Source organism: Nuphar pumila, chromosome 5, assembly GCF_984573655.1.
Source record: "Nuphar pumila chromosome 5, dmNupPumi1.hap1.1, whole genome shotgun sequence".
NCBI lineage: Eukaryota > Viridiplantae > Streptophyta > Magnoliopsida > Nymphaeales > Nymphaeaceae > Nuphar > Nuphar pumila.
In genome coordinates, this window is record NC_143253.1 from 56881527 (window position 1) to 57003422 (window position 121896).

The window sequence follows — 121896 nt, forward strand, 5'->3', positions numbered from 1 at the left end:
AACCTTCATTCCTCCCGACCAAATTTCTGGCAACGGTAGCTTCAGTTTTATAAGTCTTTTGGTATGTAATCAATGTTGGGATGAGGTTTGCATTTCTTGTGAAACTTAAGGTAGTGTTTTATATTTTGTGTTTCATGACAGACTCTGATGAATTCACAAGAGAAAACTGGTACACAGAAATCTCGTTTGGGCTATTAATTAAGTGGTCATGCCTCTTTGCATGACCCGATTTCCATAATGTCGGATTTGTTAAGAGTTTAGGGTTTCCAACAGAGGTCGTTTATTGAGAAATTGTTGTGTTTCCCTTCTTACTCAGACCGAAGCAGAACTCCTAGGACGTCCACTGATCTTGCCGAAGAAGTCTTTTGTAATCTCTGGATTTTGATTTGTCGGTGACGATTTATGGTCTGTGGTTGGTGGTGCGTCAATCGATCTCGTATTCGTTGTATAGGGATTTGTGCAGTCATCCAGCTGCAATTTGTATGAATAATCTATAAGAGAAATTCGTATACGATTAATACATATTTACAATGATTCGTATTACAAATCATGTGCGTCGATTTTATGAGAAATTCATAACAAAGTAACGATTTCAATACATAAATCGATGTACGTACAGCATAATACAGTACAAATGGAGACGAAAATTGAACATGAAGCCTATAACATAAACCCTATACCATAAACTGAGTGAACGGAGAACACATTTGCGATTTATGTGGTCAACACAGGCATGTAATCGACGTTCAGAAATGATAAAAGTAAAGATCTATACGAAATGATTGACGTTCACAAGTCGTTGTAATTATCTACCTCCTGTACTGAAAATCGCAAAATAAATTTGGGTTGTATGCTGTCATAAAAACATGGTAATGTTCCCCGTTGAATGATAATAGTCAGCAGCGATAAGGTAACTAAACCGTTCATAAATTGCACTTTTCCTCGTCGTCATTGAAAGTAAATCGCAATACACATATGTGATTTCTGCGGATAGCGAAGGATGTATTGAATTTTTTTTTATTGATCGTACATTATTCATTGATCACGGTGGTTAAGCAGTAGATCTTTTGGCTCATAAATAGTCGCACAAGTACTGGACGGTGTGATTATCTTCTACTTCGTGAACCAGCAATAGTCAAACCGACGGTTCCTTTATAGACCTGGAGTTCCTCCCTCGAACATGTAACCAACTACATAGCAAATTGTGGTCGATGAGGCAGACGAAGACAGCTACACGACCAACAATGGCGAATCATGCGTATATTGTCTACACATCGTCTCCATTTTCATCAAAATCCGTCTCTTTCATACTGTTTTTGTGATTTGCGTTGTGTACTTTATAATGTAATTTCAATATCGTTCATTGCAAAGTCCTTATTCATTTCAGTAGAATATCCACCAACGCAGTTAGGCGAAAACTTAGTCAAACACTCTTGGAGGACATTAAACGAATGCACAATGAATTCGCACAATGCAACATAATCAGTAATTTTGTTCGTATGACTAGTAGGAGTTGTCTATATACGTAAGTCATGTGTACGTACATTAACAACATCATATTTGCTGCAAACAGACTATATTTGATTTCGTCAGTTATATTAAAGGCAACGCACTAAGCAAAACTATAAGTATCGTGAGCTCGTATTTCATGGTATATCAGTTGTATTTTATGTTGCTTTTGGTTATTGATTTAGTCCAGTTGATTTGTATTTTAACATTGATGTTAACAATGTTTTGGTTTGCAGACTATCTTACGTTGTTTGCCATACCCCAGTGGATTTAAAGACGGCCTACCTTACTAGGTTATCGGTAATCATTGCAGAGACCTTTTGTCAAGTGAAAAAGTAAGTAAACAAACCTAGAGTGTAAGGTTACAACATAACAGTGCTAACAACATTTTTACCATCCATTTGCAGATATTGATTCCTACACTCTAGCAATCTGAAAAGCATTGGGTCTTATACGTGATGGATTTACATGAAAAACAACTATGGTGTTATAATTCGTTGGAAGTTGACAGTGGTTTACGGCTTGACATTTCCTATCTCGTAAGATTTCATCTATATGAGTATCGTATCGTGTACTCGGGTCATGAATTTACTTTCGACCGCATTATTCTCAGATAGGTTTCGTCAAAGGCATTTTGGGAGTCGACGTTAGCGAGTGGATCTATAGCACGACATACCATGCTCCTTTACAAACTAATGGCGTTGATTGCGGCGTATTTGTAATGAAGTACATTGAAGCGATATACAATGGTGGATAACCCTGTTTTGACATTGTATGCCACTTTTTGGCCTCTGTTATTGGGGATTAAATGCATGTCTGTTTGTTCCACATTACAATTTGTTTTTGCAGGTTGATATGCCTGGATTTCGCGAAGAACTCTGCAAAAAATTGATGGCCTTTCTAATTGAGAAGGAGAAACTAACGGAGCCGCCACAAGGATCTAAAAGGCAACGAACAACGGTGCCCACCACGCTAGAGTAATTTCATGTTCGTCTATTTCATGTAGATTTTAGAGACTGTACAACCAACTTGTGTGTAATCTATCATGAATATGAGAATCCATTGTTGACTGCATGAATTGCAATCCTTTTTCGCGGTTTGCATTTAAAGTGTCTTAGCAAAAGAGTGATTCCTGATCAGCAAACAAATCTTACCGCTATTGACCTTCATCATGGGCGCATAACTTACAGCAAACATGATATATGCATGCTCTGAAAAAACCTGTATATGTTTGCCCAAAAATAATAATACTCAACAGCGCTAAGAAACAGTTGTTGTTCTGAAATCGCAATATTCTTCGTCGTCATTGAATGCAAATCGCAAGGAAAACATAGGATTTATACGGTAAGCATGCACAAATAATGAAAGCTTGTAATTGATAAAAGATGTGCACTCAACCCGCATGATTGACAATTGTAGAATTCGATTGTGATGTATGCAATCAACAAACGCTTCTAATGTTCGAAATGATAATAGTCAACATCGATAGGAAATGTTTGATGTTTAAACATCGCTTTATTGCTGACACACACAGAATGAAAATCGCAGAAGAGATTCGCGATGAATGCAGTGAACAAGAGCCATTAATCTCGCTTTCGCAATTAGAAATAGTACACAACGATAAGACAGGTTTGATGTTCAGAAATGGTGGTCTAACGTCATCTTCACTGCTATTACCATGAAATCTTGTGTAATAATTTAAAAATTTTTGGACTGTGAAACGACGTTTTCTTTAATTATGATATTGAAGACATATGAAAAAAGTCTAGACGGATACCTCAATTGCGTTGAAGCCGCCTATACACTCAATTCAAGAACAAGTCGTTTATGCAAGAATTGTCGATTTGTCGGTTCCTTATTCACGAAGCAAAGTGGAACACATCCTTAACTTGTGTGATGTGTCATTCATATATTAATGAAACGTCCTATCACCCTCCGTCAGTTTTCAAATAAATACGATAGTTTTAATAAACACAGAGCAAATCTCAAATAAAATACAGTCTGCATTAATGAAATTGAATAATGTCATGTCAGAGAGCTATTACACAAAACTAATCAATGTGATTGGACATAGTAGTTCAAATCACGGTAGCACGTAGCGTGTGGGTTTGATTTTATAAATATTTTTTGGTCTTATATAAATCCACAACTTCGTCCACCCGCGTCCCAACAAATCGCCTTAGGTGTAGATTATGGACTTACACCTCGACATTGGGTCGACTCGAGTCACTCTCATCTAGCTATGCACTATATTCGTTCACGATAGGGCATATATATTATGATTTTCATTCTCGAAAGTTTAGCAATACAACGATTTATGAGGAACAAACCTTTCTTATTGATAAATACTTCGTCATTTGTTCAACGCATACAACACAAAACTAATTCTCGATACGATTTAATTTTTGTAGATGAAGCAGTACAACGATTTATAAGCGTGTTTTGTAATGTTCAAATTATATTTCAACGGAGACAGATTTACAAAACTTGTAGTCTTATAAAATTTGTCTACCAAAAGTTCTTCTCCTATATATCTCCAGTCTATCTCTCTCTTTTTGTCTCTGCCTCTCCGATTGTGTTATACCAGAAACCAGACGATTTAGATTCCGACGAGATGAACCCCCGTCACCGGAATGATCGCTCCTCTGAAACCTCCTCCTCGCGAGGGAGAGGAAGAGGACGCGGTGGAGCTCCTGCTGGCCACCCTCAGTACGCCGACTGCGTCCCTCGCCATGCAGATCTGCCTCCTCCCTCCCAGCGCCACCCCATCCCTCCGCCAACCCACGCTCCCTCGCCACCGCCGACGACCGCTCCTCACCAGCCCTCGACTGCACTGCCGGCAGCTCCACATCAGCCAACTCCACCGTCTCCGACTGCTCCTCACCATGCTGCGACTGCACCGTCGGAGTTGGTGTCGAGGAGGAGGGCGAGAACGGTGATGGCGGAGCTCGTTAGGTTGTACAGACAGAGAAATCGATAGGTTTCACATTACATATTTTGTATGCCGACTTTTTAAACTCAATCAAATTTTGACATATTTCCTCACGTACTTCTGGTATATCTTCCTACAGCAAAATATGTCATGTTAAACCAATATATAACAGGAATCCCCAATAACAGCGGATACAAAACTCATATAGCATCGAAACAAGGTTCTTCTTCATTGTATATTGCTTCAATATGCTTCATTACAAATATGCCATAATCGATCCCATTACTTTGTAAAGAAGCATCGTCAGCACATAGCAACATCCACTTGGCAATGTCGACACCCACAAGGTCGTTTAGGAATCTCGCTTGTTTTAAACGGATAATATAGTAAAGTCTGGTCCACCTCAAATAGCTATGATTCACCTATGGACAGAAGCTTATCAAATACATAGCGTCACGTTCTACACCACTGTGGCAGTCCAATGAGTTGTAGCACCATAGTTGTTTTTCCCGTAAATTCATCTCGTATAAGACCCAATGTTCAGAATTTTGCCAGAGTGTAGGAAATAAAATCTGTGAATCGATACAATAATTTTTAAATCCAAAGACATATCGTGATGGGATGTTAGGACTAAACCTTGGAGAAGAGGTTTGTTCACTTACCTTTTCAAAATTCGAAAAGTCTACACACTCATCGTCGCTATTTCAACAAGGTAGTGCATCTACGAATCCACTAGCGTATGGCTTTCGCCGGACGTACATCTGTTGCACGAAATAGTAAGGTTTAACCACCAAGAAACGTGAGTAAGTCATAAAAGCAAATAAAACAATAGCAGACCAGACATACCATGAAATAAGGGGTGATGATGCGTACTGTATTGCTCATTGCATTGCTTTGAATATAATTGACAAAATCACATATTGTCTGGTTGCAAAAATTTACGAACTTCAAAACATATAAACCGATGACCTAGAAAATGATAGTGGTTACATACGTACAAAATTGCTGATAGTGTTCTCGTCTGCAAATTCATCTTGCATCTGCTCGATGTCATCTACGAACTCTTTAGGGCGTTGTCGCCCACCCTTGTCTGTGGATGTTGCACTGAGTGCACCATGAGCGTAGTATTCAGATTTCAACATTGAAATTATTTTCTACAGTAAACAACACACAAAGAAATACGACATAAAAAGGCAAATACTGACTAAACCAGTCAGGAGGTTCAAAAAATATACACCTTAAGCGCTAGTGTTGGTCCTGTGGATGTGGTTGTCTTCTTCTTTGGCTCCATGCTTGGTCGTATTGCTCCCATCGTTCTCTCCTTTGGCGCTATGCCTGGTCGTATTGCTCTCATCGTTCTCTTCTTTGGCGCCATGCATGGTCGTATTGATCCCATCGTCTTCTTCTTCGGCTCCATGCCTGGACGAAGATATCGATGCCACCTTTGCAACGCAGCTACAGAATCGACGTCGTCAGTCACATATAAAGGAAACATCCTTTAACATGCTGCCATTTTTCGAAAACACCCCGCAAATTAAATGATTGTGTGTTAAATAAATAAAAAAGTGTCGTTTCACATGCCACCCTTTTTCAAAAACCAATCGCAAATTAAATGATTGTGTGTTAAATAAATACAAAAACATTGCTTCACATGCCGCCCTTTTTCGAAAACTGCCAACAAATTAAAAGATTGCATTTTGAATAATTAAAAAACTGTCCCGTCGTTTTGACTGCATATTATAACAATAGTTCAGTGGGAGATTGACCTGACCCGACCAAACCCGATTTCCAGGTATGTATAATCTTTGATGATTATTGTATTGATTATCATATATGGATACATCGATATATTCATGCCACATACTTTCCTTATCGGTTATTATAAGCCATTGGCGGTTGCGTTGTTGACCTCATGAATTGCAATCCTATTTCGCGCTTTGCATTGAAGGTGTCCCTGCAAATGAGTGATTTCTGACCGGGAACCATATCGTACCGATTTTAGCTGGCCGTCATCCTATTGCGCGATTTGAATTTACTGCTAATCATCAATAGCGATTTCTAAGCATCAAACTTTTCTTATCGCTGTTGACTGTTATCGTTTACGACGTCAGAACTCGTTCAATTATTGTCCACGGCATACATCGCAAATCTGACGAGTTATATTGCGACTGATATTGCAATTTTCAATCAATCAAGGGGGTTAGGCAATGCCACGATTTCTGAACAACAGACATCCATTTTCGATTAAAGTTTATTCATTTACGAGATCCACAGACGAAACATGTATGTTATATGTAATAAAAATGAATTAAACAATAAAAGAATGTCATGTTACGACAATTACTTATACAATTACAACAAATACCTATCATAATAAAAAAGAATACCTAGGGTTTATTCTGTGGCACTTGACGAATCAGATGAAATATGATAGACTCGTCTCTTTCTTTTTCTTGGTGGACTGTCTATCTTCGGTGGCCTCTGTGTTGCGTCTATCTTCTTAAAAAAACTGATCATCATCTCTACCACTGAGTTCAATTGTATCCTCATATTGCTTACTTCTACCCTTAATTTCTTAATCTCCCTCTCCATCAGTTCAAACCTTGCGGCGGAGACAATGTTCTCTTTTGTAATAAGTGTTCGCTCTTTATCGCGATTTGTTACTGAGGAAATCGTTGTTGTAACCAGAGAGTGATGACAGATGGGTTGTAGAGGTTGGGCTGCAACATGAGAGGGAGCAGTTGGGACGCATGGGTTCCCAATTTTCTCAATCTCTAGATTTCGGCGCATTGGTTCCCAATACCTTTCGAAATAGAAGGGATCAAATTATTGTCCATTATAGTCATACGATACGGCACGAACACCACCTGTGTTCCAAATTAATAATTCATCCCTGTAGCGTTCGCACCAATTCACGTTCCTACCCCCACTACTATTCATCTTCTTTCTCGCTTCCAAAGGCTTATTTGGGATAGACTGCCCCAAGCCAGATTATAGGAGAACTCAACTACCATGGTGCAACTCGGCTTCATAATTGCAAAACAGTCACAAATCGCGGTCAGACAATCTAGCAGCCTCTGCAATAACGTCTTGGTCATCGTCCTCCCCATCTCCATACGGTCTCCACAAAACCTATATATTGGTACTTTTTTTTAATAACGAGTGACAAATATATTACAATTTACTTAAGCATGATATGGCGACAACGATATATACTACGGAAGACAATCCTGCAACGATGATTACTTAAGAATGCTAAACGTTACAACAATTTATAATACTCAATGATAAATGTTGACCCCATTGTAAACAATTTTAGAACGTTTACCTCATTTAGTTGCAGCCCATCTAAAATGGACTTAGCATTATAAACTGTGACATTTATTCTAGCCCAGCGACCGATTTTCGGAAAACCACAAATCGCAGGGGCACAACATGGACGCAATGGGATAATATGTTCTCACGCCCAAGCCTAACAAAAACAATATATTAGTAACACTACAACCTTCAATGAGCTCAGTCTACAATTACTACGTATGTAATAAACAAATACCTGAACAAATGACCAAAATCCCCCAACTGTTTTCGTACCATTACTCGCACGATAGAGTTGATTGTACAAGTGTGCAACCATAGTGGCACCCCAGGCATAGTTGTCGACTTCGTCTAAGTCTGCCAGGTACTGCAGCCACATGAAACTTACTCTCGAACCAGAACAATCGGAAAATAATGTAAGACCAAAAAAATAAAGAAGGAAGCCACGCAACTCTTGGTCAATTGTTTCAGATGCACAAGTAGCGGAGCGGCCTTTCCATTTATTACGAAAAAATGAGACTTTCATTGATGTGGAATTGATTCCACCAGAAATACATTGACTTCATTCGTCCATTGAAATTCCTAAAAGGGTCGTGCAATTTTCCCTTGCGTTATAGTTTGAATGTTGTAATAGGACAACACTGCCATTGCACTTAAGGCCAGTGATCCTCGCCACATCTTCTAGAGTCATGGTGATCTCAAAAGAATCAAACTGGAATGCGTTTGTCTTATCATTTCACTTATTTACTAGGTGGGTCATGGTATTCCAGCAATTCTCAAAATATTGTTGGTCCAAAAGGCCACCGAAGTGCATATTTCGTAATCGGTCCTTCTGATATGCACTCAACTGACCATACCACGACAGAACTACAGGCCATTGACACCGACCTCCAAGCTTTTCACCTGGTGCTCTACTTTTCCTGTGACCTCCCTGTAACACAAAATAACATATTATTCCTACCAATTGTAAATTAGTATTATTTGTACTTATAAATAATATTCTACAAAATCGCTATAAATAATATTGGTTGCACACAAACTATTACAGTAATCGCTATACATATTAATACCTAACACAATAATCGTTATACCAAAATCGCTAAACATATTATTAAATCTTTACAGACAGAACGGACTTATTTACCTTGGTCGCTCTTTTCTCATGTTCTCCCTCCAACCTAGGCCTTTCTGGTTGGTCCACTGCCTTTCCCTTTCCTTTTTTTTCTCGCCCTCCTTCTCCTTTCTTTCTCTCTCCTTCTTTTTCTCGTTCTCCTTCTCCTTCCTTTCTCTCAACATCTTTTTCTCGTCCTCATTCTCCTTCTTTTTCTCGTCCTCCTTCTCCTTCCTTTCTCTCACCTTTTTTTTCTCGTCCTCCATCTCCTTCCTTTTTCTCTCCTTCTTTTTCTCGTCCTCCTCCTTCTGTCGCCTTTCTTTCTCTTTCAAATCTTGTTTTCTTCTTTTCTGCTTCTTCCTTTCTCTTTCCTTTTGTTCCTCCTTCTCCTTTCGTTGTCTTTCCTTCTTTTCCTCATCCTCCTTCTCCTGTCTTTGCATTTCCTTACCTTCCACAAACTCCTTCTCCCTCCTTCGCCTTTCCTTTTCTTCCTCATCCTGAGGCTTATTTTGTTCCTTCTCTTCCTTCTCCTTATTTTTTTGCCTTCGCCTCTCCTCTGCCTCCTTCAGTAGCTTTACCCTGTTTCGCATTGCTTTAAACTCCAAGTACATCTTCGTTTCCGCCTTAGCATCCTTCATTAGATTGTTAAATTCGCTTTTTCCTCTTCTCCTTATTCTTTTTTTGTCTTTCCCTCTGCTCTGCCTTCTTCCTTTTCCTTCTCTGTTCATTCTCCTCCTTATTTCTTTGCTTTGCCTTCACTTGGTCATCCTTCTTTTGCATCTTTAGTTTTTCAGCATTCTTCCTTTGGTCTGCAGCCTCGATATCTGATGGATAATCCTCCGTATAATATAATTTCAATGCTTTTTCCCTGCCTTTATCGTTCTCAATCTTAAGTATATTTTGGTACTTTTCAAAAACCTTAGATAGATAAGACTGACGGATCGCTTCTCTAATACACAACCCATAGAACGACGGAGTATCTCTTATTTGATGAGCCGCGGACATTGTTAACCTGCACAACACAATAAACGATCATCCTGATTAAAAAACGTCGCAATATTTGGGTTCATAAGTACACATCGTTGTAAGATTTATCAAACTTACAAATCGTTATATAAGAAGCAACCTTCATATTGAATAATGAAACCTTACACGAAACTCACCGAAACGATAGGATTTTGGATATTCCAACTGTAGAGTAAGAAACAGTAACAACGTATACGCAACAGATGGTGGCAACGATGTTGCGACTGCGCGTAAGACAGAAACAGATGCTCTGACGGTAGCAGAACAAAGGAAAGGATGCTCTGGCGACAACAGATGAAAGCAAAGTATGATCCGGTAGAGTTTTCTGCTTAGGGCGAGAATAAATTGTTTTGAATTATTTAAATCCTACAACATACAGCTTGCTACATACGCAAACTTTGCTGAATATTTTGGTGCGATAACAATGGAGGGCAGTTTTATCCTTTTCACGAACCGCCGATTCAGTTTTCTAGATGAAGGGCATTTATGTTCGTTCGAAAAAGAGGAAAAGAATGGCGGTAAAGAGTACTTAAGTCTTTGCGACGACACCAAATTACAATGCAATGTGATGCAGACACACATGGAGATACATGCAGGTCTGCATGTTATAAGTGGTGCTCTTTGGGAACACCTGACCATGAGATGGACCTACCGGCCCTGATGGGGGGGGGGCTTTGCAGAAAAAGGGTGATTTAAAACCCCTTTCACCTACCGTGACTCCCTCTTTCTTTCATCAATTTTGCTGAACTCTCTCCCAACCAAACCCCACCCTCCCTCTCTCTCTCCAGTGGGAAGCTCGTCGGAACCTGGGGTTGCCCGAGGCAGACGAAGCTAGCCGGTGCCTTCCCCCAAACCCTATTAACTGGTCATCGAAGCTCGCTGGTCTCTCTCTTTCTCCGGGATTCCTTGGTCGTAGAAGCCTGCTCGCAAAGCCCTCATTCTCACCAGAAGTTGTTGCTCGCTGAAAGCCCTGCTCGTCAGTGCCTTCCCCCACCCCTCAAACCTGATTCTCTCTCCTCTCCCTCTCTCTTTCTGTCATGAACTTCAAGGTTAATCGATGATTAGTTTCTATCGTGAACCCGAAGGACCTCTCTTTTTTGACAATGGGTTGGATCATTCCATTGCAGGTGTACAGGTTTGACTGAGCAGTTTGAGCTATTTTTATGTGGTCGTGAACTAGCTAATGCATTCTCAGAGTTAACAAATCCTATAGATCAGGTATTAATTACATGGACGATCTTATAAAAGCCATCTTTGTTGTGCAACTGGGCCTATTGAGTCCTTGTGGTTGGAAAAAAAAGTTTTGTTATCATAATGCTAATTGCCTTCTGGCAAATTTGTTTGTCCTTTTTCAAGTACTCAGTTTTACTTTTGTGATCCAGAGGGAGCGCTTGGAGCATCAAATAAAAGCACAATATCAACCGAGCAGCAAAAAGCTCAACATCTGCAGAAGTCAAGACAACAAAAGAAGATAACGATGATTCATATGAAGTCAGCCTGGATGAAGATTTTCTGACTGCTCTAGAGTATTGGATGCCATCAGCTTCTGGGATGGTATGTTTTCTTGAGATTGTTTGATTATACTTCAATTGATTGCAATCATGCACTATTGATCTTAGAAGAGACTGAAATGCAGGGACTGGGGATTGACCGGTTAGTGATGCTTCTCACAAATTCTGCCAGCATCCGCGATGTTATTGCATTTCCAGTCCTCAAGCTTAACAATAGTGATTCTTATTCTTTTCCTTTTGAAATTTTTGGTGAGTCGTGTTTTCTCATTTGATCTCACTGTTACCGGTGTGCAGCTATTACACAATGGTTCTTTGCAAGATCCTAGAGAAGCGGAAAGTGTTTTTCTTGTGGGAAAGATTGAATTGCCCTTCATGAGTCAGTTTCGTAACAAATGAGAGACTAAATATTGATCTGCATCAATGCGCTCATTATAATTATGGCATTTTTACCAGTAGTTTTATTTTTGTTTTAGAGTATCAATCTGATGAAAATGAGAAAGAGAGAGAGAGAGAGAGAGAGAGATGGCATATCGTAAATGAAGAGTCACTTTGGTGTTATTTTTTATCTGTAAAAGCTAATTTTGAAGACGGAGGGCTGAATTTTGGCACACATTTTTGGTCTGGAAAGCGACGAGTGAACGAATGCTCAAACCAATTTGACCAAGTCATTCTAACCAGTGCCCAAAATCCGGTGCTGGTATTTTGATTGCTGAGAAACTGATGATTGTATAATTTGAAAGCTCTCTCATGCTTTATAATCGGGTGGATGTTTCCTAAATCTGCATTATCTATACTCCATGTCTAATATAAAGAATAAAATAACAGAAGACAAAAGCAATTCAGAAAACTGTTAATTGAATGTGTTTGAAGGAAATCTTGAAAAGCAATTCAGAAAACAGCTTTTACAAAAACAAACACAGTAATTGAAGCATCTCCACAATTGGCAATGCATCCACAATTATGTAATTTCAAAATGCAATCTAGCCATAAAAAAGGAATGACAATTTAAAGCTTTAAATTCAAAAAGCTAAAAATGTAAAAAGAGCAAACTGACACGATCAGTTTCCCATAATTGTCTACATGCTCGATTACACCAAACAAAAAAAAATTCTAATCCACATTTTCATACGAATGACAGTATTTACTGTAGGACCAAGCACATAACCCAATCCCCATAAGAAAAAAAAAAGATCATAACTAACATCCTATGAAACAGGACATCCAGAATCTTGCTTGAGCTGCAGACTTTAAGGCCTTTCGTCCTCGTTCATGGGTTATACCTCATGCATGTTTGATGAAGCATTTCAGAGTCCGAGGCAATGCTTGTTTCTTTGATTCAAAACAACCGACTTTCACCGATTGATTGGGGTATGCATTCGAGTAACTATACGGTTGACAACATTACCAAGGTGCCATGCTGTAATATATTGTATACGTTTAGACCCTGCAAATGAGAAATGCAAGAGTTAAGACACTGAAAATCCATATATGATGTTTAACCGATTCTAACACCAAGGTGATTAATAATTTGAATTGGTAAACCATGCCTGATGTAGTTCAAGCTGGTCCCAAACAAAACAGGGTCGAGTAAACATAAAGAGACATTAAGAACACTGTGTTAACAGCTCGAGTAAATCTTAACCAACAAAGTCCAGTTTAATCTGTAGTTGGACATTGCCATTTGCCATCGAACTTATGTAACCAAGTCTACACCAAATGGGACTTAAAATGCCACTTATGACATCAGACCTGCTCCTGTTTATTACAAAAAGAACGAAGAAAGACCTCACAAGTACCATGTCCTAAATTGTATTGGACGATCAAATGATATTAAAGACTTTTATTGAGAAGAGGCAGACCCACCATGAAAACTATCAAAACTTGTGCATCCACATGTACCTCCATACAAATGGTTGAATCGCCCCTTCCTAGTTCATACTTTAGCAATACAAAAGAGAACCAGAAGGTATCAAGAGGAGACCAGGGCACTTAGGCATGGTACTATATTTCGCCACCAGGCTTTTCAATTTAACTTCCCACACAACTAAGCAGCTCCCAAAAATATTCCATTCACTCTTGAGCAATCCAAACATATTTTATTTTGAATCAAACATCAAACAAAATACTAAGAAAAGTTCTGCAATTTGCTTATGGAAAAGCAAACTAGAATTAAAAATAGTAAAAGGAAAAATGCAGTGAAAACTTACAATTGAAGGAAGAACATTTACATAATGCAGATTCTGTGTGGCCAGCTTGTGTTTCTAATCTATAGGGCCACAATTGATCAACAACAGCTTCTTACTATTCTCCATTGTGACACATAATATCAGAACAACAAAAAAAGAAAGACCATAACGCACAAACAGGAAGCAATCTCATGAAATCATCAGGAAGGAAGAGAAAACCGAGAGTTTACCTCCACCGCAAGAGCCGCAACGTTCTCTTGGCTTTCCAAAATGGAATCTATAACCTGATGTTCGAGAGAGAGAGAGAGAGGAAGAGATTGATTGAGAGAGAAGAAAGGGTGTAGGAGAGGGAGAGGGCTTCCAGTGAGTGGGCTTTCGATGAGCAGGGAACCCCAACGAGAGAGAGAGGAAGAGGAGAAGAGATAGAGTTTGAGGGTTTGGGGAAGGCGGCGGCGAGCAGGGCTTTCAGCGAGCAACAACTTCTGGTGAGAATGAGGGCCTTGCGAGTAGCTTCGATGATCAGGGAACCCCGACGAGAGAGAGAGAGACGACAAAGGGTTGAAAGCACAAATGCAAAACATACAGGGTCTCGAGGAAGAGAACTGCTGAAGGGGGTGGATAGCATGGGAGGAGAGGCCCTCATTCTCACCAGAAGTTGCAATGGACGTGCTTAGTGAAAGCAACCTAAATTTGACTAAAGATAGCATTGTTGGAGTCATCCACACAACCCACCAAGAAGTAAGAAACCAAGTTCTTCTGATCAGCCCTCACTGCTCGCAACTCTAAACTCGTGACGGACCCCATAAAAGGTCGAGTGATTATGCATACATTTAGCGTTTAATTCACATTGAACTATGCATGATTCAGTAGAAAATTGCATTAAAATCCTGAGTATATTGTTAATTTCGAGAAAACGTGCAAAAAGAACAAAATTTGAAAAATGCATGAAATGTGAGTTTATTTTGCAATTTATTTCAAATTTTGTCGTTGAAAATTATGTTAGTAGAAAAATAAAGAGGAAAATTTAGAAATTGGTATAGCTTTAGTTTTTGTTAATTAGATTAGGATTTAACACATTAGCATAAATATTTCTCTTGAAGAGCCTCTTTTTGAAATTCCTTGGAATAAATAGAGGGCTTGTGAAAAATTGCAAAACTACCCTAAAAACCAGGGTTAAAATCTCACATAAAAGGCAAAGTGAGGGGTCCTTCTTTGCTCACGCGCACCCCTCTTCTTCTCAACCTCTCTCTTCTTCCCTTCGGTTCTTCTTCCTCCTCTTTCCTTCTCCTTCCTTCTTCCTCCTTTCTTCTTCTTTCTTTCCCACCGAAGGTCCTGAATCTTCTCACTAGGTGTCGTTGATGCAAGGGAGAGGCCCCTTCTCTCCTCAACCCACTCCAAGTTGTGCGGTAAGTGTTTACTTCTTCCCTCTCCTCTTCCGTTTCACATCTTAGTCGAATTGAAAAGTGAAAAATTAAAAAAAAAAAAAGAAAAAAACTAAAAACAAATTAGATTACAGTCTGTTCTAGTCTGTGTTTTATTTTAATGTTGCATTTCTCTATTCCTTTTTTTTTTATTCAGTATAGCTTTTTTTTTTAGTTTTTGTAATTTCAATTGAGCGCAATTATCATTCTCGTTTCTGATTTTTGCTTGTTTCTCTGCATTTCCTATTTCTTTGGCATCATTCATAATTTCCTTTGCGCATTAGCATTCATCACAGCATCATCGGATTGTGCATCGTTTTTGTTTCATAGATTCATTAGTATTTGGATTTCACGACACTACATTCATCCTCCTACTCTGCATTTTTATTCTGTTTGTGTTTTAACATCATCAATCGCATTTCATTTCATTTCCACCGCACTTCATTCCCTTCTTAGCTGCATCACACATTGCCTTTGTATTCCATCATCTGTCATGGCATTCTACCTGCATCCAGGTGTTCATTACATTTTGATCCTGCATTTCTTGCATTTTATCGCATGCAATTATCTGCAATTCCTTATTTCATTCCCTATATGTTTCCTGCGTCTTTCTCTTTTTATCAAAGTATGCATTTGATGTTGTTCATATTAGTGTAATTAATGTTTAATTTATGCAGATCTCCTATGCATTTTCTGCGTTTTGTTTTTAGTTTCATTTTCTTCATTTCATCTCTTGTATTTTGTGATTTCCTACATTTCAATCCTTGGTTTGTTTTTGCACAATTTCATTTCACATAGTTGACGTATTTTTCTTTACGTTGATATTGCATTTTAGTTTTGTGCTTTCCTCTTATTTCGTGATTTCGTGTTTTGAAATTTCATTTTGCATCTTGTCTTGTCATCTACATATTTCTAGCATTTCCATTTTTCAATTTCATATTTGCATTTAACATACTTTTCATTTTTGCACTTTCACATTTGTGTAGTGTATTGCTATTTGTTTTGTGTTGTTGTTTCGTGTTTTGCAGGAAAAGCGTGGAGCGGGAGGCAAGCGAGCGAGACACGTTGGCACGCGCATTCGATACGCGACATGAGGATACAAGCGAAAGACAATTGCTTTTCTTTTAGAATTAGGAATTTGATTTTCATTTAATTTTTGGGTTGTAATAAAACCATTTTAAACCCTCTGCGTAGGGTAAAATTTGATGTAATAGTTAAGTAGTTATTTTCTCATATTTTTATAATTTTGGCAATAAAGCATAGTTAGTTGAGTGATGAATACACAATATTACCCGTTCCCTGAGTTCAACTCGGACTCCACCACTCGTATGAGACAGTTTTATTTTTGGTGTTTGGCTTTCACGTTTTTACATAAAAATATCATTTCTAAAATTGTTTTCACAAAATCGACATCATCGAGCACGAAGGATTTCTGTCTCACGATTACTTCAGGCTGATTCCACGCACTTTTAAAGAGATCAAAAAAGATTGGGCATGCCCAAAACAAATGGTAGGTGGATTCTTCCGCCGCTTGGTAAAGGACGCACCTACTCGGATAATGAAAACCCACCTTCTTAAGGAAGTTGTCCGTCTGTACCCTATCATGTAAAATTAATCAGGCTAAGAACTGAGAGTGGAGAGTTGGCCTATAAAAGATGCTCAGGAAGCCAGTCAGCTCCAAGAGGAAGAAGAGATTGATTTAGAGTTTTGATGCACAAAACGCCACTAGGCACAATTGTCCATTGCAAAAATTCTGCGTCAAGACCGAGATCACCATCTTGGATGAGGACAAAAGACATGGCCTTAAGCCACATGCGATGCAAGTGCAAGATATGAAGCCTGCGGGGATGACAGATATAACGGATCGACTCAAGGGAACCGTACTTAGCATGGAAAGGTAGAAAGCCTGGACGGTGCACCATCCAGCATTGCTTCTCTACGAGAGCAATACTCCTTAGTCTGGGAGCGAAGATCCTCAGATCAGCCATACGCCTTGGTAACACCAACGAGTTCCATCCAACCAGGTGGCTCTTAGTCCGAAGGTGGCAATCAGACCAAAGAAAATCCGCCATCAAACTGGAGAACTTCTTCTCCACACCCTTGGGCATTAGAAACATGGACATAAAAAATTTCAGGATAAAGGACAAGACGTGTCTAATAAGGGTAAGTCGACCAGCGATGAAAAGGTAGAAAGCTAAACTGAAAATTTAACTCTTGACTCTCAAAACAAAGTGTTACTTCAAGAGATATAAGATATCAAGAAGGAAAACTCTTGTCAAGCATTTGAGATAAAAGAAATTGGAACAAGAACCAATCTCTTACAAAAAAAAATAACTAGTCTAAAAGAAAAATCAAATGATCTTCTTTCTATAATGACCAAATTCACAAATGGTCAAGAGAATCTAGAAAGACTTCTTGGTTCTCAAAGATGTTCGGTTAATAAAACCGGATTGGGATATAGTTTCTTTGATACTCAAAATAAACTAAACTATGTGGTGAAAAATCAAAGACAATATTCTCAACCATTTGTTCATAGAACTAAATTCTCTAGTTCTAATAGAAATGCATCTAATCATGGAACTTATAATGCGTATAAGCCTAGACATGATTATTCTAGAAATGCTAAATCTTTTTATAGAAAGAATATTTATTATCAAAGGAAACCAAAATCCAAATGGATATGGGTTCCTAAGACTAACTCTCATGGACCCGAAAATAGAAAGGGGTCAAATATTTTGTCTTCTAATTTTGTTGTAGGTACACAAAATAAAGAGCAAATGAATATTGGACAACGATTGTTCCAAACATATGACTGGAAGGCCGGAGTTATTTTCCACCCTCCAAAATAAGGATGGAGGAACCGTCACCTTTGGTGACAATAACAAGGGAAAAGTAAGAGGTATTGGTAATATTGGTAATCCAAAATTTCCCTTGATAGAAAATGTTCTTTTAGTAGATGGTTTAATGCATAATTTATTATCTATTAGTCAATTATATGATAAAGGTTTTCATGTTTCTTTTGAAAATAATTTATGCTTAGTTTCTGATTTCCAATCTAAAAAGATCATTTTTAAAGGTAAAAGAAGGAACAATGTGTACGAACTATATCTAGATGAGTTACCCACTTTTAATGAAAAATGTCTTATTGTTTCAAATGAAATTCAATGGTTATGGCACAAGAGACTTGGACATGTTAACTTTAAAATTATTTCCAAGTTATCCAAGAATGATCTTGTTAGAGGCCTACCTAAAATACCATATAAGAAAGATCACTTATGTGATGCTTGCCAAAGGGGTAAACAAATCAAGAGTTCTTTTAAAGCAAAAGATATAGTTTCAACAAAACGTCCTCTTGAACTTTTACATTTAGATCTATTTGGACCATCTAGAATTCAAAGTTTTAATGGTAGCAAGTATGCTTTTGTTATAGTAGATGATTATTCTCGATTTACATGGGTGATTTTTCTAAAAAGCAAAAATGATGTTTTTTCGGAATTTTCTAAACTTTGTAGAAGAATTACAAATGAAAAATCTACATCTATAATTAAAATTTGTAGTGATTATGGTGGTGAATTTGAAAATGAATATTTGATAAAGTTTTGTGATTTACATGGTATATCTCACAACTTTGCTTTTCCTAAAGCGGCTCCACAAAATGAAGTTGTTGAAAGAAAGAATAGAACTTTACAAGAATGTGCTAGAACCATGCTTCAAGATAAAAATTTACCAAAATACTTTTGGGCTGAAGCAATAAATACAGCATGTTATGTTTTAAACTGTGTTCTTATTCGACCAATTTTACATAAAACATGTTTTGAATTGTATTATGATCGTATACCAAAGATCTCATATTTCAAAATTTTTTATAGTAAATGTTTCTTGTTAAATACCAAAGATAATCTTGATAAGTTTGATTAAAAATCAGATGAATCAATATTTCTTGGATATTCCTCTAGAAGTAAAGCTTATCGTATCTTTAATAAAAGAACATCTTGCATTGAAGAATCTTTACATGTTGCATTTGATGAGAATTGTGAACTGATTATACCTCTAAGCGAAAGAGAAGAAGTAATACTTCAAGAAGAACCCTTGATAAAGAGTACTTCTCAAGAAAATATTCTTCTTCAACTAGTTTAGAAAGAAGATCCTAATTATCCACATGAACAAGTTATTGGAGAAATAAAGAGTGATGTTTAAACTAGAAGGCAATTAGAAAAATATATTGCAAATGTTGCTTTCATATATAAAATAGAACCAAAGAATATCAAGGAGGCTTGTGATGATGAATTTTGGCTTTTGGCCATGTCTGAAAAACTTAACCAATTTACTAGGAATGATGTTTGGGATCTAGTTGATAGACCAAATGATCATCCAGTAATTGGAACAAGATAGGTCTTCTGAAATAAGCTGGATAAAAATGGCGAAGTCATTCGAAACAAAGCAAGACTAGTAACACAAGGCTATAATCAAGAAGAAGGCATAGATTTTGATAAAACCTATGCACCAATGGCTCGATTAGAGTCAATTCGAATGATGCTTGCTTTTGCTAGTTACATGAACTTTAAGTTATATCAAATTGATGTTAAGAGTGCATTCTTAAATGGACACATCAATGAAGAAGTTTATGTAGAGCAACCTTCAGGCTTTGAAAATGAAAAATATCCATAAAAAGTCTACAAATTAAAAAGAGCTTTGTACGAACTTAAACAAGTACCAAGAGCGTGGTATGAAAGACTACAAAATTTTCTAGAAATATCTGGTTTTTCCATTGGTCGGGTAGACTCCACTTTATTTATTAAAAATCTTAAATCAGATATTCTTATTGTGCAAATTTATGCTGATGACATAATATTTGGTTCTACTAATGATTCTCTTTGTAAAGGATTTGCTAAAGCTATGCAGAAAGAGTTTGAAATGAGTTTGATGGGCGAATTAAACTACTTCCTTGGACTTCAAATAAAGCAAACTGAAGAAGAAATCTTCATCAATCAGGCTAAGTATACAAAAGAATTTCTCAAGAGATTTGGGATGGACTCATCGAAATCAAGAAGGAATCCTATGAGTACAACTACTTCTCTTGATAAAGATGAAAATGGTAAAAATGTAAATACTAAGCTCTACATAGGTATGATCGGATCTCTATTATACTTAACTGCTAGTCGACCTGATATAATGTTTAGTGTTTGTATGTGTGCAAGATTTCAAGCTAATCCAAAGGAATCTCATTTAACTGCAGTAAAACAAATTATTCGATATTTGAAAGATACTTCAGATTTTGGTTTGTTTTACCCAAAATCATCTTCCTTTGATTTAGTTTCATATAGTGATCCAAATTTTGCAGGAAGTAAATTTGATCGCAAGAGTACTAGTGGAACTTATCATTTCTTAGGAAATTCCTTAGTCTCTTGGTTTAGTAAAAAGCAAAATTCAGTGTCACTCTCAACAACTAAAGCAGAATATATAATAGTTAGTTTAGCGTGTTCACAAGTACTATGGATGAAACGGACCTTAAAAGATTTTGGTTTGAATTACTCCACAACAACTATTTATTGTGATAACACTAGTGCTATAAATCTTTCAAAAAATCCTGTTCAACACTCAAGAACTAAGCATATTGAAGTTAGACATCATTTCTTAAGAGATCATGTGTTAAATTTTATTTCCACTAAAGAACAACATGCCGATATCTTCACTAAACCACTTAAAAATGAAAATTTTATGAGAATTAAGAGAGAACTAGGCATTTGCTCATTTTTGGATTTATAAAAATGCTGATTTTTGAACAAAATCTCAAAATCGCACATTATTAGTCGACCGATAAAATTTCAGTCGACTGATGCTTTTAAATTTTTTTTTAGAATAAATCGCACCATATTAGTTGACCAATAAATTTCTAGTCGACTGATGCTTTAAATTTTTTTTAAAAATTTTAACTAAAGGGACCCGATACCCCTTGGATTTTTTTGAACACCCATTTTTTTTTGGCATCGCTTCATTTTTGTACCTTTTCGTTCTAAAAAAAACGAAACCCTCTCTCTCTCTCTCTATCCTCTCTCTCTTCCGAAAAACCCTCGGAGTGTCGTTCGAACCTATCCTCGTCGGATTTTTCTGGCCGTGACAGGGAAACGATGGAATCCTCTTGCTATAACTGGCGCATCTTCAGATCTCGCCGGAATCCTCTTGCCGTGACGGTGTATTTTCAGTCTTTACCGGAATCCCCTTGTGGCAACCTTCTCACCCGCCGTCAGCCACTGTATCCTCCTCTATTTCTGTTGCACGACACACGACAACATCTTCCTCCTGCCGAACGCCATTTGGAAGTCAACATCATTCTCTGAAAATAATTTTTAAGGTGAATCTGTCGTTTTTTTTTTAACCATGCCTTGTTCGAAGACTGCATTTGCAAAAGGTTTAGGTTCTCCTCCTCCTGCACCTTCTTCAAAACATGGATTTTCTCTCAGATTACTCCGAAATCCCCTTCTATATGATACTTTTGGATCGATTTCTGCATTACCTATTTTACCAGGCTGAAATGTACTGTTTCACTTGTTTTCTCGTTACAAAATAAGAGAATTATTTCCAGGAATTTCACATCTTTTTGATGCCTGTGCAGACACCCTTCACTATCCTTTTCTGATTCACTTGTTTTATACGAATTTACATTTTGATCATGAAACTGAAGATCTTTCCTCTCTTGTTCGTGATGTTGAAATCGAGTTTGATTCTAAACTACTTGGAGAAATCCTAAAAATTCCATCTCCAGACACTCTTTTCAATACTGTTGAACTCAATGATGAGAGAATTTTTGAACAAATTCTTCTTCCAGGTGCACCACACTGCCCTCCTTTCAAAAATACTAATCTTCAAACTCGTGCACGCATGGCTGGATGAATTCTTGCCCACAATGTTTTACCTAAAACTGGTTCTTTTGATTATTATTCCACAGATCTTTCTACGGCTCTTTATGTATTATTTGGAAATATTTCTGTAAATTGGGCCAATGTGTATTTTACAAATTTGTGGAAACAAAAAACATTTCTTCCTTATGGATGTCTTCTAACTCGTATTTTCAGACATTCCAAAGTTCCCTAAACTAATGAAAAATATATTGAGCAAAATGAGTTCTTTGATCAAACTATTTTTAAACGAATGAAAATCAAATATCTGTCTCCTTTAAATGTTGATCAAACTGAACCATCTTATCCTACTGAACCATCAATTTCTGAACCCTCACCATCTTCTGTGACACCTTCATCTCAAGCAAAAAGAAATAAATTTTCTACAAGTCAAGACAATAATGAAGTTTTGCAGCGACTGAAAGCTTTGGAGCTGCATCAACGCACTTTTCGTGAAGATGTGACTCAACAACTTTCTTTGATTCAGAAAGATGTTACTGCAATCAAGGACTTGCTCAACTCACTTTTCTGATCTTTATTTTTTGTCTTTACTAAACTTTGATACTTTATGGGTTGTAATATTTTAAACTTGTATTTGCATTTTGCTTAGTAGTGATTGTGCTGCTAGTTTATTCTAGATTAAAGTAGTGCTTGTTGCCTCGATCCTACTGCACTTTCAAGATTGATTTTCGAGGATTCGCAAATGAAACCTCATTCTATTTTGTTAAATATTGGAATTCTACATATTTTCCATTTTCCTGGTTTGAGAGTGAGTGTTTAGATTTGAAAATTCTTGATTTTGTGGTCATATTTTCTTGTTTTATGGCTATAAATTAAACCTGTCCGAGTCACTTTTTTATTTTGGAAGATAGTGGAAGTGATTTGAGGCCTTTTGTAGAGTATATTAGGAGTTAGGACAATTTTTGGCGGTAAAGTATGGGCCGGTCAACTCCCCAAGTATTAGTAGTGATTGTGCTGCTAGTTTATTCTAGATTTGGCTCTTTTTGTGTGACTTGTGACTTGCAGTTGCATGGTTTTTTAGACTGTTCGATCTGCCCTTGGTTGCAAGGATCAAGTATAATATATAAAAAGAAAAATGCATAAAATATATATACAAATAGAAGAATACATGAAAAACATATACATAAAATATGAACTGTTAAGTATAATATATAAAAACACATATTTTAAGTATAATATATAAAAAGTATATATATTCCATGTATAAAAAACATGGTAATGTTTTTACGTGAGCCAGCTCGCTCGTGTAATAAAATAACATGATAATGTCTCATTCAGGGACAAGCCAAGCTTGAGCTGGGCTCGGCTAAACACGAGCACAAGCCCAGTCACGAGCTCAATCCACTGCTAAAAGAGCTGAGCCCGAACATGCCCTGTTCAGTTCGTTCGGCTCGTTTAATAGCTCTAGTAACTGGTAGGGGTTTGCTTAACCCAGTTTGCCACTAAAAAAAACAATATCTCATGCAGTTTTAAGTAAATACAACCACGAATTTGGTTCGGTTGGGATTGGATTGTTTGAATATAAGCTTTATTGAATCAGAACTAATCGAATGCGGGCTAATTAGATTTTGGGGTGAGATTCAAATTCAGTTAGAGAAGGAAAATATTGCCTCTCGATCTAATTACCATGAAATATAATAGTTACAGATGCACTTTTACACTCTGCTTCGCGTATCAGTCAGATTCGGATTTGGTTTGGATGTAAAAATTCAAAACGAATTGCTAATGCTCCTTTACCCGAATCCAACTAAATGGGTTCAGATTGGGTTGGATATCTGACCCAAATAAGGGCAGTTAACACTCCTAACGTCACCAAGGAACAATTTGGCATTGTCCGACTTCAAAACAGTAGGGTAAGAAGTAAACAATGATGTCTTGATCACATCCGCGTAATTTTGTAAAACAAGCCCTCAATTCCTTCCAGGCCACTTGCTCCGAAAAAAAGGGTGTTGGCCTTTTAAACCCTTTTCGCTGTGCAGCTGTCAGCAAAGCAGTCGCTGACTTGACTTATAAATATTAACTATATAGGGTTGCAAACAGGTCAGAATTCTGACGCTGCTACGACCCATAGTGTCGGACTTGAACAGTTTATATCTGAATCTTGGTAGGATCAAGAACAAATAACATTCGGATACAGTCGGTCTGGGTCAGAATCAGACAAACATATATAGATCCGGGTAGGAATAGGGTCTAACCCAAACTTTTTATGTTTTCACTTGAACCAATTGACCTTAGTTGCTTTTAGTGGAACCAGTACCACAGCATCACACCGTTTAACCAGACGTCGACCTCTATTGTGATATATTATCCAAATCCAGACCAAATTTTAGAAAATGGATCCAGTATGGGTCAAACCTGATCCAACCCATTTCTGACCTGTTTTCCTTAGGGGTGTCAATGGTTCCAGTTTGACCTGAACCCGACCCGTGCGAAACTCTATAAGGGTCAAGGTTTGGTGATAAAAAAGGAGGTCCGATTAGTATATAGCCATGTATGGTTTGTAAAATTTCGTACCAAACCCGGATCCAAGCCAAGTTTTGATTAAGATCCATGAATTTTCAATGTAAAAGAGATAAAAATACTATTTTATAGGGTATGGATTAGGTATGACTCATGTAATCCTTATAAGAACGGGTTATGGTTTTCTTTATGGTGGACCTGATCAAACACTGATCCGGACCTGGTAGCCGCAGCTCAAAGTCAGATCCGGGTTCCAACTCACTGAATCCGAGCCAGATCCGACCCGTTGACACCACTTTGACTTTGCACCCTAGATCCTGGGTGAACTTACCACTATTTTTAACAAAATAACTGAAACACGGAGTAGAAAAAAAAAGTTTTTTTTTTTTTTAAAAGCCGCAAAATATTTTACTGAGACGGATTTTCCGGAAATTTCCCCCCGCCAATTTTCCTTCTCTTTCCCTCTTCCTCATTTCGCCCTCCCTTTTTTATCATTTGACTCCGAAGCGACCCCTCCCTCCTCTTCACTCCCAAAGCCCTAATTTCTCTCTCTCTCCGACCCTCCGATGCCCTAATTTCTCCGTGTTTCTTCTTCTCCACGCCTTTTCTGATTCCTCGACATCTCGTTCGGTCCGTGATTCTTTGCTTTCCATTGCCCTAGATTTTCTCCCATAGCCTGGTCAAACTCTCAAAATTCCCTGTTAAATCGCTTCAAATCCCTAATTCCGCAGATTCACGGTGTGCTTGCTTTGATTTTCGTCTTCGGAAGTAAAGCCATCGCAATCATTTGGTCTGTGAGCCGACGCGCTGATTATGCGTCTCATTTGGCCCGGAGGAGTTCGGTTTCTTCGTTAACCTGACCGATGTGCGTGTTCAGATGGTTCTCCCGCGCTTGATCCACGATGAATCCCGTCGTCGGGAATCCGAGAGGATTCCGCCATGATCAGGCGTACCGGCTTTCGAACACTACTTATTCGGAGATCGCTCCGTGCTTGCCGTTGCCCGTGCTTCCGGTTTTCTGCGGAGCGGATGATCCCGAGCTCCGTCTCGTCAATGAGGCAGGGTCACGCGATCTCAACCGGCCTGAGATTCTAGCTCATGCGGCGAAGGTCGCTGCTCTGCTCAAAGCCACGGACGTTAGTTACTTGTAAGTGTTTGTGAACCTCCAGTGGTTACTAGTTCTTCTTCACAGTGAAGAATTGTCGGCGGAGTTGAATATTTTGAACCTTTATCAGGAGATAGTATATAATACTGCTTAATACTACTACTGCTGCCACTGGACTTTAATGTTTTGAACGTATAATGCATGGTATTGTATCAGATGACTACTACTACTATTGCTGCTGCTGCTATTACTACTACTACTGCTATTACTACTTCTTCTTCTTCTTCTGCCAGTATTGCTACTGCTGCAACTGCTACTACTAGTTTTGAATATTTTGAACATCAGATGCATGAAAGCGTGTTAGACTGCTTACACCTACTATTGCTACTGCTGCTGTTGATGCATGGTAGCGTATTCGGTTGCTTACAACTACTAGTGCTGCTACTTCTGCTGCTGCTAGGACAAACATCATCATCATAATTTATTATGAATTATATTCTTTTTCTTATTGTATAGCAATGAATTGAGCAAAGTGCAGAATATTTGTATCAGGATTGTAGAATATTTGTGCTAGAATAATACTTGAATCTGAAGGTGTAAATCTTGCTAGTGCGATTACAAAATGAAGAAATAAACATATGCAATTTTTGAGGAAATGTGGAAAATTTAGAAATATAAGCTACTTTGCATAAAAGTAATTTAACGATTTAACAATTTTTTAGCTAATTATTGCAGGTAGAAATAGAAAGATAACCATTACTTTAATGAGCTTAATTAGTAGTAACAAATAATTGTGTATAGAAATAGAATGAAAAAACCAGCCTTTTAAGAGATTATTTTATTTTAATGCTGTCAGGCTAGTGGTCAGTGCAATAGGGAGCTGAGGAAACATTCTCGTGCTTCCGCAGAAGAGATGGCATGCAAACATTAAGCATCAGATTAGTCTATGCTCAACAGATTCAGTCTCCTGCATCCTTAAATAATTAGACTAAAAACCTTAATCATCATGTTCAGAAGCGGAATGCATGGTCATTTCAATAGGGAAATCAGTTCTCAATTATGCCCCCTTTGTCATATTAGGCATATCATACATGTGTTTTTTTTAAATGAAGAAAACTTAATAATTGAAAACAGAGTGATGACAGACTGCACAAAATATATCAAGATTATGAATGGCCCAGACTGAGAATAAATGGGGGTCAATTGACATTGGTGTGGATATTTCTATTAGACATGAACTTAATATGCTTAGTATGACATGGAGTTATGTAAAACTGGGATATGTGGATGTGGTCATATTACATGACCCTAATTCTTGAAGAACTTGAAGAACAATGGACCAGCCACACATATACATGTGTGTATGTGTATATATGTTGTTCATGTGTGCACGACAGATATGTGATACGAGATATCTATGTTTGGTTTAGAATACATGGAAATGATGTCATATTAAAAAAATCATAAATTTTGGTGCATTGAAATTCATTGTTATATTTTTGTGAAACTTCCATTAAACATTCTTCGTTAATGGAATTCTTTTCTTTGTTGATTTTTCTAATTATAGATTTATTATTATTTTGGTATTTTGCCAAGGAAGATCGTTAAGAAAAAAAAAACATCCACAATAAGAGACCACAGTAACAAACATCGATACATTCCTTAGGAATGCACTAAAATTTTTTATTATCCCTAAAAAAATTTCTAAATTTCATACGATTTAAGAACTATATTGTATTCAATACAATTATTGTACTGATATGATATGTATCATACGATACATGGGTGTATCATAAAATACACCCCATATCGTACGAGTCAACTTTTTTTTTTTTTACTTTTCTGGTGCTGGAAAATTGGTGATCGGCCACTTATGGGGGCCTTTTTTTAGCCCCCAAGGGTCATTTTGACCTCGTTTTTTCATGTTCTCCCTCCCTAAACCCTTTTTCTAATTCTACCCACCCTAAAAATTGGGGCTTTTGTTAGATCTGATCCCAAGAAGTGTGGTTTGCCTCCAATCTCACCTATTTTCGCTTTTAACCCTTAAAATTGAATCTTAATCCCCCTCTTTTACCTTAAAACCCCTCATTTCCATGCTAAATACTCATTTTTTGGCTTTTAACCCTTAAAACCAAGTCATAGTGGCATGATTTATCCTAAATCCACCCATTTCCATTATATTCACACATTTTTGTGCCCTTTAACCCTCAAATCCAAACCCTAGAGGGTTTGATTCAACATATTTGGAGCATATCTGCATCAAGAGGCCCGATATGAGATCATTATACACCAGTTTATGAAGAAAATCAGTTGTTGAACCGATGCAACTACTGTAAAAGGCAGATTCATGGAGGCATTTCAAGGATGAAACATCATTTAGCCAACAAAAGACTTAATACATGCGCATGCACTTCTAAGCATGGGGTGATGCATGAGGCCAAACTTCCGCTTAGGCAGCTTTGCACGGGGTGGTGCGCAATGCCAATGATAAATTCGGCACATGTAAAAGAGTTTGTGTGAGGCCTTGGGCCGTTAGGCTGGTCAAACTGGGCAATCTAGCGCCACACAGACTCGTAAATTTTTTTTGTCCATGACAATTCTATTACTTAAGTTTTGTGGGCACTGGTCAAGAACCGTCCTACTTTGTGAAACACCATAACAGAATCCAATGAGGTCAGTCATGATGAGTCAGATAATACCATCATCTAACACATAGTTTTGTCTCCTTTTGGAGACTAGCCTTGGGCTTTCTTCATGTTGTTGTTTGGAGTAGGTCACTTCTAACTATAGGAAACTATAGTGCCTGGTTGGGATTTCATAAAGGAAGACAACCAAATGAAATTCCCTCTTTATTTTTATTTTCTATGTGGAAGGTGATTGCAAGGTTGTAAGTATTGTATCATTACCCATATCTGTCGTGTCCAAAATAAGATACATATCGTAAATTTTTAATAAAAATTTCAAAAATTCTAAAAAAATCATGAAAAATTATAAAAAAAATTTAAAAAATCATTACACATGAAACAATGATGAATTGCACAAAATACAACCATAAAAACACATAAAGCATTTATGTATCTATGAGCTTCAAAAGACATCATAACCATGTTTTTTTAAAAATAACACATGAAACAATAAGCAAGTTTTTTTAAAATATACCATCATCATCATTGTATTCTTCTCCTTCTTCGACATTCGTATCATCTCCATTGTACGTGGGCTCTTCATTATTTACGTCCTCAGCTCCTTCCACGTTTATCGACTTAATGTCTTCTTTATTCAGTGTCTTCTTCTTCTTGAATCCATGCATCCAATCCATCAAAAATTTTCAAACTAATGGGATCAAATTGCTCTTTGTGCTTCCTTGATGATAAGTTTTCTATTTGCTTAAAAAAATGATATGAAAAAATTATAATTAGTTGGGTTTTGTATGATATAAATTTTTTTAAATAAACTCATGAAAATAACAAATAAATTTTATAAATTTATATAGCTTTGCCTCAAATATAAGTTGTAGCGATTCTAGATAACTTAGACGACGTCATTAAGCCTTTTGTGCTCCAATTTATTTCTTTATTTTATATGTATTTGCTCAAAGATGCTCCAATTTCTCTTGCATCCACTTGCGCTACATGTTTGAATAAGAATGTGAATGACAAAAACTCTCAAGTTTGGAACATTACTTCCAAACTTGGTCCACCACGTTTGAAAAAAGGAAAATGACAAATCAATAAGACAATAACAAGCACAATCATACAAAACATCATAACTAAATAACAATATAAAATTTAAATTGAAATAGACAAAATAAATTATCGGAACACATCGTAGCACAGTTTCGCGCTACTGTAGGTCTCCTCATATTATACAATGCATTATCATAAATCTCCATTTCCTTATGAATTTGATCATGAATGTCATAATCAGGGTTCAACCTTTTAATGCAATCTCAGAGTCCCTTGTTGACTTCCTTGTTCGATTTAAATGTAGGGGAGTATCTAAATGCATAATTTAAACAATATGCTGCAACAAGTTGCCAAATCCACTTATGATCAATGGTGTTCCATATAAGGATGTACAATTTTTTCTTTCCATTCAAATTATCTCTAATGACCTCTTTTGCTTTATACATGGCCTCATAAAGATAGCCCATAGTTGGTCTGCACTGTCAACTAATTGAAACACCTTCACTAAAGGTATAGTGGTTAACAACTTCACACATGAATTACATAATTCACTTCTGAATACAATATCTACATTTTCTATTGACTTTTTTTTTGCATGGGGATATGCGTTCCACTCATCATATGAATGTAAGAAGATGAGCTCCTAGATTATCAACAATGAATACTTCAAAGAGCTCCAACCAAAATATCGAAAATAATCACTCACAAGAATCAAGAAAGGTTCATACATAAATACCCCAAAAAGGGTATTCAACAACAAGAGAAAAAAATATTATTGATTGTGAACCACACAAAAAATACATTCTTCTAAGAGGGGGCAATGCCCCATATTTATATACAATAGGGGAGCAAGAAAGGAGAGAGTCGTTGGGCTCCCAAAGGCTTTTTGTATTTGACTTTAGTCAAATATTGACTAGTCAAATACAACCCAAAAAAGTCCTAAAAAGTAAAAAAGTAAAAAAGAAAAAAGAAAAAAAGAAAAAAGAAAAAAGAAAAAAGAAAAAAGAAAAAAGAAAAAAGAAAAAAGAAAAAATGCCTATACAAATAATACTAAAAGGAAAATAAAATTAGCTAGCCTTATGATACATTATTTAACACTCCTCAAACTTACGGTTGGAGAACCGAAAGTTTGTCCAAGAGAAAGTGAAATCTAGGAGCTGCGAGAGGTTTGGTAAATAAATCTGCCAATTGATATTATGAAGAAACATATGAAAGATCAATAGTGCCGCGTAAGAATTCTTCTCGTACATAGTGACAATCCATCTCAATGTGCTTGGTTCGTTCGTGGAATGTCCGATTGCTGGTAATGTAAATGAAACTTTTGTTGTCGCAGCATAATCGTGATGCCTATGTACTCTGAACACCCATGTCATGCAACAACTTTCTTAGCCAAATTACTTCCATAATGGTTGTAGCCATGACCTTGTATTTTGCTTCAGTTGATGAGAGATTGACTTTCTGCTGCTTCTTGCATTTCTAAGAAATCAATGATTCACCTAAAAATACACAGAATTCAGTAGTTGAGTGTCGGTTATTTGGATCTCCTTCCCAATCTTCATCAGTATAAGAAATTAAATCTAAGGAGGAAGAAACAGACAAGAAAAGTCTTAAAAAATAGAGGTTTTAATATATCTAATAATACATAAAACAACTCCCATGTGAACAGTGGTAGGAGCATGTTGAAATTGACTTGCTGTGTGAACGACATGCGCAATGTTATGTCTTGTAATAGAGAGATAAGACAATGCCCCGACAAGTTGTCTGGAAGGTGTTGGATTTTCAAGTGGTTCTCCATCATCAATCTTCATTTTGACATTTACAACTTTGAGAGTGTCGACCTTTTCCTCGTTAGAGATACCAGACCCATCAACAATATCTAGAGCAAACTTAGAGTGAGTCAACAAATAACACAACTTCTATACCAAGAAAAAATTTAAAAAAATCCAAATCACTCATTTTAAAGTGTATTTTGAGAAATCTTTTAATGTTTTCAACTTCCTGTTTATCACTTCCAATGATGATCATGTTGTCTCCGTAGAGGAGAAGGATAATAATACCTATATCAGAAATCTTAACAAACAAAGTTGTTTCAGTGAGACAAGATTGAAAACCAAAATCGAGCACAACTTGAATAAATTTGTCATACCAAGTTTTTGGGGCTTGTTTAAGGCCATACAGAGCTTTATTTAAACGAAGAGCCTTTTCTTTAGGAATATTAGTGCCAGATGGTGGTTCCATATACACTTCTTCGGCGAAGCTACCATTGAGAAACACATTTTTGACATCTATTTGATATGTATGCCATTTCTTTATAGAGGCAAGAGCTATTAACGCCCTAACTATGGTCATTCTAGCGACTGGAGCAAAGGTCTTTTCATAGTCTATTCCATACTCTTGAGAATAACACTCGGTAACTGATTTGACCTTATACCTTTCAAGAGTTCCATCACTTTTGGTTTTAACTTTATACACTCATCGACAACCTATAGGCTTTTTGCCTGGTGGAATATCTTGAATAGTCCAGGTATTCACCTTTTTTAAGGCGTTTAATTCCGCTATCATTGCTTATACCCATTCAGAATGTTCCTTTGCTGCAACATAGTTTGAAGGTTCATGTAAGAATGTATTAATGCAACCTAAGCTTGATACTTAGGTGAAAAAGACTCATAGACACAAAATTTTCAGGGACTTTTGACACTCTAGATGACCTTGTTTGTATTTCTTCCTGTTTTTCATTACTAGTATATTTTTTGAGAGCACATGGTTGTTCTAAATTATCCTGCCTAGAGTATTGAATACAATCTTGATTATCATGAAATGATTCTGCACTTATCATGTCATTTCTATCTTCTTGGCTTTCATCAATATCATACTCAAAGACCTAATTCCAATAAAAAAAAGAATACTCATTTATTTCCTTAGAGTTCTCACTTTCAAAAAAACTTTCTTTTTCCAAAAACAATACATTTCTTGACACATATAACTTTTTAGTTTTAAAATCAAAACATTTGTAGCCTTTTTTGATAATTTGCATATCCTAGAAAAACACAAGAATAGCACGAGGGGAGAGTTTGTCATTTTTGTTAGATAAAACAACACACTTTCATAAAAAACCCTTAACCTAGAATAATCTGGAATTTGTTTGTAAAGTTTTTCAACAAGAGATATATTTTTTAAGGAAGAGGATGACATTCTGTCCCTTAGAGTGGCTTCAACCCCCAAAACTTTAGGTACTTGATTTGTAATAAGGTTCTTGTTGTCTCAATAACGTGCCTACGCTTTCTTTCAGCTAAACCATCTTGTTGAGGGGTATAGGGACATGATCTTTGATGTGTGATACCGTATAAATTTAAATAATCTTTAAATTCTTTTGATAAAAACTCTCCCCCTGAATCTGTGCGAAAGATAAAAATATCATTTTTAAATTGATTTTTGACTAGATTATGAAATATTTAAAAGTGTGAGAAAACTTCATATTTATGTTTAAGGAAATAGATCCAAGTATGTCTTTTAAAATCGTTTACAAAAATTACATAATACATAAAGCCATCTTTTGATATAACAGGTGCGGGTCCCCATCCATTCGAATGTATTAACTCAAGTGGTCGAGAAGAAACAAAGGTCCTTTCTTGAAAAGGTAATCTCTTCATTTTACGAAGAATACAATTTTCACATGTAAAGTTTTCAAAATTACAAAAATTTTCCATCTTTGAAAAAAAAACTGGATCTTGGATACACTAGGATGACAAAGTCTCTTATGCCATAGATCCAAATCCACTTTCTGAACATTACAACACAATGTATTCTTGGGTATTTTAAAAAAATCCATGTAGTATAAGGCTCCTTCTCTATGGCCTTCCCTAATCAACTTTCTTGACTGACGATCCTGCACTCGACAACCAAGAGAGGAGAATGAAACATTACATCCATGGTCAGATAATTGAGAAACAAATAAAAGATTTAGGTTAAGTTTAAGAATATATCTAATTTGTGGAATACAAAATCTTTTTGAGTTTTGAGAAATATTTTCAAAATTTTCTATTTCTTTTATCTCAAGAGATGTTTTATCAACGGTAAAAACATTTGACCCACTTGAGTTATGATATTTGGATAACATATCAATATTTGGTGTCATATAAAAAGAGATACCTTAGTCAAGAAGCCAAAGAGATTTACCGGGATCGGAGATGCCGAAACAAGAGACCACTTCTCCAGTGGATGAAGATGCTTCTTTGAATAGAGGTTGAAGTGCCTCGACTAATTAAGTTAAGGACATGCTTCCAATGGATGGTTCACTTGATTCTTGTGGATGTCCGACAAAGGCAACCTTCTTCTCGTAAGGCTTCTTCAATTTCGGACAATATGTTTTCACATGTTCCGGTTCACAACAATAGTAACAGATGGCTTTTCTTTTTTCAAACTCATTTCTTTGTTTCTCAAGATTTGTCCTCCCATAGTGTGGAGGTTTGTAGGTACTAACATTGTTTTTCGGTCTGGATACGGCTAGGGCCGAGTCATCACCACACTTGGAGATTCTCTTTTTAAGCATTTTTTTCTCTATGCTTAATTCTTATATCATGTCTTTTATTGAAGGAACTTTCCTTCGATGAGGAGAACAAATTTGGCTGATTCAAATTTCGATCTTAATCCATTAATAAATTGAAAAAAATGCTTTATATTTATTTGATTTTGATGGAGTTCTATGTCTTTCGGACAATGTCATTTTGTTTCAAGAAGAGCCAACTCTTTCCATAATTCGGACAAGTTATTATAATATTCTCTAATGCTCTTGTCCTCTTGAACCATATTTTGTATTTTATATGATAAATTGCACACATATGCAATATCTTTAAGAGAGTGCATTATCTTAAGATAGTCCCATGCATTGTTTGCATGTTCAAAATTTGCGAGACTTGAATACTTTTTGATATCGACAATACTAATGAGCCAATATACAATCTTGGCATGTTCCATTTTCCATTCCTTTCACTTTTTTTCGTAAGTGGTAATGTTTTTATTTTTCTCAACCTTCGTAAGAGGTATATCTTTCTCACCTACTTTTGCAAGAATTAGTTTGAGTTCCTGATCGGTCCCATCCACTAATCCCCATGACCCTTTTCCCCATATAAGGTGCTTTATAATTGAAGCCCATGTCACATAGTGAGAATCATTGAGCTTAATGGGTTTAATGGTGACATTATCATTGCCATTCATTTTACAAGGTTTGAGAGGAAGAAAGAAAATAAGAAGAATGGAGAAGAAGAAAAGAAAAAAAAGAGTGAGGATAATGAGTACAAACACTCCTCCAATCTTTTACACGATCATGATCTCACACACACTTGAGTAAGAATCGCAAAAGAGCTTCACCTTTTTCTCAAATTTTGAATGGCATGCTTCCCGATGTACCAAAAACAAACTTAGCTTGATCACCAAGCTCTGATACCAGGTAAGAAGATGAGCTCCTAGATCACCAACAATGAATACGTCAAAGAGCTTCAACCAAAATATCGAAAATAAACACTCACACTAACCAAGAAAGGTTCATACACAAATACCCAAGAAAGGGTATTCAACAACAAGAGAAAAAATATTATTATTGATTGTAAACCACACAAAAAATACATTCTTCTAAGAGGGGGTAATGCACCATATTTATATAAAACAGGGGAGCAAGAAACGAGAGTCGTTGGGCTCCCAACGGCTCTAAATAGAGCCATTGGGAGCCCAAAGACTTTTTGTATTTGACCTTAGTCAAATATTGACTAGTCAAATACAATCTAAAAAAGTCCTAAAAAGAAAAAAGAAAAAGAAAAAGAAAAACATACTTGTACAAATAATACTAAAAGGAAAATAAAATTAGCTAGCCTTATAATACATTATTTAACAATAAATTTTTTTTTTTAGTGCAGTTCTATTCTTTACTAGACTTTACACTATAAAAAAATTCGTAGCAAATCTAGTAATTACACTACAAATCAACTCAATAACACTAGTTATACTTTCTCATCAAGTTCAAAATCCATGCATGATTATAAATAAATTTAGTAACTTCTTGGCAACATTCAACTGTGTGCTTTATCTCATCCACTCTACTGATATCCTCAAGCATGTGGTCTATGCAATGAGCAACACACGAGATCTAAAAGAATGACCCATAATCTTCTGCCAATTCTTTATCTAATTTGTTGCATTATTAGTAATGAATCAAACAATATTTTGAAGTTGAACCTCTTCCACAACCTGATCAAATACCCTGAGCAATACATTTGTTGTTGTGGGCATATTAGATAGATCAACTGACTTCAAAAACAGTTCCTTTGGGGCAATAGGCAAAGAAAATTTTCAAGGTCGGTTTACCCATCTGCCATGATGCTAAACCCTGTTTCTCTCCATGATTGTCTCATATCATCGCAACATGCCTTCACTTCATTTATATTAGTATTTAAATTTTTTTTTCTCAAAGCATGATATGAAGATATTTAATATCCAAGCTTGGTACTGGTTATGACAACTGTCATGGCCTGAAAATAAAAAGAATTTGATGCATTGAAAGAAATGCAAGTATCATATAACCATCTCCCATCTGTGACATTCGCCTCCTCAACTAAATGTTGAGGAATCATAGTAGTACGAATGTCGGGTTGTGCCCCAGGGGTAGTTCTAGAAGAGAAAAAAACTTTTAATAGAGCCTTTAGCTCTACCTCCTTTCGAAGAACTCCCTCTTACTCATCTTCTTTTTGTGCATGCGCCACTACTATTAGCACCAACCACACCTTTCTCTTTCGCTGCATAACTTCTTACTTTTGATGATGTGTTAGGGGCTGTAGGTTCAGAAGTAGGAAGCTCATTTTCGTCCTCTTAAGACTGCGTATACCACATTTCTGCCTCACTCATCTCTTTTTCTTGTTTTTTTCCTCTCACTATGACAATAGTTGCACTCGATTTTCAATTGGTTTATACTCATTACTCGAGTGCCTCATTGCCATGCCGGATCATTTGATGTCATCTTTTAAAAAAAAACCCTCAATAAGAAGCAAAAAATAGGTTTTTTTTTTCACCTTAACCCACTTCCTTAAGTGAAAAAAATGTGGGAATGCACTCTTGAACAAACCGCAAAACCCCTCTCCCTTGCGCACGGAATCGTTCTCACGAGTCTTAGGGTGTGTGAATACCTTTCTAATGGCTTCTACACAAATGAGGGAGTCTGCCCTCAAGAGATCTTTAAAAGCCAAAAAAGCAAAAAAATGATTTTGCCCTTTTTAAAGTGCGCCAATACTCTATCGTACGATAATATGATACACACTCGTATCGTGATACAAGTGCCTATCGTATCAATATTCTTTGTAGTAACGATATGTATCGTACCGTATCATATGATATGGTACAATACATACAACATTGGGTGATTGTATGGCTATAAAAGTAAATGGTCTTATTGGAGCTTGGTCACCCATCAGTCAAGATCTACTAGAAAATAAGAAGAGAATTGCTTGATTGTCCAATGGTAAATGATTGTTACATGCTGATCTATGTCAGAGGGACTCGGCCAATTGGGTGCCGCACTCGCGTTGATGCGGTCAACACACCTAGGGTCATTTATGTCCAACTTTTGGACTATATATATATATATATATATATATATATATATATATATTTTTTGCCACACCCCCGCACCCAAGTTTTTTGAAAGTGCCGCATCCCCGCCCCCGCACCTGCACCCATGTGACATAGATGTTGATGGCTTAACAAATCCATGGTTGATCTTAATGCCTGAGGCCATTCTTGTGTTTAGTACTGTAGAAAGGAAGTATAAGAGTTTACTTTGCTCACATCGTCAACCATGTTGAAGATTGATGTGTATTTCTGATCGGTTATGGTTAGGTGATGTATGGTAACTGTTGTGCTTCCTGTGCTTAATGGAGGATGCCATTTCTTAAACTGCTGTTAAGTTGGATCATTTCATCAACATGATGCACCTCTTTTTAGTTCTAGATTCATTTATTTTGTAGGATGAGAGACAATAGATAAGGGATTGTGTCAAATCATGGAAATCACAATGTTTTCCTTGTAAAGGCTCAAGGGCATTGCTTCATCTTGACATATTAATGTTGGTTTTCAGTAATAACCAAGGCTTCAATGCTGGCTTTTATTTTTAAGAGTTGATAGGGAGGGGGATTCTTGTAGAAACCTTTTATGCTCAGGTCATGTCTAAGGGGTTTCTTGGAGAAATGTTTGTATCCAGGTCATGTCCTTGCAGGTACAGAACCAATCCAAATTTGGAACTGTCTACATGGAGCTGAGATTCAACCTTGCTCAAACTGTACATATGGATCCTGCTCTAGACCTAAAATTGGGGAAGCATGAACTAGATCATTTGAAACTGAAATTTTCATGTTAACTTGAGCAACCTTAGCATGGTGAATTAAGGAAAACCCAATTGAAGGGCAACAAATTTCTCTATGGTTACCTCACGTGTAAAAGGTGGCAGCTAGTCTGGATATGGCTTGGTAGTCTCAACTTTCAACTTCTCTTGACAAAGTTGCTATGGTAATGAGCGAGAAGGAACCATGCTGACCTTCTAGCCTCTCTGCTGAAAGCTTCCTAATTATTTTTTGTAACTTCCTGCAAGATAAGCTAATCTAAATGACAGTCTGCTCCACCTGTCGTGATACTTGCATCAAGATTATTTTTCAATATTCTTAGGTAGGTTCTCTTCAATTGGACTGCATCAAATATTTGCATGATTTTTAGGAAAGGCCCAATAGGAATGTGTAAGCTTCTGGATTTCTGTCAGGAGCAAAACAGGATTTTTTCCCCTTCTTTTCTATTCTAAGCTTGCTTCAAAACTGGTACAAACAAATACATGCATGCTTTTATTTGAACTTGTACTTAGTTTTCAACATGGACTCAATGAAGTTGATTTCTTTTCCCAGTGTATTCTCACCCCAATCATATGCCGTTTGGTGAGTGACCCTCTTCCTTCTTCTTTTGGAAACCATGGTATGGAGGTAACATGTTCTTTTGGTAACATGGTATGGAGGTAACATGTCCTATTGATTTTGGATCTTGGCTGCAAGTTTAACTCCTTTTGGTTTCATTTTCTCTGTATCCTGAATGAGAAATTTAATTCAATCTGCTCCCTGGTTGCATATACTAAATCCAAAATCTCAAAATATTTTAAACAAGAACCATGTTAAAAACTTATAATCTAAACCTTTTCATCCGAACCTCAATAATCAGTATTCCACTCTTTAATTTTGCTGTTTAATGCTTGGAGTAACTTGAACCATCTAGAGGTAAATCAAGCAAGGATAAGAAAAAGCGACATTTGTAGTTTGACATTCTTTAATGAAACTATTCAGAATGAATAATTTGAGCCTTTTTGTTTCTCTAAAGGCTCATCTTCAATATTTTTAAAAAATGTTAAGTATTGGTGGGTTTGTCTTGTGGGTAAATCAAGGCGGGTGGGGGCAGGTTGGTGGAAGAACAACGATAGGTTGCTAGGTTTTTTTGCTAGCATTCAGACATTGATGAGGCATATGATACTATGTCCTAGAATCTCAAGTTGACATCTCAGAGCGTGACACATGTGATTTAGCATGAGTATGGATGCAGCTGAAGGACTCATCTTTTGTAATGCTATTTTGTGTTTGTGGTCTTAAATGCAATACTAGTTTCTAATCTATGTCACAGGGGATTCGCCCAATAGGGTGCGGCACCCGGTGCTGTCAAAATGACCCTGTGTGCGGTCAACCACACCCAGGGCCATTTTGGGGTACCTTGAGCTTCGCCCCCCCCCCCCCCCCCCCCATTAAAAAAATATAGGGGTATTATGTATATATTAAAATATTTAAAAAATTATTTATATATATGTATATTACCCTCCCACACCCAAGTTTTTTTAAAGTGCTGCATCACCGCACCCACACCTATGTGACATAGTTTCTAATGCATGTGATGATGTTTTTTATGCAGGTCGGTTAAAGGGAATTTTGGTTGTGCTTCTGCAGAGCCTGGGAGTCTTCTGTATGAAGTTCTTCACTATGATCCTGATGGATTTAAGTTCTCTATTCCAGGTAATTGCAGTATATGTTGTCAGGCAATCTTCTAGGTTGCTGAGAACTCTTTTTGCATGTTTTACGTTGACTTTGGCATGTCAAGGTTAAAAAAAAATCATTTCCGGGTGCAAGCTGCTGGCATATGATAACTGTAGACATAATTCTGGACTGGTCTGGGAGTTCGCTCTTGGCAAGACATCATGTTTGTTAGCCTTTTGGACTATTTAAGAATGGATTTTCTTTTTGCATGACCTACTTATTTGGCAGGGCTTTCTAACAGTTACACTTTCTAATGTGTCTTCTATGTCTAAACATGGACACATTGTTGATCTGCATTGACAATGTGTGGCTGCTGTGGTAGTGGAGTGCTGTAAATTAGACCCTGCTGATGTATATCATTCTGGAATGGTTTTTAGCTGCCATGAAGTTGAGGTTCATGGTATGTAGGAAATTATGCCTCAGTAAAATGTGAGATGTTGGATGTCTATCAGGAATATAGGTGTTTCAATTTATTTCTTGGTGTCATTAAGATTTATTATTTTCTATGAGCAAGATGAGGCCAGAGAAGTTCTGTAGGCAAAGTAGAATACGTATTTATGTCATACCTTTTTACATTAAAGGTTTGATCTTGTTGATGAGCAAGCTGATTTGGAAATTTGAGGTTACAGATTTTGTTTTCCTCGTCTACCTCTATTAGTAAATTTTAGAAAACAACTTTTTGCCAAAATATATTTGAGCTGGCTTGAACTGAGCATGAGCAGCCTGTAAGATCTGTGGAGCCTGAGAAAAACCTTGGTGAGAAATTGTCGAGAACTATATTGGTGTCTATGCTAACAATTTAATAAGGACAAAGAAAAAGTTGAAAAGATTGAACTATCTGAGATTTCATTTTGCATTTCTAGTCAAGCAAAGCTAATCATATCATGGTTCCTTGCTGAATGTATACGTGTATATGTATGTATATATGTATATAGTTGATTAATATCGCATTGTTGGAACTGCTACTTTAAATGGATATGCATGAAAACAGAAATGAGTATGCTTGTGTTTTTGACTTGTGGGTTATGTGGCTCACTTGATGTGGTGAATTCGTGCTGAATGTGACATTAAGTACCTTGAATAACCACGGGAAGTGTGTTTTTAACATGCAATGGTGTGACACCTACATGACATGGTTGTCTAATTGAAGTAGTTGTTTGCCTAGTTTGGTTGTAGATATGCAACCAAATAGTGGTGGATGGGAGGCAGGAAACCAGTCTACTGTATTACACGTCATGCTTACTCTTCTTTGTGTTTACAGCTTAGTGGTTGTATTTCATTTATTAGTGTTTCCCATGTTGTTGATATACCTCATTGGGGTTTTAATCATAGTTGGCAAACCTGGCGAGTGACTTGGGAATCATCCGAGTCAACCCGGAACGGACCCCAACTGGGTCACCGATTCAGGACTGCGGATCCACATGCCTCTTATGTGTTTTTTGGCATGCATTTTGTGGTTTTAATGCATAATGCGCATAAAAGAATACTTGTTATAAAGAATCATGTTTTTAAATCATAAATATTAACAAAAATGTATAGTTGAATATATATAGCTTAGTCATTGATGTCATGTGCTAAATTTAGTGATTATATAGCATGAATTTTGATTTTTTCCATATCTTAACACTAGAAAATGCATAGCCTTAACTCGTCTGAGTTACCGAATCGACCTGCTGACTCGCGAGTCAAGGGTTGGACGATCCGAACCCGAGTCACGAGTTTGCCAACTATGGTTTTAATAATTGGGTTTAACAATGCTAGCTTCAATTCACCAAATATGTTTCCTTAATTCTTACGTTCCTTATTTTTAATATGCCTCAGTATTTATATATATGTGAATAAGTGGTTTCCCATTATTTTCTTTTGATTTTGGCAATTATTTTTTTTTCTATGATTGTTTTGGGCTGATCATGTGTTGTTTTGTTAAGTTTCTCAGGTAGCAACAGGGAGCCGAATCTTCACAAGTTGTTACCCGATAAAACACTTGTTGAACAAAATGTTCAGGATGTTGTTAAAGGACAAAGTTTCTCAAGGGATGTCCTGCTTGACCATTCAGATAGGAAATATACTAACGTAAGCGTGCCTACATTGGTTCGGATTATGAAATTACCTGCAAACTCAAGAACTTGCAGTTTAACATGGCTTGGTGTAATTGTTTATCCTGCTTTGTTGCTTACTGGGTGGATTTTATACATATGTTTGCATGACCCTCTCATTACTTACCTGCCTGATACTATCTCAGGATGAATTAGGACCAATTTTTGCTAGATAGTGGCTTAGTGAAAATTCACAAGCTACTGTAGTAATCTGAATGATTGTTGGCATTCTGTTCAAATGAAGGCAGTCGCTGTGTCATGTCTTGCTTGTACTTGGTTATTCATAATGTCAGTTTCTCATGGTGCATTCATAGCTGTTGGGTTCCAACTACTTGAAATCTTATCAATTTATTTATTCCATATGATCAAATTCTGCTTTTCTTTTCATTTTCCTTTCTGCTGTCCTACAAATCTTCAATGTTTCTCGGTAGATTTTTGTGTTTTGGCCCTTTGGGGGATCATTTTGTATTAGTTACTTAGTGTGCTAGTTCTACAGTCAGGTATATTATTCTAGCATTTTTTCGTCTAAATGCTGCTTAATTATGCATGACTTGCTTGCTTTCTTTTTTATTTTATTTTTCTGGATCAAACTTTTTAGTCAAGGTTGTGCAATGGTATAAGAGTTTCAAGTGCTTGATTCCATTGTTTCCCATCTACTTCTAAGAGTCCGAACTTTGTGCTGAAATTACAGGATGATTCTCCCAAGAAATTCAAAATTAAGAAAAGGGGAGGCGAAGACAAGCCAACTTCAACTGAGCCAAATCTTGCAGATGTTCGAGGTTGGTTTATCCATTGGGTTACTTTTTCACTTTTTGACAGCAGCAAATGCATGTCTAACATGTGCAAGATCTATGTTCAGATTCATTTGTTCGGGGCTTCTGTCAAATGTTGGATGAAATTTGTGGTAGAGCAGAAAACTCATTAGAGGATCAGGATGAGACAGAGAGTTCACCTATCCCTTTATCTGATATTAGGATGCTTGTAAATGAAATAATGGCTATGCGTACAAAGAATATTCTACATTTGGTTCCTGTTGATACCCTTGTCAGGCTTCTAAATGTATTAGATCGTCAGATCCTCCATGGGCATGGCTTGTCGATTGATGAAACTGAAAATGTACGTATCTCATTCCTACTTTTATAGGTCTGTTGGCATTTTTTTTCGAAGTTGTGCTCGTTTTTGCTTCAGTTCTATGCACATAATATAAGTTGACTGTGTGTCTGCAAGTGTAACATCCAAAGTCTGAAGCATAATAGAGTTTAATTGACCACCTACTTTGCCACAAAAATGAAGTTTTAGTTTTTAATGTGGACTACGGATGACTTAGGACATGCTATTGTGTAAGTTGGACATTTAGATACGTAAAAACTTGACTAGTGAGAGAAATTTTCTAGTCTAGATATCTTGTTACTTGACTTAGATGGGTCGTCCTTTGGCTAAGATGACTTGTGTCCCCAAAAGCATCTGAATGAATTTGTTTTGGCTATTTCCATGTATTTTTTTTCTTTAAAAACAACATTGCAAGGAACAAAAAGAAATTTAGGGTTGATGTGACAAGTAATATTTAGGAAAGGTTGCAAGCAAATAAGGGTTATAAGGAGTTCTTTATAATGCTATTCAGTCTGTACCACCACCTGAAAAGGACTTTGTCATCTTTTGGACCCTTCAATGTCATTCGGATCATCAGAACCAAAACCACATATGAAGGGCTATATTTTCTGGCTTTTCAGAATGAATTCTTTAATTCATTCATGATCCTTAAGGAAAACTGGAGATTTTTTAGATTCTGAATAGTTGTATCAGGGTTTAGTGTTAAGTCCTAGTTTTTTCTAGTTAACCAGGTAGCTTTTACTTTTTTGCGATTCTTTGTTGATCTTTAGTTAAGATAGCAGCTCTCTTAGGCCTCGACTTGTCTGGCTTGTTCAAGACATTATAAATCGCTAGAATCCTTACCAAAGTTACCAGAAGCTTCTTAGATAGGTGGAAAGTGTGCTTCCTAAAAACTTGCTTTAGAAGTGTCTTCGCTTTCGAAACTTGATGAGAATCTCGATTCTCTCGTGCTTCCCACTCGATTCATGCTTCCTATATGTACTATCACGCTTCCTTTCATGTTTCCTATGTGCTTCCTCTCATGCTTCCCACTCACCTATTTTTAATTCCTACGCTAGAAGATCATGAAGTTAATAATAATAATTTTTAGTTTAGTTTTTATTCGTTTCTCATTCAATTCCCAATTTTCTTCCCATTAGATTCTCATATCACTTTTGTTTCGATTCCCATTCTGCTTTAAAATTAATTCCTTACTTCTCGCTTCCTATAAATTTTATAATGCCCCACTTCTCGCTTTCACTTCCTGCATCATTTCCCATGTCTGCTTCCTAGTGTGGCAACCTTGATCCTAACATGCTTGAATTTATGAATTTATTACTTTATGAGAAAGTTGAACATGCTTCTTATACTGTCCATGTGTGTGCTTTGCTTTGCTTACAACTGTAGTGAAATGGTGATCTTTCTTAAAAATACAAAAGCTCACAATGGGTGTCTATTGGAGAAACTACAAGCACAACCCACAAAAGGCTATAAATGGAAGAACACAAGATAAAAATAATACACTTTTATTTCTCATGAGAAATTCTTAAGAAGCATTTTAATTACAAAGGAGGGGGTCACCCCTATTTATACAAAAAAAGAGAGGAGTGGGAAGAGCTTTTCCTAAGAGTCGTTAGACCTAGTCCAATAACTATATTTATAGCCGTTGGACCTATACTATATTATTAGTCAAGATCTAATTAGATCTTGACTAATTAGTTCAAAGTGAACTAGATAAAAAGAAAAAAAGAAATTTTTTTTTCCGTAGTCGATACCATACTCTTGGGCGTACCCCTTGGCCACTAATATGATATTATACCTTTCAAGAGTTCCATCACTCTTGGTTTTAACTTTGTAAACCCACCGACAGCCAATAGGTTTTTTGCTTAGAGGAATACCTTGAATAGGCCAAGTGTTATTCTTTTCTAATGCTTTCAATTCTGCCTTCATGACTTCTACCCATTCAGTATGGTTTTTGGCTTGAGTATAGGATGACGGTTCTACGCATGACTGTATTAATGCAATAAATGCCCTATATGTAGGTAAAAAAGATTCGTAGGACATAAATTTTCTAGAAGGTCTAGAAATTTTGGTTTGTACTTCAGAGTGTTTTCCTAATGCACATGGAAGATTGGATTCTCTACATGTTGAATATTGTAAATTGATGTCCCTATGGGTTTGCTCTTCATTATCAACATTCTGTTCAGAATCAATAGTACCTTGATCATCGTATAAATCGTATTCATAATCATATTCATTGGATTTCGAAGTCAAATCTATCAAAAAGGAATCTTCGGTTACTTCCTTGAGCTTTTCAAATTCAAAGAAACTTTTCTTTTCCAAGAAGGATACATTTCTTGATACATACAATTTTTTATTTTGAAAATCGAAACACCTATAGCCTTTTTGATTATTTACATAACCTAAAAACGCACAATGTTGTGGCACAGGGGGAGAGTTTATCATCTTTGTTGGTGAAAACAAAATATTTGCATCCAAAGACCCTTAACAAGTTTCTCAATCGGAGTTATATTTTTCAAAGAAGATGGCATTTGATTAATGAGATAGGTAACAGTTAAGGCAACTTTTGCCCAAAAATCTTTTGGAACTTGATTTGCTATTAATAAAGTCCTAGTGGTTTCCATAATATGTCGATGTTTTCGTTCGGCCAGGTCATTTTGTTGCGGTGTGTCTGAGCAAGATCTTTGATGTATGATGCCACTTAAATTGAGTCTTTAAATTCTTTGGTCATAAATTCTCCTCCTTAATTAGTGCAAAAAATGAAAATATCATTTTGAAATTTATTTTTAGCCATTTTGTGAAATGTTTGAAAATGTGAAAAAACTCAGATTTATGCTTAATTTTGGAAATCCAAGTATGCTTAGAAAAGTCATTGACAAAAATTACATAATATGCATACTCGCCTTTTGATATGACCACTGTAGGACCTGATGCAGGGCAGGATGGACCCAGACCCTACTCCAAGACCCGTGATCCAGATCCAGATCCATCAAGAAGAAGACCCGGATCTCGTCTCGGGTCCATGACTGGACCCGAGACCCGGATCCGCCAACTGAATAGTTAAAACCCTCTCCTAGGGTTTTACGAAGGCAGAGAAGATTAATTCCTGGGCAGCAGCCTTTTCGTTCCAGCATATTTTTACTTTCTTTCCCTTTTGTCTCATTCCTTTTGCCTTGTTTGCTATTTTCATTTATTATTCAACATTGTTTCTCGTTCATTGAAGTTCTTGATTTTCAATAAAAGGAGGTTTTAACCCAGTCACCATCAATTTGGGTGACTGTCTCTCTTATTTTCTGCCCATTGCTGAACGTGAGAGTCATATTTCCTCTTCCTGCCAGCCGGTAAGTTGCAGCCGACCCTCACCACTGCATCAGTTGGTATCAGAGCCAACGCCTTTCTCCCCGACAACAAAATGAGTTCGGAGGTGAGGGGCGATCCTGTGACAGAGACCGAGCAAGAGGATGTCGGCAACACAGACCCAATGCTACGGATGATGGAAATGATGACGAAGATGCAGGAAAGCGTATTGCGAGTCAGCCGGGACGTGGCCAGTATATCATGGCGATTAGATGGGGTAGAGAGTCGAGTTGCAGTGATGGATTCACCGGCAGTACCACCATCAACGTCTACTCAGCAGGTTGGTGTTGTCCCTGTCGAATCTGTGGCTGTGACCCAACAACCCTTCCCATTAGTCGTGCCATCTGGTGGTACAGGGAAGGAGTTAGGCAGGGACGTCGGCCAACCATTGCCCCACCAAAGGCCACCGACGATGATTCGTGGAACGCAGTCCACTCGAATGGGGGAAGACAACCTGCCCATCAGCCACGTTGGCGCGCAAGCATGGCAACGACCCACGCAGCAGGGGCTGCCAATCGGGCACGGTCTGCGTGGGCCGAACCCAGAGTTCCTCCCGAACCTGATGTCGAGTCAAGCTGCAAACACACCCACCTCAGTCCAGACTGGGGTGGGTTTGTCAATTCTCCCAGCATCTGTGCGCGGGGGCGCTGTTGCAGCGCATTTGCAGACCAAGGGGACTGAACCCCTAGGGATCGGACCTGCTCCAGTAGGGTCCGGTCGAGATCCCACTAGGATCGGACCCATACCCGATTTCTAGGGACCACCCTTTGGGTTCCTGGTTGCGGGTACGGGTCCTGCAAACCCATATCCAGCCTACCCAGTTGGGTTTGGATTGCAGTTTACTACGAATCCGACCCAACCCGTTATTTTCGAACCCCAAAGGGAACCCCATACCGACCCAAACCTGTATCGGACCCGGACGGAGCTCCAACTTGATGTTGAGCCGGGTCAAAACCAGACCCATCATTGTATGGATCGTGGATCGAGTTTAAACCAAGCCCTTTACCACAACTCGATCCCCGATCCAACCTATTCAAATTTGGGTCCGACGAATAGTCTAGGATTAGGCCCGATCCATATCCAATCGGGTGAATCATCTCAGTCCAATACCAACCCAAGCAGATACCCGAACCAGAACCAACCCGGTAACCCACTTCAGATCCAAAACCCAATACCATATCCTACCCAATACCATTATCCTAACCCGACCTATAACCCAAACCCATACTATCCAATTCCTACCCACCTAGAGCCCGAGAGCCGACCCATCCTTCCGCCTATCGCAGGACCACCTATCATACCGGTACCCCAACGTCGGACACAGATGGCTCCCGCCCATGGACCAGCCAGACCGAGGCAGATTCAGCAGGGACCGGCGTGACCTGAGCGTCGTCCACACGTCATTGGAGTAGCACAACACCAACAGCCAGGCGAGCAGAACCGCGATGATAGGGCAGTGTGGGACGATACTTTTTGGGATGAATACCCTGCAGGTTTGGTGGAAGCCCGTCAGCAGAGAGCACCAGAGCGCCCCTCCACGTATGGGGTGAAGTTAGAGCTTCCAGAGTTCGCAGGTCGGTTCGATGCAGATCAGTTCTTTGATTGCTCATATGCCGTCCAATTCTTCTTCGACTACCACGACGTCGCCGAACACCGTCGTGTCTCCCTAGCCTCTACTCGGTTGAGAGGTCTAGCACAGACATGGTGGGTTGAGATGCAGCGGTCGAGGGAGCGACATGGATTAGAGCGTGTACAGGCTTGGGGAGATATGCAGCGGTTGATGCAGTCTAAGTTTGTGTCGTCAGATCACGTCGAAAGAGCCTACAAGGAGTACCTGACCCTGCGTCAAGGCACCAATACTGTGGCGGATTACACTGCGGAGTTCCATCGTCTCTCCCTACGAGTGCAAATCGAGGAGACCGCCCGCCAGCAGGTCACGAGGTATATTTCTGGTCTCCGTCCTGCTATTTCTGACGACTTCAGTTGTATCACAGTCGAGACACTGGATCAGGCAAGTAGTTATGCTATGAATGTAGAGGAGAAACTGAAAAGGAGGCAGAAACATAGGACATCCCGTAGTGATCAGTCCAGTCAACCCAAGTTGAGTTTCCCAACCAGGGGAGCGAGCTCCCCTAGGAAAGAAGACTCAAAGTCCACCCTAGCAAACCCGATCAGTCTGGACCCGCGTACCACACCAGATCTAAGGGTAAGCCCCATGAGTCCATTGTTCGTTGTTTTAGGTGTCAAGAGTTAGGTCATATTGCGTCCAAGTGTCCCACCATGAATAAGAACACTCATCTAGTAGAGGGCATTGTTGAGTCTGCGTCCGATAGTGAGAGCGAGGGTGAGTCGCTTGTTGAGGAGAATGACGAGGTGAAAGTCGTAGAGTTCGATGGCAGCATCGAAAATTTGCTAACCATCCGTCATGTGTTGACCATATCCCGAGAATTGACCCCCATGAAATGGTTACGAAATAATATTTTTAGAACCCGGTGTAACTGTGAGGGGCGTACGTGTGATGTTATCATTGATACTGGAGCGTGCGAGAATATGGTGTTCGAGAGTGTCGTGTCCACCTTGAACCTAAAAACAGAAAAATTGTCCCAACCTTATAAAATGGCATGGTTCAAGAAAGGTCACGAGGTGCCCATCACCATGCGTTGTCTAGTTCGGTTCTCTATGGGGAAGCATTACCACGATGAAGTATGGTGTGACGTGGCGCCCATGAGTGCGTGTCACATCCTATTGGGACGTCCCTGGCAGTTTGACCGTAAGACCATCCATGATGACCGTAGGAATACGTACACATTTGTCTTTCAGGGTCATAGGATAGTTCTCCTTCCCACCAAGGAGACCGGGTTGCCCCGGCTAGCGGGCCTATTTGACCGATCTTCCCTCCTTGGGCTGCCCAAAACTTGGCACTTTTCTCCTACATCTAAGGTGTCTGATCTATATGCTTACTGTGGAGACAACAAGTCGTCAGAGCCGACTTCTTTCCCACCAGGGGAGAATGATGCAGGGCAGGATGGACCCAGACCCTACTCCAAGACCCGTGATCCAGATCCAGATCCATCAAGAAGAAGACCCGGATCTCGTCTCGGGTCCATGACTGGACCCGAGACCCGGATCCGCCAGCTGAATAGTTAAAACCCTCTCCTAGGGTTTTACGAAGGCAGAGAAGATTAATTCCTGGGCAGCAGCCTTTTCGTTCCAGCATATTTTTACTTTCTTTCCCTTTTGTCTCATTCCTTTTGCCTTGTTTGCTATTTTCATTTATTATTCAACATTGTTTCTCGTTCATTGCAGTTCTTGATTTTCAATAAAAGGAGGTTTTAACCCAGTCACCATCAATTTGGGTGACTGTCTCTCTTATTTTCTGCCCATTGCTGAACGTGAGAGTCATATTTCCTCTTCCTGCCAGCCGGTAAGTTGCAGCCGACCCTCACCACTGCATCAGGACCCCAAACATCCGAATGTATTAACTCAGGTAGTCTAGAAGAAACAAAGGTTCTATCATGAAATGATAATCTTTTCATTTTGCTACAATCTTTAAAAGTAAAATTTTTAGAATTACAAAATTTTCCTAAACTTGAAAAAAATGGATTTTAGACATATGAGGATGACCAAATCTTTTGTGCCATAGATCCAACTCTAATTACCAAATATTATAACAAAAAATATTCTTGGGCAATTCCAAAAAATCCATATAATAGAGTCCTCCTTTTCTATGACCTTCCCCAATCAACTTTCCTGATTGAGGATCCTGTACCCAACAATCATGAGAAAAGAAAGAGATATTACACCCATAATCAGATATTTGAGATACAGATAAAAGGTTTAGATTTAGTTTAGGAATATATCTAACTTCTGGAATAAAGATTTTTTTGGATTTATGAAGTTTTTCAAATTTTTTTATTTATTTTATTTCAAAAGATATATCATCACCTGCGAAAGCTTTTGACGCACTTGAGTTATTATTAAGACATTCAGATAAACTATTGATATTTGAGGTCATATGAAAAGAAGCACCATAGTTAAGGAGCAAAGAAAAGTTATCGGGATCGAAAAAGGATGAAACAACTGCTCCAGTCGAGGCTTCAGTTAAGCTTCAGATGCTCCTTTGAGAAGAGGTTAAAGGATCTCCATTAATTGAGCCATAGATATATGTGCATCTTGATCTTTTGATTCCGAACCAAAAGATGCAACTTTCTTTTTTTCTTTTCTCTTTAACTTAGGACATTGACGCCTACAGTGCTCTGACTCATGACAATGGTGGCAAATGACTTTTCTTTTGTCAAAATCATTATTTTGTCTATCAAAGTGAGTTGGCTTATAAGTATGTACATAATTTCTCGGTCTAGATACAGCTAGAACGGAATCATCTTCATGCTTTGGAGTATTCTTCCTAAGTCTATTTTTCTTTATAGTTAGCTCTTGTATAGTATCAATGATAGAGGAAACCTTTCTACGATGTAAAAGAGCTGATTTAGTTGATTTAAATTTCGACCTTAAACCATTTATAAACTGATAAAATTGTTTCGTATCGAATTGCTTTTGGCGAAGCTCGATATCTTCAGAACAATGCCATTTTGGCTCAAGAAGAGCCATTTCTTTCCAAAGCTTGGATAACTCATTGTAATATTCCCTAATACTTTTGTCTTTTTGAGTTGTTGTTCGAACTTTGTCTTGCAAATTACACACATGTGCATTATCTTTAAGGGAATACATATTTCTAAGGTATTCCCAAGGTTTAAGGGAAGACTAGAGCATTTCGTAATTTCAACGTTATTAATTAGCCATGACATAATTTTGACGTGTCTTATCTTCCACTCTTTACATTTTTTCTCATAGGTTGCCAATGCCTTATTCTTCTCTCCTTCCATGAGAGGTATTTCTTTGTTATTCCCAATTTTTGTGAGAACTAGTTTTGGTTTCAAATCGAAACCATCCACTATACCCCATAACCCTTTTCTCCAAATGTGGTTCTTCTTGATTGAAGCCCATGTCGCATAGTTGGTGTCATTTAATTTCATCGGCATGATGGTGATTTTATCATTGCCATTCATCTTTTACAATGGTGAGAAAATAAAGAAAGATAGATGGAAGAAGAAAAAAAAGAAGAGATAAGAGAGGAAGGGAAATAACACAATCACAAATTTGTATAGCCAATCTTTCCTCCAAAAGCCTTCTTTCTTCAAAAAAAAGTCACTTGAATCACGAACAAGAGGATGAATCACCCTTTGCTAAGAAGGCACATAAAATGAGGTAAAAATTCTCCAAGATTTAAAAGCTTCAAAGTTCTGATACCATGTAATGAAATGATGCTTTTTTTGCAAAAACACAAAATCTCACAATGGGTGTCTATTGGAGACACTGCAAGCACAACCCACAAAAAGGTATAAATGAAAGAACACAAGATAAAAATAGTACACTTTTATTTCTCATGAGAAATGCTTAAAAATCATTTTAATTACAAAGAAGGGGGTCACCCCTATTTATACAAGAAAAGAGAGGAGTGGGAAGAGCTCTTTCTAAGAATCGTTGGACTTAGCCCAATGACTATTTATAGCCATTGGACTAGGTCCAACGACTATATTATTAGTTAAGATCTAATTAGATCTTGACTAACTAGTTCAAAGTGAGCTAGATAAAAAGAAAAAATAAAAAAGTAAAAAATATAATATATATTATATTATTATTATATTATTTTATTATATATATATATATTACATATTTTGTATTTTTAACACTCCCTCAAACTTACGGTACAATGAGCGAAAGTTTGTTTAAGAGAAAATGATATCTAGGAGCAACGAGAAATTTGGTGAAGAAGTTTGTTAATTGATATTCTGATATAACATATGGCAGATCAATGGTTCTATTAATTCATTTATGACATAGTGACAGTCCATTTCAATATGTTTGGTCTGTTCAAGAAAATTTTGGTTACTGGCAATATAGATCACACTCTTGTTGTCACAGCACATGCGTGAAGCTTGTGACACTTCAACTCCTTGTCAGCTAGCAGACGTCTGAGTCAAACTACTTTCATTGTTATGGTAGTCATGGCTCGGTATTCAGCTTCGGTGGATTATAAAGAGACTTGCTGCTTTTTGCATTGCCACAAAATCAAAGATTCACCTAAAAAAACACAAAAATCAGTGGTTGAGTGTCTGTTCTTGAGATCACCTCCCCGGTCAACATCAGTATAAACAATTAAATCGAATTAAGATAAAGTAGATAAGAAGAGGCCTCGTGAAAGGAAAGACTTTATGTATCTAACAATACACAAAACTGCTCTCATATGAACAAAAGTAGGAGCATGTTGAAATTGGCTAGCTGTGTGTACAACGTGTGCAATATCAGGTCTAGTAATGAAAAGATAGGAAAGTGATCCAATGAGTTGTCTGTAAGGAGTGAGATCATCAAGAGGTTCTCTATCAGAGTTGCCAGTCGAGGAAGCAGGAAGCACAAAATGACTTAGGAGCGAACCGGGAAGCGTCTCGGAAGCGACCTAGGAAGCGTTTCGGAAGCGACCTAAGAAGAAGGAAGTGACATAGGATTTGAATGAGAAGCGAAAATGTAATTATATATTTTTATTTTATCAAAAAATAAGATCTATGTTATCATTGACAAAATAAAACATGTATCTAAGACAATAAATAATATAAGTTAGAATTATCTAACAAATACATCATTTGCAACTTTCAAGCATTTAAAAAAAATACAGTAAGAGAAGATCATAATTCACATTTCTGTTGCAAACATTTAGCAAATGCATGCAAACACTAAATAATGCATTAAGAAAACTAATAAATTTGATTAAAAAACGTACCTTTTTCAATGAAAAAATTAAATGAATTGATTGTTGTAAATCTTGTGATCTTTGCAACATAGAAAATGAGAAATCAATAAACTCAAAGATTACATAGAGATATGGTTAAAATTTTAAGCTATAAAGTTCTAAACTATAAACTTAAAATTAACATAATCCACTACTTCACTTCATCATGCAAGGTTCAAAATAAAAGTACATATCAAAACAACAAAATATTACAAGACCATGACAAAAAAAGTAACATAAAAGTTTCTAAGTTGGACTATTCCAACTACATCATCAAAAGAATAATTAAAAATTCAAGAGTTCATTAATCTGTCATCTTTCTCTTCCCCTTCAAGTCCGCAATAGATTGAGAACTTTCTGCATCATCACGTGCTTCTTGTCCTCCACGACCATGCCTTCTACTCCTTCATTTATTTCCTATAATGAATATGTTAAAAAATAAAAATGTTGAAAAACCTTAATTTAAAATATAAAAAATACATATATAGAAAAAAGTAAAAATAAAAAATACAAGATCAACATACCTTGCCTAGGTCTCCTGCTAAAGAAACGATCAATCCGACCTTGAGGAACTGATGATTGCTCTTGTATATCTGTAATTCTACTAGCTCTGTTGGATTGATTTGTATTATCTTCAACTTTATTTGTACGTATGATTATTGGAGGTAATGGAGCTCTTGGCTGTGCATCTTTGGGTTTGGATTTGAAAATAATGTTTGATTGTTGTGCACTATCAACCAAATCTCTCCATCGCATGTCCTCTAATCTCAATGTATTTTCTTTTACAATAGGAAGTTCTGGATTGATATCCCATTTTCGATTAGGTCCTTCTTTGTAGCGATTTTTGCACCTTTTATAACAAAAATATAAAATATGAATGCTAATAAACAATCAATGATAGAAAAAGATAAAAAAATGCCAAAACAAAAGTACAACACAATTTAATTATACCTGTCAATCAATTGAAGATTGAAATGAATATACATCAAGGTATCAACACAATTTTCATTGAGCCTATTTCTTTTAACATTGTGAATATAACTATAGGTGCATCACACTCTTTCTGCAGAAGATGTGCTAATGGGTTGAGATAAAACTTTAATGGCTAATGCTCTCAACTCAGGTGTATCACCACCATAAAAATGCCACAAATTAAGCACCGGCATTATAGGATTCAATGCATCTATTCTTGCTGCATTTCGGCTAAATCTTCTACTTTTTGATGCAAAAACCACAAGTTGTGACCTATAAAGTGTAGATAGCTCTTCATTTCCAGCAGATATGACTTCAAGCGCAAGCATTGCACCGTCTAAGATATCATTATCCTTTTCTGTAAAAAAAATGTTTAATAACTATAACAAGAAAATGCAAATGAAATAATAAAATAATTAAATCATTAAACTTTATTAAATAAATAAAATAAAATTTTTACTAGGAGAAACCCGTTTGTCTTTGATTTTCCTCAACATGTTGTCCATGCCTTCATACACTTCACCAATTATAGGGCCTTCCTGATCACAAAATTTAATCATCTTATGTATGAGTTTTGTAATCAATAATGCTAAACGTACAAAATCTCAATATTCTTCATAAAAAACAGTTGTTTTTGTTGTAATAATCATTTTTTTCATAGTTTCATCCGAGCATGATTGTTTCCACTCGCTCCATCTATCTGAAATTACTATGAGCCTCAAGCTCTTCCTCACATCAAGCAAGCGCTTTAAAGTAGTACAATGCGAAACAAACCTTGTTTTTGCAATCTTTATTAGCTCTAATTTTTCATTGCTTCTAAAGATTGCTAGTGCTTTTGAATGATTTGTGATATACTTCATAATTTCTTTACTCTGCAAATATGTTTCTCCCAACCAATAAAACTCATGTGCCAAATCCTTAAAGATCAAATTAAGTGTGTGCACAACACAAGGTGACCAAAAAATATACTTATACGTTTGTTTTAATTCTTCACTTGTTAACTTGCAATTTGCTGCATTGTTTGTAATCACTTGCACTACATTAGAAGGCCTCACAAGTTTAAATCTCGTCTTCAAAAACTCGACAATGTTTGCAGTTGACTGTTGCACATTAGAAAAATCGCTTGCATATAAGAACATCGAGCCAAAGCAGTTTGATGCAAGTATATTTATCAAGTATTTGTTCTTGATATTTGTCCAACCGTCGGAGACAATGGAAACTCCAATCTCCTCAAACTTTTTTCGAAATTCATTTAACTCTCTGTGAACACACTCTTTCTCATTGTCAAGCAGCATTGTTCACACTTTTTCATATGATGGGGGTTTATATCCAGGCACTTTACAAACTGCAAATATCATCTCTTCCAAATATGGTGATCGAAACACATTGAAAGATATGCCATTTGCACACAAAAATATGATAATTTTGTGATCTACATTATCTCTTTCTACCTTTTTAAAGGTATCACGAATATCAACTGTTTTTCGGCTTCCACTAGATGATGTAGTCATACTAATAGGCTTCTTCGGATTATCAATTCTTGATCTCCTCAACTCAAATGCATTTGATGGAACCTCCACTCAACAAACTTGCCTCCTAATCTTTCTTTCTAATTCTGCATTTTTTGCAACTATAGGGCAAAAGACAATCCCAACACTTTGTCCCTTTGGAGATCCCATGAGATGTGCAAAAACTCGAGCAGTGCTTGCGCATAAAAACTTGGGTTTCACCTTGCTTTCCTTGCTCATTCTTCTTTTGCTTCAATACATGGCGCCATAGCACTATTGTTTTATGCATGATAGGTGGTTCATCATCTTGGTCATCTTCAGAATAGTAGTCATTCAAGTCATATTCTTCTTCATCTTCCTCATCAAAACAATTTTCATTTCTGTCCTCAAACTAATATGGACAATCAGAAGACCTCTTGCCCTTTCTTGCATTGTCCTTCCCAACACCACTAGACGACTCATGCTCCAAATTGTACAAAGAATCATCATCGTCATCATAATTATCGTGATCATAGCTTGTGATGGTCATTAATGAAGCAAAGAACATGCAAATATACCTGCATCATAAAAGTATAAGAATCATTTTAGAACACTTTAAAAAAACTATTATTAATAACAAAAGATGGAGAGTGAAGAACACAAATCATTAATGAAATTGGAATGCCAAAACAAAAGGGAAAAAAAGAGACCCAAAGTGAACCATGAACGTCCCTTGTAATCGAATTCCCGTAAATTACCGTGGGGTTTACTAAACAACTTCAGTGTACATAAACTAATAATGCTCATTTCTTAAAATAATCCAGACAATATGTATCACACAACTTCGCAGTCACAATCTAAATTTCAGAACTGTGAAACCAAAATTTCCTTTTTCTAATAGCATTAGCACCTGTAATGAATACAAAGGAAAGCATCAAGCCTTAAAATTCAAGTTTAATTAAACTAAATCTCAAACAAACATGACAGTTGAAATACCACAGATTTAATTTAAACCAGGAAATCACAAATAGGTATAAGCCTGATAAATCTAATCTAAAAAGAACTGCATACTATATTTCTAATTATTCTTATCAGAAATTTTGGTTTAATGCCCATCAAATCAAATTTAACGAATCAGTACATGAATCAGGCAAGAGTCCAAGACTCAATGCATATAACAAAATCTGTATATAAAACCCATAAGTTTTTATATATGATTCTTGAAAACTTGTCTGTTATAAACATCGAACTTATACACACAAGCATCGATCAACCGATTTAAGTACAATCAGTGTGAACCCATTTTAGAAGGCTGCATATTAAAAATCTATAACGCCAATCAATTTATTTCAAACAGAAACAATCTTGATCATACGTGAACCTAGTACAAGAAACAAGCAGATCAACATTTAAACCAACACATCTAATTTAAACCGAATTAAAATCTTAGCAAAAGTCCTTAAAAGAAAGTAGATCTTTTTATGTTCATCTAAAACCCAAATCAGAAAACTGATACCCGAATCAGCAAAGACAGTCAGTGTTCCGCCCGTATCACAGGGGGTGTACCCGGAGTGATAAAGCTATTCCTATACAAGGCGGCGATAGCCCTTATTCGAGTCTAAAGCCCCTCAGCCTATGCTAATTGCGCTCACTGATTCCACTTTTTGACTGATTGCAAAAATCTGAATGGGAGACATTCAGACAGACTTAAGAAAAAAGAGGAAGAAGATATCAGAACTGGTTTAAAGAAATAAAAAATTACCGTGTGTTCACCCACATCCGGAACAACCAAGAAAAGTTGGTCGTCGAACGTCAATGGATTTCAGAAACGCAGAGTCTTAGACTCGTCCGAACATTAGTGGATGAGAGAGGAGAGCGAATCGAAAGAGAGAGGTCGCCGAACGTCACTGGATGAGAGAGGAGAACATACCTGAACAGAGACATTGCCAATGTCGCTCGAGGAGGTCTTCGGTCATCGGACGTCAACAAAGGAGGAGGTCGCTGGTGGCCGAAAATAAGAGAGAGAGAGAGAGAGAGAGAGAGAGAGAGAGAGAGAGAGAGAGAGAGAGAGAGAGAGAGAGAGAGAGAGAGAGAGAGAGAGAACCCTAAGCCTTCATTTTTTATGTTTTCATATTTTTTTAAATGTCCATTTTGCCCTTATTTAGAAAAATATTTTCTTTTAGTTTCTTGTTTTTCACGTGTTAATTTCATTTTTAAAAAGGGAAAAATAGACATTTCATAAATGCGTACCCCTTTAAAGGGGGGCCACGTCCCTTTTAAAGGGGTACACGTACCCCTTTAAAGGGGGATGCGTTTCTTCTTTTTTACGTGCACTTGCCCATGCATTTCGGAAGCGCCGCGTTTCGCGCTTTCAAAGCGTGTCTTGGGGAAGCGTGCTTCCCCTTATACATATTCGTTTTCAGTAACTCTGTTCTCCATCATTGATTCTCATTTTGATGTTGACAATTTCTAGAGTGTCCACTTTCTTATCATCTGTAATTCCAGACCTAGAAATAATATATTATTATATTATTATTTTATTATATATATTGCACATTTTGTATTTATAACAATAACCGCCACAGCCTCAAAAGGCATATGGCTACCATGCAAGCAAAAATCTGAAAGCAAGTCTCATTTGTTGCTGGTTTGGTTTTTCTCATGTTATTATGTGATTAACTGATTTTCTCGTGTTATTATGTGATAAACTGTTTGTTGTACACTTATTTCCTGCATGTATATGTGAATGTACAAAGTGTTTCAAACACCAGACATTTCAATTATGATAAATAAATGCTTGTGATTTTATTTTTTGTTGGATTTAGTTGATGAAAATGGGGATCACTTGTGGGCCATCATCTAGCCTTTTGTTAACATTACACCCTAGAACATGAAAGTGAATATATAAATTAGGCTCCGTTTGGAAACTGGCAGTCGAATGAAAATTATGCATTTGAAAAAGTGGCAGCTGCCAAATCCTGGATTGGTAGGAGGTGGTAGCTATCATTCCATTCTGTAGTGTAAATACAAAGGAGGGAGGACACCACTTCCTATCCCAAATCCATAAACACCCATCTCATCTATCAGTTTCCAAACGTCCACCACCAAAGTAGTTTGACCAAGGTTTTACCAATTGTGTTAACTCCCATCTCGGCTACTAGTTTCCAAACAGGGCCTTAGAGTAAGATGAGCATTATATGGAGAGAAAAAATTGTCATAAGAAATGAAGCAAGTAGCGGGCACTAGTGGTGAAGCAATTGAGACATGGGGTGTAATTGATGGGTTAGGAACTGAGACTGGGTTGTTTTTCATCACAATGTGCACTGTATTTGTTAGGCTAATGAACTTTTGCTTGTATACATATTTTTTTGCAGAAATAAAGCAAAAATATGATGATAGGTCTATTTTATCTTTGTATGTGTTTCTTGTGTTCCAGATCATTTGTTTCTTTTTCCTTTTTGTTTTTTTTTGGGGGAAGGGTGTGTTGCTACTGGTAGATAGATTTGTCCATATATTAGTATCTGTAGATTTTCAGGTTTTCTACTTTGTGCAGCAAACTGCAGCCTGAAGTCCATAATTCCAAGTGTACTTGAATCCTTTCAGTGCAAATGAACCTATCATATCCCTTGTGACCTGGAACTGACAAACCCAGTGACATGAAATGGCTTATAAGCACTTTTTTGTTCATTGCGTTTTGTCCATGGTTACCATGATTTCTATGTTTGGTTCTGTACTATGACATGGTGTACTTCAGTGTGCTGAGGGTTTTGGCTATCTCTGGGTATGCAGCCAGCAATGATGACCCTTATGACTGAGCAAGTCTCTAACTATGTCACATGGGTGCGGGTGCGACACGTGTGCGGCGCAATTTTAAAATTTTTGGACACGGGGACTCGACTATATATATATATATACATATATATACATATATATATACATATATATATATATGTATATATATATACATATATATATATATGTATATATATATACATATATATATATATATATACATATATATATATATATATACATATATATATATATATATATATATATATATATATATATATATATATATATATATATATATATATATATATATATATATATATTGGACACGGGGACTCGACTATATATATATATACATATATATACATATATATACATATATATATATGTATATATACATATATATACATATATATATATATATATGTATATATATATGTATATATACATATATATACATATATATATACATATATATATATATATGTATATATATATATATATATATATATATATATATATATATATTTAAAAAAGTGCAAAGACACAGCACAGTCCACTGTGCAGCCCCCCCCCCCCCCCCCCTAAAGTTTTTTTTTTAAATTCTGTAGCCCAGATTTTTTTTTAAAAAATTTCCAAAAAATGGACCAAAATGACCCTGGGTGCGTTGACCGCACCCAGGGTTGGTGCGTGCCGAGGTGGGTGCGTCGAACTTGGAGCCGAGACCGTGTGACATACGTCTCTAATGTTATCTAGCTATTGTTTAAAAAGGCGCAAGGCAAAGATGAGATAATTGCTATGTCACACGGACTCGGCTAAGGAGGTGCCGCACCCGAGTCGACACGCCCCGACACGGGTGCGGACTCGGGTGCGGCTTCGGACTCGGCCCGGACTCGGTCAACGCCGAGTCGGACTCGGTCAACGAGTCCAGGCCGAGTCCGTCCACATTTTGGACTCGGTCAACTTTGACCGAGTACAAAAATGTCCCTAAAAAACTAATTTTTTATATTTTTTATTTAAAAAATATATATATAAAAAAGGCACTGTGACTGTGCAGTCTTTGCAGTGTGCACAGTCACAGACTGTGCACAGTCTGTGACTGTGCACAGTGCACAGTCTTTGCAGTGTGCACTGTGCACAGTGCTGTGACTGTGCACAGTGCACAGTGCTGTGCCTGTGCACAGTGCTGTGCCTGTGCACAGTCACAGTCTGTGACTGTGCACAGACACCTGTGGCATTTTAAAAATAAAATAAAATAAAATTATATATATATATATATATATATATATATATATATATATATATTTTTGCCGAGTCCCCGTGTCCAAAAATTTTAAAATTGTGCCGCACCCGTGTCGCACCCGCACCCGCACCCGCACCCATGTGACATAGGATAATTGTTTTATATGAAGTGTGGAAGTATGCCTTGAATTATTTTCACAGCAAATATAACCGTCGAAATTTTGTAACTGAAACCAGTACTTGCTTCAGCCTTTTCTAGTATAGATATATCATAAAATCGGATGTGTTTTGAACTTAACGAAGTAGCAAAATTATAAAACAAAGCCTAGATTATGGTCACAATTCAAGGTGAGGCGTAAGTCTTGCAAGAGACAGTAAGGTGTACTGTTGCAACTCTTGCGTAAGCTTATTATAGAATAAACACCATTTTGCCTTTCAATCCAAAGATTTGCTTGTACAACTATGTAATATCTGCTTTTTCTAGTTTTATACTTCCTCTACAAGTACACAGACTAGAAGACCAAAGATGCCTTTAGATGTTTAATTGGTTCATAGTTCCAATTGATAGAAATTCTGCAAGAAACTTATATCTACTATTTCATTAAATTTTAGGCATTGAAGCCATTAATTTCAGACTTTTTATATTAGTACACATTGAATTGCATTTTGTTATTGGAAATGTTTAAGCAACTTTAGACATTTTTTCTGTTCTGCAATTAGTTTCTTCTTTATTGTTTCTGGTTTGCAATTGGATTTTGCTTATATTCAACTTGTATCTGTTGCCTTACATATTATTTTCTTGGCAGGCTGAATCGGATACGGTGTTGTTGGTTCTTGGTGCCCTAGAGGCCACTCATGCTTCTCTGGTAATCATAACTCATAAAGATATGCCAAAGCAGCTTTATAAAGAAGAAGTATGATTCTTTTTCCTAACTAAATTGTCTATGTTTCTGGAGGTGAGAGTATATGTTTGTTTTCCAAATGCATTTCTGACAATTTTGGATTTCTCTTCAAGATAATTGACAGAATTATAGAGTTCTCAAGGCATCAGATAATGGACTGTATGTTGGCATGCGATCCCTCTTATCGTGCGCTACATAAACCGAGGAATGATGATATAGTAGATGGTAAGCTTTTCATGTGGATGTTAGGCTTTGCTACATTCTCTGTGTGTGTGTGGTTATTTTCTCGCCATTATGACCCAATAGACGTGTTCAACATGATCGATTTACTAGGAATTGACACCCGGATCATGTTTTTTTGATGAAAAAAAATGATATTTAGAGCCTAAAAAATTTACATAGATTTTGGGCTAGTGATTTTTCAAACCTTAGAAAAACCTACCCATATATCGGAATTGAACGCTCCAAGAGCTGATCCCTATAAAATAAAGCACATAGATCACATCAGTACGTCAAAATTTAAAAATAAAACAAAAGAGAAGCTCGAAAACCCATTTAGCATGCTTTAATCTCTCTCTCTCTCTCTCTCTATATATATATATAAAGTCTGGGTCCGGATGTGCATACAGTATCAATGAGTTGAAATGAGTAATATCTTATTGCTCGTGTTTTTAAAGTGAACTCAACCTTACGGATATGACTACATGGTCTGTTTGGTGGGGATCGACTTTTGACTCACCAAAATCTGGTGTGTAAAGGGTTTTTTTGGTGATTCAAAAATTAATGGCCCTAAATGCACTAATTTTTTTACTTAAAGAAGATTTTTTTTTTCGAAAAAACACAATGCAAGGGTTGATCTCTAGCAAATTGACTATGCTGAACACATCTGCGGCTCAGATTGAGTCAAAACAACCTGCACCTATGAGTTTCAAGACATTGGCACTATATGCACATCTGCACCAAAGACTTATCATATATATATATATATATATGCCATTGTTTGCAGTATGTACAATCTAGTTGGAAAATCATAACTGCAAGTTGTATCCACTCAATCTGACCTCATAGATGTGTTCATGATGTTCTGTTTTCTAGGAAACACACCTTGGGTCATATTTTTTGATGTAGAAATATGATTTTTTCGATTCATGAAAATTTGGCACATTGTAGGCCGTTGCTTTTTGAAGCCCTTGAAAAACTTGCATACATGTTGCAAACACATGGTCCAAAAACTATTTTTTATTAAACAAACTATGTAGATCATATCTGTAGAGCAGTATTATCAAAAACGCGCCTTGAGGCGCAAAAGGCATGCCTTGCCTTGAGGCGCGGCCCTCTGCGCCTCAAGGCTCAAAAACAAAATATTTTTTTTTACAACAAGACTTCTGAGACATAATCAAAAAGATTTTTGTAGGTTAATCTCATATATTTTCCAGTTATTTCAGTTATGTAATAAGTTTCTTAGTATATTACTATATTTTAACTTTTGTTGGTTAATCTCGTATATTTTTCAGTTATTTCAGTCATGTAATTAGTTTCTTAATATATTTCAACTTATTTTGGTTAATCTCATATATTTTTCAGTTATGTAATCAGTTTTTTAGTTACTTTTATATGTTAATCTCATATTTTTTAGAATAATCTTATATATTTTAACTTTTGTAGGTTAATCTCATATATTTTTCAGTTATTTCAGTTATGTAATCAGTTTCTTAGTATATTTTAACTTTTGTTAGTTAATCTCATATATTTTCCAGTTATGTAATTAGTTTTTAGTTACTTTTATATGTTAATCCAAGATTAGCATGATAAAAACACTTTCTATATTTTTATTGTTTTTCTTTCGCATTTTATATATTTTTATATTTGTATATGTTCTGATATTTTCCAAAGATTTCATGAGAAAATTGTTAAAATGTATCTCCTAAAAATCATTATTGTAAATATAATTATATATATTTATATACATAGAGATATATTTACATATAATATATTATATGTACATATATCTCTCTCTATATATATATATATTTATATATATTTACCCGAAAGGGTATTTTTGTCATTTCCTGTTTTGCGCATATTCCCTTTTGGAATATGTTGTAACTTTCTTTTTTTATTTTTTGTAATTCTTTTTTTATTTTTTTTTTTTGACATTTTTTAATGTGCATTGGGGGTCCCCCAATAGAGTCGTTGGGAGCCCCCAACGGTCACAAATGTGACCGTTGGGGGCTCCCAACAACTCCTTTGGGAGCCCCCCCTTTGCACTCTCTTGCATTTGTATAAATAGGGGTGTTCCCCCCTTGTATTTTTCAAGCTTGAGAGTATCAAGCATTTGGTTCTTTCTATAAAGTACATGCCATTGTGCATATTTATTATTTTTACGCTTTTGCGTACTTTGTTCAAGTGTTGTGAGAGTGCCTTCGTGCACATCTTTTCTATATTATTTGTGCTCGTTTGCGTATTGTCTTTTCATAGGCAATTTTACATGGTATCAGAGCAAGGTTGATTATTGAAGATCGTGCGATTCTCCATTTTTGAGTGCCTCGAAAAACGTGCCTTCCGATCTTTGAAGTTTGAAGTGGTGGATCTTTCTTCTCAAATATTTTAGAAGAATCTTGTGCAAAGTTGGTGTTGGAAATATTGTGTTGGTACGCTTTTTTTCTCTACCTCTTTACTCTCTAATGGGCTTAAAAGAGTCCCATTTTGCTCTTGGCTTCAAATTAAATGGGTCCAACTATCATGTTTGGGCCGGAAATATGGAGGCTCATATGAAAGGGAAAGGCCTATGGGGATATGTACTTGGCACAATTCCGGAACCGGAACCCAAGATTACCGTAGTAAATGGAGGCGAAATCAAGATTCTTGAGGGAGAAGAAAGAACCAAAGCCCTTGAAGAATACTCCAAGAAACACGATGAATGGGAAATGAAGAATTTCAAGATTCTTTCATGTTTTTTCTCATCCGTGGAAACCAAGATTAATGCCAATATTATTAAATTAAAAAAGGCATCGAAAGCTTGGCATTATCTTGAAAAAATGTACACCTCAAGGGATCTCTCTCGTAAGTATTACCTTCAAAAGAAGGCTATCTCCCTTACTCAAGGTGAAATGACGATTAGGGAATACTTTGCCGATCTCTCCTCTATTTGGGATGAGCTTGCAATGCTTGAATCAAAATGGAGTGGAGAGGCAATTGAGCTCCGTCACAAGCAACTTGAAGAAGATCGGTTCTTCAACTTTTTGAATGGGCTAAGGCCCGAATTTGAGCAAATAAAGTCATCTCTTCTCTCCTCTTTTTCTCCCCCTTCTCTTGAAGATGTTCTCACCAAATTAAGTGGTGAAGAGACTCGTATGAATTTATGTAAACAAGGACTAAATGTTCTTGCGGTCCCTTGTAATATTGAAGAAAATAGTGAGGTCAATGCCGTATCCAGACCTGGAAACAATGTAAGAACCTATCGTCCCACTCACTTTAAATTTCAAAATCAAGGTGAAAATGGTGGTCAAAGAGGAAGAAGAGACTATAGCAAAACTATTTGTCATTTTTGTAAAGAACCGGGGCATATCAAACCCGTATGTCCCAAATGGAAGAAACTTCTAGCCATGGCTACCACTGGTGTACCGCAGAAGGATGAGGCATCTTCGAGTGAGACCCTTTCTATAAATCAAATAGTGGAAGCTCTTCAACCTCTCCTCAAGGGATCTACCTCCGGTGCGGCCGTATCCACTTTTTCCTCTCCAGGTAAAATTTCTTGGCTTTTGGACTTCGGTGCATCCTTTCATATGTCCCCAAACATTTTTTCACTTTCCGATTATTCTAAAAATGGTTCCCCATCTTATGTCTCCACTGCTGATGGAACCTCTCTTGAAATTAAAGGAATAGGTAATTTTGAAACTCAAGAATTTTCTATTCCAAAAATCAGATTTATACTTAAACTTAACTTAAATCTCCTCTCTGTTTCTCAACTCACGGACCATGGCTGCGATATTAAATTCTCTTGTGATAAATGCTTAATACAGGATCGCCAGTCCGGGAAATTGATTGGGGAAGGCTTTAGAAGAGGAGATTTATACTATATGGAATCTCTTCAAGTTCCAAAAGTTTTGTGTAATGTTGCCCGACATAAAAATATAAATGTGTGGCACAAAAGACTTGGTCATCCTAATATCACCAAGTTATCATATTTACATTTTGCAAAAGACCTATGTAAAAGCTCTTTTTCTTGTAATGACTACATTCTCGGAAAAATGCGAAGTTTACCTTTTGAGCAAAGAACTATGTTCTTTTCTAAAACTTTCGAAATTGTTCATTCGGATGTTTGGGGACCTGCACCTGTTGTTTCAAAAGGAGGTTTTTCATATTACGTAATATTTGTGGATGATTTTTCCAGATATTCGTGGATATATTTTCTTAAGTTTAAACATGAAGTGTTTTCATGTTTTAAAAATTTTCATTCAATGATTAAGAATCAATTCAACAACATAAAGATTTTTAGAAGTGACTCTGGAGGAGAATATCTCTCCAATCAATTTAAGGTATATCTTGAGGATCACAGAATTATTCACCGAAGGTCTTGTCTTAAAACACCTCAACAGAATGGGTAAAATATAGGCACATTATTGAGACCACTAGGACCCTTCTTATATCTCAAAATATTCCTAAAAACTTTTGGGCTGAAGCAGCTCTTGCTTCTGTTTATTTGATAAATCGCTTACCATCTAGGATATTAGGAAAAATATCTCCCTTTGAGGTATTACATAAGCTTGAACCTGATTATAATAGGTTAAGAGTCTTTGGATGTAAGTGTTTTATACTTACGGATAAGAATGACAAGCTCTCTCCCAAGGCTATTCCTTGTGCCTTTCTTGGTTATTCCGAAACTCAAAAAGGTTTTCGTTGTTATGACCTTAGAGATGATAAGCTATATGTCTCTAGAAATGTAACTTTTTTAGAAAATGAGAGTGGTTTTGAAAAAAATGTTTCTCAACAAGAAAATTTTGATTACTCCTTATTTGACTTATTGTCTAGTAATGATGATATATCTAGTGATGATGAGGTATCATTAAACCATGATGAGGAAAATGATGCAGATATTGGTGAACATAACCCACTCAATGAACAAGAAAGTAGAGTTCCAAGTGAGCCAATAACCTACTCTCGTAGAAACCAAGACACCTTTAGAAGTGCTATTGATCAATATAGTGAGCTTTCTCCTATTCTTGACCATAGAAGATCTGAAAGGAATAGAAGACCTCCAACTCGTTTTGTATCCTTTGACTCTTTTTCACCCCGATATAGGGCTTGTCTTAGTGCCATTCACTCTTATTTTGAACAAAGAAATTTTGAAGAAGCTAAAAAATGTATAGAATGGCAAAAAGCCATGCAAAATGAACTTAATGCTCTTAAAAGGGCAGAAACTTGGGATTTTCAAACTCTACCTATAGGAAAGAAAACTATAGGCTGTCGATGGGTCTTTAAAGTTAAAACTAAGAGCGATGGTTCTCTAAAAAGGTATAAAGCTCACTTAGTTGCAAAAGGGTATGGGCAAGAGTATGAAACTGATTACGAAGAAACCTTTGCCCCTGTAGCTCGAATGGTTACCGTTAGGTGTCTTATTACTATTACATCTATTAAAAATTGGAACATTTTTCAAATGCATGTTAAAAATGCCTTCTTAAATGGTGATCTTAACGAAGAAGTATATATGGATGCTCCACCAGGCATGAAGATTCTTAAAGATAAAGTTCTTCGTCTTCGTAAAGCCCTCTATGGTTTGAAACAGGCCCCCAAGGCCTGGTATGATAGATTTACTAGTGTAATGTTGGAAAATGGTTTTTCCTCGTGTTATACTGACACCGCTCTATTTACTAGAAGATCTAATGCAGGAATTGTGATTCTATTACTCTATGTTGATGACATGCTAATTACAGGTGATGATGTTCAAGGAGTCAAGGGTATTAAGTCCGTCTTGACTTCAAAATTTGAGATGTCAGACTTGGGTTTTCTGACATATTTTCTTGGTATTGAGGTTGCCTATTCGCAACGTGGTTATTTTCTATCTCAGTTGCTTGTGAGATTATTGACAGATCAGGAATTTCTGATGACAAAGTATGCGAAACTCCTGAAGTCGTGGGATCAAAAAATGAAAATTGACGATGGTGTTCCCCTAACAGATCCTACTCCTTACAGGCAGTTGGTAGGCTCTCTAATGTACCTTAGCATTACTCGACCTGACTTGTTGCATGCTATTCACATCGCCAGTCAGTTTCAGCATGCTCATACAACCGTTCATATGAGTGCTGTCTTTCTCATCATCATATATTTGAAATGAACCATGAACAAAGGAGTTTGTCTATCTTCTTCCTCTGAATTAAAATTGCTTGCTTATACTGACTCAGATTGGGGAGGTGACCCTAGTAACCGTCATTCCACCACTGGCTTTTGTATTTTCTTAGGAGAATCTTTGATCTCGTGACAATGTAAAAAGCAACAGAAGGTCTCCTTATCATCCACTGAAGCCGAATATAGAGCCATGACATCTACCACCATGGAAATTGTATGGATTCAACGTCTTTTGGAAGATATGGGAGTAGTTGTCAAAGAACCAACAAAGCTATGTTGTGACAATAAAAGTGCAATACATTGCCAAGAACCACACCTTTCACGAGCAAACAAAGCATATAGAGATGGATTGCCATTATGTCCGAGAAGAATACTTGAAGAAGGTCATTGATCTACCATATGTGACATCTGAGTATCAACTTGCCGACTTCTTCACAAAAGCTCTATGTTCGCCCAGATTTCATTTCCTTCTTGACAAACTTGCGGTTATCACATCGTAAGTTTGAGGGGGGGTGTTAAAATGTATCTCCTAAAAATCATTATTGTAAATATAAATATATATATTTATATACATAGAGATATATTTACATATAATATATTATATGTACATATATCTCTATATATATATAAATATATATATTTATATATATTTACCCGAAAGGGTATTTTTGTCATTTCCTGTTTTGCGCATATTCCCTTTTGGAATATGTTGTAACTTTCTTTTTTTATTTTTTGTAATTCTTTTTTTTCTTTTTATTTTTGACATTTTTTAATGTGCATTGGGGGTCCCCCAACGGTCACAAATGTGACCGTTGGGGGCTCCCAACGACTCCTTTGGGAGCCCCCCCTTTGCACTCTCTTGCGTTTGTATAAATAGGGGTGTTCCCCCCTTGTATTTCTCAAGCTTGAGAGTCTCAAGCATTTGGTTCTTTCTATAAAATACATGCCATTGTGCATGTTTATTATTTTTACGCTTTTGCGTACTTTGTTCAAGTGTTGTGAGAGTGCCTTCGTGCACATATTTTCTATATTATTTGTGCTCGTTTGCGTATTGTCTTTTCATAGACAATTTTACAAAAATCCACCAGTGTTGTGAAAAGCGTTGAGGCGTAGCGAGGGGCTCCACGAAAAACTGAGGCGAGGCGTAAAGCGTAAGCCTCAATTTTTTTTTTGAAAACTTAAAAAAAATTATAAAAAAATATCTAAAAATACAAATAAATAAAGAAATGCTTTATTGATGAAATAACAACCAATAAGAACTAGAAAATCTCAAATAAGTACTAAAAAATATGAGATTAACAGATAAAAGTAACTAAAAACTGATTATATAATTGAAAAATATATGAGATTAACCAAAAAAAGTTAAAATATACTAAGAAACTTATTACATAACTGAAATAACTGGAAAATATATGAGATTAACCTACAAAAGTTAAAATATATGAGATTATTCTAAAAAATATGAGATTAACATATAAAAGTAACTAAAAAAATGATTACATAACTGGAAAATCTATGAGATTAACCAATAAAAGATAAAATATACTAAGAAACCGTTTACATAACTGGAAAATATATTTGATTAACCAACAAAAGTTAAAATATATGAGATTAACATATAAAAGTAGCTAAAAAACTGATTACATAACTGGAAAATATATGAGATTAACCAACAAAAGTTAAAATATACTAAGAAACTGATTACATAACTGAAAAATATATGAGATTAACCTACAAAAGTTAAAATATATGAGATTATTCTAAAAAATATGAAATTAACATATAAAAGTAACTAAAAACTGATTACATAACTGAAAAATATATGAGATTAACCAACAAAAGTTAAAATATACTAAGAAACTGATTACATAACTGAAATAACTGAAAAATATATGAGATTAACCTACAAAAGTTAAAATATATAAGATTATTCTAAAAAATATGAGATTAACATATAAAAGTAACTAAAAAAATGATTACATAACTGGAAAATCTATGAGATTAACCAATAAAAGATAAAATATACTAAGAAACCGTTTACATAACTGGAAAATATATTTGATTAACCAACAAAAGTTAAAATATATGAGATTAACATATAAAAGTAGCTAAAAAACTGATTACATAACTGGAAAATATATGAGATTAACCAACAAAAGTTAAAATATACTAAGAAACTGATTACATAACTGAAAAATATATGAGATTAACCTACAAAAGTTAAAATATATGAGATTATTCTAAAAAATATGAAATTAACATATAAAAGTAACTAAAAACTGATTACATAACTGAAAAATATATGAGATTAACCAACAAAAGTTAAAATATACTAAGAAACTGATTACATAACTGAAATAACTGAAAAATATATGAGATTAACCTACAAAAGTTAAAATATATAAGATTATTCTAAAAAATATGAGATTAACATATAAAAGTAATTAAAAAACTGATTACATAACTGAAAAATATATGAGATTAACCAAAATAAGTTGAAATATATTAAGAAACTAATTACATGACTGAAATAACTGAAAAATATACAAGATTAACCAACAAAAGTTAAAATATAGTAATATACTAAGAAACTTATTACATAACTGAAATAACTGGAAAATGTATGAGATTAACCTACAAAAATCTTTTTGATTGTCTCAGGAGTCTTGTTGTAAAAAATGTTTTTTTGCTCCTTGAGGTGCTGAGGGCCGTGCCTCAAGGAGAGGCGTGCCTTTTGCGCCTCAAGGCGCATTTTTGATAACACTGAAATCCACAATTTTCAACGTATGTCAAGATTTTTCCTTTCCTAGATTTCCCTGACAATGAGATCTGTGACACATATTGCTCCCAAATTACGTGATTTGTCAATGAGCACCCAATCTTGCATTCCTATTTCCTTTTATCACAATGCTTCCATGTGGGTTGAATGCTTTGGATATTCAAGGTCTTCCCTAGTATATCTTTAGCCATATTTAGTTTGATGTAGATCTAGCATTAAAACTTCAATTTCTAACATCTTTTGCATAAACAAATGCCAGTTTTATGGTCTGGGGATGGTTTTATATGACCTGATTCTAAAGTGTGGTTGAGAAAAAGTGTAGTACTCTGTTAGTACCAGAGTTGCCAGTCGGGGAACCGGAAGCGGAAGTGGGAAGCGACAGCGGGAAGTGTGACACTTCCAAAAATTTAGGAAGCGGGAAGCGCGGGACGACTTAGAAGCGAACCAGGAATCGTCTCGGAAGTGAGAAGAGAAGCAAACCGGAAACGACCTAGGAAGCGAGGTGGAAGCGAAAAAGGGAAAAAATAAAGAAAAACAAGGGAAAAAAAAGGAAAAAGTGCTTCCCTAAATGGGGAAGCATGCTTCCCAATTTTTTTAGCGCTTTCCAGCATGTTTCGGAAGCACCACATTTCGCGCTTCCGAAACGCGCTTTGGGGAAGCGTGCTTCCCCAGGTCCTATGGCGCTTCCGGTAACCCTGGTTAGTACAGCCTAAAACTTGGGTCTGGTGTGAAGATTTTCATGCTTATCCACTATCTGGTACAGTGCCAACATATTCTTGTTCTTCTCCAGTTCTTTTTTCTGATGGCTGCTGAAAGTGGAAAAGGAAATCTCCTAACACAGACAAATTATCCATGTCTAGTTGTCTGTATTTTTCTGACTTGTGTTGTGCTGTATGCATGTCTACATATAGTTTTGCAATTGGTTCCTGGCCATCTCTTTCTTCACCAAGTCTCTTCAGGGCATGCTTCACCGTATACTTATTGTGATTGCGCTTCTCTGATCTTGACTAGGTGATGAAGATGAAAACGATGATGCTGATCACATTGGTTCTGGTAGCAAGAAAAATCGTCGTAGTTCAAGAGCAGTCAAAACAAAGAAGACAACTAACAGGTTGTGCTTATTTTCCCTTCCCCAATGCATTGGTTGCAATTAGGTGCTTTTATGTTTTCAGTGAAGTAGGATTTTGTCTAACACATGTTTCTTTGATCTCAGAATTACCGGTACTGTTAGTGTCGTGCTGCAAAAACTTTGCACAATTCTTGGTTCTCTTAAAGATCTTTTGTCTATAGAAAGGTTAGCTGATAGTAGTATTTTACAACTGGTGAAGACGAGCTTCACCACCTTCCTTGTAGATAATGTACAGATTTTGCAACTGAAAGCTATCATGTTGATCTCTGCGGTATGGTTCTCTATGTGTGCAAGTGATAAATCCAGATGCATTTGTTCAATTGCTCTGATTCTTTGTCCATGGCTGCAGGTCTGCTCCTACTACTCACAGCATAGGAAATTTTTGATTGATGAAACTCTTCAAGTGCTTTGGAAATTACCATTCTCAAAGCGTAACCTTAGAGCATATCATCTATCTGATGATGAACAGATTCAGATTCAAATGATAACTGCCTTGCTGATTCAACTGGTTCAGTGTAGTGCCAGCAATCCTGTAATTTTCCGTGAAACTTTGGCTGGTGATGATGGTGCTGTGTTAGAGGCCTCAAATGATGCCTGCCAATCTAGTAAGTGTCATGAGGCTGCTACCGAGGCATGTTGTCATTTCTGGAGTAGTATCCTTCATCGATGGTCAACTGTCAAAACCCAAGATGGATTAGATCTGAAGGGAATTATGGAGAACCTTGTTATGGATTTGCTGACTACATACAATTTGCCTGAATATCCTGCTTCTGCCAATGTACTTGAGGTAAAACATCTAATTCTTAGCTTTAAATCATTTTAGATGAGCATATTTTTGCATCCTTTCAGATTTATGTGCATGTTTTCTGCAGGTTCTTTGTGTATTGCTGCTCCAGAATGCTATCTTGAAATCTAAAGATGTCTCAACACGCTGCATGGCCATTGACCTCCTTGGTATGGTTGCTGCTAGACTGAAGCATGATGCTGCAATTTTTCGAGGGGACAAATTCTGGGTTCTGGAGGAGTTGGGTGATGGCCAGAACGGTGATATCCCAAGAGAAGTATGTTCAGTTTGTTTTGATGGAAGAAGCACAAATGAAGTTGTTGTTTGTCATGGATGCCGAAGATGCTTTCATGGTGAATGCATTGGGCTTATAGGAAAGGACACTATGGCCCGCAGCTGGTTTTGCAGTGTCTGTCTCTGCAGAAACCAACTTACATATTTGTATTCTTACTGGAGGTCTAAGTGCAACAGTGAGGAAATCAAGAACCATTGCCTGACAGGAAATGATTGCGAAGCTTCACCTGCAATCACGGGATTGGATGTTGTTCGTCAGATGCTTTTGAACTGTCTGCAAGGATCTGGTTCTATGGATAATTTTCACTTGATTGTTCGCTGGTGTGTCATGTCATCTGGACTTATTCAGGCAGGGTTTGGGCTGAGAGTGGTCTTTGATCATTCACTATGTTGTTTCTTTTTGCAGGTTTTATCTCTGCCTGTGGAACAAGGATGAGCCCAAGTCTCAGGAGACATTCCTCTACTACCTTATTAGACTAAAATCAAAAGAAATATGGGATATTGGAGCTGCTGCTTCAATGTTTTCTAGGGAATTAGCAAAAAAAGTTTCCTTTGCATTGGGGAGAAACAGATCCTTTGCCCGAGGATTTGATAAAATCTTTGATGTGCTTCTGGTAAAATTACTTGTTATTATTTGTTATTTATTCCCTTATTCATTTTTATTAGGACTCTTATAGATTGTCTGCTTTAGAAAAATTTGCAAGAAAACTCTCCTGTGCTACGAGCTAAGGCATTACGTGCGGTGAGTACGGTCCTTTGTTTCATTTACTTGGGCCATCATGCAGGCTCTTCTTGCATCACTTCCTATTCTAAATTCTCTTTTTTTCTTTGATCTTAATGTTCAGGTTAGCGTAATAGTCGAGGCAGATCCTGAGGTTTTGTGTGAAAAACGTGTTCAACATGCTGTTGAAGGGAGGTTTTCTGACTCGGCTATATCTGTTCGTGAGGCTGCTTTGGAGTTAATTAGCAGATATATTTCCTCTCATCCTGATGTTGCAGCAAAGGTACTCAGGATATTTTTTTCATGTTCAACTTTTGGACTTGCAGATACTTTTTCATTATTTTTGTTGCTGTCTTGCTGATATGATGTGATGTGACATTACATGCAGTATTTTGAAAAAGTTGCTGAAAGAATAAAGGATACTGGAGTTAGTGTCCGTAAACGTGCTATCAAAATTATCCGGGATATGTGTGTGTCCAATGCTCACTTCGGTGAAAGCACGAATGCTTGCCTACAAATTATCACCCGTATCAATGATGATGAATCAAGTGTACAGGTGAAGTCTTAAAAAAGCTTCTTGAAATTTTGCAATTACATGGTTATGTTTGGGACTAGTGCTATGCCTGCCAATGGCCTTAATCCATAACAAGCTTCTCCCCTAGAATGTCAGGAACTGATTATTGGTGATTAAATTGTCTACTGCAAGAAAACCTAATCCCTCTTTTTGTTTAGTACCATTTCACAAGATGGAGCTCTGATTTGTTTAGTGTCTCATACACAACCATGGGAGCTATGCTATGTCTATGCATGTTAAGGCCCAATTTCTAGTAGTTCTTTGCATTTGAGGTGGTAAAGTTCCATCACCATGTACCTTTCTATTTCTGAATTTGAACAATTGGGCGTGAAAATTCTTATCAAGTTGTAAAATATTTGTGAGAACTTTGCCAAATCCTACCATGTCTGATTTGAAGGCCATTCAAGGATACTTCCTATGCGATACTACTATTGCAAAACCCAGTTGAAGTGAGAAGTTGGCATGGGTTCAGGGATTTACTTGCAAGTGATGCATAATTCCCTGGTTGGCACAGAAAAGCAGTTTCTAAAGAAGGTTGTCCAGCAGTTTTTCATGGTATTCTGACATGTGGATGTCAGTTAGAGGACTAAGGTCTTTGTATATGGTGAGCATGAAGATGGGTAGCTGTTATAGTTGATACTTTTTGAAAGGATAAGGCTATAAAAATTTAGCACTATCAATAGGATTATCTGGAATTACTTATGCATGGAATTTTTAGTGTAATTAGTGGTTTTGCATTGGATGTGGGTTTATTTAGTGGCTAGATTGGAAATTAACAGTATAGTTATTTTGTTTTTAGAACTAAATGGATTTGTTGGAAAGGAAAAGTCTGTTACATAGGTACAGATGTGGGCATATGGTACAATACAGAAATTTCTAAAAGGATGGCTGCAAGGGTACGTGTCACATGAAAACCTGCTTGCATGTCACAATCACATGATTCAAAACAGGTAAAAGGACACGAGATACACCATTTTGTGCAATTTTCTATTAAAATAGTATACAAAGGGACACAACACGAGGGCAAGTTGAAGAATCCCTGTGACATTGCCTATTTCCTACTAAACAATCCATGTAAGTCACATCCATATGCTCTCTCTCTCTCTATAAATATGTATATATGTGTGTGTGTGTGTGAGAGAGAGAGAGAGAGAGAGAGAGAGAGAGAGAGAGAGAGAGAGAGAGAGAGAGAGAGAGGATTATCCTACCCCTTTTTTCATTAGGTCAAATTAGGACCCTCTAAAAATTGTACTTTAAATTATTTTTTGCTCAATCTGAGCCATTAGATGTGTTTATCATTGTTTATTTACTAAGAAACAAGCTTTCTTTCAAATTGATTTGATATAGAAATGTAAATATTTTATCATCAATTTTTTGTATAATATCACCATTGATTTTTGTACCTCTTTAAAATATACATCTGAGCATAAAAAATCTTAATCAAATACATATTCCCTGTTGAATAAAAATGATAAACACATCTGAGGGTTCAGATCAAGCAAAAAATACTTGAAAGTATGATTTTTAGAAGGTCCTAACGTGGTCTAATGAAAAAAGGGGTAGGATGATCCCTATTCTCTCTCTCTCTCTATATATATATATATATTATATAATTCTAGTCAATAGTTCCCATGGGTGGCATCCCTCGCCACAAGGTCGAAGCTGGGTGTACTCCTCGATGGGCAGGGAAGACCTTTACCAACTGGGGGCCAGCCAATATGTGGATGGTGGTGGTGGTGGTGGTGGTGGGGGGGGGCATTCCCTTGGACTATCCAAAAAAGAAAGGATAGATAGATAAAGGGTTAATATTTGGTGCTATTAAAGGCACAAAACTATTGATCTGGAATTCATAGGTTCAAGCTATATCAACTCAATCTGACTGCATATATGCGTTCAACATGGTTTGTTTGTTAATGATCAAATCTTGGATTATGTTATTTCAATTTAAAAATGAGTTTTTGAGTTGTGAAATTTTAGTGTATTGTGGGCCATTGATTTTTGAAGCCCTTAAATAGGGATGCAAACGGTTCGGATTTGGAACAACTAAGTACATAGGGATTCAGATTGGAATTGAATCCGGAACAACAAAAAATTGCAAAACTTTCATGCTGGATCTGACCCATTTGCATCCCTACCCTTAAAAGGTCTGCTTACATGTCTCAATCGCATGATTCAAAACTCATTTTATACTAAACAAACCTTGTAGATCACAACCATAAGGTTTTATCTACAAAAAAATCTAAAAGTTACGAAAAGAAGGTAATTTATCCTCGTTAGTCCGTGACTTTAATAGCGTGAAATATTAACCCCAGGGAATCCAACTATTTTCCTGTGACCTACTTTGTACAGTTGTGTCTAGAGTCTGTTTTGCTTTGGTTGAGTCTTGATGTAAGTGTTGAGTCACTTGTAACTTTCTTCGGGCCACCCTTGCACTTTGATTCAGGTTGATCAATACCCTGAAGGGTTAGCTCGTAGATCTGAACTGTAATGAGCCTGCAGTTAAAATTGTGAATGAATGCAAATGCGTTGAGCTTTCTTTTGTTTACCCTCGTTGTGATTACTTTCAAGTGATTGCAATTTCTCTTTCTTCTTTCGATTTTTTGCACTCTGAGTTATCTTAGCTTCCATAAGCAGCAAGCGAGCGACCGGAAGGCTTGCGACGGTAAAGAAGGACCATCACGCTACACTACCCTATTGAAGAAATAGGCCCGTGACAAGTGGTACCAGAGTCCGTTCTTGAGCTGGAGAAGGGATTCCAGAGTCGGTGTCGAGAGACGCACCAATAGGCTGCGATTTGTGAGCAAGACATCGTGGCACTCCAATACAACTTGCGTAGCACCAAAGGTAATGCAGTTGCCGAAGTTGAGAAAATGAGTTTACCTCAGGGCCATGAGCAGATGGTCGAGACTATCAATAGACTGGTGGCTGATGTGACTTCGCATGAGGAAGCGATTTCACGCGCATTTGAGTCGTTCAGAGGACTAGACGATGAGGTGAATAGCCTGCGAAAGTAGGTGAACTTGCTGATGGGAGAAGTTATTTCGCTGAATACGATAATGACTACCCGCAGACTGAAGTAAGGGAGCTTTTGTTGAAGAATCATACTTTGCAACGAACGGTGACCATAAATGACATAAATGATGATAGGCTATCAAAGATAAATGTGCCGAGGCCAGCGAAGTTTAATGGTTCCAGAGATAGCAAGGCCATAGAGAGCTTTCTATTCCAGATGAAAGACTACCTGGATATTCGGAACGTATTGATTGAGGACCACAGAGTGAAAGTTGCTGCAGCTCTGCTCGACGGAGATGCTATAGCCTGGTGGAGACGGAAACATAGCGACATGAAAAGAGGGCATTGCGTAATTGATATTTTTGAGGCCTTCAAAACTGAGCTACAAAACTACTTTATGCTGAGAAATGTACAACGCCAAGCATATCAGATGGTGTCGGAATTGAAGCACACTGGAGCCTTGATAGATTACATCAGGACGTTCAAGAAGCTCATGTTGGACATACCTAATATGCCAGATGAAGACAAACTCAACTGGTTTATTATGGGGTTGCAGTCGTGGGCACAGTCCGAAGTGAAAAGTTGCAACCCCGAGACTTTGGAAGATGCGTATGTGATGGCCGAGCGCCTAGTAGATACTCAGCGCAAGACCTTCATTCCATCGACAAAGGCCGGGAAGAAACCGAACCATGAAGGAAAGAAAGAGGATCAACGCGACAAGGGTGAGGCGTTGACCTAATACCATTTTGACAAGAAGCAGAATTACAAGAAGTACAACAACGACAACAAAGGGCGGGTTGTGACTTGTTATTTTTGTAACGATAAGCATATCGCAAGGAAATGTCCAAAGCGTGAAGGACAACATATAGGCCAATGCAGTACGGACAGAGAGTAGCGACACTGAGGTCATGCAATCAAGGATGAGAGTCATGCGGTCGATTAATGCAGTTAGAAGTTGTGCAACAAAGAGCATGTCGGTGAGCAAAGAGCTCATGTACCTAGAAGTTATTGCGAATGGGAAGTCTACTACGACAATGATAAACTTCGGGGTCACGCATAACTTCGTCTCGCGGGAAGAGGCAGAGCGGTTTGAAGCCTGGGCCAAAGTAGAGGACCATCAAGACGGTAAACTCTGAGGCCAAGTCCATTCTTGGTGAAGCAAGGGATGTGGCTATCCAAATTGGGAGTTGGGTCGGTAAAACTAACTTCTTAGTGGTGACCCTAGACGATTTTCGAATGATTTTGAGCATGAAGTTTCTTCGCAGCCAGAATGTGATGTTGTCGAAGTTTAACTTGTTGACGATCATGGGGCAAAACTCTTCACACACGACTGTGCTTTAATGTTGAAGGCAAGTCTTCAATGTTATCCATCTTGCAATTGAAGAAGGGGTGTCAAGTGAGGAGAGCAGACATTTCTAGTGGTCCACACTGAAGAAGGGAAGGTGGAAACAGCAGTGCCGTCAACCATTGCCTCGCTATTGACGGAGTTTCGAGGAGTGATGCCCTCGGAACTGCCGAAGCGTCTTCCGCCGAGACACGAAGTCGACCATAAGATAAAGTTGACCTCAGGAGCAACGCCCCCTGCCATGGTCCCTTATCGCATGAGGTCAACTGAATTGAAAGAGTTGTGCAGGCAGCTGAATGAGATGCTGGAGTTAGGCATTATTCGTCCATCAAAAGCACCCTTTGGCGTCCCTGTGCTCTTCCAGTTGAAACATGATGGTTCCAAAAAGCTATGTGTGGATTACCGTGCATTGAACACTGTCACAGTGAAAAACAAGTATTTGTTGCCGCTAATAGTGGACTTGTTCGATCAGCTAGGCAATGCCCGTGTCTTTTCGAAGCTAGATTTGCGATCGAGTTACTGACAAGTGAGGATTGCTGACAGTGATGAGCTAAAGACAACTTGTGTATCTTGCTATGATGCCTATGAGTTTCTGTTGATGCCATTCGAGTTGACTAATGCTTCGGCCACATTCACGACATTGATGAACAAGATCTTCTACCCTTATTTAGACAAGTTCATGATAGTCTATCTTGATAAAATCGTGATTTACAACAGCAACATGGAGGAACATGTCAGACACTTACGAACATTGTTTCAGGTGCTGAAGGAGAATGACCTCTCTGTCAAGCAGGAGAAGTGTTTCTTCGGCCATGAGGACATCAGCTTCTTTGGTTATGTCATGGGGCGTGGTTTGCTGCACATAGATGGGCAGGAGATAAGAGTCATTCAGGAATGGAGTCCGCCAACCAAAGTGTCAGAGTTGCGGTCATTCCTTGGCTTGGAAAACTACCATTGGTGGTTCATCAAAGGTTACTTCCTCATTGTTGCGCCTCTCATAGATTTGCTGAAGAAGAATCAGATAGGGCTCTGGACAGGAGCTTGCCAAGATGCTTTCGATGGCTTGAGGAAGGCCCTGGTGAGGGAACCAGTGTTGCGGTTGTCGAATCACACAAGACCCTTTGAAGTCCATACAGATGCTTCAGACTTCGCCATCGACGGAGTTGTCATGCGGGAGGGACATCCGATTACTTACGAGAGTCGGAAGTTGAAAGATGCGGAGAGGCATTACACTGTGCACGAGCGTGAGATGACGACCATCGTGTATTGTCTCAAGACCTGGCAACACTACCTTCTAGGTGCTCAGTTCGTCGTCAAGATAAACAATGTCGCCATGAGCTATTTCCAAACACAGAAGAAGCTGACACCCAAGCAAGCTCAATGAAAAATGTTCTTAGCTGAGTTCGACTTCGCTTTAGAGTATAAGGTGGGGAAGACCAATGTTGTTGTTGATGCCTTGAGTCGCAAGGCAGAGCCTTCCGAAGTTCACTTAGAGGGTGCATTGCTGGATCGCATCCACGAAGAAATGTAGCAGGACACAACGACGCAACACTTTGTCTCTTTGGTGTAAGCGGAAAAGACTCAGCGAATCTAGCTACGGGACGACCTCCTCGTGACAAAAGGAGGACGCGTCTTCGTGCTGCGGTGAGGAAACTTTCATTGTGAATTGCTTAAAAGAGTGCCATGATATATTATGGGTCGGTCATCCAGGTCAGGAGTGGACCTTAGCACTCCTTAAGTGCGGCTACTATTGGCCGCAGATGAAAGACAATGTGGAGGGGTATGTGCAAACATGCCTCGTCCGCCAACAAGACAAGGGGACCAACCAGAAGACTTTTGGCTTCCTTGAGCCTCTACCTATTCCAGAACATCATTGGGAGAGCATTTTCATGGACTTCATTGTTAGCCTGCCGAAGGTAGATACAGCTCCATCCTGATGGTGGTGGATCGTTTTTCTAAATATGACACCTTCATCCCAGCTTTCAAGGAGTGCTCTGCAGAGAAGACTGCAAAGTTGTTCGTCAAGCATGTTGTGAAGCACTGGGGTGTACCAAAAAGTATTGTGAGTGATCGCGATGCTCGCTTCACGGGCAAATTCTGACGTAAAGTGTTTCGGCTACTCGGCTCTGATCTGCTCTTTTCAACAAATTTTCACCTACAGACAAATGGGCAGACAGAGCGCATTAACGGACTGTTGGAGCAATACTTCTGGCACTTTGTTAGTGGGTGAGGCTCCTGGACGTGCTCCAATTTTGCTACAATCTTCAGAAAAGTGAGTCTTTAGGCCACAACCCGTTTCAGATAGCTACAGGGCAGCAATCGTTGACCCTGCATACTCTAGTTGCACAGGAGAATGGAAGGTCATCCTTCGCCTATCAATTTGTTCGAGCAGACCGAGCTGGTGAAGGTGTTTCTGCATAAGGCAGCTAAGAGAATAAAGAAGCGGGCGAATAAGCGTCGTTGACCTGTTGAGTTCTGTGTTGAAGACCAGGTGTTGGTGAAGCTTTACCAGAATTGCACAGGCATCTTTCGTGGGCGGCACTGCGAACTGATCAGGAAGTACGAGAGACCATTCACCATCAACAAGAAAGTGGGCAATCTGGCGTACAAGCTGGACCTGCCCCCGGACTTTAAGGTGCACTTGGTGTTTCACATGTGCAATGTCAAACCGTTGTATGCGGATGAGGGGGATCCAGAATGTAGCATGCCACAATGCGCTCCTATCCTGCAGAGGGCCTCGGTAGCACAACAGGCTGAGAAGCGTCTCAACAAGACCTTTCACCATAAGATCAACTACTTGGGCGAAGAGAAGAAATTTTGTACAATGGGAAGAGATAGCGAAACCGACGTGGGAGCCAACATTCCGAATGAAGAGCCGCTATCTAGATGAAGTCAGGGCCTACCATAAAACAGATGGCGCCGATGGCAGCTCATGATTTGAAGGGGAGAGCCTATTCCCCTGTGACCTACTTTGTACAGTTGTGTCTAGAGTCTGTTTTGCTTTGGTTGAGTCTTGATGCAAGTGTTGAGTCACTTGTAACTTTCTTCGAGTCACTCTTGCACTTTGGTTTAGGTTGATCAATACCATGAAGGGTTAGCCCGTAGATCTGAATTGTAATGAGCTTGCGGGCAAAATTGTAAATGAATGCAAATGCGTTGAGCTTTCTTTTGTTCACTCTCGTTGTGATTACTTTCAAGTGATTGCAATTTCTCTCCCTCTTTTTTTCGCTCTCTTGCACTCTGAGTTATCTAAGCTTTCGCAAGCGGCAAGCGAGCGATGGAAGGCTTGCGGCGGTAAGGAAGGACCGTCGTGTCACACTGGCCTATTGAAGAAATATGCCCGTGACACCAACACACTAGAAAGAAAATAAAAACAATAATAGATCTACTAAAACAAATGAAATTCAAATGCATTAACATAATATATTTGGCTAAACCCAACAAACAATACACAATAAAGAACAAAAAATAAAAAATTAAGTATTTTACTAATAAAAAATATTCATAGAATTTACAAGAAAACCTCACTACAATCAATCATAAGCACACACACACACACACACATACACCTAACTACCATCACTCTCAATCTCTAAATGAGACATATGCCTCATATATATAAGCCCCAAATATACTAGTCGTTAGGAAGGTCTTACATGTAGTTTGACTAGCAGTTTGGTCATCCTAATGGCTAGTTAAAGCCAATGCTTGCCCAATGACTAGTTGGACTAGCTACAAGAAAAATAAGAATAAAAAAAAATGCAAAAAAATACAAGACCAAAACAGTCTTTTAATCTAGCCTATAAGTATACATTAAATATACTTATCTAATCTAATAGGTTTACATAGAGTATACCTCACTTAAAATGCATAAAAGGTATACCTAAAGTATAAAATATACATTGAGTACAACTCAAATGAAATATACAAGAGTACACGTAAAAAGAGGAGGAAATACTAAAGTACATGATGTACTTTGGTATATACAAGACAAACACAAGTGTATAATATTTGCCTTATTTATGCCTTTTTTGATGCAAAAGGTTATTTGAAACCCTTGAATTTTCTTCTGTCATATGGTGTCTATCTAATCTTGTAAAAATGTGGGAATGTTTGTATCATATTTGGTGGTGCAAAGAAGCAAAGCAAAAATTACTTCCATTGAATTGAGTTCTCGTGAAAAAAAATGTTGTAGCGGTGAAATTGCTCATAACTGCACTTCTCAACAATCTCCACACTCTCTTTGAACCAAGTGGATTTCCAGAATCTTTCATCCCTATCAATTCCATATTTCAAGGCAAATTGTGTGTAATGCCCCAAATTTCAAACTTGCGAACCTTTTCAGAAAAACAGGCAAGAGACTAGAAATATCTCTTTCCTTCAGAGTTTGTTTATGAAATCAGCGGAAGATTTTTCTTTGATAATCATAAGGCAAGCTGACAACTTTGGGCACGTTAGCTAAAAGAACCAAAACTCACAAGATTCAGATATCCTAAGGAAAATCCGATACAAACCCAAGCGTCCAGGACGCGAGCTAAGAGCAGGAAGAAGAAGTCTTGAAGCCATCTTGCAATCGCGCCATCGCCCGTAGAGTACCTAATCATCACCTGTACCCATAGAATGGGTTAGTTTCGCGATTAAACTAGTAGGTGCACAAGAGAGACTACAAGAAACTGAATTAAGTATATTTAATTCAGTAGGTTCCGCAGTTTAAAGCAGATATGCAGTTAAACAGGTAAACAATGCAAGCCGGTGAATAGTGCAAACGCGTAAGCAGTACAAGCGAATAAGTAGTGCGAGCGAGTAAGCAGTGCAACGCAAGTAAGCAGTGCAAATGACCAACGCAACATACGATCCATTTGATCGTAAGCTGTGAACTACTCTGCAACAAGTTTGTCCTCGTTCCTAGAACGAGGTCTCTGCATCTAATCACCACTAGGACATAGTTTGTCACTCACTACTTCTAACCAACGCTTTGTCCTGAACGACCTTAATCTATCCTCATCTCTCAAAGTGGCTAACCGTCACCGGTTATGACGCACTAAGGCGTCATACCTTCTCAGAAAAGCTCACCCTTCCGTAGAAGGCCCAAAACATGATCACTAACTCAAATCGCTAACGATCTGATTCTCACACTTGAGTCAAGCATGTAATCATGCTAAAACAGAAAGTCGAAACTATGAATTCATAGTTGGCTATCACAAACAATCTCAAAAGATCGTCACATTTCACCATAACTTTCTATGGTAAGCAAAAACACAAGATCCACATCGGATCGCTCGGTCCGGGAGATATACGACCTGACAAGGAATTACCGCCCTATAGTGTATACTTGGTCTTGGACCATACACTTCCTCACAGGAGTTCACCGTCTTTGCGGCTACCCGTTCGTGAACAGTGTACATCCTCATAAAGATTTTACCGCTCTAGCCGGGTCACCTGATCTTGATCATACATACTCCCACGGTGAAACCTTTGGGAAGCGGGTCTCCAACAAATGCCATATCCAATGAAAGTCATTGCGATACACGCATCAACACAAATGACCGTTCTCAGGGTCGATAGCCACTAATACAAACAACAAGATCAACGCCAGATCACCTGGTCTGGGAAATGTATAACCTCACAAGGAATTCCGCCCTAGATGGTATACCTGGTCTTGGACCATACACTTCCTCACAGGAGTTCACCGCTTTTGCGGCTACCCGTTCGTGGACAGTGTACATCCTCACAGAGAATCTACCACTCTAGCCGGGTACCTGGTCTTGATCATACACGCCCTCGCAGATAATCCTTTGGAGATCAAGTGCTCGACAAACACCCCACTCAGTGATACATGCATCAATAATTGACTGCTCTGAACCATTGACCGCCTCGAGGTCAGTAGCCACAATATGGGCACAAGCATGTATGTTAGCATACACCTCGTATCACTTCACATAGAAGCATATAATCCCACGCATCGTATTGTTGCCACAAGGAATATTGCAATCCTCAAATAGGCCCTCAAAGCATGCGTAAACGACACATGAGAACGCGCAGATATGGCAATTCAGTTGATTTTATGGGCGAAAGGTAACTAACTGTACCCGTCAGCCATACAAAACAACTGAATAAGACAAACACTCATAACAATGCTCGTAAAACATATAATTACCATAAAATGGTTCAGTCCATCAACAAGTAATTAAATTAATCGTAAGGCATAAACCATTGCATCACAAGCCATTCATAAGCAATCATACGACAACAGTTATATCACAATATTTAAGCAGCTTATAAGACAAGCGGTCACATCAATCCTAGTTGCCATCAGTTCGTAGATTACGAGTTGTATGCAATCACATCAATCATAAGAGATGCAAGTCAACAAGTGCTACGCTACAATAAACACCAAACAGTTCGACCAAGGGATAAAGCAAGTCACATGCTAATATGTAGCAACTGGCATAATGCTATTATTATAAGCATTTAACTAGTATGAGAAACTTCTTATTACTTCGTAAAGAACTGCGTAAGCAGTTTAACCAACTAGAGTAACGCCGTGACAGGCATACACAGCCCAACGAGTAACGTACTGAACTACCGAGCAAGCAAGCGATTCAGTAGTGCAAGCGAATCAATAGTGCAAGTGAATCAGTAGTGCAAGCGAGTCAGTAGTGCAAGCGAATCTCCCGACCCAACGACCTGTGTGAACAGACCTTATGTTTCGATAATTACTAACCGGCGGGTACGCGCAGGCAAAACGTAGAACCAACTGAGACTAGTTCGGGCGTCTGTTATTCTTTGTATTTTTAATAACCCGAATAGCTAGTTGAGTTCGCTCCAAAGGGACTGCTTTAGCCAAGAGAGGATTCCCCAAAGGAGGCTGTGCCACGGATACATCCAACTTCTGCAGAAGTGTTGAGCTAACTAATGTAGCCCCTTTCCCCTAACTCCAATGACTGGGGAGGCCGGATCGTTGCCCGTAGGGTGGTTGTTAACGACCTGTCCATTGGAGTTTGTACCGCTCTGTCCTCTCCCTTGACAGACACATAAGAGCGAATAGGTACGTTAGGGGTTGCTTAACTAACGACCCATTCTATGCTGTGGTCTTTAAACCACTCGAGCATCTTGCTTGTGAAGGCGAATGTGAGGCCATTTATGTGATTACAACATTTTGCATTTAGCGTTGTTCGAGGTCGCATGACTGTCTCATCTGATCATCGCAGTACTAGACGTGTTGCGCACGACTACAAGTACTCTAGTAAGAAGGGGGTATAGCTCCTCAATAGAAGCCTCAACAGGAGTGTTTCACAGAGACGTAAAGTTTATCAACTTTACTTTATCTTTTGAAACAACAGTACCTTGTGCCAACATTATGCATGTGATTATCTCGAATCACATCCGTTATCGGGGTATCTACATGTCTCGCATGACTCGATACCGGCCTCGATAGACGGGATACAGGTTTCTCAACAGAACACCCGCCAAGAAGTTCGCTCGAACCCCCAATTCGAGATCACCCGAGATATGCCAAAAAGGCGAGCAGAACCAGCCAGTCGCATCCTTTCAAATGCTTTGATTTGGAGCAGTCTTTGATGCTTTTGCGTAGCTCTCTAAAATCTCAAGTCGACTCTGCAGGAGTGCGCACACGAAGAGCCAGGATCCTTGCGAGGTATCCCTCTCCTTAGACGAGGATGTGTCACTCGCTCCTGACTGAACTCTTGTCACAGGAGGGAGAGTGGTAAATGCCCCTTGCATCCTACACGAGGATGCCTTTAAAGCATACGCAAAGAGCAAGGACCTGCACGTCTGCAATAACAAGGCAATACCAACACATATGCAAAAGCAAGAGCCTAGCGCAAAGCGCGATGCGCAACGGCAAAGTAAAGGACAAGGATCGCGAAACCGCGTCCTTGAGTTAAATGCGTACTCATATAAATATATATGATATATATATACATATATATTTATTTAATTGTCCTTTTTAGTTAATTGAATTCAATTCAATTGTCCAAGTCTTCTGTGCAATCTTCCCCTACCTTTGAGAGTTGCAAGCTTGCTGTCGTCCGCGGATGTACGCGATTGGCGGCTCGGGTCGCGGAGCGCGAGTGAGATCCGTCGTACGAGCTTGAAAAGTAAACGATCTTAGCAAGCTAATACCAAAATAGGAAGTCAGGGGCACTAACGTCGTCCTGACATAAGAGAAGCAGAGGTAGGGGCATCGTGCACATGCGCACCTGCTATAAGCGCAAAGAAGCAGGGGCAGGGGCTGCGATTCCCTGCTGACATGCAGTTAGCAAACAACGGGGAGGCAGGGGGTTGCTCCCCTGCCCTCCGAAAGCAAGGGTAGGCAGGGTTGCGCCCCTGCCTTATAAAGGCAACGAGGGAGGCCGAGGCGTCGCCCTGCTTGCCAGTAGAGCAGAGAGACGGGGGGTCAAGCCCCCACCCGTTAGCACAAAGGAGGAGGGAGGAGGCTTTGCCCCTGCCTGCCGAATACACAAAGAGGCAGGGGCTTGGCCCCTGCCGATCGAACACACAAACAAGCAGGGGTGAAGCCCCTGCCTGACGCCCGAGAAGAGGGAGCAGGGAGGGGTCGTGCCCCTCCCCTGCCGAACAGAGGGAACAGAGAGGAGGGGGCGAGCCCCTCCTCTGCCATAACAAGAGGCAGGGAGGAGGGCTCGGCCCCTCCCCTGCCTTGACAGAGGGCACAGAGAGGAGGGGGGCGAGCCCCTCATCTGCCGTAACAAGAGCCAGGGAGGAGGGGGCTCAACCCCCTCCCCTGCCGTGACAGAGGGGACAGAGAGGAGGGGCTCGCCCCTCCTCTGCCGTAACAAGAGGCAGGGAGGAGGGGCTTAACCCCCCCCCGTATCGGAGAGCAGGGAGGGGTGTCGTGCCCCTCCCCTGCTAAAAGAGGGCACAGGGAGGGGATTTGACCCCTCCCGTGGCCACGAAGAGAGGTGAGGGAGAGAAAGAAGAGACTGAGAGGGAAAAGAGGGGCGTACCTGGTGGTCGCCGGCGACGACGACGGAGGGAGGTTGCTGACGGCTGTCGTCGATGCCTGCAGTAGCCGAGACAAGGGTGGTGGCCGGCGGCGAGTCGCCGGCGTCGGTGGCCACAGGGAGGAACGGAGACGGGAGAGGAGAGAGTCGGGAAGAGACGAGAGGGTGAGAGAGATCGAGAGGCGACGAGGGAGAGAGACAGTGAGGGGGGGTTTCGTGAACCTCCCTTGTTTCGACCTTAAAAGGCACGGGAGAGGCGGTCGGGGTGCCCGACCGCCCGTCCCTCCTTTGGATCCGGGTCGGGTCCAGATCTGGAGCCGACCCGATCCAAACAAATTTTTTTTTTGCCATTTATTACATTGTGGGCCGAAGGCTTTGCTGGCTTACTTATGTATTGCGTGTGTATGACATTGCCAATGGAGATCAACAAGTCTGGGACTCAAATGTGGGATGGGTGGGTAGAGATCAATAGGTCAAAGCCTCCTTTGATACATATCTTCATGATCCTGCAAAGTATCACTAATTCCTCTTCTAGAAAATATCTCTTCTGCACTACCCCATGACCCGTCCAACACCATTTTCTTTTGAGAGAGAGAGAGGGAGAGAAGCACTGGATTCAGTCTGATTTGACAAAATGTTCTGTAGCCTGGCATCTGACAACCCTATCACTATCTGTTAGAAATTCTTTGTTTTTGTTTATTCTGTCGAGTAGACCAATCAATTAATCGGCAACTTCACACCAATCTCCATAATATTGTGAATCAGATGGTTATGTAGCTCAAGTGTATTAGGCGCTTAATACACTTGGATACACAGAAGCACCTCCCTCTGTGTGTGTGTTCTTATGTCATCCTTTTGCAAATCATAGATTTTTTTTTGTCTTTAACTCTTGTATGGCATTCTGAGTGGAATGTTATCTTGACAGGATCTTGTTTGCAAAACATTTTATGAGTTGTGGTTTGAAGAATCTTCTAATACCCAGACACAGTATGTTGGAGATAATAGCTATGTGCCTGTTGAGATAGCAAAGAAGATGGAGCAAATCGTTGACATGTTGAGAAAAATGTCAAATCATCAGCCCTTGATTACTCTTGTTAGACGGACCTTGGCACTTGACTTCCTTCCACAGTCATCAAGAGCCACTGGAATCAATGCTGTGTCTCTTGCATCAGTGCGTAAGCGTGGTGAACTAATGTGCAAATGCTTGTTAGAAAGAATTCTGCAGGTGATATCTTTGCAATAGAATCAAATTTCAGTATTGAACTTGAATTCCTTATTCATTTGATTCTTCTGTTATTTTCAGGTAGAAGAAAATAATAATGAAGAAGCAGAGGTTCGTGCACTTCCATATGTTCTTGCTTTGCATGCATTTTGTGTTGTGGATCCGACAATCTGTGCTCCACCAGCAGATCCTTCACAGTTTCTTGTGACTCTCATGCCATATTTAAAGAGCCAGGTGATTTTTTTTTAACGATACAGTGCTGGAATAGTTTCTGCTATGTTTTCATAGCATATTCTGAGACGCATTGCAAAGCAGTGGTGCCAACAGTCTATTTTAAGGTGTTGACAGTTCAGTTGCCAACTTATTTATGTTATTTTTGCACATTTTAGGCACATATGATGCGTGTGACAATCTGAATGCCCCATATATTCCCATGGTAAACACTACTAAAAAGTAAAAACAGGGGTAATTTGGTCCTCCTGTGACGCCATTGATAATGTTGATTTGATACGAGACATAGAGGGACCCTCACAACACAGAGTTGTGGACACAAACACATAATGTCATGTTTATTTTTTATGGTTTTGGACAATGTTGTCAATGTCCGGATCGGACCCGTATCGTTTGGCCAACGATTCAGGTGAATCAGCCAAGAAATAATTAAAAAATATTATGTGTCAATCAGAACATAACACATGTTAAAGCTATTAAAATAGTATTAAAAAATTAATTTTAAGTTAATTTTACATTTATTAAAAAATAGCCAATTCAGGTCAGTATCTTATTGATTTTATGGCGATACGATACGTATCAGCCGATTCAGGCCGATACGCACCGATACTGACCACTGGTTTTGGAAACTTGACTTTCATGTCCTGAATCACTGTTTTGCATTGTCTCTAACGTTGCCGTGACTACTGCTTATGTACATTTGTCTCAGAGAGTTCTATTTCTTTCTGTGGCAGATAAAGAATTTTATGCAATTTCATGTTTTTTCTTATGCTCCTCGTTCTGAAGGCAATAACTAACCAATTGATCCATGTACTAGCAAAATTGTTGTTCAGAAAATGCCATCAGAACTGAAATATCAGTAGAAGTAACTACGTAATCTCATAAGCCGCTTATGATAAGTGGTTAATATTGAGAACTATTTTATCAAATGGGCAGAAGCAATTATGTTTTATATCAAGAAGCACTTAATATTTCAGTTTTGTTGATTCTATAGCTGTACATTGCTTCTTTTTATGCCATATTTGTTCTTGGTTGATTGTTTCACATATTTTTGCACACCATTTGATGTATTTTCTGCTCTATGATGTCTGATTGCATCAGAAAAAGTAATTGGACCCATCGTTCCATCTCTCTTTTTGTGCCACTTTTCTGATGCAATGCAAGTCATAAGGAGAAGAAAGAGAGGGTTGGGATTGTGTTCAATTTAAAATTCTTTGATCTAAATCTCCTTGAATTCATTGTCAAGTTTAAATCTGAAGTAACTAAATGCCCCTTATCTTCATTTTAGTAGGGTGTGACTGTTCTGGTTCAATCACATTTTATCTTGCATTGTGTGGAACCATAAATTTTTTTGTTGTCTTTAGGTGAATAATAAATCTGTAGCACAGATGCTTCAGAGTATCATGTTTATAATTGATGCTGTTCTTCCCCTGCTTCGGAGACCACCTTCAAGTTTCATTGAGGAACTTGAGCAGGACTTAAAACAGATGATTCTTCGATATTCTTTCCTGAACGTGGTTCATGCTTGCATCAAGTAACTTCTTTTCCTTATCATCATCTTGGCTTCCTGTGTCCATTGTTTTATCATGTGTGCTTGAAATGGTCATAAAGTATTCAATTAGCTTATATAAATACATATTAATTCAATCGGTGGGGTTCTGTAACCCAGAGTTGGTGATTAAGTTTGCCACTGAAACTGTTGAACACACTTTGGAGTAGTATGGACTTTATGGACATAAGTAAACATGTTGCAGACATGGTCAATGCCGACGAGTAGTTGTTGTTATATAATGTGTCACTGACTTCACTTTCTTTGTAAGTTTTAATGAACTTGTTAATGTAATTGATGTCCACATGGACTCCACGCACCTGGGTAGGGGTGGCTTGATTTGTCCTGAGATGAAGGGACATCTTGAGAGCGATGCATGGATGCATCCTTTGGCAAACTGAATCTCAAGGGAAAGTTTTCCTAGTGGTTCTAAACGGGGGAGGGGGGTACCCGTGGAGCTCTACACCCAGGGAATGGTCAACGTTTCAGTGTTTTACCTCTCATTGACCCAAGAAATTGGTGGTTTCTCCCTGACATAAAAAAAATGTTGCAATGATAACTTGTATCTTACATATTTGTATATGCATACTGGTAAAGTAAATCTTTGAACCTGTAACATTTAGTCCCTTAGTCTTACTTTTCATAAAGTTCCCTGGTCCATGTCATGTATTAATGTCTTATCCATGTGCTTGCCTTATGTATCTGAAATCTTGTTACCATACTGCAACAAGGATTTTGCTGTTGGGATTTAGTTAATTTTCCATATAAACATGCTGTTGTTAGTGCACGTAAGAAGTTGCAGTTTCTGTTCATCTATGCTTATTTAACTTGCAACTGTGTTTCAATTTATGGTAACAATCACATTTTTTCCTGATTTTTTTTTTGTTTTGGATAAGCTGTGATAATGTTTATGTGCTCATGTTTCTTTTTAAGATAGTGGATGTACGTGTTAAATTGATAGTGGCTATACATGCCAAACTTTTATTCATAGATTGTTCTTTAAGGTAGGCTTTGTCATCCTTGGAATTTCTGGTGCTTACTTTTCTTTTATGTTTTCTTATGCATATAGGTGTCTTTGCACTTTGTGTAGAATTTCTAGTAGGGGTGCAGGTTCAGTTATGTCTCTTATTCAAAGGTTCTTCAAACATTTGGATGTCAGCAAGGGTAACACTGGTGCTGATAATGAGCAGGTTCAATCCTTCTTCTTTAATTGAACTTCAGTCTGAGTTTGTTCATGACAGTCCTATTTGTTTTGTACTTCTGTTAATGTTCTAACATAATATAATGTAATCACATTCATAGTTTTAAGGACCATCCAGTTCTTGTGCATGTGCTCATGTCAATATGCCCAAGTATTTTTTTCATGTACAAAGGCATAATAAGGAAACACCAACTTCAAGAAAGACAAATCATTAAACCTGATTTTCTTTTCTTTTTGATGTTATGATAATGCAAACATCAGTTTTATGGTATTTTAGATAATTAATTAGCAAACTCAGGGAAGCTAATATGCTGCAGCTGCGTTATGACCTTGTTCCATGTTGCTAGCCATGTGACAAACTCTAGTCATCGTTTTGTTTGTTAACAATTTAAAAGTTTGGCATTGGATAATAACCTCTGTTTTGTTGCTACCTTGTTAAATTGCAGCCAGTACAGCGGTCCCTCTTTTGTCTTGGGCTACTCATCCGATATAGTACAAAGTCAGGAGTGTCCCTCAATCATGAACATTTCTTTGTCATTAAGGTCCTCTCATTGCTGAAAGATTATTTGTGTTCAGAAAGCTTTGATGTAAAGGTCCGGTCTTTGCAGGTGAGTATCATTATCTGTTCGCAGTAATGTGTGCACTACATTGTACTTATAACTGCTTATATAACTTTCAAGCTTTATCTAGGCTCTGGGATTTATCTTGATTGCTTTGCCTGAATATATGATGAAGAAGGATATTGAGAAAATAGTAGAGGCTGCCTTATCCCCAAGTTCAGACACTCGACTTAAGGTAGATTTGCTATTCTTTCTTTAGCTTCTCTCGAGTCTTGCGTCAACTGAAACTATGTCATGGAACAGATTCAGTCATTGCAAAACCTACATGAGTATCTTCTCGACATGGAAGGTGAAATGGTGATTGACAGTGGCAAGAGTTCTGCCAATCAAGGTACTGGAGGGCCTGGATATGAAGTACCTGTTGTTGCTGGTGACAGTAACATCTGTGGAGGAATAATTCAGTTGCACTGGAATAGCATCTTGGATAATTGCTTGAATGTGAATGAGCAAGTCCGTCAGGCTGCCCTTAAGGTAGAATATTTAGCCTGTTAGCTGGCATGAACTTTCCTTTTTTAATCTACTAGAGAAGCCAATCTCTTGCAGTTTCCCTAATTCACCTATTTTGGCAATCCTTATTGTTTTCTTCTGGAAAAACTTGAGAATAAGAAAGAAAAAAGAACTTTTTCATGACAATGCTCAGTAGTATTTTGGTTAAAGACAATGATGAGCCTTATGAACTGTTTTATTTTATTGTTATTGTTGCAGCACTAAATCATCATTTGACTTCTTTGTGTCCTGATATGCAGATTGTTGAGGTTGTTCTTCGTCAAGGTCTGGTTCATCCAATAACATCTGTTCCATACCTCATTGCATTGGAAACAGACCAGCTTGAGATGAATTCTAAGTTGGCTCATCGCTTGTTAATGAACATGAATGAAAAGTATGCTTGGGATATTTTCTACTAGATCAGTTTTTATATACTTATCATTTCATGGGTTAACCAAATGTGTATACAGGTATCCTGCCTTTTTCGAGAACAGATTGGGTGATGGCCTTCAGATGTCATTTAATTTTATCCAGTCAAGAAATGGATGTTCCTTGGGTACTTATAGAAGCAGCAAAGTTCACGGAAATACGAAAGAGAAGAGTGATGGCAGTATTCTGCCTTATGCGAAGCTTGGAATATCTCGAATTTACAGGCTTATTAGAGGAAATCGTGTTTCTAGAAACAAATTCATGTCATCAGTAGTGCGTAAATTTGATTCTGGAACATGGAACGGTTCTACAACTCCCTTTCTAGTGTAAGTACTTTGGATTGCCAAGGCGCTACGCTGACTGCACTGCAGAAGCTCAGTCCTAAAATCAGAACAATTCTGGAATAATTTTCTTTCATCAAAGAAAACTACTGACACTCTTATGGAAAATATTGTATGCGAGTTCACATGCCTGTGTTGATGTTTAAGTTATTAATAATGGTTTCCATTTTTGCAGATACTGCACTGAGATTCTCTCCAGTCTTCCATTCACATCACCTGATGAACCACTGTATCTGGTCTATACAATTAATCGAGTTATACAAGTTAGAGCGGGTGCTCTAGAGTCAAGTATGAAAGCCTTGAGTTCCGGTTGCAATCATGGTCTCTCTGCTGAAACTTCTCACAAGACCATCGAGGACCAACTAAAGGCAGAGCATCTGTCTAATAATCATGATTTTTCTGATACTAAGCCAGAAGCTTCCATGCCTGCAGCCAGTTGCTCAGACGTCTCCGAGGAAGATCAAAATAAATTTAAGGTAGTCATCTAGAGATCATTTGTTAAGCACGGGTGCAGTTATCCTGCACTTCTGGTTGTCTTTTCTGTTTTTCATGCTGCATGATCATGTTTGTACTTTTTTTGGTTTTTGCGTCTATTGTGGTTCTTTTCTGCTTGTTCCTATACTCTCTTAGGGGTAGAGTGTTACATTTTCCTACTATGAGCAACACTGTGTTTAGAGATTGTAGGTAACTGCAGTTAAAGTTTCTTGCACGTTTATTGCTTGAGTAGGCTGACTGTCAAGCTGCAATAGCTTTGCGATTGCTCATGAAGCTGAAGAGACACTTGAAAACTGTCTACAGCCTAAATGATTCCCGCTGTCAGGCATGCTTCTGACCTAGTCATTCCTCTATATTTAAGTGATGTAGCTCCATAACAATCTGATAATAAGAGAATCTTGTTCCAATTTCTTCTGCATTTCAGGCATTTGATCCAGCCGAACCTCTAAAACCAGGAGAAGTCCTCTCCAAGCAAAGTGTTCCGTTTGACCTGCAAGACATTCCCTTCAACTTGCCCACCACTCGCCAAGAAATGCTGGTGAAATATCAGGTAATGGATAATGTTGATCTATGCTTTTGTTTCTCAAGTTTTTCCCACCCAGTTCAGCCTGTCTTATTCAAAGCTTATTCATGCCCTATTCAAGATTAACGTCCCAAGTTGCAACTCTTCTACTTTCATGATTTTGTCCTAATTCAGGTTTGGCTGGTAGAGCCCTTGAAACCCTTATCCCTAACCTGGATCATCCTGACCAAATTGAAGTGCTGCTGCCTGGTTTTTTGATCATGTTGCCCAAACTATATGTATTTTCTAGAATGATCCACATCTCGAGATTTTGAGAGAAATATCTTGGAAGCTCTTACAATTATATTCTTTCTGATGGGAGAATGAGAGTGAGGTGGGGCTTGGAGTGAAACTTGAGCAAATGTTAAAATTTGGAAATTATAAATACAAATCCCTTAAGGCCAATATATGTATTCCTGATAGCTTGATTCAACAGCATGCCAGCTCTGCTAAGTATCTCATAGACTTAAGGCAGTTACACCAGTGTACATTGCTGTTTTCATCTTTTCCTTGTGAATTGATCTTTGTGTGCATAGTGATTTAGGTGTTCTTATTTTTCGAGTAGGAATTCAAGGCTGCACTGAAAGAAGACACTATTGATTATTCCACCTACACCGCTAATATCAACAAAAAGAGGCCTCGGACATCAGGCATGGATTCTGGCAATGGTTATGCCGTAAGAAAGATGCCTGCCAGGAGTACAAGAAAAAGCAAACCAGTTCGAGATGTGGATCATGACAACGAAGACGATGCTGATGATGACAAAGATGATGACTGGATGAGTGGGTATTATAGGGCTGGTGGAAGGAGTGGTCGAGGGAGGAGGTAATATTGGTAGCCTGGAGAGAATAAAACTGGCTGCATTGTACATTGTTTTCTCGATACAGTAGGAGAAAGTTAAAAGAATGAGTCGTTGATTAGGATACAGTGGGCGGCGGAACTTTGTCAGAGGGGCCATCATTTGTAATTTTTCTTAACCTGCTTATAGTGAATAGGAATCTAGGGTTCATTGATTCATGCATACTGCTGCGGGGTCTCTCTCTCTCTTTCTTGTAGGAACCGTTAGTAAAATCAAGATCTCGGTATATGACAGTAATTAATAACCATATATATTAACTTGGAACGTTGTGCATGCACATTATTTATAAGAAACGTTTAGAGGCTAGATCAGGAAGACTTCTTTAGGTAGGAGGTGAAAAGTGATCAGCATCTGTGTAACTTTAATATTGATAGCTCCGATTTTTCAAATTTGAACTCAATTTGGTTCTGAAATGCAGTTCGGGGGGCTTGCTTTGCACCCACAACTCGAGCCTTATTTTACACATGAAAAGTTTAAAATACTTCTGGATTATACATGCATTAGTAGGCTATATTGACATAAAATAGATACGAGTGCTGGGCAATCCCTCATAAGATCTTCCCATTCGCATGTTTTAGCAGCACAACAAAAAGCTGCAAGGCAGGATGTAAGATTAAAAAATAAGCAGCTCAAAAGTTCAAATTCATGACCTTTGATGTTTCGGCAACCTCTGTTCAGGTTGACTCGTTTTGAAGAAACTTGTTCTTAAGCACAGCCTACTGGGGTAGGCAGCTAAGGTGTTCATACTCTAAAAAAAATCAGATGCAACATTCGGCACTAATATTCATATGTAAAAGCCTATGTCCAATCTTAACCTGGGCCTGATTGATTATTTAAAAATTTTGATTTAAAATAGGAAGTATCATCAGGTTATTTACCTGCTGGATCAAATCCAGGATGTACAACTGCCCTTGTAACATGCATTTCTCGAGTCTCTCAAACTTTCACCATCAATTGGGCTAGTACAAGCTCCATAGTCGAGTGTTCGGTTGTAGGTAAAATGAGAAGATATTCAACACTTGCCAGAGCAAACTGACAATGGAAAAAAAGTTTGGCAATAATAAATAAGATGCTGATTATTTTGCCCAAATCGATGCTACAATCCCAATGGAAAAAGAAAACGCCAGCCATGAAGCCTCATGTTATTTGGTGTAAGAGCTAATGGAGCCTAGTAGCGGAGCCAGTAAGTTCGGCGCCTGAACCAATTGTAGTCAGGAAGGCCCTGTATTGGTCCCATGGCAGCAATGGCTACATCCTGCAAAACAAGGCCAGAAATCAATAATTTTCACTTCCCCGTGACAATTCACAGAGCAATAATGGTTTGCTTGATAGAATTGAAGACTATCATCAATTCAAATGATAAGGGATGTTTGGTTGCAGAATTTGGGTGACAAATTTTGGGCGACAAATTTTGGGCAAACATATTTATAATGGAATTAGGTAAATTCCAAATTTCATTCATGTTATAACCATAAAAACATGCCGACTCACCCATATGTGGGCTGCCAAGAACTTTCAAAATGGATAAAGTTTACAAACAATAGTAGCTTTTGCATGTTTTATTTAAAATGCATTTGGACGGGACCAAACTAACATGACCTAAGGGGGTATTTGGTTGCACATTTTGGAAGAAATGAGTATTGGATAAAATACATTTTTAATAGAATTAGATAAACTAACACCGTCTTCCACGTTTTACTTTTAAGTAAACATGCCAACTCACATGTAAGCTACTAAACTGGCAACTTAGAAAACAAGTAAAACTTGCAAAACATGGTAAATTGTGTATGTATTTTATTTAAAACATATTTCACGGGTGGGTCCAAGCACATCCCTTAACATTAATGGGTTCACGCACGTCCATGCATGCAAACATGTGACTGCTGCCAGTTTAATGCTTGTCTATACAGATAATTCAAACACCCATGCAAGGCATGGATGAGTAAGAAAAGAAGGGGTGGAAGAAACCATAAACGAAAAAGATCATCAAAAAGCATGCCTTTCATTTAAATTTTTCTAGTCTATATATGATTAATTTCCATTTTAGAAAAGAAGCATTAAAACAATGAACACCTCCTTGAGAGGTAATAACATTTGCATATAAAGAAAGAGCAGAAAAGAAATGATAGAAGGCATTGTGACATACCCTATCAAATATAAACCTGTTTGCTACTCGCTTCACAGTGCTAGCATCTACTGCATCTATTCTAGCAAACAGCTCAGCTATGGGGATCCTCCTCCCATAAGTAAGAAGCTGCAAGCATATTGAACAATGGAAATTCAAGGATCCATGATACCAAGGAAACAACGACGAAAAAGCATGAACTGAGAAACAAATGTACCTGGCGACCAATATCTTCAGCAATGGGGCTAGTTCCATCAATGTGAAGTTGCAGAGAAGATTTTAGCTGTACAATAGCAACAGGATTGTAATACAGTCAAGTCAAACTACAACAAGAAAATAAATAAACAGAAAAATTTATGATCTGACTGGTCCAGCAGCCAATCTCAGACTCAGATCTTCAAGAATCCAAGAATGGTAGTGAATTGACTGGGTTCCTCTTGGTCTCCCAACTTGCTTGAATTCATGATGACCAAAACGTTTCAAATAAAATGCATAGACCAATTCAACCAGTCCATCTGAACTGCATATACAATATCAATGAAATTGGGAAAAACATCCATCTGTTCTTGGCCAAGTATCAACAATTTGAATGGTATGGCAAGGGTTTCCCTTTGAACCTTTTATGTGGAGTCAGACATTAAGGGCAAAGTCTTCCTGAATTATCAGGGCCTATCAGAAGCATTTAATGAACTCACAAAATTGTTCGTTTTGTTGGTTAACAACTAGCAAAACATCAATATGGAATGTCAAGATGTTCAGCAAAGAACTGCTCAGTTGTCTTGCCCAACCATCAGAAAAAGCTGGATCTGTTTTAATGTGCAAACGAGTAGCAACCACATAAATCTTAGCAGTTTGGAATATATTTAATAATGACGTGCTTCTTAACTAAAGGTTGCTGAGTTGAAATCCCAAGGTTGCCAAATGAAGAAGTCAATGCGAGAAAGCCAATTGAGAATGGATTAGGAATGAAAGAGTGGCTGGTCTTAATGTAAAAGTTCTTTCAGAGATCGCCTCCAATGTCTGATTGGCTGATTGGGCACTGGCACACAAAAATCTGCAGTGCATAAAGCAACAAGGTGCTAAATTCTTACATTTTGAGATGCAAGGAGATGCACTATCACTTATGGTGCTTGAAGGGGCAACCTTTGGTGATGTGTGGAGTTTGTGACCCCCTTTTAGATTAACATTAGGAGTGCTCATCTAACCTAAATTAGGAAACTGCCAAATGGAGTGACATTTTTTGAAACTAGTTTCCGGGGTCAAATAAGCCAGTTAAAGGATTTTTCATAAAATAAAATAATGCAGCTAATGTAGGTACACACTATGTGCAAAGTAAAAATTGATTCATATTGCTGTATCATCCTAAACAACTTCATCATATTATGCTAAAGAATGATATGTGGACTATGTCACATGGGTGCGGGTGCGGCAAAAAAAAAATACTATATATATATATATATATATATATATATATATATATATATATATATATATATATATATATATATATATATATATATATATATAATTTGTGCAGGGGAGGGGTCGAGCCCCCTCCCTGCGCCCTCTTTGTGCAGGGGAGGGGTCAAGATGATGAGTTGTGGAGCCCGATTCAGAGTTTTTGCCCTTGCAGACAGGGGGGTCCGGGGGCTCCCCCCTGGCGCAAGTCCCGTTGCGCGGTCAGCGGTTGGGGGTCCAGGGGGGGCGCCCCTAGCGGGGGTCTCTGGTGGGCTAATCAAATCCAGAGGAATTTTTTTTAATAAAAAAATTGGACACAAATGACCCTGGATGCGGTCAACGCACCCAGGCTCGGGTTGACCGCACCAGGTGCCGCACCCGCACGTGCACCCACGTCGCGTCGATGCGGGTGCGGCACCAGGTTTGCCGAGTCCCTGTGACATAGTATGTGGACATGTAAAAATGCAAACAATTTTACCTGATTACAAGCACGAGTAACATCTGCCTCTGAAACTCTGTATGAAAGCTTGCTTATCTCATACATAATTGCATAGGCCAAATCATCCAGACAGTCAGGCTGCCAACAAAAGGAAACTTCAAAATTCAATGGTCAACATCTTAGGAACCAAAAAAGGAAGTCAAATGCAAGTCACACTGCATAACTATAGTATACATTCAAAAGCATGCTAGTTGGATGATAAAAAGTGGTATCAAGAGAGACGAGATGAAATGAAAATTGATATAACCAACCAACTTAGGAAATTCCATCACTAGGATAAGATGCAAGGAGACACAAGACATCACAGTAAACAGGTTGCAGGTTACAACGTAACAATTGAAAATGCACGAACTAGCAACTTCTACAAAAGTTATATTAGCAATAGATATGCAAGATAGAGTGTATTGGACTGCAGAATAATCACAAGAGGAATTCATTTTTAACGTTCGATGATAGCCACTTTTTCCTTGTGTTTATGAATTCACAATTAAAAGGTGAACCTCACAAACCTTAGCAATTGCATAAACACCAAACAAGCCTGTGTCCTTGTAGTTGGTGTTAAAAGCCATCATGCTCTCGGCAATCTCATTGATTCCAATCCTTTGAGCAAGTTCTGACCTGATCAAAATCCAAAGAGAAAATTATGCAAATTGGGTGGGCAGAAGAAAGATCTTCAAATGAGAAACAATTTCATCTTGTAACAAAACTGAAGTTTAGAAAAAAGAAAAAAAAAAACTGACCCCATGTGTTTCCCTCCACCTGCATTCTTGTTCCAAGAACCCAGCATCGATTGCATGACCATTAATGCAATAGAATCTGGATCTGTCCAGGAGGCTCCACTAAACGCAACAGCAAATTGTGCAAGGGGAACATCATCATCTATAATTCTAACCTAACTCAAATGTAAAATGTCAGAAGATTAGTTTCACAGGAAAGTTTCAACCTTCAAAAACATGTATACATCAACAACCAAAACAGAAGAGAAAATGTATGTAGACCTCAGATCCAGTAAAAATAGCTGGTTCTTTTGCCACCAACTGAGAGGCTGTAGTAGAATCAGTCGATAGCTTTGTAAATAGCTTCTTCACTTGTTCAACTATATCCTCGTGCTTCACAGCACCAGCAGCAGAAATAACCTACAATATGAAAACAATGAATGAGGCCTACAGAAATAAGTTTTGTTAGATCCTTCTGAGTTGTTAAACAACAACAATGATTTAACCTATGTCAGAGGGATTCGGCCAACCAGGTGCCGCACCCGCGTCGAGGCGATGCGGGTGCGCGTGCGGCACCCGGTGCGGTCAACCCAACGCACCCAGGGTCATTTATGTCCAATTTTTGGACCTTAAAAAAAATGCCCGATGAAATGGGCTGAGGAGAGGAGGATTAGGGCAATTTTTTTTCCCTAATCATCCCTTTCTCTCCTCCCGACCTCGACGCCAACGACGACGTCTCCTCCTAAAGCTGGCGACGACCTCTCCGCCCGACCTCTCCTCCTCAGGAACTCTCTCTCACTCGCTTTGTCTCTCTTCTCTCCGTCTCTCACTCTCAATCTCTCTGTCTCTCACTATCGCTCTCTCCATCTCTCTTCTCTCGCTCAATCTCATTCCCTTTGTCTTTGTCTCTCTTCTCTACTGGGACTTGACGAGGCAGGTGGCACGGTCGATGCAGACGACGAGGCTGCCGGTGACCTTGGGGTTTAGGGTTCTAGCGTAGGGTGGGGTCAACAGGTCTAGTTTATCCGGACTTGACCCGTATTAAGGGTCCAGGTACGGTGATAAATAAGAAGACCCCATTAAGACTCGGGTTTCAGGCCCAAAGGTCAGATTAATACATAGATCCGAGTATAGTTTGTGAAATTTTATATCAAACCCACCCGAGTTTTTATTTTTTATGACAAAGTTTTGTTGCAATATAGACTATTAATTTTAATTGGATCTCTTTAGAAACACATTTAAACATAAACTAAAGATACCTAATTTAATGCATGTTAAGTGAAAAAATGTTTGCAGAGTGCAGATTCATTGTTATATATTTTTTTCGTACCTTTCGGTATTTATTTATACGTACTACTACTATAGTTTTTAGAACTTATTGTATATGTTATTGACCTTGCACTCAATATTATAAATCTTAATTGTGTGCATAATTGATTTTAATATAATTTTTTTTGTGTTTTCAGGACAAAAATGATGGATAAAGAGAAAGAACTTGCGTCATCCTCATCCCCACATGTGAGTTCTGTTGCTAGTGTTGTTGATAGTTGTAGTGAGTGATAATGGGGGGCCACTATAGGTACATGTAGACAAACTTGCAAAAATTGAAAGAGGTGTTGGAAACAAGAGATTTCGATGCAGGCTCTATGAAAGAGATTTTGTTGGGTCTTACACAAGAGTTAAGGCCCATTTGTTGAAGATACCAGGACATAGCATTTTAAGATGCAGAAGAGTTGATGAGGCAATGCAAAAACAATACAAGAAGAATATGAGAAGAGGAAGACAATGAGTGATTCTTGTGCAATTAGTGTCCATTTTTAAGCCACCAAGAAAATGCTAAAAAAAAAGAAAAGTGGACGTAGAAAGTAGAGGAAGAGGAACAATACAAGCAACATTCAATACATATGCAAGGGAGGAAATGGATAGAAAAGTATGGAGCTATGTCACATGGGTGCGGGTGCGGGTGCGACACGGGTGCGGCGCAATTTCAAAAATTTTGGACACGGGGACTCGGCTATCTATCTATATATATATATATATATATATATATATATATATATATATATATATAAGACTCGGTCAAAGTTGTGCCCATTAGGGGACAGGTGATGAGTTGTGAAGGCATTCTGTACACTTTCTTCATACAGGAATAATTCACTTTTGGGCACTTTCTTCATACACTGTAATAATTCACTTTCTTCATACAGGAAAAAACCACAAAAACTTGAGTTGTGCCCATTCTGTACTTAAAACTTGAAAGTGTATAGGTTTTTTAGTTGTGATGGGTTTTTTTCCTTACAGCTGTAGCCCAGAAAATTTAAAAAAAAAAATTCAAAATTTTTTTTTTTCCAAAAAATGGACCAAAATGACCCTGGGTGCGTTGACCACACCCAGGGTCGGGTTGACCGAGTCCGAGCCGCACCCGTGTAGGTGCGTGTCGACGCGGGTGCGGCGACCTTGGAGCCGAGTCCGTGTGACATAGGTATGGAGGTATTTTTATTCTAGTTCACTCCCATTTAATGCAGCTAGAAATCCTTATTGGAAGGGAAAATAAAAAATATTCATGAGATCAAAATGGAGTTTTCATTGTTTCTGATGGGTGAACAGATATTCAAAGGCATCCACTATAATCAATTTCATTGCTTTTCGCCAGTATTCTTGAAAGCAGTTTATGCATCTGAGGAATATAAAAATGTTGAGTATTTGAAGATGTTTATAGAAGTAATAAAAGTGGGTGTTCAGAAAGTAGTACAAATCATCACAGACAACGCTTCAGTTTGTAAAAGTGCGGCATTGAGTTTGGAGAATGAGTATCCTCATATTTTTAAGACTCTCTGTGTAGCGCACAACTTAAATTTGGCCCTCAAGAGCATCTATAATCCCAAAGAAGAAGAAAATTCACCAGCATATGCTCTATGTTCATAGATTGAGGAATTAAAAAAAAAATGTCAAAAGCATTAGGAATTTTGTTGTCAACCATCATGCTAATGTTATATTTAATAGGCATTCTGACCTGAAATTGTTGAAGGTCGTTGAAACACGTTTTGCGTCCATCATTATGATGGTGAAGAGGATTAAGTGAAGAATGTTTTGATTAACATGATGACTGATGAAAATTGAACATTCTATCATGCTGATGATGATGTCAAGGCTCAAAAAATTAAGAAATTTATTGTTGATAATGAGTTTTGAGACAGAGTCATACTTTTTCTTTAATTTACGCAACCTATTTGAGAAATGTTGAGAGAAGTTGATAAGGATGAGCCCATGCTTCACAAAATTTATGAAATGTGGGATAATATGATTGAAAAAATACAAGTTGTAGTTTTCAAGCATAGAGGAAAAAATCCTGCATTGAATGATTCAATTTTTTTTAATCATATTCATTTAGTTTTAGTCAGAAGATGGGATAAGAGCAACACTTATGTGCATTGCATGACACATTCTCTTAATCCAAAATATTATGCAAAAAAGTGGCAGAAAGATGGTATTGGTCGTGTCCTTCCAAAATTTAGACCCAGAGCTATCAAGGCATAGAAATATGTGTATGACAAGACTTTATCCAAAATCACATATTCTAAATCAAGTCACACAAGAGTTTAAAAATTTTGCATCTTCGCGATTATATGGACATGCATTACTCACGAGAGAGAAGAATAATATAGATCCTATTATATGGTGGTCAACATTTGGATCAGAAACACCTCTTCTCCAACGTCTTACATTGAGATTGCTATCAAGGCATAAAAATATGTGTATGACAAGACTTTATTCAGAATCACATATTCTAAATCAAGTCACACAAGAGTTTAAAAAATTTGCATCTTCGAGATTATATGAACATGCATTACTCACGAGAGAGGAGGATAATATAGATCCTATTACATGGTGGTCAACATTTGGATTAGAAACACCTCTTCTCCAACGTCTTGCATTGAAATTGCTATCCCAGCCTGCAAGTTCATCCTGTTGTGAAAGAAATTGGAGCATATATTCTCAAATCCACAACATGAAAAGAAACAAACTCATCAGAAAGCGTGCAGAGGATTTAGTATATGTTCATTCAAATCTTCGACTACTTTCGCGAACCAATGATGAATACATGTACTAATTTGCTCTCTTAGTTATTTGACTATTTCTTAGTTTTTTCATTTAAATATACTTGTATTTAACATTTTCAAACTGTTTAAAAATTTTAATAATGCAGACATGGATCATTCAAATTTTGGGAAGTAAACTCAGAAGAATGTGACTTAAAGAGAGAGCATGATTTCAACATTACAAACATGGATTTATCTGAGCTCAATCTTCCTTCTTATGATGCATTTGATGATGAAGCAAAAAATTATTAGGATTTATTACCTCATCGTTATATACATTATGTATGATATACTTTTGATATGTAATTATGCATTTTTTGCTTTTTTTGTTAGTATATTATATAATTTACTTCTTTTCTACTTTACTTATTTGATTGTTTCTATAATATATTTAAGTTAATTTAATTGTGGTGTTAGTTTTTATGATGTAGAATAAAATTGTAGATTGTTAATTTGAATTATTGCATGCATGATGATGAATTGATTTGATGATATTATGATAATTGTTTTTTATTTTATTAGTGTTACTGTTGTTTAAAACTTAAAAACTATATATATATACATACTCTTCTTAATACAAGAGTATGTATATGTATATAAATATATATTTAAAGTATATACGTATATTCTTGTAATTTTTATTTTCTTATTTCTGTAATTTCTCATTTTATTTATTTTTCTTTTTCAATTTTTGTTCCCTTTCTGTACATAGTCAGTAGTTGACTGTGTACAGTGTACAACAGTCAGCCACTGACTGTCAATCAAATAAGAGTCGTTGGGCTGATTCCAAACTGCTCTAATTAGAGCTGTTGGGAATAGTCCAACGACTCTTTCAAACTATAATGCATTATAAATAAGGGCAATGAGCCCATTGTATGTATACATGAATGAAAGGGTTTTATCCCCTCATTGCAACAACAAAGTGCATTTGAAGCGCTTGTTCTTTCTTGTGGTGTGAAGCTTTTTATGCTATTTTGTGTTGGCATATGTTTTGAATATCAAGTTATTTGGAAACTTGATTGTGTGTGAGACTTTTCACATGGTATCAGAGCTTGGTGTATGATCAATTGTGCATTGGTGGGTTGCCTCAAAAAGTGTGCTTATTCTCCTTCGTGGTGGTGATTAGTTTTTCTCTTCTAATTCACCATGGGTGAATTTTTCCCATACAATACAAGCAACTCCAACTTTATTCTGCCATTAAAACTTGAAGGAAGCAACTATAACATTTGGGCGGGACACTTGGAGACATTTATCAAGGGTCAAGGTTTGTAGGGATTCGTAAGAGGTACTATTCTTGAACCTACTCCCAAAATTATATTAGGTGAAAATGAGATTAAGACTAGTCTTGACGAAGGAAACAAAGTCATAGAAGAATATTATAAGAAATTGGATGAATGGAAAATGAAAAACGCAAAAATTCTTTCATGGATGCTAAGTGGAGTTGAGACAAAAATTGCTTCAAACCTATTAAGCTACAAAAAGGCAAATGAAGCTTAGAGGTATATTTACCGAAAAAGACATGACCCACAAGTATTATCTCCAAGAAAAAATTAAAAATATCAAACAAGGAGATAAAAATGTAAGAGATTACTTTATGGAGTTATCTTCCATATGAACCCAACTTGCCCAATTTGAACCCAAATGAGAAGGTAATTGTATAGAAATGCGAAGAGTTCAAGTTGAAGAAGATAGAGTCTTCGCTTTTCTCTATGGTTTGAGACCCGAGTTTGAACAAACAAGGGCCTCCTTGCTATCATTTTCGTCTCCTCCTCCTATTCATGAGATTCTCACTAAACTTAGTGGAGAAGAAACTAGACTAAATATAAGTAAAAATGTTAGTGTGCTTGCTACTTATAACAATGGCCAAGAAGAGGATTGTGCACTTGTCGTATCAAAATCAGGGCATCATATAAAGTCATATAAACCTCCTCATTTTAGCAAGAATAGAGGAGAATAAAGAATCATTTGCTATAACTGTAATGAACCTGGTCATATTAGGCCTCAATGTCCTAGATACAAATATATGCCTCAAGAAAAACGTGTTGCCGCTGCACCATCAAAACAAGATGAGGATACTCTGAATCTCAAAGACCTCACCAAATCATTATCTCAACTAACGGAAGCATTGCAACCATTATTCAAAGGATCTACTTCTGGAGCGGCCATTGCATCCCCTTCTACTCCTGGTATGTGCTCTTGGCTTCTTGATTCAGGAGTTTCTTTTCATATGACCCCACATAAGTCTATATTATCCGAATGTCAATCTAATTCGAATGCATCTTTTGTTTCCACTGCCGATGGTACTGCCTTAGAAATAGAGGGTGTTGAAACTTTTAAAAATGATTTGTCAAAACATAGCAAATTTTACATTAAAAAAATAAGACTTATACCAAAACTTCATCTTAACCTACTTTCAGTTTCTCAAATCTCGGATTATGGATATGATGTCATTTTCTCATCAAGTAAATGTTGGGTGCAGGATCGCCAGTTCGAAAAATTGATTGGAAAAGGTTCTAGGCAAGGAGATCTCTATTATATGGATTTCCTTTGTATTCCAAAGGAATCATTTTGTAACACTGCCCAAACAAAAGATATACGGACTTGGCATCATAGACTTGGGCATCCAAATATAAGGAAATTAAATTTTATACCGGTTACCAAGAATCTTTGTAAAGATAAGTTTAAATGTAAAGAATGTTTACTTGGTAAAATGACAACCTTGCCTTATGGTCAAAGAACTTTTTATTCTTCAATGCTTTTTGAATTAGTTCATTTGAATGTGTAGGGTCCTGCTCCTGTTGCTTCTAAAGGAGGATTCTCCTAGTACGTTGTGTTTATCGATGACTTCACTAGATATTGTTGGATTTACTTTCTTAAGTTTAAATCAAATGTATTTGCAACCTTCAAAACATTCCATAACATGATTAAAAATCAATTTGAAAGTAAGATCAAAATTCTCATAATTGACTCTGGAGGAGAATATTTGTCAAATGAGTTTAAACAATTTTTAAAAAATGAAGAAATTTTACATCAAATGTCCTAAAACTCCACAACAAAACGAAATTTCAGAAAGAAAACACAGACATATTATGGAAACTATAAGAACCCTTCTTATTGCTAGAAATGTTCCTAAAAATCTTTGGGTTGAAGTTGCATTAACCGCAGTAAATGTTATGTTTTAAATGATAAAGGAGATGAACTGTCATCTAAGGCTATCCCCTGTGCGTTCATTGGTTATTCTGAAACACAAAAAAGATTTAAACGCTACGATATCAAAAATGATAAACTTCTTATCTAAAGAAATATTAATTTTGTTGAAAATGAAAGTGGATTTGAAGAAAACACGTCACAAGACATAAATTCTTATTATTCTTGTTTAAATTGTTGTCTAATGATGAAAATAGTTATGTAGAATCTCCTATTGAAGATAGAACAACAGTTGAACCAATAGTATACACTAGAAGAAATCAAAATGTAACCAATGAAAGTGTAAATCAAAGTAACAATGAAGCATTAGAAATTCCTTCAGAACAAACCACCATTCGTAGATCTGAACGAACCTCAAGAATTCCAAATAAATTTGTGTCTTATGACTCATTCTCTCCTGGACATAGAAAAAAATTTACCTGAATGGATAAAAGCTATGCATATAGAATTAGACGCTCTTAAAGAAGCTAACACTTGAGAAATTCTAAATTTACCCATTGAAAAAAAGACCACAGGATGTAGATGGGTTTTTAAAGTAAAAATCAAAAGTGATGGATCATTGGAAAGGCATAAAGCTAGGCTAGTTGCCAAAGGATATTCTCAAGAATATGGAGTGGATTCCGAAGAAACTTTTGCTCATGTTGCCAGGATGACCATTGTTCGAATGCATGTAGCTATTTCAGCTATTAAAAATTGAAATATATTTCAAATGGATGTTAAAAATACATTTTTGAATGGGAATCTTAACGAAAAAGTATACATGGATGTTCCACCTGGATTGATAATTCCTTCAGGTAAAGTACTTAAATTAAAAAAAGCATTGTATGGTCTCAAACAAGCACCTAAAGCTTAGTTTGATACTTTTAATAATGTTATTGCAAGATATGGTTTTAAACCATGCTACACTGATACAACTTTATTTATCAAGAATTCTTCTGCAGGTATTATAATTTTACTTTTATATGTTGATGATATGTTGATTACAGGGAGTGACAAAGAAGGAATCAAGAAAGTAAAACAGTTTTTAAAAAATTCTTTTGAAATGACAGATCTTGGGTCCTAACATACTTCCTTGGTATAGAAGTATCCTACTCTAACAGAGGGTACATATTGTCAGAAACAAAGTTTGCTTCAGATATTATTGACAGGTTAGGACTATCGGATGATAAAGTTGTTGACACCCCAAAGACTGTTGGAATGAAAATGCGAGCCGATGATGGAGTTCCTTTAGACAATCCAACTCCCTTCAGACAGCTCGTGGAATCTCTTATGTATTTGAGTATTACAAGACCAGACATAGCTCATGCTGTACATATAGCTAGTCAATTTCAACACGCTCCAACATCATCTCATATGAGTGCAGTGATGAGAATTATCAAATACATTAGAAGCACAATAAATAAGGGAGTTTTTCTATCATCTTCTTCCTCCTTAGATCTTATTGATATTTTGATGCTGATTGGGGAGGGGATCCAAATAATAGACACTCAACAACTGGTTTTTGTGTGTTTCTAGGTGAATCTTTGATTTCATGGAGGTGCAAGAAACAACAAAAGGTGTCACTATCATCTACAGAAACTGAATATAGAGCAATGACAACTACTACCATGAAAATCGTGTAGCTCTAACAACTAATTTCAGATATGGGAATTCATCTTCAGAATCCTACAAGATTATGTTGTGACAACAAGAGCTCCATATACATTGCTCGAAATCATACATTTCATGAAAGAACCAAGCATATAGAGATGAATTGTCATTTTGTTCGTGAAGAATATTTAAAGAAAACTATTGATTTTCTCTACATGACATCAGAATATCAACTTGCGGATTTTTTCACCAAGAGACTCTGCTCACCAAGATTCAACTTTTTACTTTACAAACTTTCGGTGATGTCACCATAAGTTTGAGGGAGACTGTTAGAAAATAATACATATATGTATATACTTGAACATATATATACATACATATATATACTCTTCTTAATACAAGAATATGTATATGTATATATATATAAATACATATTTAAAGTATATACGTATATTCTTGTAATTTTTATTTTCTTATTTCTGTAATTTCTCATTTTATTTATTTTTCTTTTTCAGTTTTTGTTCCCTTTATGTACATAGTCAGTAGCTGACTGTGTACAGTGTACAACAGTCAGCCACTGACTGTGTACACAGTCAGTCAAATAAGAGCCGTTGGGCTATTCCCAACAGCTCTAATTAGAGCTGTTGGGAATAGCCCAATGGCTCTTTCAAAGTGTAATGCCTTATAAATAAGGGCAATGAGCCCATTGAATGTATATATGAATGAAAGGGTTTTACCCCCTCATTGCAATAACACAGTGCATTTGAAGCACTTGTTCTTTCTTGTGGTGTGAAGCTTTTTAACGCTATTTTGTGTTGGCATATGTTTTGAATATCAAGTTATTTGGAAACTTGATTGTGTGTGAGACTTTTCACACCCGCACCCAAGTTTTTTGAAAGTGCTCAGTTCTGAAACTTTTTTCGTGCACCCCCGCACCTGTACCTGCACCCGCACCCATGTGACATAGGATTTAACTCATTCTGACTAGTTGAAAAGATGAATAAAAACAAAAGTTGAGTCTATAGTGATCATGTAGAGCCAACTATAAAGACTAAACATGAAAGCTTCAAGCTTCGGTCAAGGACAGAAGTAGACCATTCTGGGAGCAGTGTAGTGAGTTGAAATATAGTTCTTCAAATGAGACTTTGAGATTGTCTTAATATTTTGAGCAGGCCCCAATATCGTCCTACCCAAGGGAGTATACTGGAAAGCTGTAGCATGCAAATGGTCAAAAATGACTTCTTCAGCTTGACCTTCCACCTACAAATAAATTTTTCGCGTCAGATTCCATTTTCCAATAAAAAACTCTGAAGTCAACTTTTAGACAGAAAGAGAGATACATACAGCAAAGATATCTATTAGAAAACAAGTTAGGCTTATATATAATTATAGAGAAGATGGAAAATGCTGCATGTGAAAAGCACAATCTCTGTTATTGACACAAACAAAGTTTAAATAATATAATACATCATTTATATGAAATAAATTAGCAATTAATCCAGATTCCAAGTATGATAAAATAAAATTTTATCTGCATATAGAAACAAAAAACACACACAGTTCAATATATCTTGTGATTTAGCAGAAAATGACTTAAGATGTTCACACCATGTACACTAAGAGGCATGTAGTCAAAAGACACTACCAATAGGATGCATTAAAACCTATGTCACATGGGTGTGGGTGTGGGTGCGAGGGTGCAGCACTTTCAAAAAACTTGGGTGCGGGGGTGCGGCAAAAATATAAAAAATTATATATATATATATATATAAAGTCCAAAATTTGGACATAAATGACCTTGGGTGCGTTGACTGCACCCAGGGTCAGGTTGACCGCATCGGGTGCGGGTGCGGCCCCTAGTTGGAGAGTCCCTGTGACATAGATTAAAACCCACATCCTATCACCCATCCATGTATTGCATTCAAATATGAATCAATTTTCCCTCAGAGCAGAAGGTAAAAATTATTATTTTTAAGTAATCATAAAAGATAGCAAATGTGGTGACAAGGATATGATTCAAACAAAAATATCTAAACAAGAAAGTATTTGAAGGCCAGTTACATACTATGCCCATATATATATGAGATTAAAATATTTTCAAGCAAAAAAAAATATTTATTATGTTTTATGAGTTAATTTGTATCTAAGTAAAGTGGTTCCAACAAGTTCACAATATAACTTAGGATAAAGATTGTGGTATAAATATGAATTTATAGCTTGGGACAAATCCCACTAATTCATGCATTATATGGTCTAATCCTATCAACTAATTTATAATAATTATGGTATAGTATGTGGATAGTAGATTCACCACATAAGTCATATAGTAATAGTAATATAGTTTCTTACCAACAATACAAAAAGCTTTGGAAATTGGCGCATTGCACCAGAAAAAATGGTCCTATATCGAAGGACACAAGAAGTTGAGCATCCCCCTCCTATATAAACAGAGCTTATGCAGTAGACAGGCTTACCTTTCTGTCTATGTGCGGACAGCCTAACAAGCTGGCTGCCATTCTGGCAGTGGCAGTTCATGCACCCTTAATTTATTATTTTTTTGTTTAAAAGCTGCCTGTTTGGCAGTTCCAAGTTTCAAAAAAGGGAGTTCCGGTTAAAAGACCAGGATACCCTTGTTAAGTTTATAAAGTTTTGTTTTTGAAAAAACTGGAGAATCGTCCAAAGATACGTGTTCAACCGTACATGGGTCCACTACGTGTTGTGGTGCTAACTGATTCGTATCACGTGTCTGTGTGTGCCATTGAAGACATGAAGCCAAAATGGCGTGTCACTGTGACAGGCTAGATGCTAGGTGCTCCAGAGTCCAGAAGCTTGTTTCACATGTTATGAAAAACATACTTTAAAAGACATGAGAATTTGGGCAATAAAATTTGTACTTCCATTAAAAAACAACACTTTTAACATAATTCAAGATTCAAGAATCATAACTTCTATAAAAATGAACCCAGACAACCTGTTTTAATTGAATTGTGGGATAGTTCATAACTCATAAGTGAGAACTCATTAATTTCTTTAAAACTTAAAAAAAAAGGCATTTCATTTTTAATCAACTCAAAGGTCATTTAAGTATTTCACTTCAAATATTAAGTCAACGTAAAAGTATACAAATGTACTTTTAATTATAACAAATCAAGGACATATGCAGTATTGTATAGTCTTCTAAAAATAATTAATATTTTTTTATGCTAAATGTGTTATTTGCTATATATTGGTTTGTTAAATTATGTAATCAAATCATGTAATGTTATATATATTTTTTATATATATAAAGTAATACATATACATATATTAATATATATGTATATGTATCTACTTATTATATATATATAATATATATTTCTATTATTTAGCCGTAGGGGTAGTTTAGTCTTTTTCTCATTTTTGCGCATATTCATTTCTTGAATATGTATTGTATTTTTTCCCCTTTTTTTCTTTTTTCTCCTTTTTCGTTTTTGTACCCTTTGTACTTTGTACCTTGGGGGGGCCACCACTAGTCGTTGGGCCCCTCCAACGACTATGTGGGAGCCCCTCCAAGGGTCTCTCCAAGCCCTATATAAAGGGCTCTCCTCCATTGTATATTTTAAGGCTTTGGGATTATAGCCCAAGCTTGTGTTAGTGGAACTTATGACTTTTGGGTTCGTATTTGTGCATTTGTGAGTTTGTGTTGTGCATTGTGTGCACAAGTGTTTCAAGTGTTCGTGTTGGGCGTTTGTATACGCATTTATTTTCAAGAATATTGTAATATTGTTCGTAGTATCTTGTTGGAGATACTTTCATATGGTATCAGAGCCTCGTTTGAAGAAGGAGGATCGTGTGTTTCTTCTCTTTTGTAGTGCCTCAAAAAACGTGCCTTCAAGTTATTGGAGTTTGAAGTGGATCATCTCCTTCAGGCAATATTTTAGAAGCCTCTTTTGTCAAGAAAGAGTTGAAAAGCCTTTAAGGTACGTATTATTTTTCATAATCTCTCCTCTCTAACGAGTGAAAAAGACTCCCATTTCTCTCTTGGGTTGAAACTCAATGGGTTCAACTATCATGTTTGGGCCAGTAACATGGAAGCTCACATCAAAGGAAAAGAGCTTTGGGGCTATGTCCAAGGCTCGATTCCCGAACCGGAACCCAAGATAACTTTAATAGAAGGAGGAGAGATAAAAATTCTTGAAGGAGATGAAAGAACCAAGGCCCTTGAAGAATATATGAAAAAGCATGAAGAATGAAAAATGAGGAATTTTAAAATCCTCTCTTGGATATTTTCATCCATAGAAACGAGAATCAATGCAAATATCATAAAGTTCAAGAAGGCTTCTCAAGCATGGGAATATCTTGAGAAGATGTATACCTCGAGGGATTTATCCCATAAATATTATCTCCAAAAGAGGGCGCTAACGCTTCAACAAGGAGAAATGTCTATTAGAGAGTACTTTGCCGAGCTCTCTTGTATTTGGGATGAGCTTGCTATGCTCGAACCCAAATGGAGTGGTGAAGCTATAGAGCTTCGTCACAAACAATTGGAAGAAGATAGATTTTTTAATTTTTTGAATGGGCTTAGGCCCGAATTCGAACAAATTCAATCTTCTCTTTTATCCATTTTTTCTTCTCCCCCTCTTGAAGATGTATTAACTTGCCTTCAAGTTATTGGAGTTTGAAGTGGATCATCTCCTTCAGGCAATATTTTAGAAGCCTCTTTTGTCAAGAAAGAGTTGAAAAGCCTTTAAGGTACGTATTATTTTTCATAATCTCTCCTCTCTAACGAGTGAAAAAGACTCCCATTTCTCTCTTGGGTTGAAACTCAATGGGTTCAACTATCATGTTTGGGCCAGTAACATGGAAGCTCACATCAAAGGAAAAGAGCTTTGGGGCTATGTCCAAGGCTCGATTCCCGAACCGGAACCCAAGATAACTTTAATAGAAGGAGGAGAGATAAAAATTCTTGAAGGAGATGAAAGAACCAAGGCCCTTGAAGAATATATGAAAAAGCATGAAGAATGAAAAATGAGGAATTTTAAAATCCTCTCTTGGATATTTTCATCCATAGAAACGAGAATCAATGCAAATATCATAAAGTTCAAGAAGGCTTCTCAAGCATGGGAATATCTTGAGAAGATGTATACCTCGAGGGATTTATCCCATAAATATTATCTCCAAAAGAGGGCGCTAACGCTTCAACAAGGAGAAATGTCTATTAGAGAGTACTTTGCCGAGCTCTCTTGTATTTGGGATGAGCTTGCTATGCTCGAACCCAAATGGAGTGGTGAAGCTATAGAGCTTCGTCACAAACAATTGGAAGAAGATAGATTTTTTAATTTTTTGAATGGGCTTAGGCCCGAATTCGAACAAATTCAATCTTCTCTTTTATCCATTTTTTCTTCTCCCCCTCTTGAAGATGTATTAACTAAGCTAAGTGGGGAAGAAACTCGGATGAGTATAAGCAAGAATATCCCAAGTGTATTAGTCACACCTTCAAATAATGAAGATAATGAAGGTGTAAATGTTGTTTCAAGACCGGGAAACAACTTAAAGACATACAAGCCTCCTCATTTCAAAAACCAAAATCCAAGTGGACAAGGAGGAAGGAGGGACTATAGCAAGCTTACTTGCTACTTTTGTAAGGAATTGGGGCACATCAAACCCATGTGTCTAAAGTTAAAAAAGCTTCTTGCCATGGCCACTACATCTCAAGAAGGCCCATCATCTTCAAATGAAGCCCTCTCTCTTCAACAAATCGTAGATGCTCTTCAACCCCTTCTAAAAGGAGCCACTTCCGGTGCGACCATGTCAACCTCCTCTCCCCCCGGTAAGACTTCTTGGGTTTTGGATTTGGGTGCTTTCTTTCATATGACTCCAAGTTTTAATTCTTTTCCCGAGTATACAAAAAATCTTCTTCCATCCTTTGTTTCAACTGCGGATGGAACGTCTCTTGAAGTAAAAGGAATGGCTAACTTTGAAAAACAAGGATTCTTTATTCCAAAAATTATATTTATACCCAAATTAAACTTAAATTTACTTTCCGTTTCTCAACTCTCGGATCATGGGTGTGATATAAAATTTTAATCTAACAAATGTTGGATACAGGATCGCCAGTTCGGGAGATTGATTGGGGAAGGCTCTAGGAAGGGTGATCTTTACTATGTTGATTCTCTTCAAGTTCCAAAGAATCCTTTTTGTAATGTTGTCCAAAAAGATATTAATGTATGACACAAAAGACTTGGACATCCAAATATTGTAAAAATTTTCCATTTGCCTTTTGTCAAAAGTTTATGCAAAAGTGATTTCACTTGTAATGATTGTATACTTGGGAAAATGAAAAATTTACCTTTCTTTCAAAGATCTATGTTTACAACTAGACCGTTTGAAATTGTCCATTCTGATGTATGGGGTCCGGCACCAATTTTATCAAAAGGTGGATTTGCTTATTATGTTATTTTTGTTGACGATTATACGAGATATTGTTAGATTTATTTTCTTAAACACAAATATGAAGTTTTTTCAACTTTTAAAACCTATCATATGATGATTAAGAATCAGTTTAATGAGAATATCAAAATTCTTAGAACTGACTCAAGTGGAGAATACCTTTCAAATGATTTCAAAAACTACCTTGAAAATTATGGTATTCTCCACCAAAGATCTTGTCCAAAAGCCCCTCAACAAAACGGGTTAGCCGAAAGAAAGCATAGACATATAATAGAGACAACCCGAACTTTGTTGGTCTCTCAAAACATTCCAAAAGGTTTTTGCGTTGAAGCTGCTCTTGCATTTGTTTATCTGATAAATCGGCTATCCTCTAAAAACTTGAACAATATCTCGCCTTTTGAAAAACTCTATACTAAAGAACTTGACTATAGTCGATTAAGAATATTTGGTTGTAAATGTTTTGTTCTTACTGATAAGAACGATAAGGTCTCACCTAAAGCGATTCCCTGTGCTTTTCTTAGATATTTCGAAACCCATAAGGGGTTTCGTTGTTATGATATCAAGAATGATAAGTTGTATATCTCTAGAAATGTGAGTTTTCTGGAAAATGGTAATGGTTTTGAAAAAGGTGAATCCTGTGAAGATAACATGGATTATTCTTTCCTATTTGAAATGTTAGCTCATGATAATGACAATGAGGATAGTGATGATGTTTTTACTCCTAATGACATCAATGAAAATGAAGATAGTTCCCCTCCTCTTCCCTTGTTACCTCAACATAGTAATGAAGAAGATTTAAGAGAACCTATAACATATATCCATAGAGATAGAAGTAATTTCAGGAGTGCTATTGAAAAATACAGTGAACCTAGTAGTTCTAGTTCAACAAATGATGATCTACGAAAAACTGAGAGAAGTAGAAGAGTACCCTCTAGGTTTGTCTCATTTGATTCTTTTTCACCCAGATATAGGGCTTGTCTTAGCGCTATTCACTCTTACTTTGAACCAAAGAATTTTGAGGAAGCTAAAAAATGTATAGAATGGCAAGAAGCTATGCAAAATGAACTCACTGCTCTTAGGAAAGCAAAGACATGGGAATTTCAAACTCTACCTATTGGAAAGAAAACCATAGGTTGTCGTTGGGTATTTAAGGTTAAGACTAAGAGTGACGGATCTCTGGAGAGATACAAAGCTCGATTAGTTGTTAAAGGGTATAGTCAAGAGTATGAGATTGATTATGAAGAAACTTTTGCGCCCGTTGTTCGAATGGTAATTATTCGATGTCTCATCTCTGCTGCTTCTATCAACAAATGGAACATCTATCAAATGGATGTTAAAAATGTTTTTTTGAATGGTGATTTGAATGAAGAGGTTTACATGAATGCTCCACCTGGAATGGAGATTCCCAAAGGGAAGGTGCTTCGCCTTGGGAAAGCCCTTTATGGCTTAAAACAAGCCCCTAAGGCTTGGTATGATAGGTTTAACTCTGTAATGATGAAAAATGGTTTTTCATCTTGCTTTACTAATACTACTTTATTTGTTAAGAAATCTAATGCAGTGATTGTTATTTTACTTCTATATGTGGATGATATGCTTATAACCGGAAGTGATTCTAAAGGGGTTAAAAGCATAAAATCAATTTTAAAGGATAAGTTTGAAATGTCTGACTTGGGTTTTCTAACTTATTTTTTGGGTATTGAAGTAGCTTAGTCTCATAGAGGGTATTTTTTGTCTCAAACTAAGCTTGCGTCTGAGATTATTGACAGGTCAGGTAATCCTGATGATAAGGTTTGTGAAACTCCTACTATAGTAGGAGCTAAAATGAAGATTGATGATGGTGTTCTTCTCTCCGATCCTACTCCCTACAAACAACTTATAGGATCGTTGATGTATCTGAGTATTACAAGATCAGATATCTCACATGCAGTTTATACGGCAAGCCAGTTTCAGCATGCACCAACCTCCGTTCACATGAGTGCTATTTTACGAGTCGTAAGATACATAAAGGGCACTCTAAATAAGGGAGTTTTTTTGTCCTCTTCCTCAAATTTAAAATTAATTGCATATACTGACTCTCATTGGGGAAGTGACCCAAATAACTATCACTCCACCACTGGTTTTTGTGTGTTCTTAGGAGATTCGTTGATTTCATGGAGATGTAAGAAGCAACAAAAGGTGTCTCTATCATCAATTGAAGCCGAATATCGTGCCATGACGACTACTACTATAAAAATTGTATGGATCCATCAGTTACTGAAAGATATGGGGATCACAATAGAAGAGTCAACCAAGCTATGCTGTGACAACAAAAGTACGATTTATATCGCTAAGAATCACACTTTCCATGAGCGGACCAAACACATAGAAATGAATTGTCATTATGTTCGTGAGGTGTATCTCAAAGGAGTCATTGACCTTCCATAGGTCACATCAGAACATCAGTTGGCGGATTTCTTCACTAAAGCTTTGTGTGCTCCGCACTTCAACTTCCTTCTTAGCAAACTTTCGGTCATCCTGCCCTAAGTTTGAGGGGGGGGGGTGTTAAATTATATAATCAAATCATGTAATGTTATATATATTTTTTATATATATAAAGTAATACATATACATATTTTAATATATATGTATATGTATCTACTTATTATATATATATAATATATATATTTCTATCATTTAGCCGTAGGGATAGTTTAGTCTTTTTCTCATTTTTGCGCATATTCATTTCTTGAATATGTATTGTATTTTTTCCCTTTTTATTTTTCCTTTTTTTATCCTTTTTCTTTTTTGCACCCTTTGTACTTTGTACCTTGGGGGGGCCACCACTAGTCGTTGGGCCCCTCCAACGGTCACATTTGTGACCATTGGAGGGGCTCCAACGACTATGTGGGAGCCCCTCCAAGGGTCTCTCCAAGCCCTATATAAAGGGCTCTCCTCCATTGTATGTGGGTTGGCAGTTGGTGTATAAAATGTGTGCATTTCCAATTCTACAAAGGTCTGTACATTCATTTTGTCTGGGTGGCCAAGTGGGTAGTTGGGTGACATAGAATCTACGTGTGTGTGTGTGTGTGTGTGTGTGTGTGTGTGTGTGTGTGTGTGTGTGTGTGTGTGTGTGTGTGTGTGTGTGCTTTTTCCAATTCAACAAAGGACTATACATTCATTTCCTCCAGATGCACATGATATTGCTCTGGTTTACTAAAACTTATGCTAGCGAACAAATAGCAGATAAAATGAAATGTCCACCAAGAAGACACAAATCCAAGAGTCTTCAATAGCACGAACACAAGGCACAAAGGCACACACAAAGGCCACCAAAGAGAGCTGACAGAACACTTAAAATTAATAATTTTATTAATGGTCACAATGCACAAAATATGCATAATACAAAAGGGACTTGAGTCCCATTTATATACAAGAGAGTGGGAATGAGAGAGTCCCCAACAGCTAGTTGGGTCAAAAAGGCCAAACTTCCCTACACAAAAAGTAAAAATAAAAAATACAAAAAAAGGTTTTACATAAATGCTTAAATACTCTCTCTCTCTCTCTCTCTCTCTCTCTCTATATATATATATATATATATATATATATATATATATATATAGTTTATCTCCATGAATGAAACCTAGCGTGTAATACTCAAACTGCTCCAACTAAAATGGGAAGGAAAGAATCAGGAAAAGAAGGGAAACAGAAAGAGAAAATGAGTGACACAAACAAAATAAAGGGATGAAAGATACTTTTCTAACAAGCTGCCAGTACACACTTATTTCAATCAATTGTTAATTGAACTAAAAGGGATAGACCTGTATCAAGAACAGTGAGATCACAGATCTCATAATTCTTCAGCATAAAGGAAATCAACAATAACTAAAAAATACAAGTAATCTATTAAACTGGATAAAAATAAGAAAAAGTAAGTGAATTGTCGGACTTTGAAAAATCTCCAGCAACTGCAGCAGACTAGCAGCAACAAGTTGGCTTCAAAAGATCCTTTACTTCTTGTAACATGGAAAAAACCAAATTCACTGAAACAAACAGCTTCTTGCCTCATATAATTAAGATGGTGATAACGACAGAAACTAGGCATTCAAAATGGCAGATCTCTACCAAGCATTCAATATTTAGGCGGTCATAGCACATTTTGATTCTCCAAATAAACATAACACCATTTCCGTTGGTTAAGGAAGTATCCAGTGAAAATTGTAGATTTCCAATATGTGCCCTTTCTCAACTAACCAAAAGATGGCTTTCAGAGATCCAGAATAACACATTAACCATCTAATTATCTACAGTAAAGGAAGAATCCACATAGAACATGAATTTCCCACAATTCTGCAGTGAAAGAATCCACTCGAAAATCATGAGAAATCAAATGAAATCACCCAGTAAAAAATGAATTTTCTACAGAAGGAATAAAATCTTCCAGTGAACACTTTTTCCATTAAGTGCATACGTTCACAGAAAGCAGTGGAATTACTCAAATTAAACTATTCAGAATCAACCATTTCCCACAGAGAAGTAAATCATCAAACCAACAAAGCACAAAAAAACGATAATTAGGAGAAATGTCACCTCAAAATAATAGCTTTTCCAAACAATACCAACGCAGAGTTCCCAATTGCCAAAATTAACCAAGAGGAAAATGGAAAAAAACTCTCGCAAGTTAGAATCAAACGCACTAAAGCAAAATCGCAACCAAAATTTTCCAAAGTTATCGCGCACCTCTTCCATCTCTCGAAGGATAACATCTCGCTCCCGATTGATCCGGTCCTCGCTGAAACACGAATTCTGCAGGATGTCTGCCAAGATATCCAACGCCAGCGGAACGTCCTCACTCAACACCTTCGCGTAATACGTCGTCTGCTCCCTCGAGGTGTAGGCGTTCAGGTGCCCGCCCATGTTCTCGATCTCCTCCTCCAGCGCCCTCACCGACCTCTTCTGAGTCCCCTTGAAGATCATGTGCTCCAGGAAATGCGCCGTCCCGTTCGTCTCTTCCGTCTCGAACCGGCTCCCGGCATCGATCCACACCCCTACCGTCGCCGTCCTCGCCGCGAGGTTCGACTCCGTCGCTACGCGCAGCCCGTTGGGGAGCGTCGTCACCCGCGTCTCCGGCGCCGAGAGGATCTTCGTGTGGTCGGCAAGCACGGGCTCGGGCGAGGCGTACTTGAGGAAGCGGGGGTCGGAGTTCTCGAGCTTCCGGAGCTTCGCCTTCACCTCCTCGGCGAGGCGGTCGTAGATCATCACGTTGGGCGCTGGAGGTGAGATCGGAGCCGCCGGAGACGGCGAGGGCACCGCCGGGGAGTGACTAGAAGAGAGGCGATCGGATTGGAGGATCCACGGCCGGGAAAGCAAGGGCTTCCGAGATCGACGGGCGAGGTTGAGGATCGCCTTGCTCGCCATTTCCCCAGCCGTCTCTCTCAGCAATCTCTAGTTTTTCAGAGAAAATTGGTGTCTTTTTCAGTGGGAAGCGGAGGGAATTAGGGTTTCTTCTTCCTGTGAGAGAGAGAGAGAGAGAGAGAGAGAGAGAGAGAGAGAGAGAAATCTGGCTGTTTTGGTTTCCGGTGTCTATTTTTTCTTCGTTTTTTTCATCCAGGGTTCCTGGACTCGAGATCGAATCGTAGCGGAGATGAATCTGTACCGTTTTTGGCAAAGACCAAGACTCGCACCTTTTTCGGACGTGTTTGTTTCTCACCAGAAAACGTGGGAAAACAAGGGAGTGTTTTCTCATGAGCGTGGAACAGTCACTCCGCGAGAAAGAGAGTTGTGGGGCCCATGTGCTTCACACAAAAACGCAACTTCCATTAGCGTTGTACGCGAGCTGAGCTTAGGCTTGAATAGGGGTGGCAAAATCTGACATGACCCGCCAGCCCGCTTCTTAACCGGGTTCAGGTTTGGCTTAAACGGGTTCGTGTCGTAAATGGGTCGACCCGCATAACCCATTTATTAAGCGGGTCGGGTTCGTGTTAGGGGTATGTCAACCCGGCTGACCCATTTAATAAAAGGGTCAGGGTTGATTCGCCTCTTTAGTCTTTACCCTAATTCAAGTCCTTCACTTCGCTTTTCTTCTTGCCCTAATTCGTGCCCTAATCCTCTACCCCTCTCTCCTTCTTTTCTGTGTACAGGACCCGCCTCTCTCCATAGGCCACCGTCCCGTTCGCCTCCTCTTCCGCTTTGGCGCCATTCGAAGGCCTGAGGCCCTCACGGGTTAGGGTTTCATCCCTCAACCACAGTGGTCTAGCGCTGGAGAAGCTGGCCTCCGGGAGACTCTCCGTGAGGGCAACAACCGTCGTCGCGCCCAAGGTATTTGGAGTGCTCTCCCCAGTACTTCTGTGTGTGTTGGTTCTAGTGGTTGCTTCTTTGTTCTTGTATCTTCTTTAGGGTTTTCAGGACCCACCTTTCTCCGTAGGCCATGGCCACCGTCCTGTTCGCCTCCTCTTCCGCCGCTCTGGCGTCGTTCGAAGGCCTGAGGCCCTCGCGGGTTAGGGTTGTCTCTCAACCACGGCGGTCTAGCGTTGGAGAAGCCGGCCTCCGGGAGACTCTCCGTGAGGGCAGCAATCGTCGTCGCGTCCAAGGTATTTGGAGTGCTCTCACCAGTACTTCTCTGTGTGTTGGTTCTAGTGGTTGCTTCTTTGTTCCTGTATCTTCTTTAGGGTTTTCTGGTATGTCTGGTTGTTGAAAGATGAGTTTACCCAACCTGCCCGCCAATCCATTTACCCGAACCCAACCCGCCAACCC

At 37.8% G+C, this 121896-nt stretch overlaps 2 protein-coding genes across 4 annotated transcripts; one reads left to right on the forward strand and one right to left on the reverse strand.

Moving 5' to 3' along the window:
• The first annotated feature begins 24909 nt into the window (after positions 1-24909).
• EMB2773 (PHD finger family protein) lies at positions 24910-95202 on the forward strand. 3 transcript variants are annotated; one of them, XM_090006172.1, is made up of 28 exons: positions 24910-25535; positions 39155-39255; positions 41213-41349; positions 42064-42151; positions 42232-42488; positions 60983-61090; positions 61192-61303; positions 71214-71313; positions 71416-71602; positions 71681-72118; positions 72204-72730; positions 72816-73023; positions 73101-73151; positions 73255-73413; positions 73519-73686; positions 87971-88270; positions 88349-88501; positions 89863-90032; positions 91117-91237; positions 91695-91856; positions 91939-92043; positions 92112-92339; positions 92615-92748; positions 92825-93109; positions 93300-93600; positions 93852-93944; positions 94044-94169; positions 94747-95202. In XM_090006172.1, exons 1-28 carry the CDS (start codon positions 25291-25293, stop codon positions 95008-95010), a joined length of 5328 nt encoding a protein of 1775 aa, XP_089862298.1. In that variant the 5' UTR covers positions 24910-25290; the 3' UTR covers positions 95011-95202. The 3 variants fall into 3 exon arrangements, 2 of the variants coding, with proteins under 2 accessions (XP_089862298.1, XP_089862297.1); XM_090006171.1 differs by having other exon boundaries at positions 71416-72118; XR_016431916.1 differs by lacking the exon at positions 94747-95202 and having other exon boundaries at positions 71416-72118; positions 93809-93944; positions 94044-94094.
• A 663-nt stretch (positions 95203-95865) lies between these two features.
• LOC149837652 (putative mitochondrial-processing peptidase subunit beta, mitochondrial) lies at positions 95866-120943 on the reverse strand. Its single transcript, XM_090006173.1, has 9 exons — positions 119884-120943; positions 109831-109995; positions 100121-100258; positions 99863-100014; positions 99632-99740; positions 99102-99200; positions 97383-97448; positions 97187-97294; positions 95866-96295 (listed from the first exon to the last, which is right to left on the reverse strand). The coding sequence occupies exons 1-9, from the start codon at positions 120559-120561 to the stop codon at positions 96209-96211; spliced, it is 1602 nt and encodes a 533-aa protein (XP_089862299.1). The 5' UTR covers positions 120562-120943; the 3' UTR covers positions 95866-96208.
• Between the last annotated feature and the right edge of the window lie 953 nt (positions 120944-121896).

Bases quoted from the DNA above. Each gene is read 5' to 3' on its own strand.
- LOC149837652 (XM_090006173.1), bottom strand. From the start codon at position 120,561: ATGGCGAGCAAGGCGATCCTCAACCTCGCCCGTCGATCTCGGAAGCCC. The intron at 100,015-100,120 runs GTCTACATACAT...CATTTGAGTTAG, and splicing joins CTATTTTTACTGGATCTGAG to GTTAGAATTATAGATGATGA. The intron at 97,449-99,101 runs GTAAAATTGTTT...GCTATTGTACAG, and splicing joins TTACTCGTGCTTGTAATCAG to CTAAAATCTTCTCTGCAACT.
- EMB2773 (XM_090006171.1), top strand. From the start codon at position 25,291: ATGAATCCCGTCGTCGGGAATCCGAGAGGATTCCGCCATGATCAGGCG. The intron at 72,119-72,203 runs GTAAAACATCTA...TGTTTTCTGCAG, and splicing joins CTTCTGCCAATGTACTTGAG to GTTCTTTGTGTATTGCTGCT. The intron at 73,687-87,970 runs GTGAAGTCTTAA...TTATCTTGACAG, and splicing joins ATGATGAATCAAGTGTACAG to GATCTTGTTTGCAAAACATT.